Source organism: Caretta caretta, chromosome 14, assembly GCF_965140235.1.
Source record: "Caretta caretta isolate rCarCar2 chromosome 14, rCarCar1.hap1, whole genome shotgun sequence".
Lineage (NCBI taxonomy): Eukaryota > Metazoa > Chordata > Testudines > Cheloniidae > Caretta > Caretta caretta.
Genome location: NC_134219.1, coordinates 38,907,130 through 39,045,189, shown reverse-complemented (window position 1 = coordinate 39,045,189; position 138,060 = coordinate 38,907,130). Strand labels below are relative to the sequence as shown.

At 48.7% G+C, this 138,060-nt stretch overlaps 7 protein-coding genes and 3 non-coding genes across 16 annotated transcripts; 7 read left to right on the top strand and 3 right to left on the bottom strand.

Moving 5' to 3' along the window:
- Positions 1-770: 770 nt before the first annotated feature.
- LOC125621601 (uncharacterized) lies at positions 771-4,312 on the top strand. Of its 3 annotated transcripts, none has more exons than XM_048818693.2 (2): positions 771-874; positions 2,898-4,312. In XM_048818693.2, the coding sequence occupies exon 2, from the start codon at positions 2,922-2,924 to the stop codon at positions 3,966-3,968; it is 1,047 nt and encodes a 348-aa protein (XP_048674650.1). In that variant the 5' UTR covers positions 771-874; positions 2,898-2,921; the 3' UTR covers positions 3,969-4,312. The 3 variants fall into 3 exon arrangements, 2 of the variants coding, with proteins under 2 accessions (XP_048674650.1, XP_048674648.1); XR_012665040.1 differs by having other exon boundaries at positions 777-958; positions 2,823-2,906; XM_048818691.2 differs by having other exon boundaries at positions 777-958.
- A 4,974-nt stretch (positions 4,313-9,286) lies between these two features.
- LOC125621448 (butyrophilin subfamily 1 member A1-like) lies at positions 9,287-31,278 on the bottom strand. Its single transcript, XM_075119084.1, has 7 exons — positions 30,937-31,278; positions 21,831-22,112; positions 21,268-21,387; positions 18,891-18,923; positions 14,749-14,769; positions 13,958-13,984; positions 9,287-10,261 (listed from the first exon to the last, which is right to left on the bottom strand). Exons 1-7 carry the CDS (start codon positions 31,196-31,198, stop codon positions 9,723-9,725), a joined length of 1,284 nt encoding a protein of 427 aa, XP_074975185.1. The 5' UTR covers positions 31,199-31,278; the 3' UTR covers positions 9,287-9,722.
- A 13,939-nt stretch (positions 31,279-45,217) lies between these two features.
- Positions 45,218-69,602, top strand: LOC125621573 (zinc finger protein RFP-like). Its single transcript, XM_048818617.2, has 7 exons — positions 45,218-46,369; positions 59,381-59,476; positions 60,419-60,649; positions 61,670-61,692; positions 62,765-62,880; positions 64,238-64,312; positions 66,140-69,602. The coding sequence occupies exons 1-7, from the start codon at positions 45,974-45,976 to the stop codon at positions 66,652-66,654; spliced, it is 1,452 nt and encodes a 483-aa protein (XP_048674574.2). The 5' UTR covers positions 45,218-45,973; the 3' UTR covers positions 66,655-69,602.
- Positions 55,352-57,209, bottom strand: LOC142069258 (uncharacterized). The gene is made up of 2 exons (XM_075119864.1): positions 56,299-57,209; positions 55,352-55,910 (listed from the first exon to the last, which is right to left on the bottom strand). Exons 1-2 carry the CDS (start codon positions 56,876-56,878, stop codon positions 55,369-55,371), a joined length of 1,122 nt encoding a protein of 373 aa, XP_074975965.1. The 5' UTR covers positions 56,879-57,209; the 3' UTR covers positions 55,352-55,368.
- Positions 69,603-73,648: 4,046 nt separating the features above from the next.
- Positions 73,649-81,600, top strand: RACK1 (receptor for activated C kinase 1). The gene is made up of 8 exons (XM_048818699.2): positions 73,649-73,878; positions 75,646-75,817; positions 77,066-77,213; positions 78,050-78,145; positions 78,628-78,738; positions 79,775-79,915; positions 80,543-80,653; positions 81,467-81,600. Exons 1-8 carry the CDS (start codon positions 73,770-73,772, stop codon positions 81,530-81,532), a joined length of 954 nt encoding a protein of 317 aa, XP_048674656.1. The 5' UTR covers positions 73,649-73,769; the 3' UTR covers positions 81,533-81,600.
- Positions 81,601-89,228: 7,628 nt separating this feature from the next.
- TRIM41 (tripartite motif containing 41) lies at positions 89,229-104,197 on the bottom strand. Its single transcript, XM_048818494.2, has 6 exons — positions 103,283-104,197; positions 100,208-100,303; positions 97,819-98,049; positions 96,968-96,990; positions 94,898-95,025; positions 89,229-91,145 (listed from the first exon to the last, which is right to left on the bottom strand). Exons 1-6 carry the CDS (start codon positions 104,156-104,158, stop codon positions 90,628-90,630), a joined length of 1,872 nt encoding a protein of 623 aa, XP_048674451.2. The 5' UTR covers positions 104,159-104,197; the 3' UTR covers positions 89,229-90,627.
- A 521-nt stretch (positions 104,198-104,718) lies between these two features.
- On the top strand, positions 104,719-119,953 carry LOC125621571 (uncharacterized). 5 transcript variants are annotated; one of them, XM_075119830.1, is made up of 6 exons: positions 104,719-105,092; positions 107,754-107,827; positions 111,064-111,203; positions 113,947-114,073; positions 115,152-115,265; positions 115,638-119,953. In XM_075119830.1, exons 3-6 carry the CDS (start codon positions 111,096-111,098, stop codon positions 116,750-116,752), a joined length of 1,464 nt encoding a protein of 487 aa, XP_074975931.1. In that variant the 5' UTR covers positions 104,719-105,092; positions 107,754-107,827; positions 111,064-111,095; the 3' UTR covers positions 116,753-119,953. The 5 variants fall into 5 exon arrangements, with proteins under 5 accessions (XP_074975931.1, XP_048674562.2, XP_048674563.2 ...); XM_048818605.2 differs by having other exon boundaries at positions 104,720-105,092; positions 115,635-119,953; XM_048818606.2 differs by having other exon boundaries at positions 104,720-105,092; positions 107,081-107,827; positions 115,635-119,953.
- A 5,599-nt stretch (positions 119,954-125,552) lies between these two features.
- Positions 125,553-125,625, top strand: TRNAK-CUU (transfer RNA lysine (anticodon CUU)). The gene has a single exon. It is a non-coding gene; the product is annotated as a tRNA-Lys (tRNA).
- A 2,265-nt stretch (positions 125,626-127,890) lies between these two features.
- TRNAV-CAC (transfer RNA valine (anticodon CAC)) lies at positions 127,891-127,963 on the top strand. Its single transcript has one exon. It is a non-coding gene; the product is annotated as a tRNA-Val (tRNA).
- Positions 127,964-131,448: 3,485 nt separating this feature from the next.
- Positions 131,449-131,521, top strand: TRNAK-CUU (transfer RNA lysine (anticodon CUU)). Its single transcript has one exon. It is a non-coding gene; the product is annotated as a tRNA-Lys (tRNA).
- The last annotated feature ends 6,539 nt before the right edge of the window (positions 131,522-138,060 follow it).

Here is a 138,060-nt window from a genome sequence, read left to right as displayed (position 1 = left end):
CCCTGTGACTGTGGGAGCGGGCTCTCCACACCCACCCCCCGCAGCCGGAGGGGCTGGTTCTCCCTGACGCACGCAGCCCTGGGGCCGGTGGAGTTCGCTCCCCCCAGCAGCCAGAGGAGCTGGATCTCCCTACACCGGCCCCAGAGGAGTTCTCTGCCCCCACAGATTGGGGGATCCCATGTCCCTGCTTGCCCCCCCTTGTGCACAGCCCTGGGTGCAGCCGCATTGTGCATTGAAGCATCCACCTCAATGTGGGATTGAAAGGGGATGACTTCAATATCCCAGGGAGAGCGGACAAGGGGGATTTCTATGGGGACTGAGGATTGTTCCTGAGGGTCTCCAAAATCAAAGGGAACACAGGGCAATGGGGGCCTGGCCCAGGCAGTGCTTAATTTGTACCAGGGCTGAGCCCCGGCACCTCTATGCTTGTTGCATCAGTTATGAATGTAAAAAAATTGCTTGAGCCCCCCAGTCCCTCTTTCATTACAAATTAAGCCCTGTATCCTGGCCCTAGGGAGGTTGCCCGTAGCCCCGAGGCGTTTCTCAGTGGCACCGATCTGTCTGCTATTTCCTCTGCAGGTTTCTAGAGTTCAAGGGCAGAGAGAGAAGGGCTCTGGCCCCAGATCTTTCCTGGGCCAGGGCTGTGCTAGGTGAGGGGGCAGAGTGTTTCATTAGCTGCTGTATCCAGAGGGCTCTGGTTCTCGCTGGGGCCGGGAAGGGGAAGCTGTGTTTGCTCTGGCTCTGTTTATCTTCCTGGGTCAGGAGCTGCTGTCTCCTCCCTTGTCATCTGGGGAGGAACCAGCATCTGCTGCTCCCCAGCCGGGTCTGTGCAGGGGAGAGACCTTCATTAAAGCTCCTTCTGTGCCCAGCCCAGGTGGGGATTTTTTGGAACTATCCCCTGGGCCCCGGGGGCATCCCCAGGCTCTGCCAACACCAGCTCCTGAGCCGGAGACTCCAGGTGATGGAGGGATGGGCAGGAAAGTGACTGCACAAAGGGCCCCAGGAGACTCGGATCTGGCAGCTGTGTGAAGTTGCCTGGGAGTTGATCTCTCCTTTGCAGCACCCCTTTGTGGGGAATCTGCTCCGGGGGCAGGGGGGCAAACTGGGGGATTCAGGAGGGGAAACAGGGAAGGGGAGACCAGGAACGGGCCCCACCCACTGGGTTTTCCCCTTTGTGTTTCTGGATTGTCAGAAAGGGAAGGGGGTGAATAAGGAGGCAGAAATGAAGGAAAAGCAGTGAGGGGAATGGGGAGGGTGTGTTTGTGGAAGGGTGGTTATTCTTCCTTTAAAAACCAAACCCATTACTTCCCACCCATCTGCCCTCCCAGCCCTGGGGTCCCCCCCCATTTGAATTCCACAGAAATCTCTTCACTATTCAGCTGCTGACAGGGATGTTTCCTGCAGCAAATACATCCCAGCTACAAGGAGGCAGGGTCCTGTGTTAACGAATAGTGCAGTATGTGATTCTAGCATTAGAGATTGTATTACAGTATAATGCGCTGGACGAAATTGATATTCCCCAGATACTCTTGATTCTGGTACAGCCTAGCTGTGAGTGTTGGACTTTGCAACCTTAATAACATTTTCCTAATGTAGTTTTTGAGGGTAATATAGAAAAAAAAACCCTCCAATTCTGATGCTTCTCTTTATAATTATCTTCTCTGGCCACTTTTCTCTCCAATAATCAAACATTGCTGGACCATCCTTCAGCTTTTTGCTCTTCTTGAATTTGGATATAAAATCCTATCTGATTTTGATCCGTTTCTCTGTATTTATACATTATTAATCTCTGTGTAAATATTGCTTATTGTTTTCATCTACATATGCATTATTAATATAAAAACCTATCAGATTTTGCTGGCTTTTTTGTTTAATTAGTGAAGATATGCACATTTTCATAGATTTCCCTAATTTTCTCACTCACTTATCAATCCTGATAAAAAAAATCTCAGTATTCACTGATGTTTTGCCACCTCTAATTATTGAATTATAGATGATTCCCTCCGTTTTGGAGAACTATTGCCATGAATTATTGACTTGATTACAGGGAGAAAATATCAGGTACTTAAAATTTCTTTCATCTAGCAGAGAAAGGCATAACAAGAACTAATGGCTGGAAATTAAAGCCAGACAAATTCTGATTAGAAATAAGGCCCGAATTTTTAACATTATTAGCCAAAGATTTTAGTACTCCTGCAATGTTGGGAGACCCACATTCAAATCCCTTCTCCACATCCCAAGCAAGTACCTTAGCCGCCGGGGTAAAGGTTATAAAGGAGGCATCACTCTCTTCTCTTCTGGCCATTTTGTGAAAAGTGCCTTGGCCCCTGCACACTTTTGAGAGGTGCGGGGGGGGGACAAACTATTTGGGGAGTTCAATCAAATTCACAAATAGTTTCAGGTCGACTGAAACTATGTTCTTCAGCAAATAAACTCTGGCCAAAAAATTCAACCCAGCTCTATTTGTGAACAGACTCCCGCAGTTCTGCTTCACCTCCATCCAACCAGGGTTGAACCAGAAGGTGTCATCATGCACTCATGAACTTGTCTCTCTCCCCAGCGGAAGTTGGTCCAATAAAAGATGTTACCTCACCCACCTTGTTTCTCTAATACCCCGGGACCGACACGGCTACACTGCACTGCATACATCATATACTCCTAGCTTCTCACCTGTCCTAACTGACAGCTGGCAGGAGTTCCCGCCCTGACTTTGTTTCCCCTTGAGTGTTTGGATGGGATGGGGAGGCAGAATCTAATTCCTCAGTCTCCTAAACAGTTATTATATTGTGTTTCCGCTCTTTGCTATACTCTTTTCTTTCCAGCCCAGGGAATGACTGCTCTCTGGATTCTATTTCTCTCTCTCTCTCTCTCTCTCTCTCTCTCTCTCCCTCTCCCAGAAGGTGATGGGACAGTGAGTGAAAATGAAGGAGGAGAATCCTCAGCAGAAAATCCTCAGCAAGTGTAACTGCGCGGGATGTTATCAAGAAGAACTGAAGGGAATTTCTTCCAGAGTCGTAAGAGAGGCAGCTAGGAAAAAGGTGGATAAATCTATTTATTGTGGGAGTGGCTGTGGGAATCTCAAGGAGACTACAGCCCAGCAAGGAATCCAAATGGGAGAGAGAAAAAACACATCCACTGAGTTTGGGAAAAGTTTTAATGACAGCTCACATCTTCCTAGACATCAGAGAACGCTCATGGGGGAAAGACCCTTCAAGTGCTCGGACTGTGGGAAAAGCTTCAGTCTGAGCTCAAACCTTCTTACCCACCAGAGAACCCACACGGGAGAGCGACCCTATAAATGCTTGGACTGTGGAAAAAGTTTCAGCCTGAGCTCAAACCTTCTTACACACCGGCGACACCACACGGGAGAGAGACCCTATAAATGCTTGGACTGCGGGAAAAGTTTCGTTCAGAGCTCCGATCTTATTTCACATCAAAGACTCCACACGGGAGAGAGACCCTATAAATGCCTTGTCTGCGGGAAAAGTTTTATTCAGAGCTCGCACCTTATTAGACATCAGAGTCTCCATTTAGGAGAGAAACCCCATAAGTGCCTCATCTGTGGGAAAAATTTCACTCAGAAGTCACACCTTATTAGACACCAGGGAATTCACACAGGAGAGGAGCCCTGTAAGTGCCCTGACTGTGGGGAAACATTCGTTCAGAGCTCACAGCTTATTGTGCATCAGAGAATCCATACGGGAGAGAAACCTTTTAAATGCTTGGACTGTGGGAAAACCTTCAGTCGGAGTTCCCACCTTATTGTACATCAGAGAACCCACACAGGAGAGAAGCCGTATAAATGCTTTGACTGTGGCAAAAGTTTTAGTGTCAACTCAAACCTTATTACGCATCAGAGGACCCACACAGGAGAGAGGCCCTATAAGTGTCTGGACTGTGGGAAAAGTTTCCAGCGGAGCTCACATCTTATTAAACATCAGAAAACCCACACAGCAAAGAGGACCTGAATGTGGGTGACTCTTCACTTGGGGCTATGATCATAACAGGCTTCTGCAAATCCATACAAGATAGAGACCTCCTAAACATCCTCTGTGTGGCAAATGTTTCAAGCAGAGTTCACATCATATTGGACATGAGAGACTCCACACAGCAGAGAAATTGTAGCGGGCTGCCAGCCTCTGTTGTTGTTTAACTCTGTAGCTTTCTGTTTAATGCTTGTCTCTTCTAAGTGCTCTAAAAGTGTTGCATGGTTACTCGGATTGCTCTGATATTTGGTGTACCTCATGGGATCATGGGGTAGGGTTAGTGAAATAAAATTGGGGTCACTTGAATATGGGGTTCCTGAGATACAGCCCCCTGACCACAGCTTCTTTTTGCAAAGTTGAGTGGTTCCACCAATGTTTTTTTGCCCAGATCTGGGGATCTGTTACAGGGTTCGAGGCTGCATCACTTCTAACCCTGTAACTCTGAGAGCCTCACAATGCTTTGCTACTGTAACTCCCTGCCTGGGACGGTCACAGTCAGCAACAAGCATGCAGGTCACAGTTTGAGTGTCTGTGTATAACTCCCACCCTGGTCCAGCCACTCTGACCCCAGCAACACAGCAGTCACACTCCCTGCTCTCTACCAGCCTGGGTTACCACCAGCAGCGTGACCCCAACACACTCCCAGTCCCAAATTTTCCCCGAACTGTGTGCTCTGCAATGCCCAATGTCAAACAGATTTATTAACAAAAGGTCATAGGTTAAGTGATGCTGACTAAAAGGAATAAAAATAGAGATGGTTACAAGCAAATGAAAGTGAAAATTTGCATCTAAAAGTTGAAAACTGAATCTAGTGAGGTACAGGCTTTATTCAAGATGGTTTCTCTCAGCAATCTTCCTTCTTGCTAGCCAGAGCTGACTTTCTCTCCATCAGGATCTTCCGCAGAAGCCCAAGGGGCTGGCTTTCCTTGTCCTTCTGGGTGAAAGACCTTTGCCTTTTGATTTCTTACCTATATTCAGTTCCCAGAGACTTCAACCCCCGCCCCTTTGGTTGAAGGGCCCAACTTTCTCAGCTCGCAAGAGTGCTGTTCCTTTGTGTCTATCTAATGAGGGATCCCAAAGACGGCTTCTGTCCTTGCTTATGTTTTCCAAATTTCAATGACCTTGCTTCAAGAGGCAGGATGACCTCATGCTCTACTTCCCTTTCTGTGGACTTCCCAACCCCCTACTGATTTCTATGTAAATGGGGCTTCCATTGTTTTTGGTTAAACCTTGCGTTTAGGGTGACCAGATGTCCTGATTTTATAGGGACAGTCCTGATATTTGGGGCTTTGTCTTATATAGGCACCTATTACCCCCCACCCCGTCCTGATTTTTCACACTTGCTGTCTGGTCACCCTACTTGCATTTCACCTTTCATTGCAGCCAGGTAGATAGTTGCCTTCTCTCCTATGTGTTTCTCCCTGTCTGGCCACAGACTTTAAAGCATAATATCATTAGGTGTCCATATTTCCTCATATAGTGTTAATAAGGACCATTCATAATGCTATTAATCACCAGTGTGTCATTAGCTTTCAGAAAAGACCTCACTCTATATACTTCTATAAGTACAGTAAAAAGAAAAGGAGTACTTGTGGCACCTTAGAGACTAACCAATTTATTTGAGCATGAGCTTTCGTGAGCTACAGCTCACTTCATCGGATGCATACTGTGGAAGTGAGCGGTAGCTCACGAAAGCTCATGCTCAAATAAATTGGTTAGTCTCTAAGGTGCCACAAGTCCTCCTTTTCTTTTTGCGAATACAGACTAATACGGCTGTTCCTCTGAAACCTATAAGTACAGTAATATTATATCCAATCAGTTGATTCAGTTGCTTATCACTTGAGGTTCAGCTCCTCCGTCTTTATACACCAGTAAACGTTTGCAATATATTCTCCTGAATGTTACTCCTCCAAGTAAAGTTTATGTGAGGAAGGCAACATGGGGTCGTGTGGTGATGGAAGCTCCATGCTGGGTTTTTTTCCCCCTGCTGGTATTAGCTAAAATTCAAATTCTTCTGTTCCCTGCAATCTCTTTCCTCAGATGTCTGGATAGTCCCGTTTATAGGTAAATTGAGGTAAACATGCATTCCTTTGTTTAGGACAAACCTGTGTCACACCTTTACCAAGGCAAGGCTGTCTGGTCTTGAACATGTTCTCGTAACATCATATGGGGGAACTTGTAAGTTTACATATAGTGTTGCTACGTACATTTCACCATGGTATGGTTGATAGTGCTTTGTTTTTAAATGATACCTCACAAGGGCTGTTTTGGGCAAAGATCGGTGCAATAGTGTGGCGGGGTGTGTGTACCTGGATGTTGTGGGTCACAGGGTCAAACCATGGCTCTGATCTGGGCACAGGGATCTCCGGGGCTGGAGCACCCAGGAGGAAAAAACAGTGGGTGTATTTAGAGGCGGGGAGGAGATGCTCAGGGAGGGGGCAGAGCTGGGGCGCAGCGGGGTGGGAAGAGGCGGAGTGAGGGTGGGGTGTTGGGGGCGGGGCCTTGGGGCAGAGTGGGGGTGGAAGCACCCAATCAGCAAAATGAAAGTCAGCACCCATGCTAGCACTGCACATGTATCACAGCTAATGGGTGGCATCTACTGTCCCTTTAAAACTGATGTTGGCAAGAGAGCTAGGTCTCAAGTTAGTCACTGACCTAACACTCATGAGTTAAACGGATTCCACTGAGCATGCCCAGAAAAGGCAGCCAACAGGCTTTTGAGTGTACCATTTCTCATGAAGTTGAATAGCTCAAGGGCACGTGCAGTTGCCACTGTTCAACCCAACCTTCAGCCAGTGGTAGCTTGTATCCAATCGAGGACTAAACTCTGTCTCTCTTGGGGGACAAGGCAGGGGAGATAATACGTTTTATTGGACCGACTTCCCTTGATGAAAGAGACAAGCTTTCGAGCCACACAGAGCTCTTCTGCAGGGCAGGGAAAGGTACTCCGAGCATCACAGCACAATGCAAGGTGGAGAAGGTTGTTTAGCAAAAGCAGTTAGCACATATTGTAAGTGACCATTCAAGGCAGACCATCACCACCTCTGCAGGCATAGGACCAAAAGAGAGGGGTAGCGGGTTACAGGTTGGCCTAATAAGCCATAAATCCAGTGTGTCTGTTCAGTCCTTGATTTTAGGTGTCTAGCAGTTATGAATTTAAGCTCCCAGGCTTGTCTTTTGAAAGTGTTGGGCAGGTTTGCTTTGAGGATGGGGACTGAGAGGTCAGATATGGAGTGATCACTTTGTGAAAAGTGTTCACCTCTTTTGTCTTTTAGCATTTTCTTGTGTGAGTTCGTTCGAGAGCGTAGTGATTGTCTTGTTTCACCCACCTCGTTGTTATTTGGGGAGTTATTTTGGGGAAGTGTCATCAAGCTACTTTTTAGAAATAAAATAAATTAGACACACGATTGCTTGTTGAGAGCGAAAGGGAATTTGGAGACAGATGTGATGGGTGGGAGAGGGGTTTGGGGCTGCAGTGACTCGGAGGAGAGGGGCTATAGGGCCAGTGACTGTTGAGGCAAGTTTATATCAGCATTTGATAATTAAGAGAATATGAGGAAAACTCTGAGAAGATTACACAAATTGGCTATCTTGAGACAGGGGAAAAAGCAAAATCTGAAAGGTTTGATATTGATAGTGGGCATTTAGAGGAAAAATAAGCAATATTTGTGCACACAATATATTAGTAATCCCTAAACAGAAAACTTTATCAACAGCTGTAGGGGTTTTATATTAAAATTCAGTATGTGACTAAAAGGGAGAATAGCGAGAGATTGTGCAGCCATATTTGAATACTGGAGAGAAAAAAGCCAAGAACAGAGGGGATTATAGCTACAGATTAGCTAATTATATAGAAGAACAGAAAAAACAGGAGGGCTTTATATTAACATTACCCTCGACCTGTTACATTAAAAGGTAGTTCTTAAGGCTGAAAAGTCAAGCAGTTTCAGTTAGGCAGTGCCAGAATCAAGGATGTGTGGGCAAAGTTATTTCTTTTCCCTTGTGTCTTGGCATTAGGATATAATCTCTCATGATAAGATCACATGCTACTGCGCTTATTAGCACAGGACATCTCTCCTGGAGCAAACATGTCCCTGTCAGCACTTAAAACTGGGAAGATTTGCCCATCTCTGTGGAATTCAAGCTTGTTCCCGGGGCAGCCATGGGGTCAGATTAGTAGATGAATAATCATCCCCAAAACAAACACATTCTCCTCTCTGCTGTGTCACCATCTCTGCTCCATCTTAGTCATGGCAAAACACACTGACTCCCTTGAAACAGCTGTGTGTGGTGTTAGTTACATTTTCTCTGTGTGGGCCACAAATTGTGCTTTTGCCCTTTCTGCTTGTCATTTTGAACAATTTAAAACTGAAATCCATTTTTCTGAAGCTTTACTGGAGTCTGGAAACGAATGTGGATGTGAACTGTTGACTCAGAGAAGTCATAAAACTTACACAAAAAAATCACTCTTCGGTTCAAGGGTTGCCCTGTACAGAAATCTTCATGTTCCGGGTGAAGTCGGGAGAAAATACTGACAGAATCAGCCCACAGCAAGTAGGACACAACTTGTTCCCAGGTCACAGGATGCCTCTGATATTAAGCCAGGAAGTGATTGTAAGTCTGGCAGTCCCTGGGATGGGGATGTTAGACTGTTCAGCATCTAACGCAGCACAGCCAGGCTGGATCGACGCACACGACTGTCACTGACACAACTATATAGGTTTAATTCCCCCCATTGGTTATTTCAGTGCAAATCTGTATGTGTCTGAGACACTCTTGTTTCAGATGAAGAGCAGCCTAAATTTGTTTCTTTTCATATTCATCACCCACTTACTTTATCCTCCCCCCGCCTTTTCTTTCCATTCCCTTTTTATTTCTCTACCCCCTTCCCCTCGCATTCCTTCTCCTCCTCACCCCATGTAGGTCAAACTTCCTTATTTTCTTATCTTTCCTCTATTCCTTCTCCCCCCCCCCTCCTTTTTCTGCACCTTCTGCTCCTGTGCTGGAGAGCAGCTGATAGCAGATCAGGCAGGGACCTTTCATTATCAGCAAAATCACTTCTGATTTGGAGCAGAAGGGAGAGAGAACGGAAGCCCAGCTCCTAGCTGCCATGGCTTCAGGGACTTCTGAACAGGGACTCCAAGAGGAAACCAAATGTCCCATCTGCAGAAACTATTTCACGGAGTTAGTGAGCGTAGACTTTGGGCGCAGCTTCTGCCGGGGCTGCATCTCTCAGCACTGTGACACATGGACAAAAGGGGACTATGACCCTTTGTGCTGTCCCATGTGCAGAGCCCTGATCCAGAAAGAGAATCTCTGGGTTGACTGGGACCTGGCAAGATTAGTAGAAATCTATTGAAATAAAAGATTTTGTTTCAATATTGCCTTTATTCCTTTTATCATATTATATACAATAAAATGTTAAACAAAGGTCATTTTGAAAAAAAAATCAAAATGTTTTGTTCTGTAAGTATCAAAAGGGGCATTTTAACATTAATGAAATGCTGTGTTTAATTTTTTTTCTAAACTAAGTTTTGTTGAAATCGACACACTCCCATGGAAAGTTCAGATATCGATGACATGGTATTTTCCGAAGAAAAAACATTTTGTCTCTCAATTTTCAACCAGCTCGACTAGATGTTTCCCCATCATCAGACACTTTACCAAAAATTTTTCCTGTGTGCATCTAACATAGCTAGAAAATTGTAATGGTAGTTGTGAATGACAATGTGTCCTTCATTGCCAGTCTATAACTGGGCAGATGGTCAGGGGAGCATCCTCTTTAGATCCATGTATACCTGGACTGAAGAAAGGCCGAAGTGTCCCAGGGAAGCTATATCTGAAAGTGTAGATATGGGAGTCATCAGATAAATTGTAAAATGAGAGCTCTCCTGCCTCATAGTCCAGAAAAATCCCAACCCTCGTGGGTTTTGTTTCCACGGTGATTGTTGTCCGAGGAGTGGAGAGGGCTTTGTATTCTCCATTCCACAACCTTATGGCCCAGTATCCATCTTCAGGTGCTATACTTTTGTACCTCTCCCTGTTTTCTGATTCAGCAGAAACCCCCAAGTGCCACATAGTCTTGTTCTTAAGCTCCACTTCCCAATAATGTCTCCCAGAGTTAAATCTCTCAGAGCCCAGGACACAGCGATAAGAATCAACAATGTCCAGATCTTTAGGTTGTTCCCCCGTTATGTCTGCACATTTCACACTTTTGAGGTTCTTTGACACCCAGAGTTCAGGATGTGCTGTTTCTTGATCCAGAGTCACATTCACTGGAAGGAGGAAAGAGAGAGTTTTCCTTTTGGTGGAGATAATCCAAAAACATATTTAATAATATTTACATATTCACACCTAGTCATTTTAAATCTGTTATTCCTTTAAGTTAATAACATCTGGGAAGCCATCACAGTCTATCGAGCCCATGTTCATTTTACCATAAAAGTAGTAGAGTTTCAGTATCTTTGTGTAGAAAAATTACAAGTTAAATGATCAGGTTTATAAGCATATTGTTATTGGTTTGAATGTCATCATGATTCCTTCCACTAGCCCAAAGGTGCCGACTCTATGGGTGCTCCGGGGCTTGAGCACCCATGGGAAAAAATAGTGGGTGTTCAGCACCCATTGGCCACCTGCCGATCAGCTGTTTGGCAGGCCCCATCAATCAGCTCTTCCCCCATCCCCTCCAGAACCTCCTGCCCACCACCAATCAGCTGTTTGGTGGCATGCAGGAGGCGCTGGGGGGAGGGAGAGTAGCAGCCACGGGAACAGGGGAAGAAGTGGAGCGAGGGCAGGGCATGCTCGGGAGAGGGGGTGGAGTGGGGCTGGGAAGAGGTGGGGTGGGGTGGAGCAGGGGTGGGAAGAGGCAGAGCGAGGGTGGGGCCTTGGGGGAAGGGGTAGGGCCAAGCAGGGTGGAGCACCCCTGGGGAAAGCTGAAAGTTGGCATCTGTGCACCAGAAGTTCATAAATAGTGTTTCGTTGTCCTGGATCTAGAGAAAGAGGTCTTTAAATCAATTTATCCCCTACAGGATGGGCTATCTTCTCCTCCATCTCCTCCAGCCACCTCCTAAACACAGCGAGTGGAAACATGATCAGGCATATTTTCATTAGCTATTTCTGGGAGGGAGTTATTTGCGGGTGGGGTATTTGGTGCGGGCATGGTGAGAAGACAGGAGTGTTTGGCATTTATTCATTTATGGAGTGAGCATTTGGAATGTTATTTGCTCCTTTGATGGAAGGGGGGGCTACTCGTTCAGTGTGGAGGGAATTGGTTTTGTTGTGTTTTGTTTTATCTTTAGATTTCTATTACAGGGATTGTGGTAGAACTGGTAGTTGGAGAAAGAGGGGTATTTGGGTACATTCAGCTGGGGTGACAGACCTACCTCTTTTGGATGGCTAATACTGTGCACGTAGAGAGGGTTGAGGGTAACGAGAGAGGTGAAAGTGATATCCCTGGTGTTAAGTGGAAGAGGGAATAGGAGGATATAATGACCCTCCTGTCCTAGGTGTGGATGAGAAACCTGCTAGAATGAGCTGGCCAAATTTTCAAAGGAGCTCCAGAGCCAATGTGATGAACTCTTGAAAATCTAGCCCTAAAAGCCAGAAATCACCTGCCTTGTTTCCCTGTGACCATCACTAAAGGAAATTCAGAGAATCCAAGCAATCATACAGAATCCCTGCAATCAGATCTCTCTGTCCTTGGCTCACAGCAGCATTGCTCAAACGTCTCAGTTATCCGTATCAGGACCTACAAAACGGGGTGTAATAACCATCTCCTTGAAAAGCCTATTCTTCCCTCACCCTTCCCTTTACCAGACTAATAAAGTTATCTCCAGCTATGATAGGAAGAAAATAACTTACAGATAACATTTAAGGCCCAGATTTACCTCCATCCCATATAAAATATGGAGTTGTCTCATTTTGTATGTTATTTACATCAAAGACGTTGAGAACGGTGGTTGTAGATATTTGCAGTAGCTCTTAGAGGAGCATTTATTAAAGCACCTAAATCATGGGTGTTTCAGTTGCACTGACACTAAGAACATAAGAACGGCCATATTGGGTCAGACCAAAGGCCCATCTAGCCCAGTATCCTGTCTTCCGACAGTGGCCAAGGCCAGGGAATGAACAGAACAGGTAATCATCAAGTGATCCATCCCCTGTTGCCCATTTCCACCTTCTGGCAAACAGAGGCTAGAGACACCATCCCTGCCCATCCTGGCTAGATGAACTACTGTTTGAGTGCTAAGCTACATGTTAAGATGGCTAAACATTCATAGCCAAATAAGAAAACTATTCTTTCAAGATGGTCTTGTTCTGAGGTGGGACAATATTTGAACCACAGTGGCAGGACACTTCAGATACAGGAGATCTCCCATCCAAATTTGGATTGGCTTGTGTTTTGGGAGTGAATGTGTGCGGATAATAATTATGTCTAACAAGTCATGGATTTAAGCATGATTCTCCACATGGAAGCAAGGCACTTAGATACATGTTCCCTTCTGAGGCCTCACTCTACTCCAATGGAATAAATTAGGGGCTACAGCACAGATCTCTCAATGCATCAGATTTCATAGAATCATAGAAGAGTAGGACTGGAAGGGAACTCAATAGGTCATCTAATCCAGTCCCCTGCACTAATGGGAAGGCTAAGAAGAATATTATCTAGACCACCTCTGGCAGATGTTTGTCTAACCTGCTTTTAAAAGCCTCCAATGATGGAGATTCTACAGCCTTCCTAGGCAATTTATTCCAGTGCTTAACCACCCTGACAGTTAGGAAGTTTTTCCTAACGTCCAGCTTAACCTCCCTTGCTGCAATTTAAGCCCATTGCTTCTTGTCCCATCTTCAGATGTTAACGAGAACAATTTACCTCCTTCCCCTTTGTAACAACCTTTTATGTACTTGAAAACTGTTATGTTCCCCCTCAGTCTCCTCTTCTCCAAACTAAACAAACCCAATTTTTTCTATCTTCCCTCATAGGTCATGTTTTCTAGACCCTTAATCATTTTTGTTGCTCTTCTCTGGACTTTCTCCAATTTGTCCACCTCTTTCCTGAAATGTGGCACCTAAAACTGTACACAATACTTCAGTTGAGGCCTAATCAGCGTGGAGTAGAGGGGAAGAATGACTTCTCGTGCCTTGCTTACAACACTCCTGCTAATACATCCCAGCATGATGTTTGGTTGTTTTGCAAAAGTGCTACACTGCTGACTCATATTTCTGTTCCTCTGAGCTCTTTGTCCTGTTTATAATGTTATGGGTTGGGCTAAACCCATAAAAGTTGGTGGGTCTAACAGCTGCCTTTCATTCAGTATCAATGGGGAAAGGAATTGAGCTCCTTTATGTAACCATGTAGCTGAAACAATAGTGTTTTCCACCAATAACACAAGCAAATAATATGGCCCAAGAGAAAGGCACATGTGAGGTGTATGTGGGCAGAGGGGTTTCAGTGGGTATTGTTTCAGTGGAGGTGTATGTGTGAGAGAAAAGCAGGAAGAACAAAGCAGAAACAGACACAGATAAGAAGCAGAAAGTGAGGGACACATCCTGAATAGACATTGGGAGTTTGGCCCAGGGAAAAAGCCTAGAGCAAAACTTTTGTGGACTGAATGTTAGCTGAAAGAGGCTTGGGACTGTGCAAAACGAAACTATTTCCTCTTGTTTGATTCTTCCTGTATTCAGGGATTCATGGCTTTCTACAGTCTTTGTAAATAAACAGGATTGCATCAAAGAAATAGCTGACTCCAACATCAATTTTTCCTCCTAACAAACAACCTGCAGGACCCCAAATGCGGCTGACTGCTCAGGTCTAAAAGGGGTAAACAGTTACTTGCATTTTTATATGATCACCTCTTACATCTCTCTTGAGAGCCAATACTTTTTTATCCTGTTAATTTTGAGAAGAAAAGGGAGCACAGGTCTTTGAAAGAAAGGTATTTTGACATTGGTAACATGTCAATTTCAGTTACCTGCAAATCTTCCGGCTTTTCTGAGCACTGAAACAAAGGTACAAAAACAGCTGAAGACTTGTCCAAATACATGCAGTCTTAATATAATACAACTTGGTACCACTTTTATGGCCAGGAAAAAATATTTGTTAAACCCAAATCAGAATGCTACAAGCCTTACAAGAATACTGTGGTTTTGAACTATAGAATCATAGAACATCAGGGTTGGAAGGGACCTCAGGAGGTCATCTCAACTAACCTACTGCTCAAAGCAGGACCAATCCCCAATTTTTGCCCCCAGATCCCTAAATGGCCCCCCAAGGATTGAACTCACAACCCTGGGTTTAAGCAGGCCAATGCTCAAACCACTGAGCTATCCCTCCCCTTTAACAACAACAATGGATTTGCACAGCTCTATTTGTATAAACTGTCCACTGTGGGAACATGCCTCACCTCTGCTCTGAGGCTCTAGACCAGTTTCCCTTTGTTCAATATATGTTGATGAAAAGCTTGTTTCCCTGACCGGGAATCAAATCCTAACCACTAGATCACCAGGGAAGTGGTAAATGGTGACTATGGTGACTACCTGTTTTTCTGAGTACTTTATCTCAAAAATGCCTTCTCTCAGTAACCTCAAATACACTCATATTTCCTCTGCCCAAAGATTACGTATCCTAAGAGATAAAGCTAAAATACCCTTCACTTGGTATATTAGAAAAGGGGAGAGAACCAGGCTTACAATGGTCAGGAATATTCAGTCTTAACTATGGAGTGGCTGCTTTTTCATAGTAATAGAGGAAAATGGAACTTACCAAATCCTGCAAGATATTTTTCTGAAACAAACAGAAAACAAGACCTGAAATGAATAATGCTGGAAAGAAAGACACTCTAGCACTGTAGCAGCTGTGCTAGTCTGTATTCGCAAAAAGAAAAGGAGGACTTGTGGCACCTTAGAGACTAGATTTATTTGAGCATAAGCTTTCGTGAGCTACAGCTCACTTCAAGTTGTTAGTCTCTAAGGTGCCACAAGTACTCCCTTTCTTCTAGCACTGTGTCTCCTGCCATTTTTAATTAGTTACATTACCTAACCTCTGATTTACTTGATAAGTGGTTAAAAGATACATTCACCCTTTTGCAGTGGGCCATCAATATTATGCATCGCTTAAATCAAACGAAGGTTTAAGCATGCTTCAAGCAGTGCGTCGGTCTGTGAGGTGACCCCTCTCCACAGAGATCAATTTCACCTTCTAAGATTTCCAGTTGCCAAGATACAGTGCGCACATTTAAAAAGTGCATTCAGGTTTTACAGGTATTACTGGTTCCAATGATATTCCCTATGCTGAAAATGGGGGATACCACTGACACAGGTAATGGCCAGATTCATTGCAATGCTTAACCTCTAGGTGCCTTGATGCCTTCAGGAATTCTCAGCCCTGAGTTGAGTTTGAGGAAAGTTGCTCTGGTAATTTTAAAGTTATAAACGTTTATATCATATTCACTCCAGTGATGTCCTGGCTTATAAACAAAAAGGCTCTTCAATGAAACCTAAAGTCACAGCCTATCTTTCCTTAGGTGCACAGCTATGGAAAGAAAGCTCTGTTAGCAAACGTGTAATAAGCAGTTTCCGAAAGCGCATCCGAGCAGCAGCAGCCTAAATATACCGTCCGATGTAAAACTCTTTGAAATTTTTCAGCTTTTGATTTTATAGTGATGTTTTTTCATCAAAAACTCAAATTTTGACTAATACAGTAAAATATCTTGAAAAGGGTTTGCAAGTTGTGCTTATTTGATTGATTTAACCAGCTGCAATCAGAATGTTTGATATCTCTAATTTTTCTCTGTAATGTTTCCTCTCTGTGAGGAAAACATTCACTTTTGGTTTACTTAAAAACACCTCTTCTACCAGAGAAACAAAGATAAGCTTTTATTATTTTTTCTTCATTTTAGAGACACATTTAGGTCAATGAAATTTACCTTTCTCTTTCTCCACTTGAAATCATAGTTTATCTAGAGGAAGAAGAGAATGAAATACGAGATTCCATATTGTCGTATTTTTGGTGATATTCCTACTGTTATTTCATATAATTATGCTAAAATTATTAAAAACAATGTGAGACAGAAAGATTGAAAATCTTTCTCCTATTAAAGACAAGATATTGAACTAGATGGGCACACATCTAATCCAGTATGTCCATTCCTGTTGCCTATGTTCCTATGAAATAAGGACAGACACAAGTTGATCTTTCTGTGGAAGCCCAATTACAATTTATTAAAATTAAAAACATACTAAAATAGACTTTTTTGATCTTTTCCCTGAAATCAAGACCATAAAGACCACTTGTACAAAGTCTCATTCTAATAACGGGTTGCAGCATTGCTCTCACAAGATGGGTTGGTCCAATAAAAGATATTACTTCACCCACCGTGTCATCACAGACATGGACCAACCCCACAAGTTTGGGTGTTTTTTTCTATATAAATAGGTTTTGTTATACTATTTACTGAAGCCTTCAACTTCTACTGTTCAGAGGATGTTCTTTCAGTGAAAATTTGACGGCCAATTGGCAATTAAATGGGTGATAGAGGGCCTCAGAGGGAGAGTGGTGGTCTTTGTCTCCTAGTTTGGTAATTGTGGTGTATTAGGACAGTGAAACTCCACAGCAGAGATTGATGGAATCTAGCCGGTGCTACTTTTGGCCTCCCTGGGAGTGTTTTCTGGTTTATGACCTTTGCCTGCAGCTCAAACTATGGTAGGCTGTGTGGCCAAGTGAGTTTCTGGAGAATCAGAGGTGACCAGAAGCTGGGAATGAGCGACAGGGGATGGATCACTTGATGATCACCTGTTCTGTTCATTCCCTCTGGGGCACCTGGCACTGGCCACTGTCAGAAGAATTTAGAATTTGCTGCTTATCAGCTGGAGCAAGAAGCAGTCTATGGTTGGAAAATTGGCCACGGTCAACTCCTTGCTATAAGAATTATTCTTTGATTTCACTGCATTTATTAGCATTGATACAGTCAATAAATCTGTGGCCTATGTGCCATTCTTTCCAATCAGAGTGTGAGGATCCTCCTTATCTATCCTGGGTAAAGTCTCTTCTATCTGATCGTTCAGATAAACCACTCCTGGGGCTACAGACTGAGCTTCTAGGGGGCTTTACTGAAAGGTTTGCAAATGTAATGGCTGCCAAATCCCTCTGACCACACTTCCCAGCATTCGTGGAGTCAGAAGTGTGGGCAATAGGGACTGAAACCCATGTTGAGGCCAGTAGCAAGGCATCTGCATGGGGTGACCATATGTCCTGTTTTGGCCAGGACAGTCCCTTTTTTAAGCCCTGTCCCGGCCGTCCCAACTTTTTTGACAGGAGTGTGAACTTGTCCCATTTGCTCAGTTGGCAAGAGCAAACGGGACAAACACTCTGTTTTGTCAAAAAGGTGGGGTGTGAAGGAACAAGGGGGGAGTGGTGATGCCAGCCCCATGCAGGGCTGGGGTGGGGGGCAGGCAGGCTTCGGGCAAGCAGCGACTCTAGCTCTACCTGGGGGTGGGGGGCAGGGTTTGGGTGAGTGGTTCAGGCCAGCCCTGCGTGGGGAGGGGGCCTTGGATGAGCATCTTTGGGAAATATGGTCCCCATCTGCAGGGGCTGATCTGGACATGCAGTCCGCTGGCCCAGTGTCACCAGTGCCGCACAGCCCCCATCCCGAGGACAGCCTGATTTAAGTTTACACACAGAGTTTAGGACCATTTCGGCTTTGAGTTCGGAAGGAAGCTGGGGGAGAGACAGCGCAGCTCAGAGAGCCCCTGCTAAACTCCCAGTCCCCCCGATGGAGTCCTTGCTTCTCTGTGAGATCTAGCTGCATGGACCAGGCATTTCCAGCACTGCAGTGACCGGCATCCAGCAGAGAGAGATCTGACCCAGCGTCAGTTCCAGAGAGACAGCTGAGACTCCGGGAGAATTCCAGACTGAGAGAATACCTGAGCCTGGTTGGCATCCAGAGAGGACCCTGCCCCACCCAGGGGTGAAGATAAACTAAGGGAACTTTTATTTAAGCTGGCCGATACTACAGTGCTGCAACACTCCATCTTGGGACACCCGACCTCAGCCTGCAGTGTTGGGAAGGTGCCAGGGTGGGAGCTGGGGTTTGGAGGACTTTGTGAGTGCTCAGAGGCAAGGAAAAGGGTTGTTTATCAATGTTTATTAAGTATTAGTTAAACTTAACCCCTTCCTTCTCCACATCCTAATTTTCCTGTTCCCAATAATGTCCCTACCTCAGTTATGCTCTTATTTTGGGTGTATTATGACGTTGCTAAGTTTGTTTTGTTTGCCTTGTTGTCCCCTGTGTACTAGGCTTTACATTCCTTGCCAGCTCGCAGTAATTGTACTAATTTTCTCAGGGGACAGCACCCCTGCGTACATAGGTGCTGACTCAATGGGTGCTCAGCACCCACCTGCCACAGCTGTTTGGTGGCTGGAGGATGAACGTGGGGGAGGGGGGAGAGCAGTGAGCGGCAGGGGCCTGGATTGGAGCGGGGGCAGGAAGAGGCAGAGTGAGGGGGGGGGGCCTCAACAGAGGGAATGGGGATGAGGGAAGAGATGGAGCGAGGACAGGGGCCTCGGCGGAGGGGGCAGAGAGGAGGGAAGAGACAGAGCGAGGGCAAGGCCTCAGGGGAAGAGGCAGAGTGGGGGTGGGGCCTTGGAGTGGAACGGGGGGAGGGGGCGGGAGCACCCCTGGGGAAAAATTAAAGTCAGAACCTATGCCTGTGTATATGTAAACTCTTAATATTGGCCATTGCAAGCACCAGAGAGAGAAAAAAGGGAAGAGGCGTAAGCCACACCTCGGGGGGGGGGGGGGGGGGACTACAGATACATGATAATAAATGTTGTTTTCTTGACTTACCTTATTGCATGGACTATTTATATCAGATAGTTCACTTGCCCCATATAACCCATAAACTTACCTTCAAAGTCTTTCAATTTACAGCGCAGAGAATCTATTGGAAGGAAAAGATCAGATATGTTAGATGTCATCCTATCAATTAATGGTGACATTTCAACTAATATTTATTGTAATTTTGCTACAATTGTGATAGAAACAGAGATAACTGAAAAACAAACAGAAACCGGTGTACATGATGTGGAAGTTAATTTACAATTAATCAGAAACCAAAAAAAGGTTAAAATAGTTTTGGGTTTTTTTCATCTCACAGTAAGTAGATGTACGTTTGGATTGTTTTCCATACCAAGAAACAGCATTCAGCTTTGTTTCACTATAGACAAAAGAAGCAGAATTATATCTTTTGTTTGTATCTTGCATTTCCTCATTACTATGCCAAAAAAAGAAGATATTCTAATAGTTTAAAAATGATTTCTGTACAATTTCCATTTCATAATGAAACTTTTAAGATGAAATTATTTTTTCTAAAGTCTTCTTCTGACTCAGAGAATTGCATAACATTTCTTCACTGTATTGTATTTTAACTTGTCTTAATTGTACTGTATTTTGTAATATACAGAATTTGTAGGAGTTCTCTTTCACATACAGCAGGGGTGGCCAAACCGTGGTTCACAAGCCCCATATGGCTCTTTTACAGTTAAAGTGTGGCTCGTGGAGCCTGCCACACCCACCCCTTCTCCGACTATCAGGCTGGGAGCGGAGCTCGGGGTTTCTGCCCTGCGGCAGGGTGGTGGGGCTAGGGGCTTCTGTACAACAGGGAGGGGGGCCTTGTGGCTTCTGCCCCATGGTGGGCATTGTCGGTGCTTCAGCCCCAAGCCCCAGCAGGCACTTCTCACAGGGCAGAAGCCCCTAACCCCACCACCCCTCCACTGGGCAGGAGCCACGGCAGGTAAGCCCTGCAGGGCTGAAGTCCCAAGCCTTGGCAGGCACACCCAGCCACAAGTACTGGCTTCTTCCGGGGGTGTTCAAACCCCCGTTCCACCCCAGGCCCCACCCCCACCTGACCCCTTCCTCCAAAGCCCCACTCCTGCCCCCACTCTGCCCTGGGCCCCACCCTAATCCCACCTCTTCTCTCAAACCCTCACCCCGCCCTGCCACGTCCCTCCCAGTTCTGCCCCCTCCCTGAGCACACCCTGTCCCCGCTCCTCCCCTCCCCCCAGCGCCTCCTATATGCTGCGGAACAGCTGATCGCGGCAGGCGGGAGGCACTGGGAGGGAGGGGGAGGAGTTGATCAGCAGGGAGAGGAAGGGGGGAGCTGGCTGCCGGTGGGTGCTAAGCACCCACTAATTTTTTTCCATGGGTGGTCCAGTCCTGAAGCACCCACGGAGTCAGCGCCTAGGCGCCCAGTCCTTGACCTTCTGAAGATTATCGTATGTGGCTCAGAGGCTCAGTACGTTTGGCCACCCCTGACACAGAGTGTCAAGATGCCTCTTCCAGAGGGACGGTTTTAAGTATCTGAAGGCTGCGGCTCTCTTCCACGCTTGGTTTACAAAGGGGCAGAGTTTCCAGATAACCTGCCGACAGTTAGACCGTGACACGGTGTAACGATTGGCCACAGTAACCCTGTGGCTGTGCATAGGGAGCACGGGAGAACCCCAAGGGAAGCTGAACACTGAACTGAAACCCTCTGTTAACCCTTCTCTACATCACCCTCTCTCATTTTAAAAATCTCTCCCTGACTATATCTGTATCACGGCCGTCCCTAGGGGGGGTGCGGGGCCTGGGACAACCCTCCCACTCTGGCCCAGGTGCCGCCCCCACACTACCCCTTCCCCCAACCCCCCGCCCCGCCTCTTCCTGCCCCTGCTCTGCCCCTCCCTGCCCCATTCCACCCCTTCCCCCAAGCCTCTGCCCCGCCTCTTCCCGCCCCTGCCCCACCCCACATCTTCCTGCCCCTGCTCCGCCCCTCCCCACCCCATTCCACCCATTCCCCCAAGCCCCTGCCCCGCCTCTTCCTGTCCCTTCACCATCCCACCTCTTCCTGCCCCTGTTCTGTCCCTCTCCGCCCCATTCCACCCCTTCCCCCAAGCCTCTGCCCCGCCTCTTCCCACCCCTTCCCCACCCCACATCTTCCTGCCCCTGCTCCACCCCTGTCCGCCCCATTCTACCCCTTCCCCCAAGCCCCACCCCACCTCTTTCTGGCTTCCGCCCCCTCCCCCGAGCAATGCCAGGAGCCGGCGGGATGGGGCAGAGCGGAGCGGGCTGGGGCCGGGTCACTTGCTGCTGCTGGCATCAGGCCCTCACTAATCACCCAGGCCCCCCTGGACTCCATGTCCCGAAACGCAGGGCCCCCCAAAGCACAGAGCCCGGGGCAGTTGCCCCGGTCTGTCCTATGGACAGGACGGCTCTGACTGTACTGTCCCCTTTATTTCATGTATTACCTTTTTCTTTGTGTTGCTTCCGTAAACAGTAAATAAGCAAGGGAATGAAAAAACCCAAAACCAACAGGTTTAGTGACAGGCGAATCACTGTCACGTGGGAGACCTTTGGGAAAAAAGAATCTGAAAAACAAATGAATATTATTAATTTATTATGAATTATTATTATTTTTTATTAAACTTATTATTGTCTCTCTTTTTTCCAATACCAGCATCCCAGTTTTAACCCCAGTGTCAACCGTCTGTCGAGTGGTAGCAAATATCTGGGTCTTGCACGTCAGTTTCCCGCAGAGGAAAACCAGTGACATGAAGTCAGGGCATATTCTCAGTGTAATTGACTTTATTTACACGGGGAGACTAGTCCTGAAATGAATGTAGGCCAGTGGTTTTCAACCTTTTTTCATTTGTGGACCCCTAAAAAATTTCGAATGAAGTTGCGGACCTCCTTAAGAAATCTTAAGACACAGGCTGCTAAACCCCGGGAGTCCATGGACTACAGATTGAAAACCACTGATATAGGACAGTTTCTCGAACCAAACTTCATATCAATGGATGTATGAACTGACCTGCTATATAAACGCTTGATACTTCTTCTTCATTCAGGATGTTGTTTCTGATTGTGCAGGTCAGATTCTGGTTGGAATTTTCTGTTACAATAAGTACCGATTCAGTCTGAAACAGCCCATTTTCATCACGGAAGCATTTTCCAGGCAATGATGGGAGAGGCTGTCCTTTGAGATCCTTCCACAGTGACTGAGGCTCTGGATACCATCCTCCCGATCGACACACCATTTGGATACCTCCGTCCTGGTAACCCTCAATAGAGATCAGGGGATTAGTACCTGAAACTGGAGAATGAAGTAAATCTGCATTAATTGTATATTCTGGGTTAAAAATTTAACATATTCGGCAACAGAGCATTGAGGGCTAGACTGATCCTTTAGGCTCAGCCTTGAGTAAGGGAGGACACATTTATCCTAAGGATAGGATAAATGAGGAGCAGCCTTGAAAGGAGCAGCCTTGAAAGGAATTATGACTCAGAGAGCCACAATTACCCCTTTACTACTCTTTTGCTGTGGGGAGGGAAGTAAGAGGCTACAAAAAGAGAAACCCCTATAATAACAGGGGATTTCAACTGTCCACATATTGATTGAGAACATGTCTCCTCAGGATGGCATGCAGAGATAAAATTTCTAGACATCACTGAGTGACTGCTTCTTGGAGAAGCTAATCCTGGAACACACAAGGGGAGAGGCCATTCTTGATTTAATCCTAAGTGGCACACAGGATCTGGTCCAAGAGGTGAATATAGCTGAACTGTCGGTAATAGCAACTATAATGTAATTAAATTTAACATCCTTGTACGGGGGGAAATACCAAAGAAGCCCACCACAGTAGCATTTAAATTCAAAAAGGGGAACTACACAAAAATGAGGAGGCGAGTTAAACAAAAATTAAAAGGAACAGTCACAAGAGTGAAATGCCTGCAAGCTGCATGGAAACTTTCTAAAAGCACCATAATAGAGGCCCAAACTATATGTAGACCCCAAATTGAAAAAAACAACAACACAGTAAGAGGACCAAAAAAATGCTACCATGACTAAACAACAGAGTAAAAGAGGCAGTTAGAGACAAAAAGGCATCCTTTAAAAATTGGAAGTTAAATCCTACTGAGGAAAATAGAAAGGAACTCTGGCAAGTCAATTGTAAAAGCATAATTAGGTTGGCCAAAAAAAGAATTTGAAGAGCACCTAGCAAAAGACACAAAAACAAGCAGCATTTTTTAAACTATATCAAAAGCAGGAAGCCGACCAAACAATCAATGGGGCCACTGGATGATCAAGGTGCTAAAGGAGTACTCAAGGAAGATAAGGCCATTGCGGAGAAGCTAAATAAATTATTTGTGTTGGTCTTCACTGCACAGGAGCAGCAGATTTCCACACCAGAGTCATTCTTTTTAGGTGACAAATCTGAACTGTCCAAGATTGAGGTATCAATAGAGAAGGTTTTGGAACAAACTGATAAACTAAAACAGTAATAAGTCACCAGGACCAGATAGGATTCACCCAAGAGCTCTGAAGGAACTCACAGGGAAGAAAGGTAAGCAGCAGGATATGGACCCTGGACTTCAGGAAAGCAGACTTCGACTCCCTCAGGGAACGGATGGGTAGGATCCCCTGGGGGACTAACATGAAGGGGAAAGGAGTCCAGGAGAGCTGGCTGTATTTCAAGGAATCCCTGTTGAGGTTATAGGGACAAACCATCCTGATGAGTCAAAAGAATAGTAAATATGGCAGGCGACCAGCTTGGCTTAACGGTGAAATCCTAGCAGATCTTAAACATAAAAAAGAAGCTCACAAGAAGTGGAAGGTTGGACATATGACCAGAGAAGAGTATAAAAATATTGCTCGGGCATGTAGGAATGAAATCAGGAGGGCCAAATCGCACCTGGAGCTGCAGCTAGCAAGAGATGTCAAGAGTCACAAGAAGGGTTTCTTCAGGTATGTTGGCAACAAGAAGAAAGCCAAGGAAAGTGTGGGCCCCTTACTGAATGAGGGAGGCAACCTAGTGACAGAGGATGTGGAAAAAGCTAATGTACTCAATGCTTTTTTTGCCTCTGTCTTCACTAACAAGGACAGCTCCCAGACTGCTGCGCTGGGCATCACAACATGGGGAGTAGATGGCCAGCCCTCTGTGGAGAAAGAGGTGGTTAGGGACTATTTAGAAAAGCTGGACATGCACAAGTCCATGGGGCCGGACGAGTTGCATCCGAGAGTGCTAAAGGAATTGGCAGCTGTGATTGCAGAGTCATTGGCCATTATCTTTGAAAACTCATGGCGAATGGGGGAAGTCCCAGATGACTGGAAAAAGGCTAATGTAGTGCCAATCTTTAAAAAAGGGAAGGAGGAGGATCCTGGGAACTACAGGCCAGTCAGCCTCACCTCAGTCCCCAGAAAAATCACGGAGCAGGTCCTCAAGGAATCAATCCTGAAGTACTTACATGAGAGGAAAGTGATCAGGAACAGTCAGCATGGATTCACCAGGGGAAGATCATGCCTGACTAATCTAATCGCCTTCTATGATGAGATTACTGGTTCTGTGGATGAAGGGAAAGCAGTGGATGTATTGTTTCTTGACTTTAGCAAAGCTTTTGACACGGTCTCCCCCAGTATTCTTGTCAGCAAGTTAAAGAAGTATGGGCTGGATGAATGCACTATAAGGCGGGTAGAAAGTTGGCTAGATTGTCAGGCTCAACGGGTAGTGATCAATGGCTCCATGTCTAGTTGGCAGCCGGTGTCAAGAGGAGTGACCCAGGGGTCGGTCCTGGGACCGGTTTTGTTCAATATCTTCATAAATGATCTGGAGGATGGTGTGGATTGCACTCTCAGCAAATTTGCGAATGATACTAAACTGGGAGGAGTGGTAGATACGCTGGAGGGCAGGGATAGGATACAGAGGGACCTAGACAAATTGGAGGGTTGGGCCAAAAGAAATCTGATGAGGTTCAATAAGGATAAGTGCAGGGTCCTGCACTTAGGACGGAAGAACCCAATGCACAGCTACAGACTAGGGACCAAATGGCTAGGCAGCAGTTCTGCGGAAAAGGACCTAGGGGTGACAGTGGACGAGAAGCTGGATATGAGTCAGCAGTGTGCCCTTGTTGCCAAGAAGGCCAATGGCATTTTGGGATGTATAAGTAGGGGCATAGCGAGCAGATCGAGGGACGTGATCGTTCCCCTCTATTCGACATTGGTGAGGCCTCATCTGGAGTACTGTGTCCAGTTTTGGGCCCCACACTACAAGAAGGATGTGGATAAATTGGAAAGAGTCCAGCGAAGGGCAACAAAAATGATTAGGGGTCTGGAACACATGACTTATGAGGAGAGGCTGAGGGAACTGGGATTGTTTAGTCTGCACAAGAGAAGAATGAGGGGGGATTTGATAGCTGCTTTCAACTACCTGAGAGGTGGTTCCAGAGAGGATGGTTCTAGACTATTCTCAGTGGTAGAAGAGGACAGGACAAGGAGTAATGGTCTCAAGTTGCAGTGGGGGAAGTTTAGGTTGGATATTAGGAAAAACTTTTTCACTAGGAGGGTGATGAAACACTGGAATGCGTTACCTGGGAGGTGGTAGAATCTCCTTCCTTAGAAATTTTTAAGGTCAGGCTTGACAAAGCCCTGGCTGGGATGATTTAATTGGGGATTGGTCCTGCTTTGAGCAGGGGGTTGGACTAGATGACCTCCTGAGGTCCCTTCCAACCCTGATATTCTATGATTCTATGATTCTATGATTCAAATGTGAAATTGAAGAACTACAAACTGTGGCATGTAACCTATTGCTTAAATGAGCCTCTATACCAGATGACTGGAGGATAGATAATGTGACACCTGTTTTTAAAAAGCCTCCAGAGGCGATCCTGGCAATTACAGGCTGATAAGCCTAACTTCAGTACTAGGCAAATTGGTTGAAACTATAGTAAAGAGCAGAATTATCAGACAGATAGATGAGCATGATATGTTGGGGAAGAATCAACACGGCTTTTGTAAACAGAAATCATGCCTCACTAATCTATTAGAATTCTTTGAGGGGATCAACAAACGTGGACAAGGGTGATACAGTGGATATAATGTACGTGGACTTTCAGAAAGCCTTTGACAAGGCCCCTTACCAAAGACTCTTAAGCAATGTAGGCAATGATGGGCTAAAAGGGAAGGTCTTCTCATGCATCAGTAACTGGTTAAAAGATAGGAAACAAAGGGTAGGAATAAATGGTCAGTTTTCACCGTGGAGAGAGGTAAATAGCGTAGTCCCCTAAGGAACTGTACTGGGACCAGTACTATTCAATATATTCATAAATGATCTCGAAAAAGGGGTTAAACGGTGAGATGGCAAAGTTTGCAGATAATACAAAATTACTTAAGATAGTTAAGTCCAAAGCAGACTGTGAAGAGTTACAAGGAGATTTCACAAAACTGGGTCACTGGGCAACAAAATGGCAGGTGAAATTCAGGGTTGATAAATGCAAAGTAATGCACATTGGAAAACATAATCTCAACTATACATACAAAATGATGGGGTCTAAATGAGCTGTTAACACTCAAGAAAGAGATCTTGGAGTCACCGTGGGTAGTTCTCTGAAAACATCTGCTCAATGTGCAGCAGCAGCTATAAAAGCTAACAGAATGGTCTGAACCATTAGGAAAAGGATAGATAATAAGACAAAAAATATCATAACGCCACTATATAAATTAGGGCTGTCAAGTGATTAAAAAATTAATCATGATTAATTGCACAATTAATTGCACTGTTAAACAATAATAGAATACCATTTATTTAAATATTTTGGGGGGATGTTCTCTACATTTTCAAATATATTGATTTCAGTTACAACACAGAATACAAGTGTATAGGGCTCACTTTATATTTATTTTTGATTACAAATATTTGCACTGTAAAAAAGAAACAAAAGTATATAGTATTTTTCAATTCACCTAATACAAGCACTGTAGTGCAATCTCCTTATCATGAAAGTTGAACTTACATATATAGAATTATGTACAAAAAAAACTGCACTCAAAAATAAAACCATGTAAAACTTTAGAGCCTACAAGTCCACTCAGTCCTTCTTCTTGTTCAGCCAATCGCTCAGACAAACAAGTTTGTTTGCATTTATGGGAAATAATGCTGCCTGCTTGGCATTTACAATGTCACCTGAAAGTGAGAATGGGCGTTCGCATTGCACTGTTGTAGCCAGCGTCGCAAGATATTTACATGCCAGATGAGCTAAAGTTCATATGTCCCTTCGTGCTTCAAACACCATTCTAGGGGACATGCATCCATACTGATGACAGGTTCTGCTTGATAACAATCCAAAGCAGTGCAGACCAATGCATGTTCATTTTCATTATCTGAGTCAGATGTCACCAGCAGAAGGTTGATTTTCTTTTTTGGTGGTTCAGATTCTGTAGTTTCCTTGTGGGAGTGTTGCTCTTTTAAGACTTCTGAAAGCATGTCCCACACCTGTAGCTATCTTTAGAAATCTCACATTGGTACCTTCTTTGCATTTCATCCAATCTACAGTGAAAGTGTTCTTAAATCGAACAACATGTGCTGGGTAATCATCCGAGAATGCCATAATACGAAACATATGGCAGAATGCGGGTAACACAGAGCAGGAGACATACAATTCTCCCCCAAGGAGTTCTTTCACAAATTTCATTAACGCATGATTTTTTTAATGAGCATCATCAGTATGGAAGCATGTCCTCTGGAATCGTGGCCGAAGCATGAAGGGATATACAAATGTTTAGCATATCGGGCACATACCTTGCAATGCCAGCTACAACAGTGCCATGTGAATGCCTGTTCTCACTTTCAGGTGAAATTGTAAATAAGAAGCAGGCAGCATTATCTCCCGTGAATGTAAACAAACTTGTTTTTCTTAGTGATTGGCTGAACAAAAAGTAGGACTGAGTGGACTTGTAGTTGCTAAAGTTTTACATTGTTTTGTTTTTGAGTGCAGTTATGTAACAAAAAAAATCTACATTTGTAAGTTGCACTTTCACAATAAAGAGATTGCACTACAGTACTTGTATGAGGTGAATTGAAAAATACTATTGCTTTTGTTTATCATTTTTACAGTGCAAATATTTGTAATAAAAATAATAATATAAAGTGAGCACTGTACGCTTTGTATTCTGTGTTGTAATTGAAATCAATATATTTGAAAATGTAGAAAAACATCCACAGATATTTAATAAATTTCAACTGGAATTCTATTGTTTAACAGTGCAAACAATTAAAACTGTGATTAACTGCAATAAATTTTTTAATTGCAATTAATTTTTTTGAGTTAATCATGTGAGTTAACTGCAATTAATCAACAGCCCTAATATAAATCTATGATACTCCCTCATCTTGAATACTGTGTGCAGATCTAGTCACCTCATCTCAAAAAAGATGTATTAAAATTGGAAAAGGTACAGAGAAGGGCAACAGAAATGATTAGGGGTATGGAACAGCTTCCATATGAAGAGAAATTAAAAAGACTGGGACTGTTCAGCTTAAAAAAGAGATGCCTAAGGGGGGGATATGATAGAGATCCATAAAATCATGACTGGTGTGGAGAAACTGAATAAGGAAGTGAAATTTACCCTTTCACACAACACAAAAACCATGGGTGACCCAATGAAATTAATAGGCAGCAGGTTTAAAATAAACAAAAGAAGTACTGCTTCCCACAACGCACAGTCAACCTGTGGAACTCATTGCCAGGGGATTTTGTGAAGACCAAAAGTATATCTGGGTTTAGAAAACAATTAGATAAATTCATGGAAGATAGGGCCATCAATGACTATTAGCCAAGATGGTCAGAGACCCAACCTCATGCTCTGGGTGTTTCTAAGCCTCTTGCTGGCAGAAGTTGGGACTGGACGGCGGGGGATGGATCACTCAGTAATTGCCCTGTTCTGTTCATTCCCTCTGAAGCATCTGACACCAGCCACTGTTGGAAGACAGGCTACTGAGCTATATGAAGCATTGGTCTGAATCTGTATGGCCATTCTTATGGGAGAAGTAAGTTGCTGCAGCCCATGGAAGGGCGTATCTTACTGCCATCTTCACACCTGGCCAGCTGTTCTGGCCAAACACAGGGGCGTGGGGAGAGCAAAGGATCTATCCATTCCCCTCCTTTCTCTCTCTACCCCCTTCTTCACCCTCTGACTCCCTGTGGAAACCGGGGGAAGAGCTCTCCAACACTCAGACCCAAGATCCAAGGAGGGGAGTAAAGCAGGACAGAATCTAGTCCAGGGGTTCTCAAGACAAATTATTTCGTGGCCTCGGAGTGCAGCCACCGACTTTTGCTGGTGGCTGCACTCACACTTTTCCCCTAAAATACTTAATTAGCTTTAGGAAAAACAAAGAAATACGCACATAGACACGTCCAAATCGTTGTAATTTATTTATTGCTAGCTAGTAAGTCTCCTGTGAAAAGTGATATTAACAAACACACAGATATCACCTTTCATTACAGACTTACTCAGCCCCAGGCAAGTCTGGAGACTAATTAAGCCCTGGATGGGGGGAGGGGGAGGCAGCAGGGGCCAGGGACGATGGGGGTGGGTGGGTGGCTGCGAGAGGCAGCAGGGGGCTGCAGCCTGAAACCCCGTGGCTAGGGGACAGAGTCCGATGCCATGTGGCCAGAGCGCGGGGCTGGAGCCTGATGCCACGCAGCCAGAGCCTGCCACCCCGCCATGCCCAGGCTGAAGCCCAAAATCTGAGCTCCACCGCTCCTGGGAAGGTGGGGAACTCACCAGCTGCCTGCTTCTCCAGCATTGTGCCCAAGTGTCTCCAGAGAGGGGCAGGCACCAACCCCTACTGGAAGCCCCAACACCAAGGCTGTGCATCCAGGAGCACCAGGGAGGGGGAGGGGCTGGTCTCCCCCGCACCCCCATCAAAGCCCAGGAGGCTGCAAGAAAAGCCCCCGGTGGCCACATTTGAGAAATGCTGATTCTAGTCTAGCATGTCTCTGTGTATTACCATATGTTACAAAACCACTGGATTATCTTCTATATAATCCCATAGGACTAGACTGTGCATTTTAGGGACATCCCGGGTTGCACTGGGAGAAGAAAAAACATTTCTTTTTCTTGGTGCAGCCTATTCTCACTGGGTACCTAGCCAGCTGTGTTGATGGGCACATGGGGGTAAAGGACCGCAGACATGGCTGTGCTTATGACTCACTTTTCTTTGCCTACTCGTCACGTATTTGGTCTGGTGGGTGAGCATCTGGTCCCTGCACTCCCACATGCTAAAACTGGGGTACCTGAAAACCTAACATGGCCACACTTACTCTCTGCCATTCCCCTGCATGGCCGAGTTAGGGCTAGTGACAACCGAGCCCTGTAATTTCAAAGAAAATCAGCAAGACTGGGTATAAATCTTTCTCCTGTCATGTTAGCTGAAAGTAGTTTTCACCGGACAGAGTGGTGCAGGGGATTGAATGCAATGATAGGTTTCAGATATTTTGTATCACCTTAAATTAATATACAATATTTTCCTCAAAAACCACAAATATGGAGGAGAGGGAAGAAAAAACAGCTTTTCCACACATCTCGATTGGCAATCAGCGCTTAGAAATATAACTGCAGTGCACAGGCCAAAACTTTCAAGTGTCTCCTCAGATCTCAGACACTTAGCAAGGCTGGCAAACGACAGCTGATACCAGAAAGACAAGTGTTGTAATTGCCGTTTAAAGGAGACATAGGCGCTGACTCCATGGGTGCTCAGGGGCTCAAGCATCCATGGAGAAAAAATAGGGGGTGCTCAGCACCCATGGACCTGCCCGGGGCAGCTGCAGGGGCAGCCCTAGGGCTGGCTGCCAATCAGCTGCTGAGCCACTTGCTCCTCTCTGCCCCCACCCCCACTCACTGCCCTTAAGGCAGGAGGGGGCAGAAAGGAGTGAGCGGCAGGCAGGAGGTACTCAGGAGAGGGGATTTCGGGGGAGGGGTAGAGCGGGCCTCGGGGGGGCGGAGTGGGGGTGGAGTTTGGGGGAGGGGGTGGAGTTGGTGTGGGGCACCCACCAGCAAAACCAAAAGTCAGCGCTTATGAAATGAGATATAACGATGTCCTCTCAACCTAGGGAAGGCAATATAGAAAATCAAGTTTACTGACCTGATACCTGTAGTTCCAATGCAGCTTCTTGATATGAGAACTCTGATCGAAAGAAACATGCGTACAGCCCTGAATTAGAGAGTCTGATATTGCCTATCCTCAAGGCAACTCTTCCATCAGCCAGGCCCTCTTTCAGAAACTCTGTTCTTCCCCGATATTCTGACATCTGCTCCGGATACTGATCCTTCCCTTCACGGTACAGGTGCACAACTGAAGAAAACTGAGCCCGGTACCATCTCACCTCCATGTTCTCAGCACTCATCCTGGGTGACAAGCGGCAGGCTAATCTGACTTCATCACCTACAGAAGCAGTGATAGGGCGATCGGGTCCAATCACTGAAAAGTGTACTGTTAAATGGAACAGGACATAAAAACAATTGAATTCGAGAAGAACTGAGACTAGGATTTTAATTTCCTGGTCAGGCACAACATATAGAAAATATATCCCTTACAGCTTTACAATGCATTGTGGTTGTTCATGGGTCCTGACTTCATATGTGAATTTTAATACACTTCCCTGCTAGTATTTGATGGGAAATTATTCAAATGGAGAATTAAAATTGGAATTTATTACAAAAATGGATGAAAAATATTGCAGATCAAATTTTGCCTTCAGATGCACAACCCTCGGTGACTTGAATGAGCATTGTATAGTTTGTAGGTAGTATGGCCCAGTGAATGGGGTACTAGCTATAGACTCTGGCATGCAGGGTTCTAGCTCTCTTTCTACCGCTAGGTTTTGTGGCAACTTGGGCAATACGCTTCCCCTCTCTATGCCTCAGTTCCTTCATTTGTAAGAATGACCTTCTTTTGTATGGGTTTTGAGATATGCAGATGAAAAGAGCTAAGCGGTATTTATCTGGGTGCAATATTTGGCCAGACTATTTTCCAATATAATTTTAAGACCCATATTTTCTAAAATAGCCTCGAACTCAACATTCTACACCCAAAATCTTAGGTCCACAATATTGGAGGTCCAAATCTATGTACATTAAAAAGCTAATATTTGCATATGCAAACAGTGTTTTTGTGAACAACCCTGATAGATAAGTTTCATTTTAAAAACTCCCTTCCCTGAAATAACATTTATACACTAATGGTCAAGATTTTGGCCAAATGGTGTCAAGTGATTTTATTGGTGCTTCAGTTTTTAGATGCCTTAATTGGCACTTCTTGAAAATCAGGGCCCTTCCATGACTTATAATAGGTTTCCATTATGCATCTGATTTCAACTCTCTTTCCCTTCCTTCCACCTTGTATGTATTAGAAGCTGGGCTGAATAATTATTGTTGTAGGTTAGGCTAAGTGGTTGTGGCTGCATTTTGGATGGCCATGGGAAACAGCTAGGCTCCCTCATAGCAGCTCCCCATTGGGCAGAGGAGTATGCAAGCCCATATACAAATTAAAAATATGTAGCTGGATGGCTTTGCTGAGTATTGTTGGACCAGAGAGGTGGGTCAGGAGTTGGGTGGGTGTCTTAGAAAAGCAGGAGACATGGCACACAGAGAGAAGCAGAAAGAAAGGCAGGCAGATGCAACCTGGAAGCACAGTGTGAGGCCATGGGTAGTGTGTGACTCCTCCATTTGGGGAGGTTGGGGGTGCCCGGACTGTGGCCCCGTCCCTGCTCAGCCTCTTCCCCTGGAAGCCCTGTCCACTCTTCACCTGTGGCCCCGCTCAGCCCCCATCCTGAGGCACCTGCGCCTCCGAGCCTCTTCGCCCCTGTCCCCCACCTGCCAGCCACTCACACACCTCTTCGACCCTTCCCCCAGCCCACATCTCTTCACTCCCTTCCCTGGCCGCTCACACACCTCTTTGCCCTCTTCCCCAGCTCCCCGCCCTCCCCCCGGCTCCCCGCCCTCCCGCCTCTTCACCCCCTCCCCCAGCCCCCCGCCCGCTGCTCACACCTCTTTGCCCCCTCCCTCGGCCTCCCGCCTCTTCGACCCCTTCCCTGGCCCCCCCGCCCGCTGCTCACACCACTTCACCCCCTCCTGCCTGCCACTCGTCCAAGATGCCTGGGAATAGACCTGCTCGAATAATGTGTAAAAAACCCTGTCACTGGATTCTTTTTAAAAATTTGTAACTGGGTTTTTGGGTTGGTTTTGTGGTTTCCAAAATGCTGACAACATTGTTGACATGAAGTGCCTGTTCCTCTTCACTTATTCCTGTTCCCCCCGCAACTTCCTAAGCTTCCAGGGGCTCCCCAGCTGCAGCCATCCTGACCCCATGAAGGTCGAGAAGGGGGGAAGAAAGGGTGTCCCACAAGAATGGAGAACCTCTGTCACTGTCTACCCCTTTAAGGCTACCGTCTTGCTGTAATGTGAGACCGAGGCCTGGTCTACACTGGGGTGGGGAATCGATCTAAGATACGCAACTTCAGCTACGAGAATAGTGTAGCTGAAGTCAACGTATCTTAGATCGATTTAGAATCACTTACTTCATGTCCTCGCGGCGCGGGATCGACGGCCGCTGCTCCCCCGCCGACTCCGCTTCCACCTCTTGCCGGGGCGGAGTTCCGGAGTCGACGGCAGAACGATCGGGGATCGATTTATCACGTCTAGTGTAGACACAATAAATCGATCCCCGATAGATCGACCACTACCCATCAGCGGGTAGTGTAGACATGGCCCAAGAGAGAAGCGGCAGGACATGCAAGCTCTGGGAGAAGGAATCTGAACCTGTCTGTGCCTGAGTTTTCAGTACATGAACAACCCGAAGAACATTTTTAATTAAAAAAAATATTGAGACACATTTATGTTTAAAAATGTCATGAACATTCTTCCCGAAAATTGTTCCATTTCCAATCCTTCAAAAGAGAAACAACTTGGAAATTTCATATTTTTTTCCATGGAATTAATATTTTATTTCCAGGAGATGCCAGAAAGTATGTTCAAAAGTAGGAATTCTTACCTGAGTCCAACTTGTGAACAAGAAGAGAAATGAAGATTATGGTGTAACCAAGAAGGGAGGAGCTCCCTACTGAGCTCTTGGAGACGGAGAAAGGTCTCATTGTCATTTTGGTTGGTGCTGGGCAAAATAAAAAACAAAACAACCCCTTCCCCGAGGGAAATAAGTGAGTGTCAGCCAGTGAATTTGATGCAAGTATGGTGAATACTACATAAACACCCTGCATATTTTATTTGCTTTGAAGGTTGAAAACTGGGTGACCCATTAAAAAATATCTCCTGAGTAGCTTCCAAATATTTATCTTACCACCTGCACTCTGACCGGGATGTAAAATTGAAGATAATGAGATTGTGCTTCTCTTTATACTCCTGGGATTACTTAGTTTGTAAACTTTTTGAAGTAGAGGCCAACTGTATGTTCTGTATTTGTACAGCCCTTAGCACAACGGAGTCCAGGTACAGGACAGGGACCCATGGGCAGCGCATGAACCGCCTGTTTGGGGAGGCTGGCCCCCAGCCATGCCCCTTCTGCCCGAGGCCCCGCCCCTCCACTGCTGGAGCCCTGAGCTCACCATCGTGGCCAGAGAAGCCCTTCCCCAGCTGCCTCAAGTCCCGGGCCCCGGGCTGGCCCCGGTTGCCAGCTCCCCCATCCCAGCCCATCCCAGCGCCCCCAGCGCCGGGCGGGCAGTCCCAGTGCCTCAGCTCCGGAGCACTGAGCAGCCCCAGCACCAGGCGGCCTGAGTACCATCCCCAGCTGTCCCGAGTCCTGGGCTGCCAGCCCTAGCCCCAGCCCCAGCCACCACCCGCTTTGGGAAGAGGAATCCTGGGCTGGGGCCATGGGGGAAGAGCAAGAGGCAGGAGGGGGCCTCGGGGTGGAGCGTGGGCAGGGCAACACCTGACTGTTTGGGGAGGCTTAGTCTCCCCTGGGCTGCAATACCCACTGCCCATGCAGGGACCCCTAGACACTATGATAATACAAATTATGATTATCATTAATAAGAAGCCAGGATGAAAATCCTCCATATCTTTGCTCTGGAATTCAGTCTCTTAATTAATGGATGAAGTAATGAAAGGATGGATATAGCTCCATTACACATCTCAGTCCTCTGCTAGTGGGAGGCTATAGAAGCAGAACATCCATATTCCGAATATGGGAAAATATAGGTAAAAAGGGCATGAGAGAATTAATCTCCTACTCTGCACTAGACACACACTCTTAGAGAAAAAGCTGAGAAAGCAGCTTACTCCCCTCCATATGCTCCTATCTTTGAAAACCCTCTTGACACAGCACATGCAGGTAAAATATATCCTCTTACCACCAGTAATATACAAGAGGTAAACTATATAAAAATGTCATTACCTGCAGCTATAATATCCCATCAGTCCTCCTGCAGAACTCTACATTAATGACCTTGGAGAATTCTGCTTGAGAACTGAATGTTAGTGTCCTAATCATAATAACGAAAGAAAGTACCAGCCTCTGACATAAGCTAATATTTCTAACATCATTTAAATGCAAAGAAAGAAACTGACGGTTTATCTGTGGATGTCCTAGGACCAGTGTCTATTTGACATTAACAATTCATCGAAAGAATAAATGCCACAGAGTGAGTAGGGAAACCTAGAAAAAAGCAGACTAGATGGTATTCAGATGAACAAAGATCACCTACCTGATGAATCCTGGAGCAAAAATACTTCTGCGTATTTTCAAGCTCCCCACAGTGTTCTCAGCCACCTTAACATCCACTTCAAGGCATTAGCGTTAACATAATATTTTTAGTGAATATGTCAGTTGAGCAGGGTGCATCTTTACCTCTACATATAAAATCGGAGTTTTACGTTAGCCTGATTGTATTTTTACCCCTTTACCTGACCTGTTTTGCATTGATCTGAAATGTTCTTTCACTGCGCTCAGTAACTTCAGAAGTGAAAGTAGATCAGCAGCCATGATCCTTATCATGTGCTGGTTATATTACAGAGATAAAGACACTACCTTAAAGAAAAACACAATAATAAACAGTATTTCCAAGGCAGCCGTTTCAAGGTTCTCTGCTTGCCTGATGATCATTGTAATTATGAAAATGTTCTTTTTCCCCTTGCCGCCAAGCATTACAAGGCTAAAATAAAATTGTATTTAGAAGGTAACCATCTGTCTCATTTTTCTGCTGGGGAGAATCATCTATGCGAAATTTATCTGTATTAATTCAGCTGTAGCTAATATTACATCACTTCATAATTGTGCAGAGCAAATAGGCTGCATTTCAATGGGGCCAAATAATACACAGAATTCCTTGTGTAACCGTTCTGCCCGTCAGAGCTGGCAGCAACGAGAGCCGGGTTCAGTATCTAGGGGTTCCGTTCCAATAACACAATGCAAAACCAGCTCGAGCCCCCACCCAGTGGCCTGGGACAATTACATACCACCCCCCTGGGCGCCTCTAAGAGGCAATACTTCCCCTCTCGCAAGCACGGAGTCTGAGTGTAGCAAAAGGAGGGAAAGGATGCTAAAGGAGGGAAACAATGTGGCATTATGTTGGGGAAACACCACCAACAAGATTCCTAACACAAACCATGAGCAAATGACTCACCCCCAAGTAAGTTTGGCAGTGTCCTTTTCCCCTCAGGGTCTTAAGTCCAGCAACCCAACTGTCACCCCACCCACAGTTTCTGACCTTGGTCAGGGCAGCCCCAGAGTTCAGAAGGTCATCTGCAGAGTTTACCTCCCAGCCCAGGTGAAGGTGGAGGGAGATAGGCAGGGGGGCATCAGGTTGACGGCCGAGTGCCATACCTCTCCATGCGGTTCTACTGCAACCTTCACCACCAGCCGCCCTGCTATCCACTCTGCTCGCCATCCTACTAGCAGCTCACCAACTTGTCTTCAGTCCCCCCCAGCTCCTACAGCTCACCAACTTGTCTTCAGTCCCCCCAGCCCCTACAACTCACCAACTTGTCTTCAGTCCCCCCCAGCCCCTACAGCTCACCAACTTGTCTTCAGTCCCCCCCAGCCCCTACAGCTCACCAACTTGTCTTCAGTCCCCCCCAGCCCCTACAGCTCACCAACTTGTCTTCAGTCCCCCACAGCCCCTACTTAACCACAGCTCTCAGCGAGTTTAGCTGGTAGTAGGGGAGCCTCAGTGCTGGTGCACCACTAGCCCAAAGTAGGTCCAATACTTAGACCTAGGTATCAGTGATTTCAGCTCTGCAGCATGTAAGGAGACTCCTAATAGAGTCAAAATTAGGTCTGTTATTACACAATGGAAAGAAAAGAAGTCAAAGCAGCATTTAGGTCCCTCAGAATAAGCCCACACTACCAGGTACATATGCCTACCCCTAACCTCACCCAAGTCACTGGTTTTGGAACCCATGTCCCTTGCCTAGCAAGTGCTGCTTAGTTGAGGGCGAGTCCCTCCATCATAAAATGCCAAGTACAGTTCTACTGTCTTTGATTCACATAACCAGAATAACAACCCTTTTATTACTCCTGCCCCAATAACAAAGAGACTGGGGATCCCACAGCAGCCAAAGTGACCATTTGGGCAGGCAGTCCATCGTGTTAGGCAGGGTGGGTGTGCTCATGCAAATGAGATCAGCCCCTGAAGTCCTTTTCCATAGCTCACCACCAGATGTCAGGGTAGAGTTCATTCTGACTCTGCTTACACTTGTAAACTAGAAACTCTTGAAGAAAGGTGGAGGATTGTTCAAAGGGCAGGGACCATATATGGTAAGTTAACAAAAATGGGGAAGGCAGAAGAAAAACAGAGACCTCATGGAGGTTTCCAAATACATTCTGCAAACATTAGTAGCATACAGGTATATGGAACCAAATTGGGAGTTTCTGTTTCCTCTTTCTCATATAATAGAAGGAGAAATAGAGCAACTAATGAAATGTAAGGGCAGCTATTTTAAAAACAGATAAAAGGAAAACCTTTTTCACAAACAAATAGTTAACCTTTGAAACCAACTGGCACAGTCATTACCTGAGGCCAGAGGTTTATTGGAGTCAAAGGAGAATTAGTTATTGCTATGGATAACAAAAACAATTAGAGTTAGAGCAAGGGTAAAAATTACACAGGACTTTCTGTTTATGGCCCAAAGTATAACTAGGTTCAAAAAAGAATTAGATCAGTTCATGGAGGATAGGTCCATCAATGGCTATTAGCCAGGATGGTCAGAGACACAACCTCTGACTGCCAGAAGCTGGGATTGGACAACAGTGAATAGATCACTCAACAATTGCCCTGTTCTGTTCATTTCCTCTAGGCACCTGGCAATGGTCACTTTTGGAAGACAGGATACTGGGCTAGATAGACCTTTGGTCTGACCCAGCATGGCTGCTCTTATCTTCTTCCGGCCTCTCTTAAGTTCTTATATGTAAGACATATTTCAGTCACTCACTAAGGCCCAGATCCTAATTTCAGAGGGAGTTTGGCACCTAAATGCCTGTGAAGATCTGGACTTAAGTGCTGAGGTTAGGAAGAAATGTGCCCTATTGGCAAGTTATTTCAGAATTGTCCACTATTGTTTAAGGTTTCTTGCCTTTTCCTCCAAAGCAGCTGGTACTGTCAGCTCAGAGACAGGAGATTGGATGAACGGCTGCTCTGATAAAGTACAGCAATTCCTGTACACCAGACTTCCATTGACATCAATGAGAGAATGTTTATGGAGTAAGGGCTAAGTAAACCCAAGATCCCAGGACACAGTTCCCCAAAGAGCTCAATCACATGAGAGGCGGTGTGGATAAAACAGTGTAGTGAGTACAACAAGAAACTCCTGCAATCCAATCCTGGCTTTAGCATCAACTCTTGGCATCTGTAAAACTGATATTTCTTCTCTACCACTCAGAAGTGTTGTGCAGATCAACTAGCTAATGGTTGGTTTCAGAGTAGCAGCTGTGTTAGTCTGTATTCGCAAAAAGAAAAGGAGTACTTGTGGCACCTTAGAGACTAACAAATTTATCTGAGCATAAGCTTTCGTGAGCTACAGATCACTTCATTGGAGCTGTAGCTCACGAAAGCTTATGCTCAAATAAATTGGTTAGTCTCTAAAGTGCCACAAGTACTCCTTTTCTTTTAGCCAATGGTTGTTTAGCACTATGCAAAACTAAAACTCCCTGTACAATGAGACCTCCAGCAATTGGGGACCTATTTTTCCTCAAGCTCTTTACCTTTGTTGCAGAATTGTTCCTTACAAAACTTCTCTGAAAGTTGGCAACTCCACAGAGACACCAGAACAAACAGCCAGGCATAACTTCTGCAGCAGAGGGGTGAAGAGAGGGGTCCTGTGGTTTTTCACCACGGTTCATAAAAAAGTAGTCAAGTTTAGGGATGTGCCACAGAATTCTCTCACTAACATAGCTTCTGCCACCCCCAAAAGAAGACCAACCTTCAGGCTGATCCTGTGTATAGTGTTGTGATTAAAAATGGATGAGTTTTTTCAGCAAATAGTAAATAGACATTCTATTCTAAACAGGACTTTTATTAATGAAAAGTCTGAAGGTAAAAGCCCATCCCATATCAAAATGCAAGGCTGCCTGGAGATGGCTAAACCATAAGTTTTATTAGCACAATATGCTGACAAAAGATTAATCATGCATTCTCTTTTACCAGTCTCATATTCTAGCCCCTTCTCCTTTTCTCTAATCTTCGTCCCCGATTTCTACATTTGAAGACTTTTATTGACTATACTAAATTCTCTCTGCTAAAGTTTCTGAGGATTTCTTCTTGGTCATATCACAGGGCATCTACTAAAGGTGCTCAAAATTTTTTCATTTAAAATTTTTCACTGGATTTAGTCTTTTTTTTTTTTTTTTTTGGACAAAACACCAGTTTCGCAGCAAGTGTCTGCTTTCCTCAAAAATATTCTTGGAAAACTCAACACCTAAAAGCTGGAAAAATGTGTACTTTTCTTTTTTGTTATTAGTCAACATTAAAAATCAAGATTGGGTTATTTGTTTGTTTGTTTGTTCATTTTGCATTTTGAGCCAAAACCCTTTTGGTTTTCAGTTGTCAAAAAACTGGAAAATCGGTTTTCTCATTTTCATCTTTTTGACAAAAAGTGAAAGTTTCAGCTGAAAGCATCAATGAACATGAAATATTTTTTTGCTTCCATCAAAATTTTCCATGGGAAAAACTCATTTTCTAAGCCGCTTTGCTTCTACTCTTTACTCACTGTCTTCACCTTCTCCACTGCTTGTGACACCACAAATCATACTCTCCTTCCTGAAACCTTCTCTTCCTTGGGATTTTGTAATAATATCCCTCCTCTGGAGTTTTGCCTCTTATTACATTGACACAAAGTGTAGGTCTGATGGTGAGTTTCTTGAAGGGATTCTATTTATCTGCATGTCAGGAAATGAGTCTTGAAGATGCTGTAATTTTCCAACCTCACATCTTCATCAAGGCTAAATAAATCAATGACATTTTTCATGTAGATTATTTCAAAGCGGATAAACAGGATTCAATATGTAATGATGCCCCTGTTTGGGACTGAACTTCAAAGCACTTGAATCTAAAAGCACAAGCTCTGCTTGAGATAAAGGACTAGTTACATAACCTAAGATGCAGTAGTAGACTCAAAAACATTTATATATGGTCTAGGCCAGCATTTCTCAAACTGGGGGTCACGACCCAAATGGGAGTCGCAAGGCTATGTGGGGGGGCTCGCGAGATCACAAAAAATAGGGTTACTTTACATCCAGGTTTTCCCAGACATGACCTCTTTTTGGTCCTTGCTCATCCTTTTTTCTTCCTTCAGAGCTGGGTGCCTGGAGAGCGGCATGTGGGTGGCTGGACGCCCAGATTTGAAGGCCGCCAGCAGCAGCGCAGAAGTAAGGATAGCATGGTATGGTTACTTAGCTCTGTAGGGATCTGCATGGATGCCATGAAAGCTGTCCAGTATCTTGGGGAGGCAGCAGGCGGGGGGGGCGGGGTAAGAGGGGTTGTCACAGCCTGAAAGATTTTCAAAGGGAGGCCAAGCAAAAAAAGTTTGAGAACTCCTGGTTTAGGCCAATAGACAGGGACACACAGTGACACTCAATTCAGCCTCAATTACACATGCACTTTGAAGAAGGAGTTGTTTTAATTTGAACACAGAGAGAAAAGTTTCAACAGACTGTCATGACCTACCAGATGTGAAGCAGAGGGTTGCGAAAGGGAAAGTGATGGATTCTAGCCCTTCACTGACGTTTCAGAGGGCAGCAACCGAATTGAGTGAGCTCTGCTGAGGCTGAGCACCCACAGAGCTGAAGGTCCAGAGATCAACAAAGCATCACAACCTCTAACTTTTAAGCACCTGGAAAATCAATGGAACCACACTGGGATCCACAAATCCTGAGTTAGGCGCTCAGAATCCCTACACAATGAACGGGGAGAGAGATAGGTGCTAAGAATGGACAGCATAAAAGCTTCCAAGCTAGGCAGGGAGCCACCTATGCTAACCAAGAGGAGATGCCAACCAGAGTAGCGTGTCCTAAAACCCCTGCCCCTCTCTCCAAGTTCAGAGCCTTCTGGGCCTGGGCTGCTGGGGGGTGCTTCTTTCTGCTTCTGATCCACAGCCGGGAACCCCTTTCCTGGAGTCGGGCAACTTAGGCACCTAAGTCATTTTTTGCAAGATGGAGTTAGGCATCTGCCTCACTCCACACAAAATGGCGGGGGTGGGGATGCTAGAAGAGGTGGTATTCTCCTTTATAACCTTTAGCCAAGTGGTTAGGGCACCCACCCCTCTGCCTGAGGGGGATAAAAAAAGGATTCGAACAGGGATCTCACGTGTGTGCCCGTAACCTCTGAGGTATAGAATAAAGAAAAGGAGGACTTGTGGCACCTTAGAGACTAACCAATTTATTTGAGGATAAGCTTTCGTGAGCTACAGCTCACTTCATCGGATGCATACAGTGGAAACTGCAGAAGACATTATATATACACAGAGACCATGAAACAATACCTCCTCCCACCCCACTCTCCTGCTGGTAATAGCTTATCTAAAGTGATCATCAAGTTGGGCCATTTCCAGCACAAATCCAGGTTTTCTCACCCCCCCGCCCCCCCCACACACAAACTCACTCTCCTGCTGGTAATAGCTCATCCAAAGTGACCACTCTCTTTAAAATGTGTATGATAATCAAGGTGGGCCATTTCCAGCACCAGGTTTTCTCACCCCCCCACCCCCCTCCAAAAACCACACACACAAACTCACTCTCCTGCTGGTAATAGCTTATCCAAAGTGACCACTCTCCTCACAATGTGTATGAAAATCAAGGTGGGCCATTTCCAGCACAAATACAGGTTTTCTCACCCCCCCACACCCCCTTTTTTCAAAAAAACACACACACAAACTCATTCTCCTGCTGGTAATAGCTTATCCAAAGCGACCACTCTCCCTACAATGTGCATGATAATCAAGGTGGGCCATTTCCAGCACAAATCCAGGTTTTCTCACCCCCCCCCCCCACAAACTCACTCTCCTGCTGGCAATAGCTCATCCAAACTGACCACGCTCCTTACAATGTGCATGATAATCAAGGTGGGCCATTCCCAGCATAAATCCAAGTTTAACCAGACTGTCTGGGGGGGTGGGGGGCAGGAAAAAACAAGGGGAAATAGGCTACCTTGCATAATGACTTAGCCACTCCCAGTCTCTATTTAAGCCTAAATTAATAGTATCCAATTTGCAAATGAATTCCAATTCAGCAGTTTCTCGCTGGAGTCTGGATTTGAAGTTTTTTTGTTTTAAGATAGCGACCTTCATGTCTGTAATTGCGTGACCAGAGAGATTGAAGTGTTCTCCGACTGGTTTATGAATGTTATAATTCTTGACATCTGATTTGTGTCCATTTATTCTTTTACGTGGAGACTGTCCAGTTTGACCAATGTACATGGCAGAGGGGCATTGCTGGCACATGATGGCATATATCACATTGGCGTATGTGCAGGTGAATGAGCCTCTGATAGTGTGGCTGATGTTATCAGGCCCTGTGATGGTGTCCCCTGAATAGATATGTGGGCACAGTTGGCAACGGGCTTTGTTGCAAGGATAGGTTCTTGGATTAGTGTTTCTGTTGTGTGGTGTGTGGTTGTTGGTGAGTATTTGCTTCAGGTTGGGGGGCTGTCTGTAGGCAAGGACTGGCCTGTCTCCCAAGATTTGTGAGAGTGTTGGGTCATCCTTCAGGATAGGTTGTAGATCCTTAATAATGCGTTGGAGGGGTTTTAGTTGGGGGCTGAAGGTGATAATAACATCAGCCACACTATCAGAGGCTCATTCACCTGCACATCCACCAATGTGATATATGCCATCATGTGCCAGCAATGCCCCTCTGCCATGTACATTGGTTAAACTGGACAGTCTCTACGTAAAAGAATAAATGGACACAAATCAGATGTCAAGAATTATAACATTCATAAACCAGTCGGAGAACACTTCAGTCTCTCTGGTCACGCAATCACAGACATGAAGTTTCGCTATCTTAAAACAAAAAAACTTCAAATCCAGACTCCAGCGAGAAACTGCTGAATTGGAATTCATTTGCAAATTGGTTACTATTAATTTAGGCTTAAATAGAGACTGGGAGTGGCTAAGTCATTATGCAAGGTAGCCTATTTCCCCTTGTTTTTTCCTGCCCCCCACCTCCCCAGACAGTCTGGTTAAACTTGGATTTATGCTGGAAATGGCCCACCTTGATTATCATGCACATTGTAAGGAGCGTGGTCAGTTTGGATGAGCTATTGCCAGCAGAAGAGTGCGTTTGTGGGGGGGGGGTGGTGGTGAGAAAACCTGGATTTGTGCTGGAAATGGCCCACCTTGATTTTCATACACATTGTGAGGAGAGTGGTCACTTTGGATAAGCTATTACCAGCAGGAGAGTGAGTTTGTGTGTGTGGTTTTTGGAAGGGGGTGGGGGCCTGAGAAAACCTGGATTTGTGCTGGAAATGGCCCACCTTGATTATCATACACATTTTAAAGAGAGTGGTCACTTTGGATGGGCTATTACCAGCAGGAGAGTGAGTTTGTGTGGGAGGAGGCGGAGGGTGAGAAAACCTGGATTTGTGCTGGAAATGGCCCAACCTGATGATCACTTTAGATAAGCTATTACCAGCAGGAGAGTGGGGTGGGAGGAGGTATTGTTTCATGGTCTCTGTGTATATATAATGTCTTCTGCAGTTTCCACAGTATGCATCTGATGAAGTGAGCTGTAGCTCACGAAAGCTCATGCTCAAATAAATTGGTTAGTCTCTAAGGTGCCACAAGTACTCCTTTTCTTTTTGTGAATACAGACTAACACGGCTGTTACTCTGAAACCTTTATTTATCAAGTGATTTTGATAATATTTGAAACGAGTCAGTTTTTTCTTTTTTAGAGGCCCCTCATATTGCAAGGCCCTAAGATGTAGCTTAGTTATCTTACGCGTTAATCCGGCACTGCTGCCACCGCCAGAGCAAGTGTCCGACGCGCAGCATCCCGCAGCGCAGCCAGGGCACGGACAGGAGGCCTGGGACATGTGGGGCACAGACTGTGAACTGCCCTGACATTCCAGAGATGGTTGTTTCTGGTTGCCCCGTGCCACAGAGCAGGGTGACGTGTGTTTTCTTTTAACCTTTCCCATTTTTTCCATTTTTTTCTTTCATTGATTGCTGTTTGTATTTGTATTTGCTTTGAACTGTATGTAATGATTTAAATTGTATTTGCTTTGAACTGTATGTAATGATCAGTGGGTCAGGGAAGTGTCCAGTGCAGAGAGAGCACCCCAGAGTGGGGACACCCTAGCCCCTGCCCTAAGTGACCACGACAAGGTTGGGGGTCGAGCCCCCCAGGAATCCTGGACCCAGCCTTGTCAGGGTTACTGGGACTAGAGTGGAAGGGGAGCCTTCAAGGTCAGGCAGGCCTCTGGGTAGAGAGAGTGGGAGCGAGGACTGAGATCCTTTCGCTAGCCCATTCCACCAGGGCGGTGTATAAGCCAGGAAAGTTCTTCCCCGCAATAGCTGGACCATTCCCCGCTTACATGTGGGCAAAGTTATTTCTTTTCCCTTGTGTCTGGGCATTAGGATATAACCTCTAATGACAGGGTCACATGCTACTGTGCTCATTAACACAGGACATATGTGATATCTCTGCTGGAGCAAACATGTCCCTGTTACTTACAACTGGGGAGATTTACCCATCTCTGTGGAATTCAGGCTTGTCCCCAGAGCAAGTCATGGGGTCAGATTAGTAAATGAATAATCATCTCCAAAACAAACACATTCTCCTCTCTGCTGTGTCCCGTCTCTGCTAGGTCTTAGTCATGGCAAAACACACTGACTCCCTTGAAAAAAGCTGTGTGTGGTGTTAGTTACATTTTCTCTGTATGGGCTACAAATTGTTCCTTTGCCTTTTCTTCTTGTTGTTTTGAAAATTTAAAACCAAAATCTGTTTTTCTGAGGCTTTACTGGAGTCTGGAAACGGGCGTGGATGTGAACTGTCGACTCAGAAAAGTCATAAAACTTACCGCAAAAAAAATCACCCTTCGGTTCAAGGGTCGCCCTGTACAGAAATCTTCATGTTCCGGGTGAAGACGAGAGAAAATACTGACTGAATCAGCCCACAGCAAGTAGGACACAACTTGTTCCCAAGTCACAAGATGCCTCTGATATTAAGCCAGGAAGTGATTGTAAGTCTGGCAGTCCCTGGGAGGGGGATGTTAGACTGTTCAACATCTAACGCAGCACAGCCAGGCCGGACTGACGCACACGACTGTCACTGACACAGCTATATGGGTTTAATCCCCCCCCGTTGGTTACTTCAGTGCAAATCTGTATGTGTCTGAGACACTCTTGTTTCAGATGAAGAGCAGCCTAAATTTGTTTCTTTTCATATTCATCACCCACTTACTTTATCCTCCCCCCGCCTTTTCTTTCCATTCCCTTTTTATTTCTCTACCCCCTTCCCCTCGCATTCCTTCTCCTCCTCACCCCATGTAGGTCAAACTTCCTTATTTTCTTATCTTTCCTCTATTCCTTCTCCCACCCCCTCCTTTTTCTGCACCTTCTGCTCCTGTGCTGGAGAGCAGCTGACAGCAGATCAGGCAGGGACCTTTCATTATCAGCAAAATCACTTCTGATTTGGAGCAGAAGGCAGAGAGAACGGAAGCCCAGCTCCGCGCTGCCATGGCTTCAGGGGCTTCTGAACAGGGACTCCAAGAGGAAACCAAATGTCCCATCTGCAGAAACTATTTCACGGAGCCAGTGAGCGTAGACTGTGGGCACAACTTCTGCCGGGACTGCATCTCTCAGCACTGTGACACATGGACAAAAGGGGACTATGACCCTTTGTGCTGTCCCATGTGCAGAGCTCGGATCCAGAAGGAGAATCTCCGGCCCAACTGGGACCTGGCAAGATTAACAGAAATACTTAAAGAATGGAATCTGTGCAAGAAACACCAGGAGAAACTCAACCTGTTCTGCGAAGAGGACGGGGAAGCCGTGTGTGTGGTTTGCGAGAAATCCCCCGAGCACAGATCTCACACGGTGCTGCTCATGAAGGAGGCTGCCCAGAAATATCAGGTAGGAAACACTCTGGATCTGGGTTCATTTGGCCCTTTCCTTTGCAGTCTAATCTGAACTTTGCTCCCAGGGCATCTAGAGTCTTTTTGGAGTCATTCTAGAAGCCACAGAGTCCCCTAATTTCCTACATTTTTTTCCCTAGTCTCTAGCTCCATCCAAATCTCTCCCCTGCAGGTTCCTCCCTCTGGGCAGGTGCTGTCCCAGCCTGCCAACCCTGCACTATTCATTAGGGAGAGATGGTCACCTGAGCTCACAGTGAGGCAGTTTCTGCTGCCAGGCCGGGAATGGAAGGGGAATGAGCTGCTCCCAACACATCCCTGACAGCCCAGGCACTTCACGCAGGGCATTCACCTTCATGATGAACACAGCAGTCCTCCCTCTGCTGCATGGAGCACATATGGGGCTGGATTAAGGCACAGGCATAAGGACCCTAGCTCCTGGAGTCACCCGCTTGCATCACACCTTCAATTTCCAGTCTCAACAGAACCACCAAAAAGTAAGCTCCTGGTCTTCATTCTTGCAAAGAATAGCTTGGAAATGAGAACCAAGCATAAGTGATATGGCAAGGCCTGCCTGAGTTTGCAGAGAGCCTGAGACAATAGCTCCAAGGGGCTAGAACTGATCCATCAATCCAAAGAGGGTGTTAACTCCAAGACCTACTGCTCTGGGGTCCCCATCAACCACACCCCAGCAGGGGGCTCCGGGTGTGTCATCAGGGGAAGAGCTAACTAGATCCAACCAATTCTCCCAAGCAGATAAACCCTGACTGCTGCGGGGAGCATTTGATGGGGCCCAGCTGCTCCCCTGACTCTGAGGACCTGCTGCCTTCCCTGCTGTTCCTGGGGGGTGTGGCACCTTTGTGGCTATTCCTGAGCGGGCAGAAGGGCCCCATGCTGCTGGATCTGGTTCACTAGAAGAAGGGGGTGCACCCAGCATTCCAAGTGCTGGAGCAGGGGGGTCATCTCTAATGCAAGGGCTGGGCCATGAGAGCAAGGGCAGAAAGATCCAGCATGCTGGTGAATGAAGCTCTCTAAGTTGTCTAGAATAGAGTCCTGGCTTACCTTACTGCAGTTTTCAGAGTAACAGCCATGTTAGTCTGTATTCGCAAAAAGAAAAGGAGTACTTGTGGCACCTTAGAGACTAACCAATTTATTTGAGCATAAGCTTTCATGAGCTACAGCTCACTTCATCGGATGCATACTGTGGAAAGTGTAGAAGATCTTTTTATATACACACAAAGCATGAAAAAATACCTCCTCCCACCCCACTCTCCTGCTGGTAATAGCTTATCTAAAGTGATCACTCTCCTTACAATGTGTATGATAATCAAGGTGGGCCATTTCCAGCACAAATCCAGGGTTTAACAAGAACGTCTGGGGGGGGGGGGGTAGGAAAAAACAAGGGGAAATAGGTTACCTTGCATAATGACTTAGCCACTCCCAGTCTCTATTCAAGCCTAAGTTAATTGTATCCAATTTGCAAATGAATTCCAATTCAACAGTTTCTCGCTGGAGTCTGGATTTGAAGTTTTTATGTTGTAATGTAGCAACTTTCAGTCTGTAATCGTGTGACCAGAGAGATTGAAGTGTTCTCCGACTGGTTTATGAATGTTATAATTCTTGACATCTGATTTGTGTCCATTTATTCTTTTACGTAGAGACTGTCCAGTTTGACCAATGTACATGGCAGAGGGGCATTGCTGGCACATGATGGCATATATCACATTGGTGGATGTGCAGGTGAACGAGCCTCTGATGGTGTGGCTGATGTTATTAGGCCCTGTGATGGTGTCCCCTGAATAGATATGTGGGCACAGTTGGCAATGGGCTTTGTTGCAAGGATAGGTTCCTGGGTTAGTGTTTCTGTTGTATGGTATGTGGTTGGTGGTGAGTATTTGCTTCAGGTTGGGGGGCTGTCTGTAGGCAAGGACTGGCCTGTCTCCCAAGATTTGTGAGAGTGTTGGGTCATCCTTCAGGATAGGTTGTAGATCCTTAATAATGCGTTGGAGGGGTTTTAGTTGGGGGCTGAAGGTGACGGCTAGTGGCGTTCTGTTATTTTCTTTGTTAGGCCTGTCCTGTAGTAGGTGACTTCTGGGAACTCTTCTGGCTCTATCAATCTGTTTCTTCACTTCCGCAGGTGGGTATTGTAGTTGTAAGAATGCTTGATAGAGATCTTGTAGGTGTTTGTCTCTGTCCGAGGGGTTGGAGCAAATGCGGTTGTATCGCAGAGCTTGGCTGTAGACGATGGATCGTGTGGTGTGGTCAGGGTGAAAGCTGGAGGAATGTAGGTAGGAATAGCGGTCAGTAGGTTTCCGCTATAGGGTGGTGTTTACGTGACCATTGTTTATTAGCACTGTAGTGTCCAGGAAGTGGATCTCTTGTGTGGACTGGACCAAGCTGAGGTTGATGGTGGGATGGAAATTGTTGAAATCATGGTGGAATTCCTCAAGGGCTTCTTTTCCATGGGTCCAGATGATGAAGATGTCATCAATATAGTGCAAGTAGAGTAGGGGCGTTAGAGGACGAGAGCTGAGGAAGAGTTGTTCTAAGTCAGCCATAAAAATGTTGGCATACTGTGGGGCCATGCGGGTACCCATAGCAGTGCTGCTGATCTGAAGGTATACATTGTCCCCAAATGTAAAATAGTTATGGGTAAGGACAAAGTCACAAAATTCAGCCACCAGGTTAGCCGTGATAGTATCGGGGATAGTGTTCTTGACGGCTTGTAGTCCATCTTTGTGTGGAATGTTGGTGTAGAGGGCTTCTACATCCATCGTGGCCAGGATGGTGTTATCAGGAAGATCACCGATGGATTGTAGTTTCCTCAGGAAGTCAGTGGTGTCTCGAAGGTAGCTGGGAGTGCAGAATCACCTGATCAACATCCTCTACAGCAAACAGGGAAAGATTAAGAATGAGCTCTCAAAAATGGATACTCTCATAAAAAACCAACCTTCCACACAAGCTTCCTTGTGGCTGGACTTTACTAAAACTAGACAAGCCATTTACAACGCACACTTTGCTTCTCTACAAAAGAAAAAGGACACTAAACTTTCTAAAGTACTACATGCCACAAGAGGCCACAGCAATGGTCCCCTCAACCCACCCACCAATATTGTTAACCTATCCAACTGTACTCGCAGCCCAGCAGAAGCAGCTGTCCTATCTCGGGGCCTCTCCTTCTCCCCCTCCACCCCCACGAATATGATACAGTTCTGTGGTGACCTAGAATCCTATTTTCGACATCTCCGACTCAAGGAATATTTCCAACATACCTCTGAACAACATACTAATCCACAGAGACCTCCCTACCAACACTACAAAAAGAAGGAGTCTAGGTGGACTCCTCCTGAAGGTCAAAACAGCAGACTGGACTCCTACAGAGAGTGCTTCCGCCGACGGGCACGGGCTGAAATTGTGGAAAAGCAGCATCACTTGCCCCATAATCTCAGCCGTGCGGAACACAATGCCATCCACAGCCTCAGAAACAACTCTGACATCATAATCAAAAAGGCTGACAAAGAAGGTGCTGTTGTCATCATGAATAGGTCGTAATATGAACAAGAGGCTGCTCGGCAGCTCTCCAACACCACTTTCTACAAGCCATTACCCTCTGATCCCACTGAGAGTTACCAAAAGCAACTACAGCATTTGCTCAAGAAACTCCCTGAAAAAGCACAAGATCAAATCCGCACAGACACACCCCTGGAACCCCGACCTGGGATATTCTATCTACTACCCAAGATCCATAAACCTGGAAATCCTGGGCGCCCCATCATCTCAGGCATTGGCACCCTGACAGCAGGATTGTCTGGCTATGTAGACTCTCTCCTCAGGCCCTACGCTACCAGCACTCCCAGCTACCTTCGAGACACCACTGACTTCCTGAGGAAACTACAATCCATCGGTGATCTTCCTGATAACACCATCCTGGCCACTATGGATGTAGAAGCCCTCTACACCAACATTCCACACAAAGATGGACTACAAACCGTCAAGAACACTATCCCCAATAATGTCACGGCTAACCTGGTGGCTGAACTTTGTGACTTTGTCCTTACCCATAACTATTTTACATTTGGGGACAATGTATACCTTCAAATCCGCGACACCGCTATGGGTACCTGCACGGCCCCACAGTATGCCAACATTTTTATGGCTGACTTAGAACAACTCTTCCTCAGCTCTCGTCCCCTAATGCCCCTACTCTACTTGCACTATATTGATGACATCTTCATCATCTGGACCCATGGAAAAGAAGCCCTTGAGGAATTCCACCATGATTTCAACAATTTCCATCCCACCATCAACCTCAGCTTGGTCCAGTCCACACAAGAGATCCACTTCCTGGACACTACAGTGCTAATAAACAATGGTCACGTAAACACCACCCTATAGCGGAAACCTACTGACCGCTATTCCTACCTACATTCCTCCAGCTTTCACCCTGACCACACCACACGATCCATCGTCTACAGCCAAGCTCTGCGATACAACCGCATTTGCTCCAACCCCTCGGACAGAGACAAACACCTACAAGATCTCTATCAAGCATTCTTACAACTACAATACCCACCTGCGGAAGTGAAGAAACAGATTGATAGAGCCAGAAGAGTTCCCAGAAGTCACCTACTACAGGACAGGCCTAACAAAGAAAATAACAGAATGCCACTAGCCGTCACCTTCAGCCCCCAACTAAAACCCCTCCAACGCATTATTAAGGATCTACAACCTATCCTGAAGGATGACCCAACACTCTCACAAATCTTGGGAGACAGGCCAGTCCTTGCCTACAGACAGCCCCCCAACCTGAAGCAAATACTCACCAGCAACCACATATCATACAACAGAACCACTAACCCAGGAACCTATCCTTGCAACAAAGCCCATTGCCAATTGTGCCCACATATCTATTCAGGGGACACCATCACAGGGCCTAATAACATCAGCCACACCATCAGAGGCTCGTTCACCTGCACATCCACCAATCTGATATATGCCATCATGTGCCAGCAATGCCCCTCTGCCATGTACATTGGTCAAACTGGACAGTCTCTACGTAAAAGAATAAATGGACACAAATCAGATGTCAAGAATTATAACATTCATAAACCAGTCGGAGAACACTTCAATCTCTCTGGTCACACGATTACAGACATGTAAGTTGCTATATTACAACATAAAAACTTCAAATCCAGACTCCAGCGAGAAACTGTTGAATTGGAATTCATTTGCAAATTGGATACAATTAACTTAGGGTATGTCTACACTACGGAATAAGGTCGAATTTATAGAAGTCGGTTTTTTAGAAATCGGTTTTATAAATTCGAGTGTGTGTGTCCCCACAGTAAATGCTCTAAGTGCATTAAGTGCATTAACTCGGCGGAGCGCTTCCACAGTACCGAGGCAAGCGTCGACTTCCGGAGCGTTGCACTGTGGGTAGCTATCCCACAGTTCCCGCAGTCTCCGCTGCCCATTGGAATTCTGGGTTGAGATCCCAATGCCTGATGGGGCTAAAACATTGTCGCGGGTGGTTCTGGGTACATATCGTCAGCCTCCCGTTCCCTCCCTCCCCCCGTGAAAGCAAGGGCAGACAATCATTTCGCGCCTTTTTTCCTGAGTTACCTGTGCAGACGCCATACCATGGCAAGCATGGAGCCCGCTCAGGTAACCGTCACCCTATGTCTCCTGGGTGCTGGCAGACGCGGTACGGCATTGCTACACAGTAGCAGCAACCCCTTGCCTTGTGGCAGCAGACGGTACAGTACGACTGGTAGCCGTCATCGTCATGTCTGAGGTGCTCCTGGTCGCCTCTGTGAGGTCGATCAGGAGCGCCTGGGCAGACATGGGCACAGGGACTAAATTTGGAGTGACTTGACCAGGTCATTCTCTTTAGTCCTGCAGTCAGTCCTATTGAACCGTCTTATGGTGAGCGGGCAGGCGATACGGACTGCTAGCAGTCGTGCTGTACCATCTTCTGCCGAGCAGTCATGAGATGTGGATGGCATGCAGTCCGTCTGCTGCCAGCCAAAGATGTAAAAGATAGATGGAGTGGGTCAAAACAAGAAATAGACCAGATTTGTTTTGTACTCATTTGCTTCCCCCCCCTCCCCTGTCTAGGGGACTCATTCTTCTAGATCACACTGCAGTCAAGGTGCAGCGAGGTAAATCTAGCCATGTATCAATCAGAGGCCAGGCTAACCTTCTTGCTCCAATAAGGACAATAACTTAGGTGCACCATTTCTTATTGGAACCCTCTGTGAAGTCCTGCCTGAAATACTCCTTGATGTAAAGCCACCCCCTTTGTTGATTTTAGCTCCCTGAAGCCAACCCTGTAAGCGCCCCTCCCAGCGTCAGAGCAATGGCAAACAATCGGGCATCTGAGAGTGCTGTCCAGAGCAGTCACAATGGAGCGCTCTGATGGGGCTAAAACATTGTCGCGGGTGGTTCTGGGTACGTGTCGTCAGGCCCCCGTTCCCTCCCTCCCTCCGTGAAAGCAAGGGCAGACAATCATTTCGCGCCTTTTTTCCTGAGTTACCTGTGCAGACGCCATACCACAGCAAGCATGGAGCCCGCTCAGGTAACCGTCACCCTATGTCTCCTGGGTGCTGGCAGACGCGGTACGGCTTTGCTGCACAGTAGCAGCAACCCCTTGCCTTCTGGCAGCAGACGGTGCAATACGATTGGTAGTCGTCCTCATCGTGTCCGAGGTGCTCCTGGCCGCGTCGGCTGGGAGCGCCTGGGCAGACATGGGCGCAGGGACTAAATTTGGAGTGACTTGACCAGGTCATTCTCTTTAGTCCTGCAGTCAGTCCTATTGAACCGTCTTATGGTGAGCAGGCAGGCGATACGGACTGCTAGCAGTCGTACTGTACCATCTTCTGCCAGGCAGGCAAGAGATGAGGATTGCTAGCAGTCGTATTGCACCATCTTCTGCCAGGCAGGCAAGAGATGGGGATGGCTAGCAGGCGTACTGTACCATCTTCTGCCAAGCAGCCATGAGATGTGGATGGCATGCAGTCCTTCTGCACCGTCTGCTGCCAGCCAAAGATGTAAAAGATAGATGGAGTGGGTCAAAACAAGAAATAGACCAGATTTGTTTTGTACTCATTTGCCTCCTCCCCTGTCTAGGGGACTCATTCCTCTAGGTCACACTGCAGTCACTCACAGAGAAGGTGCAGCGAGGTAAATCTAGCCATGTATCAATCAGAGGCCAGGCTAACCTCCTTGTTCCAATAACAACGATAACTTAGGTGCACCATTTCTTATTGGAACCCTCCGTGCAGTCCTGCCTGAAATACTCCTTGATGTACAGGCACCCCCTTTGTTGATTTTAGCTCCCTGAAGCCAACCCTGTAAGCCGTGTCGTCAGTCGCCCCTCCCTCCGTCAGAGCAACGGCAGACAATCGTTCCGCGCCTTTTTTCTGTGCGGACGCCATACCACGGCAAGCATGGAGCCCGCTCAGCTCACTTTGGCAATTAGGAGCACATTAACCACCACACGCATTATTCAGCAGTATATGCAGCACCAGAACATGGCAACGCGATACCGGGCGAGGAGGCGACGTCAGCGCGGTCCCGTGAGTGATCAGGACATGGACACAGATTTCTCTGAAAGCATGGGCCCTGACAATGCATGCATCATGGTGCTAATGGGGCAGGTTCATGCTGTGGAACGCCGATTCTGGGCTCGGGAAACAAGCACAGACTGGTGGGACCGCATAGTGTTGCAGGTCTGGGACGATTCCCAGTGGCTACGAAACTTTCGCATGCGTAAGGGCACTTTCATGGAACTTTGTGACTTGCTTTCCCCTGTCCTGAAGCGCATGAATACCAAGATGAGAGCAGCCCTCACAGTTGAGAAGCGAGTGGCGATAGCCCTGTGGAAGCTTGCAACGCCAGACAGCTACCGGTCAGTTGGGAATCAATTTGGAGTGGGCAAATCTACTGTGGGGGCTGCTGTGATGCAAGTAGCCCACGCAATCAAAGATCTGCTGATATCAAGGGTAGTGACCCTGGGAAATGTGCAGGTCATAGTGGATGGCTTTGCTGCAATGGGATTCCCTAACTGTGGTGGGGCTATAGACGGAACCCATATCCCTATCTTGGCACCGGAGCACCAAGCCGCCGAGTACATAAACCGCAAGGGGTACTTTTCAATAGTGCTGCAAGCTCTGGTGGATCACAAGGGACGTTTCACCAACATCAACGTGGGATGGCCGGGAAAGGTGCATGATGCTCGCATCTTCAGGAACTCTGGTCTGTTTCAAAAGCTGCAGGAAGGGACTTTATTCCCAGACCAGAAAATAACTGTTGGGGATGTTGAAATGCCTATATGTATCCTTGGGGACCCAGCCTACCCCTTAATGCCATGGCTCATGAAGCCGTACACAGGCAGCCTGGACAGTGGTCAGGAGCTGTTCAACTACAGGCTGAGCAAGTGCAGAATGGTGGTAGAATGTGCATTTGGACGTTTAAAGGTGCGCTGGCGCAGTTTATTGACTCGCTTAGACCTCAGCGAAACCAATATTCCCACTGTTATTACTGCTTGCTGTGTGCTCCACAATATCTGTGAGAGTAAGGGGGAGACGTTTATGGCGGGGTGGGAGGTTGAGGCAAATCGCCTGGCTGCTGGTTACGCGCAGCCAGACACCAGGGCGGTTAGAAGAGCACAGGAGGGCGCGGTACGCATCAGAGAAGCTTTGAAAAACAGTTTCATGACTGGCCAGGCTACGGTGTAAAAGTTCTGTTTGTTTCTCCTTGATGAACCCCCCCGCCCCTTGGTTCACTCTACTTCCCTGTAAGCTAACCACCCTCCCCTCCTCCCTTTAATCATTGCTTGCAGAGCCAATAAAGTCATTGCTGCTTCACAGTCATGCATTCGTTATTCATTCATCACACAAATAGGGGGATGACTACCAAGGTATCCCAGGAGGGGTGGTGGAGGAGGGAAGGAAAATGCCACACAGCACTTTAAGCACAGCACTTTAAAAGTTTACAACTTTAAAATTTATTGAATGACAGCCTTCTTTTTTTTGGGCAATCCTCTGTGGGGGAGTGGCTGGTTGGCCGGAGGCCTCCCCACCGTGTTCTTGGGCGTCTGGGTGTGGAGGCTATGGAACTTGGGGAGGAGGGCGGTTGGTTACAGAGGGGCTGCAGTGGCAGTCTGTGCTCCAGCTGCCTTTGCTGCAGCTCAACCATACACTGGAGCATACTGGTTTGGTCCTGCAGCAGCCTCAGCATTGAATCCTGCCTCCTCTCATCACGCTGCCGCCACCTTTGAGCTTCAGCCCTGTCTTCAGCCCGCCACTTACTCTCTTCAGCCCGCCACTTACTCTCTTCAGCCCTCCACCTCTCCTCCCGGTCATTTTGTGCTTTCCTGCACTCTGACATTATTTGCCTCCACGCATTCGTCTGTGCTCTGTCAGTGTGGGAGGACAGCATGAGCTCGGAGAACATTTCATCGCGAGTGCGTTTTTTTTTCTTTCTAAGCTTCACTAGCCTCTGGGAAGGAGAAGATCCTGTGATCATTGAAACACATGCAGCTGGTGGAGAAAAAAAAAGGGACAGCGGTATTTAAAAAGACACATTTTATAAAACAGTGGCTACACTCTTTCAGGGTAAACCTTGAAAGTTAACATTACATACATAGCACATGTGCTTTCGTTACAAGGTCGCATTTTGCCTCCTCCCACCGCGTGAACGGATTTTGGTTGAATGCCAGCAAACATACACTGCAATGCTTTGTTCTACAGTGATTCCCCAGTACGTGTTGCTGGCCTGGAGTGGTAAAGTGTCCTACCATGAAGGACGAAATAAGGCTGCCCTCCCCAGAAACCTTTTGCAAAGGCAGAACCGCAAATGCCAGGGCAAAGTAATCCTTTCACATGCTTGCTTTTAAACCATGTATAGCATTTTAAAAGGTACACTCACCAGAGGTCCCTTCTCCGCCTGCTGAGTCCAGGAGGCAGCCTTGGGTGGGTTCGGGGGGTACTGGCTCCAGGTCTAGGGTGAGAAACAGTTCCTGGCTGTCGGGAAAACCGGTTTCTCCGCTTGCTTGCTGTGAGCTATCTACAACCTCCTCCTCATCATCTTCTTCGTCCCCAAAACCTACTTCTGTATTGCCTCCATCTCCATTGAAGGAGTCAAACAACACGGCTGGGGTAGTGGTGGCTGAACCCCCTAAAATGGCATGCAGCTCATCATAGAAGCGGCATGTTTGGGGCTCTGACCCAGAGCGGCCGTTCGCCTCTCTGGTTTTCTGGTAGGCTTGCCTCAGCTCCTTCAGTTTCACGCGGCACTGCTTCGGGTCCCTGTTATGGCCTCTGTCCTTCATGCCCTGGGAGATTTTCAGAAAGGTTTTGGCATTTCGAAAACTGGAACGGAGTTCTGATAGCACGGATTCCTCTCCCCAAACAGCGATCAGATCCCGTACCTCCCGTTCAGTCCATGCTGGAGCTCTTTTGCGATTCTGGGACTCCATCATGGTCACCTCTGCTGATGAGCTCTGCATGGTCACCTGCAGCTTGCCACGCTGGCCAAACAGGAAATGAGATTCAAAAGTTCGCGGTTCTTTTCCTGTCTACCTGGCCAGTGCATCTGAGTTGAGAGCGCTGTCCAGAGCGGTCAGAATGGAGCACTCTGGGATAGCTCCCGGAGGCCAATACCATCGAATTGTGTCCACAGTACCCCAAATTCGAGCCGGCAACGTCGATTTAAGCGCTAATCCACTTGTCAGGGGTGGAGTAAGGAAATCGATTTTAAGAGCCCTTTAAGTCGAAATAAAGGGCTTCATTGTGTGGACGGGTGCAGGTTTAAATCGATTTAACGCTGCTAAATTCGATCTAAAGTCCTAGTGTAGACCAGGGCTAAGGCTTGAATAGAGACTGGGAGTGGCTAAGTCATTATGCAAGGTAACCTATTTCCCCTTGTTTTTTCCTACCCCCCCCCCCAGACATTCTTGTTAAACCCTGGATTTGTGCTGGAAATGGCCCACCTTGATTATCATACACATTGTAAGGAGAGTGATCACTTTAGATAAGCTATTACCAGCAGGAGAATGGGGTGGGAGGAGGTATTTTTTCATGCTTTGTGTGTATATAAAAAGATCTTCTACACTTTCCACAGTATGCATCCGATGAAGTGAGCTGTAGCTCACAAAAGCTTATGCTCAAATAAATTGGTTAGTCTCTAAGGTGCCACAAGTACTCCTTTTCTTCTTACTGCAGTTCTGCACGTACATATCCCTTTGTTCTAGTCTGGAGGGAAGGTGCAGACAGAAAGGAGGGCAGGGAACATGCTTTCCTTCAGTACTGCCCCTGGGAGTGAGAAAAGCTACACGACTGCACTCTTCATTATTATTATGATTCAGTAATAGACCAGCCAAATCTGCAAGTAGGTCCCTGCCCGCTCACACCCCCCCCCCCCCCCCGCAAATATTTACAGCCTTTCAGGATGGCCAAAGACCAAGGGGAGGTAGGAAAGAAACTCGGAGTGGCCTGTCCCATCTGCTGCCTCTGTTCAGAACATGCTCTGCAGGGTATGTACACACCGTGCCTTAAATAGATCACAGTCCTTCACTCTCCACCCCCAACAGAGCTGAGCTCAGCACAGGGTCACAGGGATGGGGGCCCCTGTACAGCAGGTCCCAGAGGAGTTATGTGCAGGAGCAGGCTCTGCAGTGGGTCCCAGCAGGGTTATGTGTGGGGACAGGGATGGGGGTGAGGGTGCAGGGTGGGCTCTGTACAGCGGGTCCCAGGGGAGTCAGAGGCAGGGCCGGCTCTGCACAGTGAGTGCCAGGGGGCTTAGGTGCAGGGACGGGTGAGGGTCCCTGGTACCGGAGGTCCCAGGGGGGTTAAGCGCAGGGTCAAGCTCTGTACAGCGGCGCCCAGTTGGTTCAAAGCTACTTGATTTAAACAGGGATTTAAAAAATAGTTTAAAAATGAGCTACACTTCGTTCTAGGAGTGACAAGCAGGGGCCTTGCCCCCTCTATGCTACAGCGGGGGGGCAGGGGCTGTGCCCAGGCACTGGGCTCCTCCCCAGCCCCTGCTCCCAGAGCCATTGACAGAGGAGGCATGTGGGGAATGTATAGAGGGGCCGGAGCCCAGCTGGCTGTCAGTTTGCTGCTCAGGGGCAGAGGTGGCTATATGACATCTTTCCACCTCCTGAGAATATCTGCTTCTCCAGGGGCCCTGCCTGGATCCCCAGCCCCGGGGGCTGCTCTTACACTCTGCTTCCATCGGTGATTGTGGCAGCTGAGAAAAGGCAGAGTGCAGGGCGCCCCAGCCACATTCCTGCATGTCCCCAGCAGGTCCCTATGAACCAGGGGTTGGTGAACACTCACTCTGCTCGCCCCATGTCATCCCCTTACTCAGGAGATGAACAGATTGATCATGTTTCTAGAGCCTTACAGTTACACAGGGGCTGTGATCGAACCCAGAACTGCCCCCCTTTTGTCTGTATCACTCACTTCCATCCCAACAAGGGTAAACTCATTTATGAGGACCAAACCATCCAGATCACTCAAAGCCAGAGCAGCGCTGGGTGCAGGGCCCCTTGCTGCTGTGCACTGGGCAGCCGAGAATGATCACTGTCAATATTACTGCCTGGTGAGAGGATCTAAGGGAATCGCTGGAGAGAATCATAGAATCGTAGGACTGGAAGGGACTTTGAGAGGTCGTCTAGTCCAGTCCCCTGCACTCAAGGCAGGACTAAGTATTATCTAGACCATCCCTGACAGGTGTTTGTCTAACCTGTTCTTAAAAATCTCCAATGATGGAGATTCCACAGCCTCCCTAGGCAATTTATTCTAGGGCTTAACCCAGCATCTCCAGCCAGTGGGCTTTCAGGGAATTGACTTTATTTCCTCCTGCCAATGGAGACACATTAGAAAGAGTTTCATCAAAGACTAAATTCCAGCAATGCTGTTTTTTCTTTCCCATGGTGGGAATTGACCCCTGCCCACTCCTGCCAAAGCAAAAAAAAACCACACCAAGTCTTTTTCTTCCCTCTCAGGATCAATTCCAAACCCATTTGCTAATGCTGAAGGAAGAGAAAGAAAAGCTCACAAAATGTAGACAGTCTGAAGAGAGGAAATTGCAGGAATTCCTGGTAGGTCCCATTGTCATTAACCAGTAGTTATTATTTGGGGTAACAATCTTTGAGGGTATATTTTGCTGTGGCATTATGGAGGAGTGTATGTTTTTCCTCTGTGGCCATGTGGTGCTACGGGAGATAGTGTGTGTGTCCCTATCTCTCTGTAATTGTGTTCCTGTCTGTGCACACTTTTGTGCATGTCTGTTTTGTGTGTCACAGCTCTTGGTGAGTTGTTGCTCTCTCTGTGTGCATGTAGTGTGTGTGTGTGTAGATGTGTGAGTAACTGTTGTCAGGATAGCACCATTGACCCATTTAAATGTTGTTTTTGTGTGTTGTGGTTTTTCTCCTCATGGATGTCTGCCTGGGGAATTCTGAGTCCTACCCCCTTCTGCCCTTTCTATTGATAGACTTGGGTTGTCAGGGGCCAGTGCAAAAGAATTTCTAATCATGCCAGATATCAGACATGATAAACAGAAAATGGGGCTGGCTGGGGGGGGGGGGGGGTCTCTAGGAAAATCTTCTCTCTCATCCATAGGGAAAATTTCTAAGGCAATATCTTAAGCTGAATTTTAGAGGTTGTGGTGAATTTTCCCTCCTGCACATCTCAAGGGCACTGGAACGGGGTGGTCAGGGGGCAATGGCCCCATCACTTTTTATCAGCCATAGGGGCAAGTGATTGGGGGAAGGGGCAGAAAGGAGTGAGCCAAGAGTAGGGTTTTGAGGGGAATAGGCGGCACGGGAGCAGGGGAAGGGATGGTGCGAGGGTGGGGTCTGGGGGTAACAGGCAGTGCAAGGGTAGGGTCTCAGGGGGAAGAGGCGGCCTGGGAGGCAGGCCATGGTTCAAGTGCCGGTGGGGCCCCCACACACACACTTTTAGGGTGCTTCTGGCACAAACTCACCCTGATTGTCTCCAAAACTCTGACCTGCCCTTTCCTGATTTGTCATTGTTCACTAAAGGAAAAGACGGAAGCCGAGAGGCAGAAGATTGTGTCTGAATTTGAGCAACTGCGCCAGTTTCTGAAGGAACAAGAGCGACCCCTGCTGGCATTACTGGAAGAGCTGAAGAAGGAGATTGCGAAGATTCGGGACGAAAAGGTCGCCAAACTCTCCGAGGAGATTTCCCATCTCAGTGAGCTGATCGGTGAGATGGATAAGAAGTGTCAGCAGCCGGTGAGGGAATTCCTGCAGGTGAGCCTGAGTTAGAGCCACACCAGGAAATTTATTTGTATCAACCCCCTCCCCTGCCTCTGGCTCACTGGCAATGATTACCCTGGCCACAGAACCCTCCCCTTCCCTTCCTCAAACAGGTATGTCACTGGAGGGGAAGGTGGTCAATTTCCCCCATTTATGGTTCTACTCTGTCAGCTCTTCTGAGCTCCCAGAGCGAAGATCTGTTTGAGGACAATTCCTTATTTCCTGACTCAGGGGTCATAAAACAGCTGGCCCCTCAACAGTTGTGCCACAACACACCTCCAAAGGCTGGCAAAGAGGCCAAACCCCGACCCTGCATCCTCCCAACCCCAACATCCCTTGCACTCCTCCAACACCATCCACACACGTATTCTCCTCTCTGCGCTGACCACTCATATTGCCTAACTCTGCACAAAGAAGTTACATGACGCTAAAGATGCTATGAGCAATTCCTGGTAGGGGCTCTGGGAGTCAGGAACCTCTCGGCCAAATGTCCCAGAAACTTGCTTTCCTTTGATCACAATCAGTCAAATTGTTCAGGATATGGTTGAGGAGCATGATTACTTTACATGGACTAGTAGAATCTTTCATGATGCCTCTAATTAATGTGAATTCCTTTGACAATACATCTAAAGTAAAATCAGAGTCTTCTTGTGGATTTTAGAGCACTTTACAATATTGCTTTTAAATCAGGGTATGTCTACATTTAAAACAATACAGCTTTGCCGCCATAGCACTTCAGTGTAGACAAGGTGATAATCCATTTTAGCTGTACCAGAGCTTCCATTTCGCTATAACTTGCTTGCGTTATTCCATGGGACTATCCGGTGGTTGTTGCTGAAAACCTGGCCTGTTTATCCAGGTATTCATAGTTGAATTTGGAAAGTCACAAACTCCAGTGAAGCATGTCGGGAGCTCAGCGTATGATGGCACAGCGAGTCCTGTCCAGAGCAGGAGAGAGCCCCAATGCATGGTGCATGGAACTGAACTTCCTGTTTCTCTCTGTTTCCCCTATAGGGCATCAGATGCACCTTGAACAGGTAGATGGCTCCTTCTCAATTGCCTTCGTACTTCATTATTCTAGGAACAGGCTGGGACACCACGTTACCAAAAAATCACCTCCAGGCCCAACAGCAAAGTGGGGCAAGGTGACACATGGAGTAGGCCTCTCCCTCTGTTTAATAGAAACCTGGGGTTCCTGCATTTCATGCAAAGCTAACAGTATCATAGGTGCCGATTCCGTGGGTGCTCTGGGGCTGGAATACCCATGGGGAAAAAATGGTGGGTGCTGAACACCCACCGGCAGCCCTCCATCAGCTCCCCCCAGCCTCCCCAGTGTCTCCCGCCCACCGGTGGAGCCCACGGATCAGCAACTCCCCATCCCTCCCCACGCCTCCGCCTGCCCCAATCAGCTGTTTTGTGACATATGGGAGGCTCTGGGATGGAGGAGGAGGAGCGAGGACATGGCATGCGTGGGGGAGGGGGGCGGAACTGGGTGGGAAGAGGTGGGGTGGGGTGGGGCCTTGGGGTAAGGGGTGGAGTCAGGGCGGGGCGTGGGGCAGAGCCAGGGGGCGAGTGCCCCCCGGCACTTTGTAAAATTGGCGCCTGTGAACAGTATTATCTGATCACCTGCCTTCCCAGGGTGGGGGAGATGTCCCAGGCCTGTGGAATGGAGTATGAGCCTTTCACCTCTTGGGGGTTTCAGTTCTGTAGGGCCCAGGTCAGGAGCAAATAAAAGTCTTGATGACGATTTGGAAACCTAAGGAATGGGCTGGTGAGAGGGGAGTTGATCTCAGTCCAGATCCAGGTGGACAGGTGCCCACAGCCGAGTGACTAGCAGACATATGGGAACCTGTTGGCCACCAAAGCACAGAGGACAAAGAGTCAATTGCACATGGGGATCGAACTCCCTTCCTATCCCTAAAGCTGGTCCCACTGGGCCAGGTTGAAGCACATTCATGGGACACCAGGGGGAAAGTTTGAACTGCCACTGGCTGGGATATAACTGCTCTGTGGCTGGGACACACAGAGAAATTCTCTAGGCCCCACAGCTCAGTATTTTCATAGTAAAATAAAATGCTTGTTAACCGGAAAAAGTTTGTTGCTCTCTAGATGTGAAAAAAGGAAGTTCCAGCAGCCAGAGGAGATTTCTCCTAAGCTGGAAATCAAACTTGATTTTTGGTGTCAGCAAAATATTGCCCTGAAGGCTACTCTGAGGAAATTCAAAGGTACTAAGGTCTAGTGAGGAAGCTGAAACCTGTGCTTTTGGGAGGTGATGGGCTCCAGCTGATTACTTATGATTAGATGCTTACATCAAACTGAAATAAACCAGAGCCTAACTTTCAAACACAGCTCCTGAATCAGGGGGCAAAGGGCTGGGGAATTTCCAAGCAAAAATAAATTATTGTTCACAATCAATAATGATACAAATGTGATTCCTTTTTCCATTAAGAAATTTCTTCTAAGTAATGAGAAAAACAGAATCCAGGTGAAGGGAGCCATGTCACATTCTCCTGACAACATTCAGTTATGGCTTCATCCTGTTTATAAATGGAGACAAGAGCCCCCCAAACTGCTATTTAATAACAAAGAGAAAGGAAATATATCTAAAGATAGTGCAGCAGTCTGGGAGTCGGGATTGCTGGGCTCTGTTCCAGCTCTGCCATTGACTCGCTGTGCGACCTTCATAAGAACATAAAAATGGCCAGTCTGGGTCAGACCAAAGGTCCATCTAGCCCAGTATCCTGTCTGCCGACAGTGCCCAATGCCAGGTGCCCCAGAGGGAGTGAACCTAACAGGTCATGATCAAGTGATCTCTCTCCTGCCATCCATCTCCACCCTCTGACAAACAGAGGCTAGGGACAGCATTCCTTACCCATCCTGGCCAATAACCATTAATGGACTTAACCTCCTTCGCCAAATCAGCCTCTCCCTGCCTCAGTGTCCCCATCTTCAAAATGACAATTACAATCATTCCAGTCCCCACAGGAGGGTGTGGATCTGATGTGCAACTGGTGGATGTATTAAAATGCTTCCAGATCCCTACATGTAACAAACACTGAGGGCCTGATATACAGCAGTGCTGAGCACCAGCGCGTCCCATTGACTTCAGTTAGAGCTGTGGGTGCACAGAGCCCTTGAAAATCAGACCCTGTGTGAGCAGAGTGTTCACCTGAAATCCTTGGATGGACCGAGTGATATAAGGCCTGGTCTTTATTTACACTAACACCTTTACGGTTATTTATAACACCTTTACGGACTGACAGTATGAAGGGGCTTTAAAGTGTGTAAAGGCCTCTTTACACTGTCAGAGCCATACAAAGGGTCCTCAGAGCAAATGAGAATCAGGCCCCTCGTTATGCAAAGTGTTCCCAGAATATTCCTGATTCTGTTTAATTATACTTTGCCCTTCCTAGAAATTCTTCCTGTATGTCTTCATTTCTCAACCTTCTTCTGTCTCTCAACCCCCTTCCTTCTGCTTGGGTTTCAAAATTAAAGAACAGTTGTGTCAATTAATAGCAGAAAGCTGGCCATAAACATGACAGCCCAAAATCTCATCTCTCTCTCCCCTTCTCCTCACTCTAGACATGCTGTCATCTGAACTGAAGAGAGAATGGGAATTGTCTCTGCCACAGGGTGTAACAAAAACACATACAAAGGGTGAGTTTTACAGGGATTTGGGCCTCAGATTCTCAGTGATTGTGGAAAAACCTTTCTGGGATCAGAGACCCAACTCATCTCAAACTAGGCTCAACATGTGAATGAGAAGGGGGTTGCTGTGACAGGTAGAGATTGATTCTCCCTGCCCGGGGAATCCTGTGCTGGGCACTCACTGTGACTGAGGATTGGGAGGGGGGGGCACGATACCCCAGACAGACCATGTTGACTGTCTTTTTTCAGCGAAAAGCTAGAGCATTAAACATTTATCCAATGGTTATTTTATCCAACATTGCACCTGGGTCCCCTGAATGTGTCTTTAAAAAAAAATTATTTGAAGAAAATTAGAAGGATGAAATTAGAGGTTGGTGAAACTGCTGATGTAGAAATAAAATAAAACTGGGTGTTTGTAATGAACATGTACACTGAAAATGGCTGTGTGACCTTTTCTTTAATGGAACATACCATCTGGTGGATCTGTATCACATGGTCGTTTGACCATTCCTATGCAAACACAGCCCAGATGCGGTTTTCAACCTTTTTTCACTTGCGGACCTCTAAAAAATTTCAAATGGAAGTGCGGACCTCTTTGGAAATCTCAGACATAGTCTGCAGGCCCCCAGGGTCTGTGGACACAGGTTGAAAACCACTGGTCTATGGTAATGACGACCTTTCACGGATGCTTTAGACATAGTCTGCAGACCCCCAGTGGCCTGTGGTCCACAGGTTGAAAACCACTGGTCTACAGCATCTTAGGTACCAATGTGCCGACGTTAGCATGTCCCTTAAATTAACATTATGCACACCCGAGTACAAACATGTTAATTTGGACATGAGGAAAAACTGGGGCTGCTGGGGATTTTTAAGAGCAGGTTGGACAAACACCTGTCAGGGATGGTCTAGATAATACTTCGTCCTGCCATGAGTGCAGGGGGCTGGACTAGACGACCGCTTGAGCAGTAGCGTAGCTACGGGGGGAGTGGGGCAGCGGCCACTCCCACACCGAGCACAAGTGGGGCCTTTTTAATGTCTTGGCACCTTTTTAATTTTTACTCACCCAGCGGTGCTCCGGGTCTTTGGCAGCCGGTCAGGCGGCGCTCCGGGTCTTCAGCAGCTCTTCCGCGTCGGGTCCTTCACTCGCTCCGGTCTTCGGTGGCGGGGGGGGTCCTTCAGTGCCGCCGAAGACCGGAGCGAGTGAAGGACCCGACGCCGAAGACCCGGAGCGCCACCGGGTGAGTACAAGCGGGTGGCATCTTTGTTATCTCTGCTCCCCCTGTTTTCTCCACCTGGCTACGCCACTGCTCTCGAGGTCCCTTCCAGTCCTACGATTCTCTGATTCTATGTATGGGGAAACCTTGTCTGGAAAGTGACATTTATAATGCTTACAGGCTAATTCCCCCATGTTTGTAACAGTTTTAGTGCCATGAGTGGATGGGTCTAGTGCTGCACAAAATCGTATTTTAAAAAATGGAGTGAACTTATTGACAGTTGATTAAAATCTTCCTTGAAACCAGTATATAGGCTGTGGAGAGGTAGAAAGAATTTGCAAGACCTGTCCAGGGAGAGGTAATAGGAAAAAGACAGAGAGCCAAGCTCTGCAACCACAACCTCAGCTGTAACAGCATCTTCAGTGTCTGGAAGGAGGGAACTGCAGTGAAATCCCAGCTCAGCCCCAGCACAGAGGCAATTCCCTGGGACCCAGGACAGAAAGACAGAAAACTAGGGACTGTCCCAGCCAGAACGGGGCTGCTGGGGAGTGTGAGAAATGGCCCCAGCCTCCCCCAGATCTGAGCTCTGCCCCTAACGCTCGGATTCTCTCTCTCTCCCCAGCGAATGTGACTCTGGATCCAGACACGGCTCATCCCAGGCTCATCGTGTCTGCAGATCGGAAATGCGTGAGATGGGGAAACACACAGCAGGATCTCCCTGATAATCCCAAGAGATTTGATTTTATTCTCTGTGTGCTGGGCTGTGAGGGATTCACCTCGGGGAGACATTTCTGGGAGGTGGACGTGGGAGATGGGGGACGGTGGGCCGTGGGGGTGGCCAGAGAGTCTGTGAGGAGGAAGGGAGAGATCATCCTGAATCCTGAGGGGGGGATCTGGGCTGTGCGACAGTGGGAGGGCCAGTACCGAGCTCTCACCTGCCCAACAACCTTCCTGTCCATGAGCTACAGCCCCCAGAAGATCCGTGTTTCTCTGGACTATGATCAGAGGCAGGTGACATTTTTCGACGCTGATAACAAGGTTCTGATCTATACTTTCCTGCTGGTCTCTTTCACTGGGGAGAGAATCCACCCTTGGTTCCGAGTGGGGACGGGATCTCAGCTCAGGCTCTGTCCCTGAGACAAGAGGGGAATGTCCCACTGGGGACCCTGCAATTTTCCCTTGTAGCCTCTGACGTCCTCATCTCCACGGCCCTGGCCAAATCCCAGCTTTCCGCAGACCTTCTAATGCATACTCTGGAGTGTCCAAACCACAACAGGCTACCAGGGAGAGATGGAGATACAGAAGCCAATCGCATTGCCACAAGGATTTGACACCTGTTTGTCATGGTCCTCAGTGATCCAGAAGAACTCTAGCTGCCTGTAGGGTCGGAGACTGATAGATGGGAGCCATAGTTAATTAAAGTGAAGGGCAGTGAAAAGGAGAGAGACACAAAGCAAAGTACGTGACAGTGGGATTGGTGAATGCTAATGAAAGCGATGCTGTCACTCATGGCATAGTTCATCCATTCAATGCACTATTGGGGCATGAAAAGTAGGGCCATTTCTGTGCCTTTATAAAGACTTTGTACAAATTTTGCAACTTTTCTCTTTTTTAATTATTCAGTGATCACTGCCAGGGAAAAATTGTGCCAGGTAAAGGGCTGGTGCAAGGCACTTGCATCACAGAGCAGAGGGAGCAAGGTCTAGGTCGCAAGAGGGCAGACTTTGGGAAATTAAGGGAATTAGTTAAAGAAGTCGCTGGACTGACGTTCGCAAGGACTGAAATGGAAAAGCAGCTTGGAATTTCTTTGGCCCAACTGTACAAAAGCTAGCTGAAATTTACATCCCAAACAAGGGGGGGAAACTTGTAGGGAAAGGCTCCAGACCTGGCTGGCTGGATAACCACCAATATGGAAAGGGAAAATGACGAGCAAAGAAAGCTACATCAAGGAAGATAGAAAAATGTTCGAATAAAGTGAGAATTGCTGAGAGTGACGCGGAATTAGCTCTTGCCAAATGAAATAAAACAAATACTGAGTGTTTTTTTAGTTACATAAATGAAAAGAGAATAAGGAAGGAAGTGGTAGGCCCACTATGCACTGTGGATGGGAAAGGGATTAAAGATAAGCTACAGTATAGCCCAGAAGCTAAATTCGCATTTTGCATTGGTTTTCAGTGAGGATGATCATATGATCTTACAACGTATTAGCCGAGGCATTTCCAGCAAAGGCTGAGAAGTATTAATGACATTGCACAAGGCACTGGTAAGATCTCATCTGGCATACTGTGTAGAGTTCTCGTCTCCCATGTTCCAGAAAGATTAATTTAAACTGCAATAGGTACAGAGAAGACCTAATAGGATAATCAGGGGAATGGAGACAGGGGTGCTGGAATGGGGGGACCAGGAGGCCACGGTCCCCTTACTTTTCACAGTGGGTGGGCCAGGCCCATCCACTTCTTAACATGAGCGTAGTTTGAGGGGCAGTGAGCTGCATTGCCCCGCCAAAATGCAAGCATCAGGCAGGCGCGGAGCGACGCGAGCAGGGGCTGCACTTCGCGACCCCTGCCTGCAGCACCAGCCTCTTCCCAGCCGGCCCCTCTCAGTGGCCCCACCTCTGCTCCTCCTCTTCCCCCCAGGGGCCCGTCCCCTGGCCAGGCCAGAAGGCAGAGCCAGCCTGCTGCCCAGGGAGTCCAGGCCGCTGTGGGGAGCCCTGGGCCCTCCATCTGCCCTGGGCGACGCGGTGTAATCGTGTGACAGAATACAGCTCTGCATTCACACCCTACACACTATTGTAATAATCTTTGTTCAAAGTATGACTTGTAAGTGAGGCTGCGAGTTTGTCACGGAAGTCACAGATTCCGTGACTTTCCAGGACCTCTGTGACTTCTGAGCAATTCAGGCAGCCCCTGGGCCAGCCACACCAGCCGCTGCTGGGGCAGTCTCGCCCCCCACTCCCCCCGTCAGCAGCAGTAGGAGTTTTTGTCTGGGAGGGGACTCAGTGCTAGGGGTTGTCGCACAGGAGGGGGTGAGGGGCAGCGCTTACCTCAGGGGTGGGCTCCCCAGAAGCAGCGACATGTCCCTCGCTCCCTCAGCTCCTAGCTCCGTGCACTGCCTCCGCCTGCAGACACCGCCCCCGCAGCTCCCATTGGCTGCGGTTCCCGGCAATGGGAGCTGCGGAGCCAGCGCTGGGGCGGGGGCAGCGCGCAGAGCTAGGAGCTGAGGGAGGGACGTGTCGCCACTTATGGGGCGCCACAAGGAGCCGGGTAGGGAGCCTGCCAGCTCCACCAACCCCAGCACCAGCAGGGGTTCTGGACTACTCCTGCCCAAGATTTAGTCAGGGGTATATAGTACAAGTCATGGACACGTCACAGGCTGTGAATTTTTGTTTACTGCCCGTGACCTGTTCATTACTTTTACTAAAAACAAAACCTGTGACTAAAATGTAGCCTTACTTGTGAGGTATCATATGAAAACTCATAATTTTCTGGTCATTATTGTCCTGGTAATATATGTGTGGCAACTGTGTGTGTGTGAAGTGATAAGATCCCCCTATATGGTGTTGTTAACATGTGTTCAAAACCCCACAGTACTGTCCAAAGAGAAGGTGGCAAACAGGTCTGTCCTAAATGAAAGAACGTGTGCTCTGCTTCATTTGCATTTGAGCAATAAACAGAGTTATCAAGCAGAAGGGGAAAACAAAGGAAGTTCAAACAGGTGAAAAAAACAGCAGGGAACATTCTTCTACATACATACTCTGGCTCCTGGTACTCTGTTTTTCAAGAGGGGGACTGAAGCTATGAAAAGAAGGGACAAACATCCCAAAACACTCCTCTGTCTCTCATCACATTCACTGCACCTGAAGAGACAAAGGAAGCATTTACTGGGAGAGGGAGTCCTGACCTAGATGGTTTGGTCAGTAAGGATGCTGAAAGCATGTGGTGAGAAACTTTGCTTGAATCTAATATAGTTTGTTAAGTTAGGCATTAGTAAGTGTTCTATCTTTATTTTTCTTTTATGCCTCATGACTTGTAGTCACTTAAAATCTCTCTTTGTGGTTAATAAACTTGTGTTATTGTTTTATCTAATCCAGTGCACTCATGTTGAAGTGTCTGGGTACCTCCATTTGGGGTGACAATTTGTGTGCATATTGCCTTAAAGGAATAACGAACTCAAGCTATTTGCGTTGCCCAGGAGGGGAATAAAGGACTTTCATTTCTGGGGGAAGAGCCAGGACTGGGAGTGTGCTGGGGTCACCCTGCAGTATAACCAGGGCTGGTAAGAGCCAAGGTGTGGCTGGCTGACCACAGCACTCATAGAGGCTTATTGGAGGCTGTTTGTGAGCAGTCCAGGCTAGAGGTTACAGCAGCAAGGCAGTTTAAGGGGCACCCCAGGTTACAGGGCAGGGGTGACACTGGATTGTACCCTGGCATGTCACAAGTAGCTTGGTCTCATTCTAGTTTCGGGGGGGTGGGGGGGTTCTGTTGGTATTTGGTGGTGGTAGCCTGTGTGATGCAGTTTCTCCATGATCTAGTGGTCCCTTCTGGCTCTAAACTCTTGCTCAGTGCCCATGGCAAAGCCACATCTGAATACTGGATAAGGACTGAGAAAGAACCTCCATGGAGATTTCAGTAAGGTAGCGTTTCTCAAATGCGGCCACCAGGGCTTTTCTTGTGGCCACAGCCTCCTGGGCAGTGATTTGGGCGGATGGGGGGATGCGACAAAGCAGTGGCCCCCTCCCCAGGGCCACCAGCAGGGTCTGGGCCCTGCCCCCCCTCAAGTCACAAATGCCAGAGAAGCAGGCAGCCAGTGAGAGTTCCCCACCTTCCCAGGAGCAATGGGGCTCAGGCTTCTTGCTTCAGCCCTGGGGTGGCAGACGGCAGGCTCCAGCTGTGAGGCTCCAGGCTCCGGCCATGCAGCGGCAGGCTCTGTCCCCCGGCCGCAGGGCTTCAAGCTCTGGCCCTGGCCTCACCATGACCCCCATCACCCCTGGCTCCCACTGCCTCCTCTGGCTCTGGCCTGGTCCAGGACTCTGACAGTAAGGCTTCAGGCTCCGGCCCTGGGCTTCAGCCAAGTGGCAGAAGGCTCTGGCCCTGGACCACAGCCATGGGGCCCCAGGATTCAGGCGCCAGTCCCAGGCTCACCACCATCCCCATCGTTTCTGGCTCCTGATGCCTCCCCTGGCCCCCATGCATCCCCCCATCACCTTTGGCCCCGCTGCCTCCCTCCCCACCTCCCCAACCAGGGCTTACCTGGATTGCCAGGGCTGAGTAAGTCTGCTGTGAAAAGTGATGTTTGTTAATATCACCTTTCACAGCAAACTTAGTAGCAAGCTGGGAGGCTGTGAAAAGTGATATTAACAAACAGACAAATATCACTCTTCACAGCCACAGACGTACTAGCTAGTAAGTCTAAAAAAACAACAACAAAAAGGACAAGAACATGCAAAGCATCTTATTTGTGTTTCTATTCTGTTTAGGTCCAGCAAAGAATAGAGACAACTGTACAATATTTTTATTATTGAGTCCTCAAAAAATACTCTTCATAAATACATTACAATGATTTGGGCATGGATATGTGCATATTTATTTGTTTTTCCTAAAATGAATTATTTTAGGAAAAATTGTCAGAGTGGCCACCAGCAAGAGGCCACCAAAAGATTTGTTGTGAGAGCCCCACTAGACCATATTCCCCTTTGTAAGCCAGGAACAGAAACAAAAAGGCCTAATTCTCACACAGCTGCTCTAACCACTAGTTCATTCTTCCTCCCACATCTGGGAATAGGAATTTGGGTGCTGACTCCTAGGCCTTCTGCTCTAACTAGTAAAACATCCTTCCTCTCAAAGTCAGGAATGGAACTCAGGAATCCTGCCGCCTAGTTCTGTCTTATTCACTGGACCATGTTGTCTTCTCGAGGCCACCAATAATACTGGCCATGAGGGTCCACATCTGGAACCTCAAATCACAACTCCTTGCACTGGTAGAGAGTGGATAAGCCGCCTCGGATCAGAGCTGTGGCCAGATCCTTTATTCTGAGGCCAGATCCAAAATCAGATGGGAGTTTAGGCCAGATTTACAGAGGTATTTAAGCGTCTAAAGATTGCAGAGTCCTGCCTAACTCACATAGGGACATTTGAAATCCACGCAGACACAAGGATAGTCAATGGGAGTTCAGCCCCTAACCTACGTAGGTGCTTTTGAAAATCCCAGTAGGCACCTACCTGCGCCTTTTGGCACCTTTGAAAATCTGGTCCTAAATTTTGAGTCTACTTGAGGTTATAGGTAGAGAGATCTTCATGCTGACCAGGCACTGTATAGACCTAGCACCTAATGGGCCATGAAAGATCAGAGAGCTGCTGGGGCATGTTGGTAAATTTCATAGGAAGCAGAGGAAATGTGGTCTGGGCAGAAGCACTCTGTGTAACCTTGAAAGCTTGTTTCTCTCACCACCAGATGTTGGTCCAGTAAAAGATATTACCTCACCCACCTTGTTCCTTCAACTTGTCATCTTGCATTTGCACATATAAAATTCCAAATGTTGACATAGCAACCCCCTGTATTTGCATGTTTCTTGTGTGCCTATGTCTCTCATCCCCCAAAATTTCACCTGAATAAGCAGATGTTAAATCCTGAATTGCAAAAAACTCGTCACATTCAAAACCTTTAATATGAATGTATGTCACACTAAATTTGTGCCTATTACTTCCTACATTTTTTCATCTGAACCCTAAGGCTCTGATCAAATGCAGGGTTGTAGGCATATAAACTTCGAGATTTACCCATGTAAATTCACGGGAGTTGGTGTGAAGAATTGGGTGTTCAGGTGTTAAAGAAGGCTAATTTGTAGGGGGTGTACATAATTCAGTGGTTCATGCATGAAATTCAGGGGTTCACCTTTGCTAATTGCTGGTGTTAATATGAGCAAAATTTGCTAGTTCATGGGTATAAATTCACAGGGTCTCTTATGCTAATTTGTGTGGTTGTCAGTGCAATTTAAAAGTGACTGTTCATAGAAATTCTGGAGTTCAAGTTGCAAATTCAGGAGTTCACCAATTTGGGGGGGGGGGGAGCAATGCAAATTTGGAAGTTTATGTATGAAAATACAGAGGGGGTTATATGCACATTCCAGGATTTCTGCATGCAGATTCAAGGGTTCACCTGTCCCAATTTGCGCAGTGTGGAAATTTGGGGCGGGGGAAGTTAGCCCAGCCAGTTCCTAGGTTCCCCTATGCAAACATGGGAAAGGTGCACGCCAAATAAATACATAAATAAATCCAAAGTAGGGGTTGTGCATTCATGCTGGTATTAAGGATCACATGTGCCAGTTTGGGTGGGGTGCAAATTCTGAATTTTCCACGGGTCATATGGGGGATTCTACACAAGCAAACGTGCTGGACTTTTACGTGCAGATCCCGTTTTTCCAGACCGTGGGGATCCCTGGTGCTTAGACTCTGCATCATTAAAGACGCGCTGCATTGAGAGCCCAGCTCCTTAGCCCAGCCACGTGCCAGCCGCTCCCTTTCTGCGGCTGCCCTTAGACCTGCCCAGCCTGGTAGCCCCTCCAAGCAAACAGGCTGTACCTGGGCCCCGCCAGCCGCAGCGCCACCCGGCGGGCCCGGACTGTACTTGTCTCTTCAGGGGCTAGACTGACTGCCCGTTCTCTATACTGCACAGATAGGAGAGGGTTGTACGGAAAGCACAGACATGGCCGCCTCCAGGGTGTATTCCCCCCTAAAGCCGCCGCCATTGCCACGTTGCGTCTGTATTTCCAGCACGGAAGAACATACGGGCATTCCCCATGGGGGTCGCCATGATACGTTCCGTGTACAGGCCGCCATATTGTGCTCATACGGGTACCAACCTGAGGCGCCGCCGTATTGGATTCCTTTGAGGAATATGAGGATTTCTCAGAAATGTCGCCATCTAGGGGCCTGTACAGACGTCACCATATTGGATTCGTCTGATGCACATGAGCTTTCATCATAGACGCCACCATATTGGATCCATTGGGACCACGTAGCCACCAAGTTGAATACCTACACGGGCGCCGCCATATTGCGACCCTCTCCTGCCGGCGGCCATATTGACGTACAGCCGCGCAGAGGGAAGGCTATTTCCGCTTCCGGGTGACGTCAGCGCTTCCTTTCTCTTTGGGCCGCTAGCTGAGCGAGAGGACGGGACGGGTTGGGCCCGCCGCCGAATCCGCCTCCATCCTCCTTCCCCGCTCGAGCTGAGCCCCCCGCGCCGCCGCCGCCATGACGGAACAGATGACCCTGCGCGGCACCCTTAAGGGCCACAACGGCTGGGTGACCCAGATCGCCACCACCCCGCAGTTCCCGGACATGATACTGTCCGCCTCGCGCGGTGAGCGCCGTGGGCCAGACCAACCGCCGCGGGGTGGGGTGCGGGGGGGTCGAAACCATCTTATAGTTGAGGGGGCGCATTGTCAGGCTGCGCTCGCGGGGGTGGGGGGCGCGGAATGGAACCGATTCACCCACGATGGGGGGCGCGGTGGGAGGTTCTATCTCTCCAAGTGCGGGAGGGGGGGATGGGTGAGACCATCTGGTAGTCACCCGGAGCGGGAGGTTTGTCACTGCAGAGGGGAGGACATGGGAAGAAGATCCCATCTCGCTGGGGGGATGGGGGGGTCATGGGGAGACCAGCTCTCACTCGTGGGGGCAGGCAAGGGAGGGACCATCTCAGCCATGGGAGGGGGGCGAAGTCAGTGTCATCCCGGGGGGGGCACAGACTTGTGTACCTGAGGAGGAGGGGCAGGGCAGGGGGGTCCAGATACTGGGGGGGGGTGAATAACAGTGAATTACTCCTCCCCTCACAGCCTAACTCCTTGGGTGGGGAGGTGGCAGTGAGGACTCTGGTCTGGGGCTCCGGACACCTGGGTTCAATTCCTGGCTCTGGCTCCTATTTCCCTTCTCCTTCCCCCCAACCAGGTGACACCACCTGTCTGTCCCCGGGCACTTCCCACCTGGGGCTCTCTGAGTGCTTCTCGATCTTGGGGGCGGGGGGGGGGCCTCTTGTCCCATTGTTATATATAGCTCCTTGTGATCCTCTGCAAATCAGGGCTGTGGCCCACCTCGGTTTTCCTGTCAGAGACGGAGGCGCTTACTCCATCTCGTGGGGATGACTGGGAGCATAGAACCCAGTGAGAGGCCCTTGGGTACCACGGAGATGGGGGGGGCTGGTGTATAAGGGCCTTAGATAGATACACTGGAGGGGACCTGCTGCAGGGGGCCAGGAAGAGGTTTTAGGCCTAAATACCATAGCCCAGGGGTTAACTCAGTAGAATGGATGGAGGGGCATACCCATGATGCGGCCACAGGGGCAACATTGGGGCTTTGCAAGCCCAACCCCCCTCCGCCTTGAGCTGCCACAGGCAGTAATGACACAGTTTGTTGGCAGCTCAGCTCAGGCACATTCCCCCCTGCTTTGCGCGTGGGTCCCTGGGAGCATCCCTGTCAAAGCATCAATATCCACCTCCGGTTCCGCCACTGGGCTGCTCGATGCCTCCTTTTCCTAGCCCTGATGATTAGACTTGGCTCGTCCACTGACCCTTTCCGGGGTCTGATGACATGTCCTGCAATGATGAGGGGATGCCGGGAAGGAGCATGAGTGGAGCCCTTGGCTGAGAGAGGCAGGGCTGGGCTCAAGGGAAGCCTGTGGCTATAAAAATAGAGGGGGGCGGGGGGTGATTGGCTGGTGCAGGGTGGGATATGAGATCTTTTCCTCTCTAGGGGGTGCTGGCTTCAATCCTGTCCCAGGTTGGGGGGACTGGCTGGTTCAGGGATGTGGGATCTTTCTCCTCTAGTTGACGCTGATCTGCTCATAAATGCAGATACAAGGAATGGGATACAGGACCTATCTACTCTAGGGGCACTGGCTCCAGTCGGGCCCCAGGTTAGGGGGTGACTGGCTGTGGGGGGGATGAAGTGGGATACAAGGCCTTTCTCTTAGCAGCACCAGTTTGGATTTAGCCCCAGGCTGCGGGAACTGGTGGGGAATAGGCTGTGGTGTATTTGGCTCTGGGCTCGGGCCACAGAGGCCGGTCTCCTGGGAGGAAATGCCTGTTGGGGAGGTGACTGGCTGACTTGGACTCTCCCTGCTCCCTACACGCAGACAAAACCATCATCATGTGGAAGCTGACGCGGGATGAGACCAACTACGGGATCCCCCAGCGCGCCCTGCGTGGCCACTCGCACTTCGTTAGCGATGTGGTCATCTCCTCAGACGGGCAGTTCGCCCTCTCTGGCTCCTGGGACAGCACCCTGCGGCTCTGGGACCTCACCACGTGAGTGACACCGTGGCCATCAGATGGGCACCCTTCGCAGAGCTAGCATCTGTGCGGAGGAGGGTGGGAGCGCAAAGGGGAGAGGATCCCATGGGTGGCAGAGTCAGTCGGGCTCTTCTCAGCCACGTGTTCTGTCTGCCCTGCCCATGGCAGCTCCCCCTAGTGGGGAGGGGCTGGTGTGCCAGGGAGGGGAACTGGCTGCCCACCCCAGAGTCCCTTGGCTTGTTAGGTTTCAGAGTAGCAGCCATGTTAGTCTGTATTCGCAAAAAGAAAAGGAGTACTTGTGGCACCTTAGAGACTAACAAATTTATTTGAGCATAAGCTTTACGGATCACTTCATCAGAGCTCACGAAAGCTTATGCTCAAATAAATTTGTTAGTCTCTAAGGTGCCACAAGTGCTCCTTGGTTTGTTGTAGCTCCCCTTAGTGGTGCCCTAGGGTAGTGTTTCTGTAATGGGCAGTTACAACCCCCAGGAGGGGTCATGGAAGGCAATTGGGGGGTGGGGTCATGAGGCATTGAAATTCACAACTTAAAGCAAAACCAAATATTGCTCCCCTACACACCTTTCCCCTTCCAAGTCAAGTGTTCTCTGTCGATGTCTGGAAACACCCCAGTCATGTATACAGGCTTAGTGGTGTTGACCCTTTATTTATTCGTTCATAGTCAATGTCAGGAGGGCTGCAGGTGTTTGACATCAGATCGGGGTCTTACACTGCTGCAGAAGCTGCTGCAGGGAAATGATGAGTCCAGGTTCTAAGACCATGAATGGGGAGGAGATTTCCTGCTGGGGGCTGGATTGGCTCTACCCAGCGGCAAGACACTCCTGCTTCCAACTGTTGGGGCATCAGGGTTTTCTGAGGTGCCCCCCTCTCCTCCCAGTCCCAATGATTAGACCTGACATGTCTGCTGACCCCCCAGGGGTGTGAAGACATGTCCTGCAATTATGATGGGACAGAGGGAGAGATGGGAAGGTGTTGCGCTCTCCTTTGGCTTTTTTCCCTCCTGTCGCCCTGAAAGAGAGACATTATTCACGATCCTTCGTTCCGTGTAACAGCCTGCCTGGATCTTCCTCTGATCCATCCCTTTGCATCTGGCTGAGCTGCCTCCGCAGCTGCTGGGTCCTGGGTTCCCCTTCATGCTTAACGTCCCGGCTGCTTTCTGTCCCTGGTGTGTGCTTATGACTCAGTGGGGTGCAAGGGGAGGTTCCCATAGCCAGGCTGGGGGTGACTTAGTCTCTTCCCTTGCAGAGGTACCACCACCCGCCGCTTTGTGGGCCACACCAAGGACGTGCTGAGCGTGGCCTTCTCGTCCGACAATCGCCAGATCGTCTCGGGCTCCCGAGACAAAACCATCAAGCTCTGGAACACACTGGGCGTCTGCAAGTACACAGTGCAGGTGAGGCATAGGACGGGGCTGCTGAGCCATGGGGTGGGTCAGGCATCTGCTCTAGTCCCCGCTTGCCTCCCTGAGTCAGGGATAGAACCCAGGAGTCCTGATTCTCTGTCCTATGCCCCTCACTGTTTCTCTTCAGATTTGGTGATGGTAACAACCTGCTTGCATTCTGAATGTGAGCCTACTCGCCTGCCGCTCTGGTGGTGATGTGGGGGCGGGGGGAGGGCCTCTGAAGTCTTGCAGGGCAGGGGGTGGTTGGCAAACAGCTGGCTAAGAAGTGCTGGGGGATGGGATCTGGGGCTTTTCCTCTCTGCAGAAGGGGAGGATTTATATGGCCTTGGTGGAGAAGATGGCCCCTGGGTCTTCGGGGAAACCCCTCTGAGTTAAGCTGGATTTGGAAGCATCTCTGCAATTGCCTCGTGTGTCCCCTGCTAGGAACTGGTCCTGCTCCCAGCTGTCAAGAATCCAGGGCTCTCTGCTGCCCTCCCATTCCCAATGATTAGATCTGACACGTCTGCTGACCCCTCGGGGCCTGACGACATGCCTGCAATTATGATGGGATGCAGGGAGGGCTGGCAAAGCCCTGGAAGGCCAGGGGTTTGGGCAGCAGCTCACATGGGGAGTCAGCAGAGTCTTGGATGGTGGGGAATGGTGAGGGGCAGTGAGCCTAGAACAGGTTGGGTAGAGCCCTCCAGGGTCTAGGGAGATGGGTGGGCAGTGGACATCAGAGCTCCGGGTAGAGTGGGAGATACCTGCTCTCCGATCTCTCTCCTTGTTCTGACCTCAATGCCGTTCTGACTCCCCTGAATCACCTGCCTTCCCCCCCTTTCTCTCCCCAGGACGAGAGCCACTCGGAGTGGGTGTCCTGCGTCCGCTTCTCCCCCAACAGCAGCAACCCCATCATCGTCTCCTGCGGCTGGGACAAGCTGGTGAAGGTGGGTTTGAGGCTGTGGTGTGCTGCAGAGGTTTGGCTCTTCATGCAGGGAAGGGCATGGACCATCGATGGGGTCTCGGCCTGGGCTGCGATCGTTTGTGTTCCCACTCCCAGTGGTGCTGGGTTGGAGCATCTGAGCAGACATCTGGGAATTCGCATTGTCCCGCAACTGCTCGGTTGCCCTGGGGTCAGGGGATAGACTGGGGGTGGATGATCTCTTGGTTGCTTTTGGGTGGTGGAGGGGGCATTTCAGCACTAGGGATTCGTGTCTCGTCTCCGCGGCCTGCTGTCCTGTCCTTAAGACGCTGGCATCCTACCCTGTGGGTGGGTTGGTCTCCAAAGAAGCAGGCGCTCCATTGCTGGGCTGCTGAGGGCCGTAAAAAGTGATGGGAAGGGGGGATTTCAGCTGCAGAGGGTCGGTGGCCTGGGAGATTCTCGAGCTCAGACTGGGTGATCACGTGGTACTCTTCTCCCGCCCCCCAGGTGTGGAACTTGGCCAACTGCAAGCTGAAGACCAACCACATTGGGCACACCGGCTACCTGAACACTGTGACAGTCTCTCCCGATGGCTCCCTCTGTGCCTCCGGTGGCAAGGTCCGTTCCCAGCCCGGTTCAAGTGAGGATCCAGGACTGGGAGGCACGGGTGGGATGGACAGCGGGACTGGATCAAGGTCCCTGTCCTCCTTGGGTTCTGTTGGCCTTGAGGGGTCATAGATCTCAGCTGAGCTACCCCCCACCTGGAGGCTGGGGGATGTTGTCTGTCTCTGTCTGTCTCTCTCTTGGCCTGTGGGAGCGGGGCTGAGCCGTGATGAAATCCACTGAGTTTCTGATTGCGTCTGCGTGCGGAAACCCAGAGGCTGTTTCTGAGCTGCCCCCGTCCAGCTCTCCCTGGGCTGACGGGGATTCACTCCAGCTCAACTCGATTCTAGTGGTTGGGCAGCCGCTGTGCTGAGTTGGCTGCTTCCTTGTGCGCCTCTCTCTTTATGTGCCTGTCGTCTCTTGCCTTCCACTGATGTTATGAGCTTTTGGGGGACAGAGAGCTCCCTTGTCATTCACAGCAGCATCCTCTGTGCCCGCACAGACAGAGACACGCTATTGATCCCTTCACCATGCTGCTGCTAAACTCCCCTTGACTCCCTGACCAATATTGGCTCCAACTCCAGTTTCTTGCAACCACCATCAAAGCTCTGTGTGATCAACCACCCTGATCCTGCCTGTTCCCCTTCACCGCTGCTTCCAATCTCATTCTACCTGTCACAGTCTCACAAAGCCACCGGACAGCCACTCTGAGCCCCTGCCCAAGTCCACATGGCCCCATCTCTGCCTAAGGGGAACTTTGTTGGTTTTGAATCTGAGAAGTTTGTTACTCCCCTTCCCCTCATCTCCGAGTCTCTCAGTACAGGGCCTGTCCTTGGGCATCAGGGAAGTATATAGCAGGCAATAACAAATATTAGTTACCCTTTTTCTCGGTGCTATCCTGCAGCAGGGAGTGCCACTGGTTAAAGGTTTGCTGCCTGACCCCCGAGGTGCGTCATTTCCTTGGTACAAGTTGCAGGCTGCTGGCCGGTTGGTTATGGGGTGGGTGTGGGAGAGGGACTCTTTCTCCGTCTGACGCTCTCTCTTCCCCCAGGACGGCCAGGCCATGCTGTGGGACCTGAACGAGGGGAAGCACCTGTACACGCTGGACGGCGGTGACATCATCAACGCCCTGTGCTTCAGCCCCAACCGCTACTGGCTCTGTGCTGCCACCGGGCCCAGCATCAAGATCTGGGTGAGCGGGCGCCCCCCGGTGGGCGGGGATGGGCCTTTCAGGGGACTTCACCCCCCTTTTATACAGAGTGTACAGCCTGGGGTTTCTAGGGGCCACTACCCTATCTCCGTGACTCCTTTCCGTAAAGCACAGAGATTCATTCTCTGTCTCCTTTCTATAGGGAGTAGGGACTGGGTGCGTGTAGAGGGCACACCTCTGGGAGTCGTGTCTGGTGTGCTTCCTTTATATAGGGAACAGGGCTTATGCTTTTCTATAGGGAATACCCAGAGAGTTGCCTTCCTTGCCTGTTTGTGTAGCCCCCTCGTATGTGGGGCGAGGCTGTGCTCTGATACCTTGGGGTCTGGAGCCCTCAGGAGATGTGGGGTGAGGCCATGCTGTGGGGTTTGTGCGTCTGGAGCCCCACAGGGGCTGTGAAGGCCGAGAGGCCATGCTGTGATGAAACGTCATGCCGACTGACTGCATCTCCGTGCTGAAACCCAGAGGCTGTTTCTGAGCCAGCTCCCAGCACCTGCCCTGATGTGGGCACAGTGGGGAAGGGGTTCCATGGCCCTCCTGGGGCGGGGGGGTCCTGGGTCAGTGAGTCCCAGCAGGGGTCCTTTCTCTGACCTTCTCCCCTCTCCCCTGCAGGACCTGGAGGGGAAAATCATCGTGGACGAGCTGAAGCAGGAGGTGATCAGCACCAGCAGCAAAGCCGAGCCACCGCAGTGCACCTCTCTGGCCTGGTCTGCAGATGGACAGGTAATGGCCCTTTAATATCCCACCTCCCTCACCCAGGGGGAGGGGTTGGGAACTCAGTGCCAGGGCAGAATCTTAAAGGGCCGGGGCCAATATTTCAGTGGGGGTGGAGGTGCCTTATGGATCCTCACCACTGGCCCCACAGGGCGGAGGCAGCCAAGGGACGTGCTCTTGGCTCAGCCTATGGGAAGGTGGTCCTGTGAGCCACTCCCCTTCTCACACCCCATGGGAGGGCAGATGTGCCCATGAGTACCTGAGCCCCTCCTTGCACTGACAACAGCCCTGATACCTCGCAGGGCCTGGCCTTCGTCCTCCTCCCTGCCAGAAGACCTGAGCCCTCTCTGCCTCTGTCCCTGCCACCATCCCAATCCTTCCCATGGTCCATCCACTCCAGCCCCCTGTCCAGCATGGAGCCCAGCCCCTCCCAGCCTCCAACCTTCTCCTAGCAAGAGATTCAGCCCCTCCAACATCACCCCTTTCTTGTCTCCACCCGCCTCCCTATCCTCCAGCTTTGCTGCTCCTCCCCCCTGCAAGAGACCTGAGCCCTTGCCTTCAGCCCCTCCCAGCCTCCACACCTGCCAGCTTCCTGGCCCTTCCCAGAGCGCCATGTCGCTGATGGGCTGAGGCCCAGCCCTTTCTCCCTGCCCCCTAACAAACCCTGTCGCCACTTTCCCGGCTGGGCACTGGCATCAGGCGAGGGAGCTTGAGCCCCTCCCAGACGCGGGCCCTCAGTCTGGCTGTTCTCCTGGGGGCTGATCTGTCCCCAGGCCAGCTGTAGCTACCCCGTTACTGACCCACTTTTTCTCTCCTCCCCAGACCCTGTTTGCTGGGTACACAGATAACCTGGTCCGCGTCTGGCAGGTCACCATCGGGACCAGATGAGAGCCCGCCCGCAGGACGCAGCCTACCTTTGTGTAAAAATATTGAATAAAAAGTACATTTTGGAGGTTGGGGATTGTTTGGGTGTCATCTTTGCCATACGGGGCCTGTCTATGGCAGCTTGAACTTTCAAGGAAGCATGGCCCAGTGCCTATGGACCTAGCCCCAGGTTCAGGTCCTTGGGTCAAATCCTTGCTCTGCCAGAGATCTGGAGCAAGTCCTGTAGGCCTGGATTTGTAAAGGTATTTAGCCTGTGTTGCATTCGGTATTGTGAAGCCGAAGGGTAGAGGGTTTTCAGGCATCTAAAAATTGCAACTACACACCTGGCATGGGCAGTGCCAACGGAAGCTCATGCCTCCAGAGGGGTGGGGCAGCGGCGGTTTAGGGGGCCCTTGAGAAAAATCTCCCTCTGCCACAGCCCCAGGGCTGGAGGAGCAGTTTTTCCCGTCTCGGAGCTGTGGGGGGTGGCCTCAGCAGGAAGAGGCAGACTTGGGGTCTCCAGGAATTAAAAATGAGTCTTTAATTCCCAGAAGTTGGGAATGAACGACAGGGGATGGATCACTTGATGATCACCTGCTCTGTTCATTCCCTCTGGGGCACCTGGAACTGGCCACTGTCGGGAGACAGGATACTGGGCCAGATGGACCATTGGTCTGACCCAGTCTGGCCGTTCTTTCATTTTAATGAAAGATTCTGTGCTGTGATGAAATCTCCAGGAATCCGTCCAACCAAAACTGGGAACCCTCCACCTGGTGGGATTTTCAAGTGTCGGAGTCCTGCTGCTTTCACAGGGAGGGAGGTGCTCTTGCACTTTTGAAAATCACAGCAGCTGCCCAACTTCTCAAAATCTGGTGCCAAGTGACTTCGAGAGCCATGTCCCGTTTTCAGAACGACTTTGGCATTGGGGAACCTATGTCTCATTGATGTTCAATGGGATGATCTGGGCCCCCAATTACTCTTGAGAACGGAATTTAGCCATCTAAGCTACCTTAGGGCTTGAGTGCTAAGTGGAGCAGTCTGGGACTTAGCCTCAGTCTCAGTTCCCCCGTGGGGGGCAAACAGCTCAGCCTGGCCTCCCTGAGGTGTTGGGAGGATCGAGGTGTTAAAAGATGAGGTGCTCAGGTGTTGACGTAATGGGGTGACCTATACATACCTTTGCTTGATAGGCTGGGGCTAATGGGTGAGCCCCACTTCACATCAATGCAGTGTGTCTACATTAGAGTTGTGCTCTGATGTAATCCTGCCTCGTGCCTAGAGATCTTAGGTTCCTTCTATCCCTGTGATTGATGTAGCCGGGTGCACTGGCACAAATCAAGCCATGTGGCTTAGTGGGTAGATGGGACATGAGGCCTCTGTTCCCAATCCTCCCATTTTCCCCTTCTCTGCCTCACTTTCTCCTCCCATCCTTTGTAAGATCTCTGGGGCGAGGGCTGATCTGGACATAGTGCCCGTTAGTACAACTTGTGCTTTTCAGGCCCTAATGTAAACTAGGTTTAAAGTGATCCAACTTTAAGTGCAATTTCGGTGTGTAATCAAGTCCTTACTATGGGTCTGTGAAGTGTGTTGCACAAGGGGGCCCCAGTCCTGGGTTGTAATACAAGTGATAAATACAGGCAGAGTTAGATCCATCCAGGCCAAGCCAGCGAGAGTGAAATTCACCCATGACTCAAAGACCAGAAAGGACCATAGAGCAACTGATGTGGCCACCTGTGTACCACAGGTTAGAGAATTTCATCCAGACCCCACTCTGTTGAACACAAAGACTTAAAATAAGTATGCCAGGTTTCAGGAGCCTAAACTGTTCTGTGCTATGAACCAGGAACAGGAGGGACTTGTATTAATTTAGATGGTGTATTTGGGCTAAAGGGGTTAATGTAAGCCAGTTGTTTTCCAACATTAAATGATAGATACAGGGGCTGTGGTGATCTCTCTTATTGGACCAACTTTGCTAAATGAAAGAGACAAGCTTTCGAGCCGCACCTAGCTCTTCTGCAGGGCTGGGAGACTCCCAGCATCACAGCTAAATACAAGGTGGAACAGATTGTTTAGCATGAGTAGTTAACATGTAAGGGACCAAAGCATGGATTTAATAAAGACACTGGATTTAGGATGTATTACAGCAGTGGCTCTCAACCTTTCCAGCCTACTGTCCCCATTTCAGGAGTCTGATTTGTCTTGCCTACCCCCAAGTTTCACCTCACTTAAAAATGACTTGCTCACAAAATCAGATGAACATTCAAGAATCACAGCCATGCTATTATGCAGTTTTTCAGTATTTCTCATTTTTACCATATAATAAAATTAATCAATTTGGAATATAAATGTGTTTACATTTCAGTGTATAGTCTGTAGAACAGTATAAACAAGTCAGTGTCTGTATGAAATTTTAGTTTGTCCTGACTTTGCTAGTCAGGCTACCACTATCTAGATGTGTCCTGCAAACCCCCAGGAGTATGTGTACCTCTGCTTGAGAACTACTGTATTACAGCAATGTGTAATCCACTAATCCCCTTTGTGTCCTAAGACTGGAGGGGTATTAATGGGCCATTTCACCTTGAATGGTGCTTTAGAATGTGTGTTAACTACTTATGCTAACAATCTATTCCACCTTGTGTTCAGGGCTGGAAAAGGGAGTACCTTTTCCAGACCTGAAGAATAGCTCAGTGTAAGATGGAAAGCATGTCTCTCTCTCACCTGCCAAAGGTGAGCCCATAAAAGATATTACCTCACTCACTTTGTAATCCCTGAGACCAGTTTGGCGGTAACAACACTGCAACTATGAAATAGTTAAACAAGGTCTGGGATGTGGTATGCAGAGACCAACCTGCTTAGCACCGTGTCAAATACACCATTAAAAATCCTTTTAACCTTTTATTAAAGAGACAGAAAATGAAGGAAAACTAGTTAAAGCAGCTGAAAGGTAAAATATTGAACAAGGTTTTCATTTTAACCACTCCCTTGTATGACCACATCTTAGATGGTATCAAATATGGTCATAACAGGGCACAAGAGAAGTTAGGGGAATCAGGATGGGGAATCAGCTGTTGCGGTTAAATGTCCAATCCTGTTTCCAAAGGAGACAAAACAAGACAGGCACACGCAAAGGGAGAGGAAAGGGCAGCAAACACAGCTGCTGGGGCTGGGGCTGACTTTCACTTGCAACCTCACAGACACGGCCCAGAATCCGATCAGCCCCTCTGAGACCTGGCAAACTTGTATCAGCACTGGACTGGGTAGGGCATTGCTTTAAGCAGCCTGTCTGCTCCCAGCATGAATCATTGTAAGGTCTGATTGCTGCAAGGGGGGGGGGGGGGGGGGTTGTTATGTGAACACAAGGGGTTACATATTGGGATGGCTATTAAGAGCCTGTCTGCAGGCAGGCAGGAAAGCAAACCAGAGCTGCAGCCAGCCTCTCCACCAACACTTGAGGGACAATGCTAGAACTATTCACCTTGATGTCCCCCCTACTGAGTGCTTGGGACCAGTTTGTTCGGAAGGGGAGCCCTGTTTGTAACCGCAGGAGAATCAGAAGCCCGGAAACCTGAGCCAAAGGCCCTTGGAGGGATGAAAAGAGGCACTCTTGAGAAATATGGGGGCTGGTGGGTGCTGCTACTGAGCAGCTGGTCTCCCCCTCCCAGCCAGAGATCCCAGATGGCTGGAGTAAACAGGGTCCTGCCTAGCAGCTCTGCCAAGGGCTGGCAAGCATCTAGGTAATATAACCACAGGAGGGTTTTAAAAGCCTTGATTTTTTTCCTCTTATGCTCTGCTCTCTTCCGGCTGGGGGAAGCAAACCCTACATTCGTCACAGCATTTACTACTGGTCAGAACGCCCAAAACAGGAAGCGCAGCTGGCGTGCAGGGTGCTGTAGCCCAGGGATCCAGGCTAGGAGTGGTAGAAATAACGTTTAAGGGCAGAAGGTGCCACCCGATGCGGCTGACCCTGAATCACAGGCTACCACCACCGGCCCGCTCAGCCCAACACTTGGAACAAGACCACAGTATTACAGCCTGCAGGAGACTAGACTATTACGTGCCACAGGCAGGGACCAGGAGGGACCAAGGTGCATTTGTGCCTATGGACCCCACAATGTCAGGGAAGTGATTAAGTGAGATATACCCAGGTAATCCTGACAAGCGACCCACACCCACCTGCTGCACACGAAAGTGAAAAACCTCCCCAAGATCACTGCTAAGCTGCCCTGGGGGGCAAATTCCTTCCTCACCCCACATGTGGCAATCGGTGAGACCCCAGGCATGTGCGCAAGAACCAGCCAGCCCAAGCACCTGAGAGAGCAAGAATGGCTGGTGCCATCTCAGCACCCTGGCCCACCCACCTCCCTCTAATTGTCCCATCTCCAGCCGTGGTCACCCCTGATGCTTCAGAGGAAAGAGATTTGAAAAGCCCTCCCAGAAGACCTTGGGGAGGGTGCAGAAGAGAAATCCTTTCCTGACCACTGCCAGGTGAAACCCTGAAGCATGAGGATTCCATCCCAGGGAGGTAAAGGCATGAGGCCAACACCGGTGGGAGTGCCCTCAGAGAGGCAGAGGAGGGTCAGGGAGGCAGCTAGCTCTGCGGCTGGGACAACGGCTCTTGACTTCTTCTCTGATGGACGGGCTGGTTCAGGAAAGTACTTGAGCAAAATGTAAGATAACCACATGCTTCGATCTCATTGCTGTCAGGATGTGAGCAAATGTTTAAGCACTTTCCTGCATCGAGGACTCCCCTGGGGAGAGAGCTGGGGTAGCTGGGCAAAGAGACAACTTTGGTCATCACAGAAGGGACATGAAGAGCAAAGGGTTAACACCAGAGCTGGGTTCGTATTTTTCACAGGACGACTTTGGTATACAACGGCTTCCTTCTCTGGGTCGTCCCCCCCACATCACTTTTTTGGGTTTTTTCCATTATTCAGTTAAAAATATTTGTCCCCCAAACACAATTGAAAAATGGGTTTTTCCACTGAATGAAAAAAATTGTTGACCAACCCCCCTGCCCTCCTTTGTTTTTGTTAAATCAGTGGCTCTCAAGCTTTCCTGACCACTATACCCCTTTCAGGAGGCTGGTTTATCTTATGTACCTCAAGTTACACCTCACTTAAAACAACTTGCTTACAAAATCAGATATAAAAATACAAAAGTGTTACAGCCACACGATGACTGAAAAATTGCTCCCTTTCTCATTGTTACCCTATAATTATAAATCAATTGGAATATAAATATGGTGCTTACAATTCAGTGTATAGTCTGTAGAACAGTATAAACAACTCAGTGTCTGTTTGAAATTTTAGTTCGTCCTGACTTTGCTAGTGCTTTTTATGTAGCCTGTTGTAAAACTGGGCAAAGATCTAGAGGAGTTGATGTACCCCCTGGAACACCTCTGCATACCCCCAGGGATACATGTACCCTTGGTTGAGAACCTCTGTGTTAAATGTTAAATATCTTCATAAGTAATTCAGGGCAGATCATTTCATTTTAAAATTTGGGTCCATTTCATTGAAGGATTGGAGGGGACGGATTCAGAGAAGGGCAATGAGGCTCATACGCTGTCCTGAAAACTCTCCCGTGATGAGAGACTGAAAAGACATAGCTTTAGAAAAGAGACATGATGAGAGTCTATACAATATGGGACTGGTTAGAGGAAGGAGAGCAGGAATTTCTGTTCTCTCTGTCTCACCAGACAAGAGCAAAGGAGGCATTCAATGAAAACGAAAGGTGGCCAGTGAACAACGGATAAAAAGGACACACTTTTTCCACACCACGTGGGATTAGACTATGTAATTTGTTACCACGGGGAGTGGTTGAAGCCAAGAATTCAGCAAGATTTTTTTAAAAGGGAGTGGCTATTTATTTATTCAGAGTTAGAACAGCTAATGCTCACTTCCACCTTAATTGAATTGGCTCGTTAGCACTAACCCCCTCACTTGGTAAGGCAACTCCCATCTTTTCATGTGCTAGAATATATATTCTGCTTACTGTATTTTTCACTCCATGCATCTGATGAAGTGCGTTTTAGCCCACGAAAGCTTATGCCCAAATAAATTTGTCAGGCTCTAAGGTGCCACAAGGACTCCTCATTGTTTTTGCTGATACGGACTAACATGGCTACCACTCTAAAATGCTGGAAGAGAGGCTACAGGCCTTAAACCAATCTCTAATTACTACAGAAAGACTGATGGCAGGGGGCTGATTACCCCACGACAAATGTGGACATCTTTGTGATACTGTTATGAACGATCTGTAGGACTCTGTACCTACTCACTTTTATTGCTACCCTTTGAAGGGAAAGAGTTCACCTTCTCCCTAGGACAGCGGTTCTCAAACTTCATTGCACTGCAACCCCCTTCTGACAACAAAAATTACTATACAACCCCACGAGGGGGGACTGAAGCCCAAGCCTGCCCCAGCTGCGCCGCCCCAGGAGAGTGCGGAAAACTCAGTGACCAAACATCAACTGCTAAAGCAAGTTCCTTCCCTCCCAGAGCAAAAAACCCGTAGCTGGAGAACAAAGACAGGAGATACAAGACTGTTCCCAGAAGCAACGTTAAGACACAGACTGGAGGGACAAGAGAGAACCTGGATCTACAGGAGCATTGATCTTGGTCCAAGGTTCCCACCAGTATGAATTGTCTTAAGCTTCCCTTGCCCAGGCTAACCTTAGGACCTGCTGATGCTGTATTCCAGGTGACTAATAAAAATCCCTTCTCCTCACAGCAGATCCTCAATGTTGACATTGCTTGCCTGGGGCTCTGATCTCAGCTGGACTTGCTGCTGAGAGCCACCGTGAGAAACACTGATTGCTGGAGCTTGAAGACTCAGCCCAAAAGCTGTGGAGGCTGCATGGCCTACCCTGGTGGATGAGCTTGACCCCTGGGGATCTGGCGCACTAGAGGGTTCCTGCTGTGCTAAGTTAAGGGCCAGAGTATAGCCCAAGCCTTGTAAATCTGCATCATGGGGTTCTTGCCCCTTCCTCTGAGGCACTCAGTGCTGTCCCGCATCAGAGACAGGACAAGCCTTTGTCAGACCCAGTCTGGCACTTTCCATTTTCATAGAATTGTAGGACTGGAAGGGACCTCGAGAGGTCATCTAGTCCAGTCCCCTGCACTCATGGCAGGACTGAGTATTATTTAGACCATCCCTGACAGGTGTTTGTCTAACCTGCTCTTTAAAATCTCCAATGACGGAGATTGCACAACCTTCCTAGGCAATTTATTCCAGTGCTTAACCACCCTGACAGTTAGGAAGTTTTTCCTAATGTCCAACCTAAACCTCCCTTGCTGCAATTTAAGCCCATTGCTTCTTGTCCTACCCTCAGAGGTTAAGGAGAACAATTTTTCTCCCTTCTCCTTGTAACAACTTTTTATGTACATGAAAAGTGTTATGCCCCCTCTCCGTCTTCTCTTCTCCAAACTAAACCACCCCAATCTTTTCAATCTACCCTCACAGGTCATGTTTTCTAGACCTTTAATCATTTTTGTTGTTCTTCTCTGGACTTTCTTCAATTTGTCCACATCTTTCCTGAAATGTGGTGCCCAGAACTGGACACAATACTACAGTTGAGGCCTAATCAGTGCTGAGTAGAGCAGAAGAATTACTTTTGTAGCTTTTGAAACAAATTCAACATCCTTTCCAAAACCCCCTTTTCAGATTTTATCCTTCCACCAGCTCCAGCCAAGGCCGGACTGAAGAGGCAGAGACTAAACTGTACAATCCTCTCTTTATTATTAATTATTATTATAACATTTCAAAAAACTAAATCTCCATTTAATTCTTGGTTTAGCCAAAAATATTTCAAACTAGCTTTGTAACATCAACAGAAAAACAACCAACCAAACCCCAACACACAGCAGGTATGGGCAGTGTCTTTCTAGTGGGGAGAGAGATGGGTTGCTGGAAACTGGACAGCAACGGAGTGGGGTGGGGTGGGGTGGGGTGGAAAACAGCTCAGAGAACAATTAAAATAAATACCCAACCCTCAGAGAGTGCTGGAGGCGGCCTAGGATTCCCAGAACAGGGCTCGCAATGAAAGCATCTCACATGATTCTTGGCACCTCCAGACATTTTAGCCAGTGATTCTCTTGTAGCATCTCAGCTTAGGGAGGAAGTTGCCCCATTTGCCTCGGTACTGCAAGCTGTTTCAGACGTCAACAAATAAATGCAATGTCTAGGGTCACGAAGGGTGATGACAATGGGGAAGAGAGATTCAGAAGCACGTGTGATGGTTCTAGAGAAGACCTGGTGCCTGATGGTTCTGGAGAAGACCTGGGGACCAAGACCAAGAATTGCAGACAAGAGGACCGTTGAGAGGAAGAACTAGAGGACAGACACTGGGACTGTTCTGGGTGGAAAGCACTGGGCTCTGGAGGCTGGACACAAGGGGGTGGGGTGGGGAGCAATGTTTTTGCAGGGCTGGATCTTGGTCTGAACACCAGCAGGGAAGGGAAGGCAGCATTATGGTACTGGGCATAGAGCAATGGGGTCTTGTGCCTGTGGAAGAAGAGAGAAGATGGTCTGGAGCTAGCTCCAAATACCACCAGGAAGTGGGGGAGGGGGGAAGTTGGATGGCTGGAATTCTTCCAGCAGGGCCAAAGGAAATTCAATGAGATCCAGGTGGCCAGTCATAGGAGGCTAGTCATAGGAGCTTGACTCATTATGGGACAGAGCAGGGGGCTAGTGCTTCTGGAGATGCTCAGAGCTCCCTCTCCAGGTCTGAGGCCTAGATCTTCTGTGACATTGCTCACCTCCACCTGCTCGGCCCAGAGACACAAGCGAGGGTTTTGCAGGAGCACCGGGGCCCTACAGCAGAGGGACAGGTCGGGGGCTGGTTACAGTGGTGCATCAAGAGCAATTCACACGTTATGCATCGGACAGGACGGGGGATCGCCTGACAGCGGAGTGAAAACCCACCCGTCATCCCCGTAACCAATCCCTCCCCTGCCCTCACACTTTTGAAACAGAGTGACACAAAGGGACGAGGCAGGCTTTGGAATGTCAGGTTGGCTGAGGCGGCCTCCCCCCGGCCTCTGTGCGGTGCCGGACAGGGTGGGGAGGATCCGTGCAATGGTGGGAGGGACCCAGCGGGGGAGGAGGCCCGGGAAAGCGGGTCAGGTGCAGATCTTGATGCGTGTGCCCTTGGCCAGGATGCGGAAGAAGGGGAAGATGGGCTCGCGGAAGGTGGCATTGAAGGTGTGGATGTGGGCCATGTTCTCGGCATTGTAGAAGCACAGCTGGCCCCGCTCGTAGTCCAGGTAGACCCCAAAGCGCCGGAGCTTCTCCCCAGGGGGCAGTGCTGTCTGCTCCGTGGCCGTCAGCGCCTGGTACTTCTTCCCATTGGCGCCCACACACCAGATCTCCCGCTTCTGGTAGGGGCCGCCAGTCTTCTCCTTCCGCCGGGCTGTCTCCCGGGCCGCCCCCACCGCCCAGCCCCGCCGGCCCCCAACCTCCACCTCCCAGTAGTGGCGCCCCGTGCTGAAGCCCTGAGAGCCCAGCACACAGTAGTCGGAGTCGAAGCGCTTGGGATTGTCGGGTAGGTCTTGGCGACGCTCGCCCAGCTTCACACTCCGGCGGTCCAGGGACAGGCTCAGGTGCGGGTGGGCCGTGTCGGGGTCCAGGGTCACGTCGGCTAAGGAAAGAGACCCACACAGAGTCAGGAGAGTTAGGGTGAACTCAGTTCTGTCCTGAGTGTCAGGACACCTGGAATCCCTTGCCCAGGGTCAGCTGGGAATATATTGCCTCTGTTTCCCTTCCCACCGTGTCTTGTCTATTCAGACTGTGAGCACTTTGGGGCAGGGACTGGCTTTCGCTGTGTGTGTGTGCAGTGGATAGGGACTTCTTTAATGTTTTTAATGAAGTAAATACTAATGGGAATTGTGTGATCATGGGAGACTTTAACCTCACAGATATAGACTGGAGGACAAGTGCTAGTAATAATAATAGGGCTCATTTTTCTGGATGCAATAGCTGATGGATTCCTTCACCAAGTAGTTGCTGAACTGACAAGAGGGGATGCCATTTTAAATTTGGTTTTGGTGAGTAGTGAAGACCTCCCAGAAGAAATGGTTGTAGGGGACAACCTTGGTTCAAGTGATCATGAGCTAATTCAGTTTAAACTAAATGGAAGGATAAACAAAAATAGATCTGCAACTAGGGTTTTTGATTTCAAAAATGCTAACTTTAAAAAATTAAGGAAATCAGTTAGGGAAGTGGATTGGACTGAAGAACTTGTGGATCTAAAAACGGAGGAGGCCTGGAATTACTTCAGGTCAAAGTTGGAGAAGATATCGGAAGCCTGCATCCCAAGAAAGGGGAAAAAATTCATAGCCAGGAGTTGTAGACCAAGCTGGATGAGCAAGCATCTCAGAGAGGTGATTAAGAATAAGCAAAAAGCATACAGGGAGTGGAAGATGGGAGGGATCAGCAAGGAAAGCTACCGTATTGAGGTCAGAACATGTAGGGATAAAGTGAGAAAGGCCAAAAGCCATGTAGAATTGGACCTTGCAAAGGGAATTAAAACCAAGAAAGGTTCTATAGTCATATAAATAAGAAAACAAAGAAAGAAGAAGTGGGACCGCTAAACACTGAGGATGGAGTGGAGGTCAAGGATAATCTAGGCATGGCCCAATACCTAAACAAATACTTTGCCTCAGTCTTTAATGAGGAGTTTAGGGATAATGGTAGGATGACAAATGGGAATGAGGCTATGGAGGTAGATATTACTACATCCGAGGTAGAAGCCAAACTTGAACAGCTTAATGGGACTAAATCGGGGGGCCCAGATAATTTTCATCCAAGAATATTAAAGGAACTGGCATACAAAATTGCAAGCCCATTAGCAGGAATTTTTAAGGAATCTAAACTCAGGGGCTGTACCGTATGACTGGAGAATTGCTAACACAGTGCCTATTTTTAAGAAAGGAAAAAAAAAACATGATCCGGGTAACTACAGGCCTGTTAATTTGACATCTGTAGTATGCAAGGTCTTGGAAAAAATTTTGAAGGAGAAAGTTAAGGACATTGAGGTCAATGGTAATTGGGACAAAATACAATGTGGTTTTACAAAAGGTAGATCATGTCAAACCAACCTGATCTCCTTCTTTGAGAAGGTAACAGATTTTTCAGACAAAGGAAATGCAGTGGATCTAGTTTACCTCAATTTCAGTAAGGCATTTTATATGGTTCCACATGTGGAATTATTAGCTAAATTGGAAAAGATGGGGATCAACATGAAAATTGAAAGGTGGATAAGGAACTGGTTAAAGGGCAGACTACAACGGGTCACACTGAAAGGTGACCTGTCAGGCTGGAAGAAGGTTACTAGTGGAGTTCATCAGGGATCGCTTTTGGGACTAATTTTATTTTATCTTTTTATTACTGACCCTGGCACGAAAAGTGGGAATGTGCTAATAAAGTCTGCGGATGACACAAAGCTGGGAGGTATTGCCAATACAGAGAAGGACCGGGATATCATACAGGAGGATCTGGATGACCTTGTAAACTGGAGTAATAGGATGAAATTTAATAGTGAAAAATGCAAGGTCATGCATTTAGGGATTAAGAAAATTTTTGTTATCAGCTGGGGACGCATCACTTGGAAGTAACAGAGGAGGAGAAGGACCTCAGAGTATTGGTTGATCACAGGTTGACTATGAGCCGCCAATGTGATATGGCCATGAAAAAAGCTAATGCGGTCTTGGGATGCATCAGGAGAGGTATTTCCAGTAGAGATAGGGAGGTGTTAGTACCATTATACAAGGCACTGGTGAGACCTCATCTGGAATATTGTGTGCAGTTCTGGTCTCCCATGTTTAAGAAGGATGAATTCAAACTGGAACAGCTACAGAGAAGGGCTACTAGGATGATCTGAGGAATGGAAAACCTGTCTTATGAAAGAAGACTCAAAGAGCTTGACTTGTTTAGCGTAACCAAAAGAAGGCTGAGGGGAGATATGATTGCTCTCTATAAATATATCAGAGAGATAAATACCAGGGAGGGAGAGGAATTATTTAAGCTCAGTACCAAGGTGGATACAGGAACAAATGGACATAAACTGGCCATCAGGAAGTTTAGACTTGAAATTAGACAAAGGTTTCTAACCATCAGAGGAGTGAAGTTCTGGAACAGCCTTCCAAGGGGAGCAGTAGGGGCAAAAGACATATCTGGTTTCAAGACTAAGCTTGATAAGTTTATGGAGGGGATGGTATTATGGGATAGCCTAATTTTGGCAATTAATTGATCTCTATTTGAGGTAAATATGCCCAGTGGCCTGTGATGGGGTGGGATCTGAGTTACTACAGAGAATTCTTTCCTGGGTGTCTGGCTGGTGAGTCTTGCCCACATGCTCAGGGTTTAGCTGATCGCCATTTTTGGGGTCGGGAAGGAATTTTTCTCCAGGGCAGACTGGCAGAGGCCCTGGGGGATTTTCGCCTTCCTCTGTAGGGTGGGGCATGGGTCACTTGCTGGAGGATTTTCTGCACCTTGAAGTCTTTAAACCACGATTTGAGGACTTCAATAGCTCAGACATAGGTTAGGGGTTTGTTACAGGAGTGGGGGGTGAGATTCTGTGGCCTGTGTTGTGCAGGAGGTCAGACTAGATGATCATAATGGTCCCTTCTGACCTTAAAGTCTATGATTCACTGAGATAATGCAAATAAACAGTAGGCATGGTATCTGAGACCTCCCCGTTTTCCCTGCATGGAGAGCCAATGCCTTACCTCATCATGTGACACTCCATAGGGCAATCAGCAAGCCCCCAGTGCTAGGTTTATATTTATTACTACTGGCTGGGAGCTGCTACCAGCACCGGCACTGGTTGTCCAGTAGGGGGCATCCTCCTCCTGAGCAGCAAAGAGCTGGGGCAGACTCAGGGCAACAACCCTGCTGTTCCCCAGTGCCAGGAGCACAGTGAGCTCAGGGACAGGATAGCAGCAGGCTGCGGGTCAGGATGGAAGGGCACCAACAGAGCCGGGCAGGAGCCCAAGGCTAACAGGACAGGGGGCTGTGGGTCAGGACTGCGGTGCATTAGCAGAGCTGCATGGGAAACCAAGCAGCTGGGATGGCTGGAAACTGGCAGAGCCGGGAGTTTGTGGGGGCAGAGCCCAGGGCTGGGACAGCAGGTGAGGGCTGTGGGTCGGGATAGAGGAGCACCAGCAGGTGTGTGCACTGGGGGAGCCCAGGGCTGGGACAGCAGGGGGATGTAGGTCAGGACAGAGTTGTGAGCGAGTGCTGATGCACTTCAGTGGAAGCAGCCTGTGGGAGAAACTCATGCTACAGCTGCCAGCTCTGTACAGCTCCACCACACACAGGACGTCAGCGTAAACAGAGTCCTGGCTTTCCCCAGTCCACTAGCCAAGGGAAGAAAAAGCTGTTCTCCTTTACCTTGAGGGACTTTCCTGAAGACCTTCTCCATCTTCCTCATCACCACGTCCTGCAGGAAGTAATTGCGGTATTTCTTCCCCACGTCTACCGGCACAGTCTCCGGCTCCTGGAATTTGACGCTCTCGCACCTGGCAAAGGGAATACAGCAGTGAGTCAAGGGCTGGGTGTGGTGGGCAGAGCACTGAACAGGTCTCGGGGGACCTGAGGTCTATCCCCAGCTCTGCCACTGCCTCGCTAGGCGACCCTGGGCAAGTTAGTTTCCCTCCTCTGTCTCTTTAGACTGTAAGCTCCAAGGGCAGAAAGTCTCTCTATGGGGGCGGGCCGACAATCTTCTGTCAAAACACTTTTGCAACAGAAATGTAGGTTTTTGACGAAGCAATGTTCTTTTCTTTCTGCAGAAGATTTTGATTTTTTTCCACTCAAAAAGAGACCACCCCCATAATCGAAATATTCGACTTAAAATGCCACAGGGCCTCCTGGGAGTTGTAATTCAATTGCCTCATGTCTCCCTTCTCCTCTACTGGCTGGGGTCCCAGGCAGACTACATGCCCCATGATGCATCGGGAGAGTCCCTGAGCATGGTGTACTGCCTCCCCTCTCCAAGAGGAGACACTGTGCTGCATCATGAGAGATGAAATGTAACCAGGAACTCCAGCCTATACAGGAGAAGGGGAGTACAAGGCAGCTGAACTAAACTCCCATGAGCCACTGGGGCAGCACTTCTAAATTGAGTTTTCTGGTATTGAAATTTTCCATAAAACATTTTCCGGCCGGCTTTACTCATTACGCACGGCTACCACATCCAACGCAGTGGGTCTCTAACTCTAACACAAATGACCTAACAGTACCTAAGATCAGAGAAGTTTGCACACACAAGTAACGTCTTTAACTACAGTCCGTGGATCAGGTCTACCACGTTCGGACCGTGTGTGACCCGCTGGTAACTATGACCAAATCTGTTTGGAAGACTGCTCCTTGAAGCACCATAGTTCGATTCCAGAGTTAATACAGCGTGATGTAAATGGGGAGAGGTGTCCCCCGACCTGTTTCAGGCCGATCTACACCAGAAATTTTGGCTGGTATAGGAAGTTCAGTTAGGGATGCAATTTTTTTGATGACATTTCTCTACCGACAAAAGCCCTGGTGTAGACCAAGTCTCAGCATAACAATCCTTGTGCTGGTACTTCGTTTGGAGAACCAAAATAAGCTATACTCTTTTGCTGTCGAAACTGCATCTCCACTAGGCAGGTTTGTTAGTATAGCTATACTGGCAAACCCTTTGCTAGCATAGACTGGGCCTAAGACAATGCCACTTTAGTTCATGTTTGAGAGTTTCTCTTTGCAGCCACAACAGCTGGGATCCGGTTTAGAATGAAAGCTTAACTCAGGACCTGTCACGAGGGCTTAGTAAATACATCACAGCCATTCATCTGGCACGACTGCCTAAGATCAACGGTTCTCTGGGGTAACTTTCCACTCTCTTTGGGTCTTTCTGTTCTGTGACTGCACAGTGCCTAGCTCAGTAGGGGCCCAGTCCATGACTGGGGCTCCCAAGTGCTAGGATAATCCAAATAAATATTATAGAGAAAGCCAAGTGTGTTCAAGTCTAGGCTGCACAGTAGTCTAACTGCCATGACTGTAACTACATTGTGGGGACACCAGAGATGTTTAGATCTTAACGCAGTGTCCTGGTTGGCTTTATAGTCTGCAGAGGAAGCAGTGTGGCCTAGTGAATAGACTCTCCTAGCGAAACTCAGGAGACCTTGGCTCTATTCCCGGATCTGCTGCCCTGCTAGGTAAGTCACTCCCCCCAACACTCCCGTGCCTCAGTTGCCCCATCTGTAAGACGGGGAAAATAAGACTATCCTCCTTCGCAACATGCTTTGCGATCTACTGATGAAACACACCACAGAAGAGCTAGCACTAGCCTTCGGTGCTAACCACAGCTAGTCAGTTTCAACAAGTGACATCATGGAGTATTTCCATATTTCTATAACACGACGTTCTTAAAAGCCGTCGGTTTCCTTCCTGTAGCAACAGGTGTATCAACAGAATTAGCCCAGGACTGACCTGATGAAGGTGTCTTTGATGTCCTGAGAAGAGTGGGAAGAAAAGAGAAAAAGATTAGTAACAAGCCAGTGACAAACACTACTGTGTCTCATAGAAGACTTTGATCAGCCACGACTCAGCGAGGTCTGTGAGCACCTCTCTTGCTTTGAGCGTGGGAGTGACCCCATTGCAGTCAGGGGGACTAATCACATGCTTGAAGTTAGAAAACCACCCCTGATGTATGTGCCTAAGGCATACAGGGGAGTTAAGGGAGGTGCTTTTCAGTGGGTGTTGCCATCTGTGCCCTTGGAAGTCTCCCCCTAAGTATAGCTGGGTAGGGAACATTTTTGGCGCAATTTAATTTCACTGGAACGTGTTGTTTTGAAGCCGGGGATGTATCGGTTTCAATGAAGTGTCCCTTGGGGACAAAGGGACAGAAAATGTAGCGCTGGCCTGGGACTTGGGAGCAGAACTGGTTCAAGTCCGCTGCTCTGAGTCAGGGCAGTTTTTTGTTCCAGATCATAACCCAAATCAGAGACTTGAAGCTTGGTCCCCCTGCCGGCCGGCGCCCCCCTCTCAACCTTCCCTGCATGCAAACACTCTCCCAGGCTGTGAAAAGGGTCCAAAGATTTCGTTTTCATTCCAGCGGGGAACAAAACACCTTGGAAGTTGCCAGGAAAGGTCACCCTCTGGGCGGCTCTGCCCTCAAGTCCCTTGCCGAGCTGTGGCTCGAATAGATGTCCCTGGCTGGAGAAAGATGCTTTTGTGGTGCGGAATGGGGTGTCGGGTGATCTGGAAAGGGGCTGGGGGTGACAGACCAGGGTGGGAGGGTGTGGGGGTCAGACATCAGATTGTGTGCTGGGGGCTCTCACCTTGAGCAGCTGCAGCCCGTCCTGCCTGCTCTTGTCCTCAGCCTCAGCGATGAGGCGCCCGAGGGTGGCGCCCTGCTCCTCCAGCTGGCTTATGTTGCTGCTCTGGCGGGCCAGCAGCGCCTCGTAGCGCTCCTCCAGCTGGTGCAGTAGCAGCACCTGCTCCCCGATCAGGAACTGGTGCAGCAGCTCGAAGTCCGACTCGAACTCCTTGATCTCCAGCTTCATCTTGTTCTGGAGCAGGGAGGGGAAGGGTTAGACACAGCTCCTCCCCCACCTCCTGCCTGCCTGGGCCACCCACTGCTTATCCAGCCTGGGCAGCTGGCCCCAAAGTCCCAGCTTCAACCCCTGTTAAATGACCTGTCCTAGGGCATCACAGCTCCTGCAGGGGAATATTTGGACAGCGTCATCAGAGCGAAGCCAACACTATAATCTGTCCTTGCCAAAGAGCAGTGGGATAAAATCCCCTAGGGCATGTCTAACACCAGGCCAACAGAGCTACTTATAGCAACAGGCTGGGCAGCTCTTGGCCTGTTAAACCTACTAACAATGGCAAAGCTCAGTCTGGCTGCCAAAGCCTAATCCGCACTGGGCTCCGGCTAGGTGGGAATCTTCCAGGTAGAGCCCTGCAGTGGGTCTGGGATCCCGCGGGTCCTACAGGACCCGCTGCCATAACAGCGTGTAAAATGTACTTTGTTGCAGACAGGATTGGGTGGGCAAAAAAACCCAGACGGTGGTGATTTGCAGGAAACAATCTTTCATCAATTTGCCAGAAGCTGGGAATGGGTGACAGGGGATGGATCACTTGATGATCACCTGTTCTGTTCATCTCCTCTGGGGCACCTGCCATTGGCCACTGTCGGAAGACAGGATACTGGGCTAGATGGACCTTTGGTCTGACCCAGTCTGGCCGCTCTTATGTTCTTATAAACAGAATTTCAGCCACATAAAGCAAGTTTTTCTTTTCTTTTTTAAATAAAGGTTTTAAGACTTAAATTTAAGCCAGGGATAGAAAGAGATTTGATGTCTATTATAACAGGAGTTAAAGCATTTTTTTTAACATGGTTTAAGCAAGATTTATTTTATTCTTTTAGTGGTAAAAATTGTGTCTGAATTCCATTTATAATATATTAACTGACTTATTTTTTCAAAGGAGCAAGGTGGAATCTGTCTCTCTTGCAGGATTTTTTTTGTAGTAGGAGTTTTTGCAACAATGCATGAGTGGATGTTGCGGGACAGGAGCAGGATTAAAAAAATAGTCCCCCTGCAGGGCTCTGCAGTAAAGTTTCCTAGTGCAGACACAGCTACAGAACCCGTGGAAGGCGCTTATGTGGAAACACAGGGCACTGTTATCTTTGGCAACATGCTATAGATAAGTTACAGCTATCTACAACGGGGATGCTAGATATGCGGGGATCCAGCTCACATGGTTTATTTAAGTATGCAAAAAAACCTTCTCAGATCAATTTTTCCCAAACTGTGGGTCATGGGAAGGGTCCAGATAGGTCACCCTCTCACTGTCCCTCTCCTCCCCAGAATGGGGCAGGGCTGGAAGGCCAGAGCAATGGGGCTGGGAGAGTGGGAAGCAGGAGGGAAGATGGGATACAAAAAGAAACAAACAGTTGGTGGGTCGCCTTACTAAAAAGTTTGGGAACCACTGCCTTAGGCGAACCAGAGGACTTTGATATCACATGATTCTTGGGGAGGCTGTGTATCAGGAATCCTGCGATCAAATGACTCCAAATTTTGATCACTAACCCTACCCCACCACCCTCAGACAGCACAGCAAATTTCAAGAAAAGCTGAGTCTGTGGGTGGATTTTAGGGCCCTTAGAAAAGCCATCTGTCAAACAATAAGTGAGTCACATGTTAACTCTACCAACACTGCTGCTGTACCACAGTCTGCATTACGTGGTCTGGTTGGCCAGTATCTCAGCTTCCATTAAAAAAAAGAAAAGAAAATAAAAGAAAAAGGCTCTAGCCCTTGCGGTTGTCAAGAAAACCCGCTGAACGTGAGCCGAGCGTGAGTGACATCTGCCTGAGTCTGCAGAGAGCCTGAACCAATAGCTCAGAGGAGAGCGAACTCCCCGTCTGCCTTTCTGGGGCATCAGCTCTGACAGGTCAGTGATGACACTTCACTAACTATTTCAGTGCTGATGTCTGAGCAGCTGGAATAGGGAAGGAGATAGGAGCCCCAAGGGAGGTGAGACTTAGGAGTGGCTGCAGAGAGGGAAGAGGAGGAGACACCAAGGAGATATGTGGCAACATGGGAAGGGCAGGATGGACATAACCTCTCACCACCTGACCTTCAAGTTGAGAACCCCCCTTAACCATGCAATCCCTGGTCGGGGTGGAGAGCAAAGGTGGTGGGGAGGGGGAGCCTGGCACCTGCCTTCAGCTCAGTAATTTTCTCCTCTTCGCTTGATTTCTGTTTCAGAACCGCATCCAGCTTCTTCTTCAGCGGATCCAGGTGGCCCTGGAGTTTCATCTACAAAGAAAAGACAATAAACATCCTCCCCACCCCCGACAAGTTTATCACCAAATCTGTCTTTTCTATATGTGTTTTCCTTTACTGGGCTCATGGGTTTTAATGTCAAGAGTGGCCATCTAGTCCGGCTTCAATGGACCAGGAGGCAGCATGGTCTAACGGTAGAAGCAGCATAGCAGGAAACCTGGGGTCAATTCCTGGCTCTGTCGCAAAGTCCCTGTGTGACCTAGAGCAAGCCACTCGATTTCTCTGGGCCTTGGCTCCCCCTGTGTAAAACAGGGGACAATCCTTCCCTGGTCTGTCCTGTAAGCTCTCTGAAACTCCCCCACCTGCACGTACAGAGCCAAGAACAACAGGGCTGCCATCAGCTGGAGCTTCCAGGCGCTGCTGCAATATCCAGACTCAGGAAATCTGTAGAGACTCCAGCCTGAACTATTCTGGTTTTGCTGGAGGACTAGAGAGGGCGAGGGCGGGACAGTAACATTGCAACAGGTTGAAACTTGAGCTGCGGTTGCACGCACTTAGGGCTTGTCTACACTTGAAACGCTCCAGCGCAGCGCTTCGGCGTAGACACTGCCTACGCTGATGGGAGGGGTTCGCCCGTCAGCATAGGTCCTCCACTTCTTCAGAGGAGGTAGCTAGGTCGAAGGAAGAATTCCGTCAACTGAGCACTGCCTACACCAGGGGTCAGGTCGGCTTACCCACATTGCTCAGGGGGGCGGATTTTTCAGACCCCTGAGCGATGTAGCTGGGTCGACTGAACTTTTTAGAGTAGGCCAGGTCTATACCTACATCACAGTTATATCACTCTGATGGAACACAAGTTGGCCCAGTAAAAGATATGACCTCACCCTCCTTGTCTCTCTAATATCCTGGGACCGACACAGCTACAACAAACACTGCAAACGCACTTTAAGCCTTGTTAAAAAAGCAAGTCTGAGGTCCGTTTAAAAACTCTCCCTACTCTGCTTCAACCCAGATGTTTTGATAACATTTTCCTGGTTTTGTTTTTTCCTTTCCCGTTGCTGTGGAAAAGTCCCCCAACAAACAGGGAATGGACTAATTATACAGAGGGCCAGCCATGGAACTGGTAATCCACACAGTGCTGTCCATTGCAAACAGGAAAAACTGAGAAAAGAGATAAAACACCTCCCTGGATCTCTTCTATTTACAGGAATATTGGGCCTTGATCCTGCAAATGCTTATGAGGGTAATTTTACACAGATATGTAGCCCCCCTGAACTCAACAGGGGCTAGTCACTCTTTGCAGGACCAGGGTGTTAGCTGTAACTTTTATAAGTATTTATGATTTTAACAGTGGCAGCACCTAGGAGCTCTAGCCAGGGATCAGGACACCACTGCGCTAGGTACTGTACAAATAGAACAAAGAGGCAGCCCCTGCCCCAAAGAGCTTACGGTTAGAGCCCTGCCTGGGTACAAAATTTAGATCCGCAGATGCGGATATCCATGGATATAAAGCAGATATCCGCGGAGCTGCAGGGCTCTACCAGGAATACAGACCACTGTGTGGACAGTACTCCTGTCTGGGAGCATGCAAGCCACTTGCACAGACTTGCGCAACCAGGGACAGCTGCTGGTGAGCCTGGTGCCCGTCCCAGTGGGCAGGGCTGGGGGCAGCACAGCCATACTGGAAGAGCTGCTGGGCTGGAAGCGTCAGCCCAACATGCTGCTGCTTTAGCTGCTGTGGTTCCTGGTAGAGCCCTGCAGCCTGCAGTCCAGAGCTCATTGCTCTGCACGGTTGTCTGCCTGCATTCCAGCTGGAAGGGGTCACCCGGGCTGTATGGGCCTGCCCCCACTGCAGTCATGCCAGCAGGGGTGGGGTGGCACGCTCTGCTGAATGGGGTCCTCGTCCTAGCATGACCTCTGTACAGGGACCGTGGAGGTGACCCAGAACTAGCATCTGGCTCACACCATTGAAAAGGTCAGATCACCCTTGTGACACTAGCAGTTGCCACATTTCCAGGCAGAGTTTTAAGCTGACAGCATCTCTCTAAAGACTTCCTTTTTCTACAATGCCCAGAAGAGTCAATGATCACAGAAATAAGCTTTTCAATTGAACCCAGACACTGAGGTTCAGAGTGTCAGAGGTATTTAGACGGCTAAGTCCCACTGAAGTCAGCATCTAAATGCCTGTGATGATCTGAGCCTGAGTAACTGATGGTCTTATTGGTCTGATCCTCTCCCAGTCTTGCTGCTTGTTATCCCCCATCAAGAGGTCAGACCCTGCTCTCAGCTCCACTCACTCAGTGGGACTCAGGAGCTACTCACAGCAGCGCTGACTCCGGGAAACGCCTGCATAGAGCTCCTCCCACAAGGGAGGCCTTACAGTGTAAGCTGCCTATGACCTGAGAAGGGCCCAGAAAACACACCTGTGGGAGCCAGAAAACAACCAAACAGCTCCCATCTATCCCATCCCAATGCAATCCAGCACCAGCAGCCTCTGACCAGCCTTACCAAATGACTCAATTCGGCCAACCCCATCCCATTGCGGATCAAACCAACTCGTCACCACACCCAGCTGCGTGAACACCTGATCAAGCCAGCAACTCCCAGCCAACCACTCAATGCCCCCCACCCCAACACCATCAGTCACCAAGTGAACCCAACTCCCTCACTGAAGCAAAGCAGTACCTCCAGCCACTAACTAGCTTTACCAAAGCCATCACTGCCAATGCAATCCTCTGCAAATGAAGCAGATCTCCCCTATTCAAACCACCTGGTCAAGCCAAAACTTCCCAGCCAACTAGCCCCCAACTTCAGGCACATCGTGCCTGGGGTAGTCGAATTTGGTCTGCTGGTTGGACCATTAGCTTCCCTGGCTCGGGCCGGGTACTGATGGATAGTGTGACGTGAACGCTGATCCATGCATGCTCAACTACCATCAGACAGGAACCAACTCAACACAACCCACCAGCCTCTAGCTAGCCTTTACCAAACCCAACGCTGCCAACTGCATACCTTGTAATCCTGCACCACCTCCTCCAGCGGGACAACGCTGTGGTGCTTATGGCTCCGGGACTCCCGACACACCACGCAGATGGCCTGCTCGTCCACCTCGCAGAAGAGCTTGAGGGGTTCCTGGTGTTTCTCACACAGAGCTCGTTTCTCCAGCTCCCCTGCTACTCCTGCCGCACCCCCAGATGCTGAAGTCCCAGCAGCCGGTGATGCGAGTCGCTGTGGGTGTGGGTGCATCTGTCGGATGATGTGCACCATATTGGCCAGCTGGAGGTTGGGCCGGAAGTTCCTCTGGGGGAAGGTCTTGCGGCACTGGGGGCAGGTGAAGGTTGTGGGGTGTCGAGGCCGCGTGACCACTGCTGCTGGCGGAGGCGGTGGCAGCGGCTCTTCTTCTTCCTCCTCCAGATCCTCTTCCTCCATCACCTCCTCATCGTAATCGTCCTCCTCGAAGAAAAGCTCATCTCCTACCTCGTCCTCCCACATGTCATCCTCCCCTGGGTCGTCCCATAGATCAGTGTCCTCATCCTCCTCACTCCACATATCGTCTTCCTCCTCGGCCCCGTTGTCCCCATCCCCCTCTTCCTCCTCATTGTACTCTATGTTGTCATCATCGTCCAGCTCATCCACATCGTCCTCCTCGCCTCCCATCCCCACGTCGTCCCCCGCGGCCTCATACGCGGCCTGGCCCTCGCCCTCCTCCTCGCCTCCCCAGAGCTGAGTGATGCAGACGCGGCAGAAGTTGTGGCCGCAGCCAATGGAGACGGGGTCGGTGAAGTAGTCGAGGCAGATGGCGCAGACGGCCTCCTCCTGCAGCGTCTCCACCGCGTTGGGCCGCCCACCCCGGCCCCCCATGGAGCCGCCTTCCCCAGCCACCGCCATGGACCCCCTGCACCAACAGAGCAGCCCCCACCCTCAGCTTCCCCCCGGGGTCCTGAGCCCCCTGCCCTGAGCCCCCCCGGTCCTGAGCCCCCAGCCCTGCTCTGAGCCGCCCCCCCCGGAACTTGAGGGCCCCCCTGGAACCTGATCCCCCCCCCTTATCCTAGGCCTCCCTTTGCCCCAGACACCAGCAAGGCCCTGAGCTTCTTCCGTCTCCTCCCTCCAGCTCCTGCCCCCCACTCAGGGCCCTGCCCCCCTCCCCCACTTGGGCCCTGCCCCCCTCAGGGCTCTGAGCCCCCGGAGCCTCCTGCTCCCCCGGGGCCCAGCTGACAGCTGCCCCAGCCAGCCAAGTGTGGCAAAGGACGCTCTACCCTCCCCGGCCACCGCTCTCTATGGTGTGCGAGCTTTTTTTTTTTTTTTTTTTTTTTTCCCCCTCCTCCCCTTCACCGGAAGTGGCTGCGAGACAATCTATCCCCCACAGACGGGCTCCCCCATGCGATGGTACGTGGTCATGTGACCGGAAGTGGCGTCAAGACGCTCTCTCGCCCCTCGAGAGGGAAGCGGTCTTTTGAGCGGAAGTGCCCGCCGGACGCTCTCTCCCCACCCCCTCTCCCCAGCACTAGAGTATAACGGCACGTGACTGGAAGTGCGTGCGAGACGCTCCATCCCCCTCTCTCACGGTCTATGGTCTAAGGACATTGAAGCGGAAGTGCCTGCGAGACACTGTACCTCCTGCCCTCTATGGTGAAAAGGTCTTTGTGCGGCAGGCCCTGCGAGGCGATCTAACCTCACGGACGCGCCGCTCTGCGGTGCCTGCAGGACGCTCTATCTGCACCCAGCGCCTCTCTATGGAGTTTAAAAAAAGACCGGAAGTGAACGGGTGGGACGCGCTATCTCCTGGAAAGGGCCTTTTCTCTATGGCCTCTCTGCGGGAGGGGTATGACGCTCTGGCTTCTGCCTCCCTCTAGTCTCTATGGTCAAAGGGGGCGGGAGCTGACGTTCTGGGGGCGGGGCTGGCATAGGCCCCGCCCTCAGTGGAGTGGGAGGAGCCACTGAGGCCATGACGGGGGCGGGGGGCACTTAGTGGGGGAGGTCAGAGGCAGCCCTGGGGCTTGCGGGGGAAGGTTGGAAGCAGCCCCTGCGGTTGCAGCCCTGCAGAGCTGTCTGCCCCTGGCCTGGTGGTGGGCACTGGGTCAGGCCGACGAGGGTGTTGTGGGGCCACGAGAACGAAGGAGCTGAGAGTGGGGGGACGCTGGTTGTGGGAGGGGCTGGTGAAGGCGTCTGGGGGGCCGCGGTCCGAAGCACTAGGGTCTCCCTCTCACCGCCTACGGGGCAGGCATTGGGGACTCTGTGAATCCTGCTGAAGGAATCATATCCCCGGTGGGCCATGGGATCAGGGCGCAGTGGAGGCTGGCCTGCCAGGGCTTCCCTCCCCCCGTAGGTGGCTGCAGGTCCCCCCTACTTGGCATTGGGCCTGTGTCCAAGGCAGATCTCCCCAAAGGGGATCCATCCACCACACCCTTCTACAGGGCAGCAGGGTGAGGTGTGGGGGGACAACAGAGGGATCCCCTGAGTCTGGGAAGAGGTCAACAAATGTGAAAACAGGAAAAGCGTGTGGGTACAAGGTTCAGAATTAGGGATCCAGAGGGGGCTGCCGAGCAGGGGAGTCCGGAGAGTGCCCATTGGTCTTTGAAAGAGTCCAGGGAGCTGGGGGATGCCAGCCACAGGAACTCTGCCTGGAGACTGGAACAGACGAGTAAACGTAGGTCAGCCCCGCAGTCACAAAGAACACCCACCCCTGCCCAACCTTCTCGTCCTCAATGGATAGATGGCCATTTTAGCCAGGGCGAGGAGAAGGGCCCCAAGACGGCATGGGGCCGCGGATAGGGGGTGAACAAATAAAGAGGTGTGAGGAAAAATGCAGTCGGGACCTTGGCAGGAGGTTCTGGAGGAGATGAAAAAGGGTCTGCAACCAGGCCTGCTGCAAATACTCGTGCAGCAGGATCTCCTTGCCACAGAAAGAACAACTGTGGGAGGACTCTGTAAACCGTGTCAGCATCACATCCATGCTAACAACTCCATGAAGGAGCTTCCAACTTATATCCCCAGTGGGCTGTGAGATCAGGGTACAATACAGGTTGGCCCACCTCCGCAGGTGACAGCAGGTTCCACCACATGGTCTTGGGGCGGAGCTGGCTGAGTACCCGCCTCTCCCAAGTATCTCACAAGCGGAAGCAGGTGGGAGATGCTCTGTGCCCCTCACCTTGTAGTCTATCTGGTGCCTGCAATGGGGAGCTGGATTATCTAGCCCCCATCTCACTGGCCTGGGAGGTATCCAAGGGGAATCTCTCTCCCCAGCCAGAGGGGGTGGGGATAGTGGGGGAGGGGTCTAGTGGAGGGTAAGGGGCTTGTATGGGGAGGTGAGAGGGGATTAACAGAGGGGAGGGACTGGATGGGGAAAGGGCTGGTTGAGGGAGGGGTCTAATTGAGTGGGTGTGGTTTGTGTATGGAGGAGGGAGGGGTTTCAGTGAAGGACCCTAATGGTGGGTGGGAACTGTGCAGAGGAAGAACTTATGTGAAGGTTCCTCATGGGGGGGGGAAGGGGCAGGAGCAGGAGCCTGTAGGAAAAGGGGGTGGAGTAGAAGGAGAAATGGGGACTAAATCCCCCAAGTTAGAGGAGTGAGAGAGCAGGGGAAATAAAGAGGCCAAAGCAAAAGGAAGAGCATGATGGATTTGAAGCTGCATGTAATAGTCTATGAATTCGACATGCTCTGAGTACTGTAGAGAGGTTTACTGGTTGCAGATGTTGGGTTAATTCAATAATCGAGTGATCAGGACACTCCCCAGAAAGATGGGCAATACACAGATAAGAAATCCTCAGCAAATGGCCAGGACTAACCATAAGATGTTGCCTTTGTCTCCCAGTGGGCTGCAGAAACTGGTTTGACCAGCTTCAAGAGACTTAAGTAGAACAAAGAACTTTGAGTGAATTAAAGGGCAACCCAGCGAATGGAAGGAACACTTGAAGAACAGGGTCTGCTGGTGTACAGGCCTGTGTTCTTAAAAGCACAGCATCCCAATGCCAAGACAAGACAGCTGTTCCCTATCAGACATGATGTATTGAGCAGCAAAAGGAGATTTGATCCAGTAAAATATTTTACATCCACCCACTGACAAAAATTGCAATAGTCATACATGATTTTAGTGTTAAAGAATCCCTGATCAATGTATCTGTCTGCATAAAGCCTCCGAGGAGCTCACAAATTTGTCTTACCTGGTGTTCTGATTGCCTGAGTTGGACTGGGATTTTTTGTTAATCCACTGTTCATGGAGTTTCACTCCTTTAAATTGGTGACTTTTACAAATGCTATTTTGATGACTCTTAGCACTTCATCATTTCCCGTCATTAACATGGTGCAGATGGTTGTCTGTGTGTTCATTCATTTCTGTTTTCATAGCAAATAATCATTGAAAATATAAATAGTTACTAGTAGTTTCAGCAGTCACCTCTCACAGTGTTTCGAGTGTAACACATCCTGTTTGTATGGCAGACAGCAGTATGAGGTTTTAATGCTAAATTTTTGTTCTTTTTACCCAGTTTATTCTTTGGGATCATATGACTTCAAGGCTGATGCTGATTATGCAGTGAATGCTTCTCTTTCCCGAGCAGAGGTATTTGCATCTGAATGTCCCCCTCCCGCCCCATTCATGTGGATGTAATGGAAATAAAAAAAAAACAAATTTTAAACTAAAGGAATTAACAGAGGCTTCAAGCCCTTCAATTCCCCTTATTCAGGGCTTGTCTACATGGTGTGATGCTAAAAGTGTGAAGTTATTGCGCCGTAAACCCATATGGATGATCTTGTTCAGAAGTAAAGTCATGTTAGTTATGACTATAGCAGTCATGGCAACCATAAAAGATTGCAAGAGTCCTTCCCAAAAACACTATTATTCATCAGACCTTTGATGTGTCCAGAACGCTTACAATTTTTTGAATAGTCCAGGTATAACCCACATTTGATTTTTCAAAAAAGAAGGAGTGAAGCAATGGGGCACTCATCTTAATTTCCCTGAGTGTTGCCCTGTGTGGAAAAGTCACTATGATATTTCCCAGATCTCAATTTTGGCCTGACAAAATTGCAATAAATGGTTTACGGTTGAAATTTAAGATGATCTCGCCTCTTCTCTCTACTGGTCAGGGTATCTGTTATGACCAGGAGAATGAAGGCTGGATAGTGTCATCATGGTAGATCCTCTTGTGCGCACAGATGGTGTTGGCTTGGCTGTACAGGGATCCCCTCTATAAGCGATGTATAGAAATTCTTGTCCCAATAGAATTAACCAATCGATCCACATTTTTAGTGCTCAACTGTAAAATTCCTCTTTGATCTCAGCCTCTAGCTGCTCACTAATCACATGTCATATAAAGCATACCTGTTACTATGTACTCCCTGGGGAATTTTTCTCACAAACACAGCATTGTCTCTGACACCTTTCTGACATTTTCATGGTAATATTAATGACTGCGATATCTGCCTAGGTGTTAGGACACAGCCTGAGAGGCTGTAATAAAAATATTTTCAGCTCACTTAACACATTGTGGTGTTGCATCTCAGCCCATGGGCACAGTGCAGGGCCCATCACCCAGCCCAGAAACACCCAGAAATAGGCTGTGATTGCCCTTACGAGATATGCTCTGTACTTTGTTTCTGAAGCTGTGTAGGATGTTTTCATTGTAGGCAAACCACCTGGCAGGCCGCTCCCTCTTTACTCACCTGACCGATAAGCTGATCAGACATCAAGGGGGGGAAATATTATAAACATATCTGCTTAAGACAGCCCTGTGATATCAGCGGCTGCTCAGTGCAAGAGCATGCCCATGTGCTGACAGCGCTGAGAAGTGTTTTGAGAAGAAGGATGGAGGATGCTGACATTCTTATGCAGCACTGAAGAAGCCAGGTGCACACAACTGCACGTTACGCCCACATTATAGAGACCCCAGGCAAGATTCACAAAGCTCCTTAGATGCCTAAATTTGGGTTTCGGGGCCTAAGTCTCAAGTTTTGGCTCCACAACTATTCCCACAACTCCTGTCAAATCATCTAGGCTCCTAAACTCACCCAGTGCCTACATTTTCAGGGAAAAAGTTCCTTTGGTGCCTGCCCCTGGGTGGGGGGATATGAGGGGGTTTGGGCCCAGGGATGGCTTAATCCGGCCCTACAAATAACTCCAGGAACCTGGCGACAAAGCACTGACAGCTCCATGACCTGAGCTAGGGGAGCAGAGCTGGTAGCTCCGGCCCAGGGCTGGTAGCCAGGGAGTCTGGTGTGCAGACAAGAGACCAGCTCTGACCCACCTGCTCCCTGTGCCCATCTGTTACCAGAGTGGTCACATACAGTCAGTGTCATCGAGAAGCATGCTGCCTGCAGCTCCAAGCTCTGGGCAGCCTCTCTAGGACCAGCACCCCCATCACCTCTGTGCCCCCATAGACAGGAACAATCTCCATAGAGGCCCCCCGCCCTTCTCCCCCCTCCCCAGGACATTGACGTCTCCTTTAACTAGTCACTGACACGGTGGCTTCTATGCACGATGCTGCCTAATGTGGGGAGAAGCTGCCCGTGCCCAGCGGAGGTGGGTCCCCAGGGGGCAGGGTCTGGGGCAGGCGGTTGCAGCGCGGTGGGTTGATCGCTAGGACCCAGGAGCGGCTGGGGGGCGGCTCTGGGGGGAGGATCGCGGGGTTCAGCCCGGCCCAGGAAGTGACTCGCAGCCGCTGCGGGGACTCTGGCTCCCGGCGAGATCCCCGAGCCCCGGCGGCTGGTGCTGGGAGCCCGGAGCCCGGGCTGCAGCCGGGAGAGGGGAACCTCCAGCCGGGCCCTGCCCGCTGCTCCCCGGGAGCCTCTCCCAGGGCAGAGCCCCCAGCCCGGCCAGGGCCCCTTCCCGGCCCGGCCCCTGCCCCGGGGGCCCCGCTCGGAGGGAAGGTAAGAGAGACCCGCCCCCCCCCGGCACCCCCGGGCTGCTCCCCGCGGAGCCGGCTGCGATTCCCTGCCCCGGGCCCGGGAAAGCTGCCGCCAGCTCCCGGTGTGCGCGGGGCGGGGGGAGCCCGGCCGGGCTGGGGGCTGGGACAGTGACACCTGGGGGTGGGAGCGGGAGGGGGCTGAAGAGGGGCGGGGGGAACAGGGGTGTGTGAGGCCAGGGGCAGGAGGGGGATGGGATGGGGGCAGGGGGAGGGGGCTTTAAGAGGCGGCTGAGGGGGGCTTTAAGAGTTGTCCAGCCTGGTGGGGACTTTCTCCGGTGCCGGAGCCTGCAGATGAGGGGAGAGACCCTGGGGGAAAGGGCTGGGGCCTGGCAGGACAGTGACTCTGCACAAAGGGCCCCTTTCAGGGACCTGCTGGTGAGTTTGTGGTAGATGGGGAGCGAGTCCCAGAGCTGCTGCCTTCGGTGACACTCCCAGGCTCACACTCCTTCTAGTAGACTGGTGTGGAGACAGTAAATCAGGAAGTGTTATTTACTCCTTCTCATAACACAAGAACTAGGGGTCACCGAATTAAATTAATAAGCAGCAGGTTTAAAACAAACAAAAGGAAGCGTTTCTTCACGCAACGCACAGTCAACCTGTGGAACTCTTTGCCAGAGGATGTTGTGCTGGCCAAGACTATAACAGGGTTCAAAAAAGAACTAGATAAGTTCTTGCAGGACAGGTCCATCAATGGCTATTAGCCAGGCTGGTAGGGATGGTGTCCCTAGCCTCTGTTTTGCCAGAAGGTGGGAATGGGCGACAGGGGATGGATCAGATGATCACCTGTTCTGTTCATTCCCTCTGGGGAGCCTGGCATTGGCCACTGTCAAGACAAGACACTGGGCTAGATGGACCCTTGGTCTGATCCAGTGTGCCTGTTCTTGTGTTTTAGACGAAGTAGCTGATCTGTGTACAGGAGAACAAATGCCCAGAAGAACAGGACAGTCACTAGTTGTCCGAGGCAGAGGGGAGGAGAGAAAACGAAGGAGACAGAAAGGGAAAGAGAAGAGACTGAAAGGGGCAGCAGGAGCGGTAAGTGAGGAGGGAGGTTCTCAGCTCCCAGCCCTGGCCTGATCCATTCCCTGCATCCCCCTGGGCAGCCTGACTCTCCTGGGAACAAGGTGAGGAGCTGACAAAGGGAAAGTTCCTGCCCTGGCCGAGCTGCTGGATGCGCTGCCCTTGGGGCCAATGTCGGGGGGAATCCACCAACGCAGCTCCTTTGATTCTGCTCTTTTCTAGTGTTTGGCTCAGACGACCTGTTACGGGGGGTGGGGGGGGGATTTAAAAGTGTCTCGTGGGGGTTCAGTGCTGGTGGGAGGGGCTGGGTCTGTGTTGTAATAAAGTGACTGAGGGTTTTCCCAGCATGTCAGAGTCCAGAGCATCTGTCTGCAGGGAGGGAGCCTGGGGGAATCGGGGTGTGAAATAGACTCAAGCCCCTTCTGTAACCTCCCCAATGGCCCCTCTCGCCCTGACAGCCTGACGAATTACGTCTATGTTTTGCTCCAGGTCCTCCCGTCTATGTTTTGCTCCAGATCCTCCCGTCTTCCAGGGGACAGGGAAAGGAAATGGCTGTGTTGGAGCCAGCTCAGGGAGGAGATTTTCAGGGAGCTGCAGGGGGGATTTGTTGTAGAGGGGGAGGGGCAGGAAACACACTGGGTGAGGCAGGGAGGGGACAGGGTGTGATAAAGCTGCTGGATCAACCTGGGCCTGATTTTCTGAACAGGCCCATTGGTGGGGGTGGGGGAGAAACATTCCCCCATTTCTGAAACAGGAAACACCACCCGGGGCAGGGCTGGGAAAAGTGACCAGACTCCCAGTGCCGGAGCCTGAACCCACTGGCCAGAGGCTACTGTGGTATTTTGATAGGTCCATAGATTCCAGGGACTGTTTTCATCATCTAGTCTGACCCACTGTATAAACCAGGCCTGAGAACTTCCCCAAAATAATTCCTAGAGCAGATGAATAACATCTGATCTTGATTAAAAACTTGTCTGTGATGGAGAATTGGTAAATTCTTCCAATAGTGAATTACTCTCACCATTATAAATGTACGCTTTATTTCCTGTCTGAATTTGTCTAGCTTCAGCTCCCAGCCCTTGGATTGTGTTATATCTTTCTCTGCTAGACTGATGAGCCCTTTATTAAATATTTGTTCCCTCTGTAGACTGCAATCAATTCACTCCATAATCTTCTCTTTGTTCACCTAAACAGATAGAACTCCTTGAGTCTATCACAATAAGGCAGGTTTTCTAATCCTTTGATCATTCTCCTGGCTCTTCTCTGAACCCTCTGCAATTTGTCAACATCCTTTTTGAACTGTCAGTACCAGAACTGGACACAGGATTCCAGCAGTGCCTGCACCAGTGACAAACACAGAGGTAAAATAACCTCTCTAACACCTACGCAAGATTCCTCTGTTTATACATCCAAGGATCGCATTCGCTCTTTTGGCCACAGCGTCATACTGGGAACTCATGTTCAGCAGATTATGCACCATGGTTCCCATAGAGTCACTGCTTCCCAGAACGGCATCCCCCATCCTGGAAGCATGGCCTACTGTCTTTGTTCCGAGCTGTATATGTGTACATTTAGTCATATTCAAATGCATATTTTTTGCTTGCACCCAGTTTACCAAGTGATCCAAATTGATCTGAATCAGAGACCTGGCTTCTTCACTGTTTACCAATCCCCCAATTTTTCTGCCCTCTGCAAACCTGTTTAGTTATGATTTTGTTTTCTTCCAAGTCATTTCTTAGAAATGTTAAATAACGTAGGGCGAAGAACCAATCACTGTGGCCCCCCACTTGAAACACCCCCTTGATGTTGATTCCCCTTGTAAAATGACATTTTGAGACCTATCAGTTAGCCAGTTTTTAATCCATTTAATGTGTGCCATATTAATTGTGTATCATTTGAGATTTTGATTCAAAATGTCATGTGGTATCAAGTCAAACGCCTTACAGAAGTGTAAGTATATTATGTCAACACTATTACCCTTGACAACCAAGCTTGTGATCTCATCAAAAAATGATATCAAGTTAGTTTGAAAGGATTTATTTTCCATAAACCCATGTTGAATTGCATTAATTACATTACACTCCTTTAATTCTTTATTAATCAAGTTCCTGCATCAGCTCCTCCATTATCTTGCCTGGGCTCAGTGTGAGGCTGACAGGCCTATAATTACCCAGGTCATCCTGTTTACCCTTTTAAAAATTGGCACAACATTAGCTTTCTTCCAGTCTTCTCGAACTTCCTCAGCACTTGAAGACTTATTAAAAAATCAACATTAACGGTCTAGCAAGCTCCTCAGCCAGCTCTTGTAAAACTCTTGGATGCAAGTTATCTGGATCTGCTAATTAAAAAACGCCTAGCTTTAGTGGCTTCTGTTAAACATCCCCATGAGATACTAGTGGAATGGAGAGAGTGTATATGATGAGGCTGTACCGTCTGTTTTCCCCCCAAATATGGAAAGGAATCCATTGGGATTCCTGACCCTGTCCCCTGCTCAGAGCTCTGCTTCCCGTATCAGCCTGTGGCTGGCAGGCGTGTGGGAAATAAGAAGTCTGTGCCTTCCTCCATCTGCTGGGGGGACAAGGAGCTCTCACCTTCTCCCCACCCCCTGAAGCCTCCTGGCTGCTCTGAGCACGGTGGGCTTGGAATTCTGCTACTCTAGTCCTCCGAGAACTTCTGGGTTTTTGCCTTCCTCCTGTGTGACTAGTGAAATAGTGGCTGGGGCAGCAGGTGCTGAGTGGGGGGACTCTTGTTGTTTCAGATGCCGGTGACCTTCGAGGAGGTAGCTGTGTATTTCACCCAGGGGCAGGGGGCTCTGCTGGACCCCGCCCAGAGAGCCCTTTACAGGGACGTCATGCAGGAGAATTACGAGACCGTCACCTCGCTGGGTAAGGGATTCCCGTCCCCTCAGTTATTAGAAGCCGTGGGGTCTGCGTGTCTGAATCTGGTCAGGTTCTTCCTGGTCAGTTAGATTAGAGGGGAATGGGTCCCATAGTTCACAGCTCCAGTGTGAGAGAGGCTTGCATCTCCATCCCCTCCAAAGCGGTCAGGGAGTCGTAAACCCAATGGACATGCTAATTCATCCCGATCCCTCCAGCTTTCAAGGGGGCAGAAGGCATGTATTGTCCTGGCTCTGTTAACTATAACTCACATGCAGAATCCTTGTTGGTCTCCTTTCCCAGGAGACCGAACTTGACCTAAGAGGCTCCTCCAAGCATCTGGGAAATGCACTGAATTGAAACTGACCCTCCTGCCCCATCACCTACTTTGAGATTAAACTGCATTCCTTTGCCATTCGTGTTTTTTTAAAAATTCAGCTGCCTGTTGAGCCCATCTGCTTCAAAAGCCTCCAGCCCATGGTGCACATAACAGTATACATCTTGTGCGCAGGTGCTGTTGCTCTGAGGCTGACTCGGGAACCAAGGATTTTGACATTGGGGGTGTGAGACTAAGGCAGGAAAAAATGTCTCTCACCTCATATTATGCAATCTAGATCCCTGGTATCAATAACAGGCAACCCCAAAACTATCACTATTCACCATGAGGTGCAAAGAGGTTACTGCAGTGCAGCTTTTTGATTACATTGATGAGTCTGAACTGGATAACTGCTCATTGACTTCAGTTTCCGGGTTTATGCTAATTGAGTCTTGGTGGTAGACTAGCTCCATCCATGGGGAGGGCTCTGGAGGTTTAGAACTAGGTAGGGGTTTAACCCCAGAGCTGTGTCTGCATCAGCAAATCCCCCAGTGTGCACAGACCCTGGAAACTCCTCGTGCGGGGATGGTCTCCCACCCCCAATGTCTGCTTCTCTCAAGGGGGCTCAGTGATCATGCTTCCATCTGTTCAGATTATTCATGCTCCCAGCACAGTGTGGGGCCAGGTTAAATTCCGGGAATGTTCCTTGTGACAGATACTCTCCCAGTATTCCATACACCCTGATCTTGTCTGATTTCACCCCCCGAGCAGGATTTCCCGTTCCCAAACCTGACCTGATCGCCCGGCTGGAACGAGGGGAAGAGGCGTGGGTCCCGGATCTCCAGGCCTCTGAGAAAAAGGAGGTCCCGCGAGTCACCCACACAGGTGAGGAGTCAGTGAAATTGACATAGAAACTGTGTGGTGAGTGAAGGAAAAAGCTGAGACTCCCAAAGATGTGCTGTGAACAAACTCCCCCAGGTCTGCCCCGTCTCACCCAGGTCAGGGCTGTAATCAACAGGTCGTGCCTCACCATGACAGATATCACTCACAGCTTCCCACCCATCCTTTAGCTGTATGCAGTTTCCTCCCCAGCTTTACTCCCCTAGGAGTGTTTGGGTGGGATGTGGAGGCAGAATCCAATGTCTCCAGCTCCCCAGCAGTCACTGTGTGGTGTTTTCCCTCTTTGCTGTTCCCCTTTTGGTCCCTTCTCCCCGGCACAGGCAGTGACTCCTGTCTGGATTCTCTCTCTCCCAGCAGGTGATGAGACCGTGAGTGAGAACAAGGAGGTGACTTGGCAGGTGGAACCAGAGAGGGCCTTTTTGAGAGGAGCTGAAGGGAATTTTCCCCAGGGCTTGGAACAGGGAGAAGCCTGGGGAAATCGGGGTGGGTCAGAGAGGCAGCGGGGAAACCAGCCAAGGAAGAAAGTGGATGCATCAGTTCAAGGTGGGGGAAGATGCACAGATCCCAAGGAAACCACCGCCCAGCAGACAAATCCCAAGGATGAGAAACCCTACAAATGCCTCGACTGTGGGAAAAGCTTCAGTGTGAGAACGAACCTTATTACGCATTGGAAAAACCACACGGGAGAGAAGCCCTATAAATGCTTGGACTGCGGGAAAAGTTTCCGTCAGAGCTCACACCTTATTACACATCAGAGACTGCACACGGGAGAAAGACCCTATAAATGCCTGGAGTGTGGGAAAAGTTTCAATGTGAGATCGGCCCTTATTGCACATCAGAGAACTCACACGGGAGAGAAACCCTATAAGTGCCTGGACTGTGGGAAAAGCTTCAATGTGAGATCAGCTGTTATTAGACATCAGAGAATCCACACGGGAGAGAAACCTTATAAATGCTTAGATTGTGGGAAAAGCTTCAGTCAGAGTTCCAGCCTCACTAAACATCGGAGAACCCACACGGGAGAGCGACCCTATAACTGCCTCGTGTGTGGGAAAAGTTTTAGCGACAGCTCGTCCCTTATTAAACATGGGAGAACCCACACAGGAGAGAGACCCTTTAAATGCCTGGACTGTGGGAAATGTTTCAATCTGCGATCAGCTCTTCTTGCACATCAAAGAACCCACACGGGAGAGAAACCCCATAAATGCCTGGACTGTGGGAAAAGCTTTAGTCAGAGCTCAAACCTTGTTACACATCAGAGAACCCACACGGGGGATAAACCCTACAAATGCCTCCACTGTGGGAAACGGTTTAACGTCAGTTCAGCCGTTATTACGCATCAGAGAATCCACACGGGAGAGAAACCCTATAAATGCCTGGACTGTGGGAAAAGCTTCAGTCATAGCTCAAACCTCACTAAACATCAGGGAATTCATGAGGGGGAGAGAGCCTATAAGTGGGACATGTTTTAATAGGAAGTCAACCCTTAATACTCATCAGGAGACCCCCAGCATGGGAGAGAGACCCCAGAAATGTCTCTGTTGAGGGAAAAGTTCGATTCAGAGATCAGCCCTCGTTACGCATCAGACAATCCACAAAATAGAGAAACCCCATAAGTGCTTGGACTGTGGGAAAAGAATCAATAACAGCTCAGGCCTTACTTAATGCTGGAGAACCCACATGAGAGAGAAAAACCTTGAATGTGGGGCAGGCTTCCCTTAGTTTCTGGCAGCAGCAAATCCGTGCAGGGAAGAAACCACTGAGATGTCCTTAGCAAGGCAAATGCTCCAAGTGGAGCCAACACCATGTCAGACATCAGAGACTCCTCCCCACATGGGAGAATTTCTTTCAGGGGCCTAACTAGGACTGGCCATGGGGACAAACCCATTTCCTCATTCCCACACACATCAGGGGCATTTGGCTCCCAAGGATCCAGCTGCCCATCACTGGGGTGAGGATCCAGCAGCAGCTGGTCAGTGACCCTCTGGCTCTGCCTGGTCTAAGCAAACCCCAAGCAGAGGAGGAGCCCTCATCAGCCCCTCCTCCCTGCTGCAGCCCTGAATGCTGAGCTGATGGGCCACAGATGGGGGAAGGGAGAGAGAGAAACTCCTCCAGCCACTCCTTCTGCCTGGCTGAAGTTCCCCCCTCTCCCTTCCCCTCCCAGATGGGATCCCCCTGCCATGGAGATGAGGAGAAGGGCACTTGGGCCAGGCCTCACCTTCACTCTAGACCCCTGTCTCCATCCCCCATCTTTCACCAGCCCCTGGGCTGGGCTCCCCCACTTACCTGGAGCTGTTCCCTGCAGGGGGAGTGTCCCTGGAGGCTGGTAACTCCTCCCTCCCCAAATTCCCCAAGGCGCTGGGCTCTGGGGCGCCAATCGTTAAGGGACCAGGACGATGGGTTATGGGGAAGGGACTGAGGATGGAATGGTTGGAGCTGGGAAGCAGGGGGAGCTGGGTGCTGGGCTATCGAATGTTTGGGGATCATGGGATAAGAGGCGAGGGAGAGCACAGGGGTAGAGAGGTGCTGCCTCTCATCACTCACCCCTCTGCCCCTTCTCTGTGTTCAGACAGCACCACTAAGTGGGACTGATTCCCACAGGGCCTTTTGTGGGAGGCCTGGAGATACCACCTCTGCCTTGGCAGCATCAGCCTCTGAGCGTCCGCCTGTGGTAGGAAACGTGGTCAGGATCAGCCAGCTCGTCTCCTCTGACCCTCCCCCATTCATCCTACCCTAGATTCACCCAGAGCATCTAATTCCTTCTGATCCTCACCGTTAGCAGATTTCAGGGTAGCAGCTGTGTTAGTCTGTATTCACAGAAAGAAAAGGAGGACTTGTGGCACCTTAGAGACTAACAAATTTATTTGAGCATAAGCTTTCCTGAGCTACAGCTCACTTCATCTTATGCACAATTAGCAGAGTGACTGTTAGAGTCACTAAGTTCCCCCTTTGGGGGTAGATTCTCTCGCTCCCAGCTAGTCTCACCTTGATCCAGGCCGTGCTGGCAAGCATTTCTTTTTGTACATTTTCTCTCTTACAGACGAGAATTAAATGGAGTCTAGAAGAGTAGGAGCAAGGATAGTAAAGGGTAGTGTTTTAGGTGCTGTGCTATTTGAGAGCGATGGGGTGAGTCCGAGGGATTCCCTCCTTCCCCCGTCACTGTCATGCTCCATCCTTGACGCAGCAGTCTCTGTCCAAGCTTTGGAGAATTTTATCCTCTCCCCATTCTACTCCTCCAGCTCCCAAAGTGTCACTTACTACAGTGCCCCTGGCTCTCCGTGCACAGGAATCACACTTGGATGCTAAACCAGACTTCTGGAGGTGAAAGTGTCACCGACCTGGGCCAGGGTGGGGGAGGATTCAGATGAACCCCAAAGCACAAACTGAGGTTTCTGAGCTTAAATCCCTGTTTCCATCTATTGGTAAAGTGGCTTCTGGGCTTTTCAGAGCCAAGTACAGATCATTTGTCAAGGGGAAGGTTTTTGTTTTTGTTTTTTTTTCCTGTTTCGTTAGGAGGATGGCAAAATGTTGTAACTAACACAACCGAATAGCGAGGAGGCGCTGAGTGAAGCAGGGTTAGCCAGCTCAGAAGAAAATGAGTAAATTTGTTCTCCTGATTGTGAATCAAGATTCTCTGGAATTTTGCTTTCTGAATGTGAAAGTGCTTCATAGCCCCCCTGTATCGTGGGGTTTTCTTTCCTGAAGGTGTTGGGTCATGTACTTTGATATTAGTTTGGTTTGACAGGATGTAGCTCAGGTGTATTGGGGACGTGATGTGGCAAATGACCATTTGCCAGAATAGTCCTTTCCTATTTTCACCTCTATCCCGTCGTGCGATTTTCATGTGGTTTGAACAATGCCAATTGTCAATATGTATCCGCACAAACAGAGGGTGAGCGCCAGATTTACACTCCCAGAGGCAGAGACTGAAATGGAGAAGGAAGTTACTGCCTGATCCCTGCAACGATGCGAGATAGAGTCAGGAGGGGGATGGAGTGGGAGGTGAGGGGTACAGAGCTGGAAGACTGCACATTTCGCTCTTGAGAGCCAGACCGCCAATACTGATAACTGTGAACTTGCTGCAGCTGTGCTAGAGAGAGACACAAAATGTCCTATGAGTGCCATGGGAAGACGCCCCTGAAATCTAAAGGGCTAGGAATGATGCCCCAAGAGAAAAGAGGTGGGGAGAGGGCAGCGTCTCATCGTTGCTGAAAGGACGAGACTAGACAGATGTAAGAAGGAAGCTGGGGAAGTCACGAGGCCTGAGCTCCCCAGAAGCCAGGCTGACCCCCATCAATGAGGCCAGAGGGAGAGGAGGACCCTGAAATTTTAGTTCCTCCCCTCCCCATCCGCCGCAGAGTCCTGGGTGCAGATGAGAGAATCCCTCTGTGCCCCGCTCACCCCACACTGCATCCCTTGAACCTGAGCTCGTGGGGTTTCCTGTTCTCGGAGCATTTACTCTTGTGACTGGATCTCGGCATCGCTCGCAGATTGTCTGTGCTTTTCTACCAGTTTTAACTTGTTTCTCTTTCCCTGGTGCCTGCGGGAGCAGCACAGTGCTGGCCTGGGACAGAAGTGGACCGTGCTGAGCCGGGCTCCGGGCCCTGGCTGGGGAGGTGGGTTTAGCTTGTATTTCTCATTTGGAAATGATAAAGCAGAACATAGTTTCTCAACCTCTCAGCATCTCTTGTCGTGAATATTAATCAAAATGGGCTTTCATGGAAGCCTCTTGGAGGTGTTATTTCTCTTTCCCTGAGCACCACAGACTGCAGATGCGAAAGCAGCCAGCTCTGTGGGATTTCAGAGTCTTCTAAGGCGAAAATCCATCATCTGCAGGGAAAATCCCCACTGGCTGTCCTGTCCCATTCACCCGCCTCCTGCGGAAGAAGAGTCAGTCAGGCTGGGGAGGCATTTTTTTGAACCTTGGTGAAGCAGCTATGGAGAGGAATGATGATAACCTGTTCTTTAAAACAGTGGTTCTCAACCAAGGGTACACATATCCCTGGGGGTACGCAGAGGTGTTCTGGGGGGTACATCAACTCATCTAGATATTTGCCCAGTTTTGAAACAGGCTACATAAAAAATACTAGTGACGTCAGTACAAACGAAAATTTCACACAGACCATGACTTATTTGTACTGCTCTATATGCTATACACTGAAATGTAAATACAATATTTATATTCCAATTGATTCATTTTATAATTACATGGTAATGATGTAACGATGAGAAAGGAAGCAATTGTTCAGTACTAGTGGCTGCAACACTTTTGTATTTTTATGTCTAATTTTGTAAGCTAGTTGTTTTTAAGTGAGGTGAAACTTGGGGATACGCAAGACAAATCAGCCTCCTGAAAGGGGGACAGTCATCTGGAAAGGTTGAGAGCCACTGCTTTAAAGCACATTGAAATCCACCGATGAAAAGTGCTATCTGAGAGCCAGGTATTCCGATTTATTTTTGGCCGCACAAAGTGAGGCCCTGCGCTCAGCGTGATGGCATTTGTCCGTTTGGACGCAACGCAATAACTTTCAATTGCTGCACCCAATCAGTTCTAACGTTTCAGGGAATGTACCTGGCAGCCCTCAGGAGAAGGCTGCTGGGTTCGGTGAACGTCGGAAAATTCTGAGGGGTAATGGTGGATGCATGGGGCTCTCCAGGCATCTGGTCCCTAGCCCACTCTGCTTCAACCAGTGAGCAATTGTCGAATGTCTGGTGCATGGCTGCCACTGAGCCCTGGAGGGCTGAAGGGACTGTGATGTTGCAATACCTAACTTTTAGGTGTCTAGAAAATCACTGAAACAACCTTGGGGTCTGGAAAGGCTGAATTAGTCAGCTAAGCTCCCTGTACCGTGCATGGGGAAACTGAGGCATCTAAGGATGGGATCTACAAAAGCCAGCATGTTAGGCAGGGAGCTGCCTAAGCTAGGCGATGAGAGATGCTGATGTGAGGGGGTCCCTCAGTCTCTCCTGCGAAACCTGTCACACTTTGCAGCAGTCCGACGGAAAGGGGCCTTCCCAGGCAGGTGCCCCAACCCCAGACTGCAGAGTCGATCTCTTGCTGTGGCTCAGTGAATGTCCCACCTGGGCTGGGCACAGCACAAAGGGGCCTTTGATGAAGGTCTCTACCCAGCACAGACCCTGCCGGGGGACAAGCAGCTGCTCAGTGTGGGCTCCCAAACCCCAGTGGAGGAGGCAGCAGCTCATGACCCAGGACAAAAAACAGAGACAGATGGAGTGCAGTCTCCTCTCTCTGAGCAGGGACACAACAGCTCCTGAATTGCTCCCCCCACTCCTCTCCCTGCCAGACCCCAACCTTGGAGGAGATCAAGCGTAGTCAGGGCTGGATTAAGGCATATGCTATTTGCTAGCCCCTGTCCAAGGTAATAGGAAAAGGCAGAGGTAGCAAATTATAATAGGCGGAACCCTGTCCATCATAATTTGCTGTCCCAGACAAGAAGATGGAGAAAGGTGAGAGAAAGCAAATTATGATGGGAAAGCCCGCCACCCATCACGATATGGTACCCCTGGACCAGAGGATGGGGAAAGGCAGATGCAGCAAATTGTGACAGGGCAGCAAAAGCGATCAGCAACTGCTTCCAGTAGCAATTTGTGCTCCCAGCTGTTTGCAGCGTGACCCTGGCTGGAGTCTGGGAGATCCCAGACCTGGCATCTGTCCCTTTCCATCTAAACTCCCATAAGGGAGAGTGTGCCAATTTTAGGAAAGAGCTGGACATACAGAGGGGGGAGAGGGAGGATCCTGCACAAAATCTCTTTCTTTTCCAAAGCAAATATCTCAACCCCTAGGTCATTTTCTTTCCCCTTTTCCTTTGAGGCAAAGGAAAATGAATGGAATGTAGGTAAATAAAGATTAAAAAGCGAGCATATTATATGTTGAGTCTTTGCCCCTGCTCTTTGCTGTTTTAAGCTAAACCTCTGACTGCCAGAAGCTGGGAGTGGGCGACGGGATGGATCGCTGGATGATCACCTGTTCTATTCATTCCGTCTGAGGCACCTGGCATTAGCCACTGTTGCAAGCAGGGAAGTTGGGAAAGGGGTGGGGTTCACAAAGAGGAATTGTGTGGAGCCTAAAACTGGGACTGAGGCACTTAAGGACCTTTGTGGGTCCAGGCTTATGTTCCAAATTCACTGTTCTTCTTCCTCGAAGCCTCCACTGGCCAGTTTGCCTGCTCTGGCCCCCATGCTGTTCTGCCTCTGGCATCGGCTCACAGCCCCTCTGCAAATGTTCATGGGACCTTCCCATCTTTGCAGCCTGTCACCTGCCTGCCTCTCATCAGGGCATTGCTAATGGGGCCCACTGTAGAGCTTCAGGTCCGTGCTCTATTCCTCAGTACTCCTTGGTGCTTTTTGCACTCTGGTGTGGAAGCGGATTCTTGTGTCAGCTTCATCCTTTGTAGATACACAAAGAGCTTCAAAGTGGGCTAGCATCCACCAAGATCAGCACTGTCCGTGGGTGGGAGCTGAAAGCTAGTCTCCATTTCTAGAGCCTCTGGTGGCTAATAAGGCCAGTTACCTGGCACGGCTTTTTGTGTCTGCATCCACTGGAGGGGGGGAAGAACCTTTCTGGGTGCAGGGAATGGCCAATGGGAGGGAAATACTTGGGCAGAGACAAATGAAAGAGGAAGGAAGGGAAATCTCTGCTGGTTTTGTAACACTGACAGACCCCACTCGTTGGCAGGTACAATTGAACCTGGGGCTTCTGGAGCTTAGTGTACGAGCCTCTACGCCTATGGCCCTTAGGTAAGGCTGTAGAGCAGACTCATTAATCTCTCTGTCTCTAAGTGGTCTCGGTGCCGCTAGATGGGACAGAACACCACACCCAGGAGGTGTGTGGGTTACAGTTTTATGAGGGGGTTATTAGCAGTGGACGTAAGGGGATCATTTCCAGAGGGAGTAACTGTAGAGTCCTGGCCAGGATCCATTTTGGGGGTTTAGTGGGGGGAGGGCAGAAGGGTGCATTGTGGGACCAGAGAGGAGACTTTCAGTGAAGCCAACTCCTGGGGATTCTCTGGCTGTGGGAGCTGTGAGACGGAGCTGCGATCTCGAATTGGGACTTCCCTGTCTTAAGCTGATCTGACCCTTTGACCCTTCCTCCCCCAATCTTCCTGTAGTCCGACAAGGGCTCTCAGCAGTCAGGAATTCTTGGATGCTTCTCCAGAAATAACTGTGTGGCACAAATGAGTGGTGGAGCTCAAATGGAGTAAACTGATTTTGAAGTCACCCTGGATTATTCCATACTTTCCTTAGTACATCTTTCTTTCTTTTCTTTTTTCCTTTCAGTTTAAAATTCTCTTTGAATTTCCTGGGTTTTTAAAACTTGATTTGGGGATAACTGGCTGAGTCCATGAGGCCCTGCCACCCGGCCCTCAATTTGATGGCATTTCTCTGCCTGGCCTTTCCTCCCAGGAATATTCTAGGAGTCATTTGGTAGAACCCTGCTGAGTTTTGTGATAACTAGCAAGGGGAAATCCCTTCCCTCTACTCTCAACCTTAATTCCACACTAGTATACTTTGTGTCTGGGAATTTCCTCATTAAACAAAAATCATACACGAGCACTAAAGAAGACAAGAGATCAATGCAGAAACTTAGCGATGCTTTAATACAATGATTCTGTGCTTCAGAAAAATGAACTAGGATCCAGATGAGCTGTAGAATTCTGAACCATAGTTCTGGAACGTGGAGATTAATATTCACAATCCCCTGCTAGATCCCCTACCCCCACTGTCTCAACCCAAAGGTTTTCCTCTCCAGTCCTCGCCTTCTCCTGCCTGTCACCAGGCCTCCCCATCTCAGTCTCTGATCTAGGACAATGCTAAAGTCCTCCAGGATCACAAAGAACAGTCACCATACAGGCAGATCAACGCCTTTCTAGCCTCCTTTCCCCCCTACTCACACTTTAGCCTCCTAGCTCATAAAGACTGGGATGTCAGAGCCTAGAGGAGCCCATTCCGTGGGGTCCTAATGGAATATTCCCTTCCTGTCTCAGTGACACAGTGTGAGAGGGGGCCATGGCCCTCACACTTTTTGAAAGTGGATGGGCCTGGCAAATCCACTTTTCGCCATGGCCCCCTGACACACACCTCCCCAGCCAGGCCGCAGCTGGAGCCTGGCCGGGGAACCCTGGTAGTGGGGGGCATCACACCATGGACCCTCCACCTGCCTGGGGTGGGGAGGAGGCCGAGAGTAGCCCCTGACCCATTTCCTCATCCTCCAGGTCCCCCACCCAGGGAAGGTGGAGGATCGGTGGCTCCTCACAGCTGCCCTGCTGCACAGCTCTCACCATGGCCAGGCCCGGGCTGCAGCTCTGAGGCCCCAACCAGAGCCAGGTTGAGATAGGAGCCACGCTGGTAGCTGTTGGGAGCTGCGAACCCTCCACCTGCCCTGGGCCGGGGGGCCTGCACTGCAGGGACATGGGCCAAAAGCTGCTCTTGGCACTCCCATCCCCATGGGTGGAGGGTCTGCAGCTCCCGGCCCACTCCTCTTGGCTGGGGCCAGGGCCTTGGGCAGAAGGGGTGGTGCCATGGAGGGGGGGGGAGGCCTCTGGTCCTCCTCTTTTCATCAGGCTACACTGCCCCTGCTCGGAAGACAGGATATTGGGCTAGATGGAATATTGGTTTGACCCAGTGTGGCCTTTCATAAGAACATAAAAACGGCCATACTGGGTCAGACCGATGGTCCATCTAGCCCAGTATCCTGTCTTCCAACAGTGGCCAATGCCAGGTGCCCCAGAAGGAATGAACAGAACAGTCAATCATCAAGTGATCCATCCCTTGTTGTCCATTCCCAGCTTCTGGCAAACAGAGGCTAGGGACACCATGCCTGTCCACCCTGGCTAATAGCCATTGATGGACCTGTCCTCCATGAATTTATCTAGTTCTTTTTTGAATCCTGTTATAGTCTTGCCCTTCATGACAGCCTCGGGCAAAGAGTTCCACAGGTTGACTGTGCGCTCTGTGATGAAATACTTCCTTTTGTTTCTTATGTTTTGCTTGAAGTTTCTTGTTTCATTTCTTCTTATCTTCTGTTCTGAATTCCCCCTGCTCTTTGTGTCTATAATTTTGCATCCTGTGGCTTGGCATTCTGGGGGTTCCCAGAAGGTGGTTAACTCTGGAAAAGCAGCCTGATGGATCTTAGGAAGGTTTCCTGGGGTTATTGCAACACAGGACTAGAAATTTGGGCAGGTAGAAATGGCAACTGAAGAAACAGAACTCCAGTTCTATTCTACTTGCTTAAATCAGGCCATTACATAAGCAGCCCGGCTAGCTCAGTCGGTAGAGCATGAGACTCTTAATCTCAGGGTCGTGGGTTCGAGCCCCACGTTGGGCGAAGCAAGTAAGTTTTTCAAAAGTTAGTGAAAGGTATTGTAACCATTTCTTCTTTCCTGGAAAGAAATGTATGTCTCTAAAAATGTCTGTTCCAAACCTCTTCCTGTTTTTTAAAGAGAGCGAGAGGGACACGCCAGATGCCAGTTCCTGCTCCAGGAGTAAGACCACCCTCTTTCTTACAATCAAAAGATATTATTCTGATCTCCTCTTCTTTCTTTTTCTGTCTCAGCTAGGACAGAAAAACAGACCAGCTGCAATTCCCTATCATCTTTTGTCTCGGTCGACTGGGTTGATTATTAAGGGGGATTGCTCTGGAGAGGGACAAACAGCTGATGGATAATTGAATCACACAAAAAAAATTCAGAGACAAAATTAGTAAATATGATTTTTCTATCCAGCAAAATGGAAAATAGGTGGAGTGTAGGGATTGTGCTTTTCTCCTGTGCATTTATTATACAATCAATCAATTTTATATTTGAAACAGCAGAACCTAAAATAAGAATATGTTTAAAAAATTGCTTTATTATTTTTGTAAAGTGTTTGAAACACATTTGGCCCACAGCTTCAGTAGATTTGCCCCAAGGCTGACTTTGGCCTAACACTGGAGTGGGTTACCTAGGGAGGTGGTGGAATCTCCTTCCTTAGAGGTTTTTAGGGTCAGGCTTGACAAAGCCCTGGCTGGGATTATTTAGTTGGGATTGGTCCTGCTCTGGGCAGGGGGTTGGACTAGATGACCTCCTGAGCTCCCTTCCAACCCTGAGATTCTAAGATTCTATGATTTCAGACAAACAAAAACACCCCTTTGATTTAGATGGATGTGCACTGCCCTGTCCTTTGTACTGTCTCATTTTTATACATTTTTATAGAGCAGATTTGTGTTAAGTTCTTAAAGGGAGGCTGAAGTTAATTTTATTTGAAACTGACACAATTTTTTAACCCGGTGTTTAAGGGAACAGCCATTAAATGTCATAACCTAAACTTTTTTCTTTCTTTTTTTTTTTTTAAAATAAGGGTTTATTGGGCGCCCCTTCTGGTGTCTGTTTTACAAATAGAAAAGGAGTACTTGTGGCACCTTAGAGACTAACCAATTTATGAGCTTTCGTGAGCCATGCTGAAATAAATTGGTTAGTCTCTAAGGTGCCACAAGTACTCCTTTTCTTTTTGCGAATACAGACTAACACGGCTGTTCCTCTGAAACCTGTTTTACAAATGTCGTTTCAGGATGGGAGAAACTGACTAAACTAACTGACTAGACACAAACTTGTCAAAGGCAACAAGTGAACACACGTAAAAAAATAGAGAAAAATAAGATTTAATAATGCCGGCATATTTAACACATTTTATCCTCTTATAAAACATTTTTGTTATGATTTGCTGAAGTGCCTTCTGATTCACCAGAGGTACATGGGAAATAAACGAAAAATGGTATATTTGGTTAAATACTGAAACTGCTTTTAGTTTAGCAGACGCTAAATAGGGACGAGAAAAGCGGTAGCTGTCAATCCCTATACTCGCGTGTTACTTTTTCAAAGCCAGGGGCTTGTATCCCAGTAGGGAATGAGTTTTATTCGGTACAGCAGTGGTCTCCCCAGTGATCAGCCACACAAAACCCCTATTTTAAAACCGAAAGGATTAATTTGAATATACTTTCCCCTTATTCTTTAACGTGTAATCACTTTGAATTGTCATGAAGCTGATACCGTAAATAATTCAATTCTTAATTTTCCGTCTTTACAAGTCCTGTCCATTAACTTTCAACCCCATCAGCCCTCGGTGTATTACATGTCTCTTATCATTTAAAACCAGCTATACAGAGTTGATCCTTAGATTCCTTCGGGGCAGGGTTGCTTTATACTGAGGGTATCTGGATGCTGGAGTTCTTAGCATTATCCTGAGTGCATTTTTCTTTCCTCGTGTGTTTGCGTGTGTTATGCCTGGACCCCGAGGAGGCTCACGTATGTGTCTCAATTCTGATCCGCCAAAAGTGTCTATACAAAACTTTCTGCCCCCTGCACTCTTCCAGATCTAAGTGTTGCCCATATCTGGCCGGCCCCTGGTCTTTGTTTAGCAGCCACGCTGCATGCAGGGGTGTGAATGAAAGGGAATGTTACACAGGGGGAGATAAAGCAGCCTCTGTGGGAGGCGCCGGTTAAACAGCTGCCTGTGTGATATCCAGCAGCAGGAAAGCATCAGCACTTGGCAGGAACAGGCCTGTCACTCTCATACCAATGGCTGTAGCCGCTATGAAGAAAAATGCAGCCAGCTGGTTTCTGTAGTGTAGTGGTTATCACGTTCGCCTCACACGCGAAAGGTCCCCGGTTCGAAACCGGGCAGAAACAGCTTATTCCTTTTCCCCACACCCCTCCCAGAGAACCTGTTTTGTTTTGGTTTCAGAGTAACAGCCCTGTTAGTCTGTATTCGCAAAAAGAAAAGGAGGACTTGTGGCACCTTAGAGACTAACCAATTTATTTGGGCATGAGCTTTTGTGAGCTACAGCTCGCTTCATCGGATGCATACTGTGGAAACTGCAGAAGACATTATATACACAGAGACCATGAAACAATACCCCCTCCCACCCCACTCTCCTGCTGGTAATAGCTTATCTAAAGTGACCACTCTCCCTACAATGTGCATAATAATCAAGGTGGGCCATTTCCAGCACAAATCCAGGTTTTCTCACCCCCAAAAACACACACACACAAACTCACTCTCTTGTTGGTAATAGCCCATCCAAAGTGACCACTCTCCCTACAATGTGCATGATAATCAAGGTGGGCCATTTCCAGCACAAATCCAGATTTTCTCACCCTCCCCCCCCCGCCACCCACACAAACTCACTCTCCTTCTGGTAATAGTTCATCCAAAGTGACCACTCTCCATACAATGTGCATGATAATCAAGGTGGGCCATTTCCAGCACAAATCCAAGTTTAACCAGAACGTCGGGGGGGGGGGGGTAGGAAAAAACAAGGGGAAATAGGTTACCTTGCATAATGACTTAGCCACTCCCAGTCTCTATTTAAGCCTAAATTAATAGTATCCAATTTGCAAATGAATTCCAATTCAGCAGTTTCTCGCTGGAATCTGGATTTGAAGTTTTTTGTTTTAAGATAGCAACCTTCATGTCTGTAATTGCGTGACCAGAGAGATTGAAGTGTTCTCCGACTGGTTTATGAATGTTATAATTCTTGACATCTGATTTGTGTCCATTTATTCTTTTACGTAGAGACTGTCCAGTTTGACCAATGTACATGGCAGAGGGGCATTGCTGGCACATGATGGCATATATCACATTGGTGGATGTGCAGGTGAACGAGCCTCTGATAGTGTGGCTGATGTTATTAGGCCCTGTGATGGTGTCCCCTGAATAGATATGTGGGCACAATTGGCAACGGGCTTTGTTGCAAGGATAAGTTCCTGGGTTAGTGGTTCTGTTGTGTGGTATGTGGTTGTTGGTGAGTATTTGCTTCAGGTTGCGGGGCTGTCTGTAGGCAAGGACTGGCCTGTCTCCCAAGATTTGTGAGAGTGTTGGGTCATCCTTCAGGATAGGTTGTAGATCCTTAATAATGCGTTGGAGGGGTTTTAGTTGGGGGCTGAAGGTGATGGCTAGTGGCGTTCTGTTATTTTCTTTGTTAGGCCTGTCCTGTAGTAGGTGACTTCTGGGAACTCTTCTGCTCTATCAATCACTTCTGCAGGTGGGTACTGTAGTTGTAAGAATGCTTGATAGAGATCTTGTAGGTGTTTGTCTCTGTTTTGCAGTCTCTCTTTGGGCACCTTCATCGGTAGGAAATTGCCATATTTCTCCACCTTCATTTTTCTTGCATAAGGAAAGTTCATGTCAGATCTTTAATCAGCATGTCCCTAAGTCGCCTAAAGCACAGCAGACTAATAATAATGAAATAATGGTCTGCAACTTGATCTAATTTATCTAGGTATGTTTGATTTTGTCCAGAATTGCTCAATTGCCTGTCAAATGGGATTTATGTCACATTAAGGATTATGATGGTTGTTTAGGGAGGAAATGAGTGCTATGCTGTGGGTAACAATAACAGAGAAGTAACCTGACCTTGGGTATTGACCAGCATTTTCTTTGCCTTTAGATTATGTATTAAACTGGAACGGGAATAAAAGGCATGGAGTCGACTTGAAGGAAAGGGCTGCCTGGTTATTGACAAGCTCATTCAGACAGGGAGAAAATGTTCTTATGAAAGTTCTCGCGGATTGCGAAATCACTGCCTGTGTGTTTTGTGGGTGTATGGGGGATTTTAACCCTCCGCCTGGTTTGCTGGATTACCTTTAGTATGGCCAAATTCTGCACTCAACCAGTTTTCCGCTTTACCTTGCCAGGTATTTTCACCGTGACTTCCTGAGTCTTTCTGGACACCGATTTTTTTTTTTCATGCTCACTTCCCTACAGGGGGATCCATGTGTTTTCACCATTATTTCCCCTACACTGGGATCCATGTGTTTTAACCATTATTTCCCCTGCACTGGGATCTATGTGTTTTCACCATTATTTCCCCTGCACTGGGATCCACGTGTTTTCACCATTATTTACCCTGCACTGGGATTCATGTGTTTTCACCATTATTTCCTCTACACTCGGATCCATGTGTTTTCACCATTATTTCCCCTGCACTGGGATCCACGTGTTTTCACCATTATTTTCCCTGTCGTGGGTCCATGTGAGTTCAACATTTATTTTTTCCTGCACCAAGACCCATGTGTTCTCCCCGCGCCAGTTAGAGTTTGTCTACATGCGGTGTCAGTCAGGAGCAGCTATTCCTTCCTAAGAATGTGTGGACATTCTTACTCTGGACTAAGGCCCCTCTTGTGTAGTTTAACACCGTTGCAAACAGGAACAAGGTAATTCTGGACTATGACTGAATCACTCCATGGGTTTGAGAGTAACAGCCGTGTTAGTCTGTATTCGCAAAAAGAAAAGGAGGACTTGTGGCACCTTAGAGACTAACCAATTTATTTGAGCATGAGCTTTCGTGAGCTACAGCTCACTTCATCAGATGCATACCGTGGAAACTGCAGCAGACTTTATATACACACAGAGAATATGAAACAATACCTCCTCCCACCCCACTGTCCTGCTGGTAATAGCTTATCTAAAGTGATCAACAGGTGGGCCATTTCCAGCACAAATCCAGGTTTTCTCACCCTCCCCCCCCACACACAAATTCACTCTCCTGCTGGTGTTAGCCCATCCAAAGTGACAACTCTTTACATAATCAAGTCGGGCTATTTCCTGCATAGATCCAGGTTTTCTCACATCCCCCCCCCCCCCCCCCCCTACACACACAAACTCACTCTCCTGCTGGTAATAGCTCATCTAAACTGACCACTGGGTTTGCACTGTGTTAGCCCCATGCATCTTCACCCTGTTCTTGACTAAATCCTTCCCTGTACAGCCAGGCATTTGGGCAGTGAATTCTCAGGCGTTCAGATGCACACGCGTGTGCACTTTTCAGGGGGTTTCCCCCGCTGTTTCCCCAGTTATTGTGCCTGGATCCTGCCAGATCCTGCCTTCTTGTTGGGTTTTCTGCCAGGACTGAGTCAGGATGTTTTATAAAGCGCCTGAAATGTGGCCTGCATACCAGCGGGAATGCAACTTTCATGCCTTCTTTAGCAAACTGCAAATACGGAAGGAACTAGATTAAGAGTCTAGGGTGAATCCTGGAGAGGGTCTTGTGTCCAGGCGTGTTTTCCAGGCGGTCAGTTGGGAGAAAAGGCAAACTCCAGTCTGCAGCAAATCAAGAGACATGACACAGCGCTTTCTAAGTAGTCCCTGCTAAAACCCATGTCTTATAACGAGTGCCCGGCTAGCTCAGTCGGTAGAGCATGAGACTCTTAATCTCAGGGTCGTGGGTTCGAGCCCCACGTTGGGCGCAGTCTCTTTTTCCCCCCCTTTCCCTAAAGAATTTTTTCTAGATGAGCCCCCTGCATACAAAACCGTGCATTTAAAATTAGGGCCCTGTTTTGATCTGGGGAGAATAGCCCCTAGGCTTTGATCAGTGGAGAAAAAACACGTGTCACTACAGTGGGGAAAGTCTGAGAAATGAGCACCTTCTTTTAAGTCGCTTCAGTCACCTTCCCATTCCCTCTGATCATTATTCTGTCCCCCCCCCCCCTTGCTGAGATCACTGTCCCCCACTCTGTTCTAGTCCTCTAAGGACAGGAGGAGAGTTTCAGCGTCTTGTCACTTTCAGGGAGTTCCCCCCCAGTACCAGATTCACACTGTGTCTATTTTACCACCCCGCCCGGTGTGAGAGGAGACGAACTGTAGGGAGCTCTTTGCCTTTCATTTTTTTTTTCATTTCTTCATTGCCTTTCTCAGCCCAGGTGACAGGTGAAATTGAAAGCCATTCAGCAACTGGTAGCACCCAGATCTGCCCCCACTGAGGGCTTCATCTTGCACCATTGAAGCTCCTGAGAGGCTTTCCAGTGACTTTAAAGGGAAAAGAAGCAGAGTAGGGAGCTGTCAGACATTCTATTTTGACAGGAGCGTGACCACAGCTGAATAAACTGTGGCCTCTGTGATTGGATGCAGTTAGATCAGATTATTTGGATGCTGATCCTGGGGTTTAACAGATGCACAGCATAGCAGATAACATAATGTCATTAAGGAAAATAAAATATAAATAAATTACGTAACAGGGAACAATAAAGTAAAACAAGGATAACACTTGAATGGGCAGAAAGATTTTTGAACAAAGGTTTTTAATTGCAAAGCGGGCCGCTGTGAAAAATGGATAAAAAAATGCAAAAAGGTTGATTTTTTTTCCAGTTTTTATTCATTTGCCATTTATTTTTTCAACCTTTAGTATCATAGGCATTAATGAAAGGGGTACGAAACGCTTTGGTTTACCAAAAAAGCCAGTTTTCATGAAATGAAAACCATTTTTTAGTATTTTAAATTGTTCCCTTTCAAAGCTGGTGAAAGGGCAACAATTTTGATTTTTTTTTCCCCACCAATTTTTTTTAATGGCCAACCAACTTGATAAACCAAATTAAATAAAGTAGCAAAAACAAATAAATTAACAAAGTGGAAATAAAATATGTTGTTGGTTTTTTTTTTTAAAAAAAGGCTACTGAATGAGATAATAATATAACATAAAATATAATGAATAAAGGCCTGATCCAGAATACACATTACCCAGTGTAGCACTTGGTACCTTGGGCCCCAAGCCTGCAAATACTTATGCACATGCCACGGGTCTTCATGGTAGCAAAGTTGAACACCTGTGTAAGTGGTTGCAGGATTGCATGCTAATTTAATAATATTGGCTGAGATCCTGCAAAGAGTTAAGCATATGCTCAATTTGCACAATGAGAGCTTCACTGACGGCCATGGGATTATTCAAAGTGACCTGTTGTGACCTGCACTGGATGTGCCATGTTTGTCTTTCTTCCACAGGACAGAAGCGACTTTGTCTGTACAAAGTGCAAGCTGGTCTCCATATTGGAAGAGAAGATTGAAGGTCTGGAGCAACAGATAACAACCCTGCGTTGCATACGAGAAACTGAGGATTTTCTGGACAAAACTCAGGATAGGCTTCTAGGGGCACAAAGCTCTAAAGATATAGAGCAGGTTGCACAGAGGAGCCAAGAGGCCAGTGAAGAAGCTTGGCAACATGTGACCTCCAGAAGAGGTAAGCGGAATGTCCGGGTTCCAGTAACACAGACACAGGTAACTAACCGCTTTCATGTTCTCTCCACAGGTATCGTTGCGGAGAGTGGACCAGATGATATGTCTGGGGCGAGAAAGCAAAAGGAGACTCCGCTGGTTGGAAGGCATGAGATGCGAAGTCCTGAGGTTGGGGGTTCCACGACCACCACTCCCAAGAGGAGAAGGCGGGTGGTGGTGGTCGGGGACTCTCTCCTCCGGGGGACTGAGTCATCTATCTGCCGCCCTGACCGGGAAAACCAAGAAGTCTGTTGCTTGCCAGGGGCTAAGATTCGCGATGTGAAGGAGAGACTGCCAAGACTCATCAAGCCCTCGGATCGCTACCCCTTCCTGCTTCTCCACGTGGGCACCAATGATACTGCCAAGAATGACCTTGAGCGGATCACTGCGGACTATGTGGCTCTAGGAAGAAGGATAAAGGAGTTGGAGGCGCAAGTGGTGTTCTCGTCCATCCTCCCCGTGGAAGGAAAAGGCGAATCGTGGAAGTCAACGAATGGCTACGCAGGTGGTGTCGGAGAGAAGGCTTTGGATTCTTTGACCATGGGATTGTGTTCCATGAAGGAGGAGTGCTGGGCAGAGACGGGCTCCATCTTACGAAGAGAGGGAAGAGCATCTTTGCCAGCAGGCTGGCTAACCTAGTGAGGAGGGCTTTAAACTAGGTTCACCGGGGGAAGGAGACCAAAGCCCTGAGGTAAGTGGGAAAGCGGGATACCGGGAGGAAGCACAGGCAGGAATGTCTGTCAGGGGAGGGCTCCTGCCTCATACTGAGAATGAGGGGCGATCAACAGGTTATCTCAACTGCTTATATACGAATGCACAAAGCTTTGGAAACAAGCAGGGAGAACTGGAGGTCCTGGTGATGTCAAGGAACTATGACGTGATCGGAATAACAGAGACTTGGTGGGATAACTCACATGACTGGAGTACTGTCATGGATGGTTATAAACTGTTCAGGAAGGACAGGCAGGGCAGAAAAGGTGGGGGAGTAGCACTGTATGTAAGGGAGCTATATGAATGCTCAGAGCTCCGGTACGAAACTGCAGAAAAACCTGAGAGTCTCTGGATTAAGTTTAGAAGTGTGTGCAACAAGAGTGATGTAGTGGTGGGAGTCTGCTATAGACCACCGGACCAGGGGGATGAGGTAGATGAGGCTTTCTTCCGGCAGCTCACGGAAGCTACTAGATCGCATGCCCTGATTCTCATGGGTGACTTTAATTTTCCTGATATCTGCTGGGAGAGCAATACAGCGGTGCATAGACAATCCAGGAAGTTTTTGGAAAGCGTAGGGGACAATTTCCTGGCGCAAGTGCTAGAGGAGCCAACTAGGGGGGGCGCTTTTCTTGACCTGCTGCTCACAAACCGGGTAGAATTAGTGGGGGAAGCAAAAGTGGATGGGAATCTGGAAGGCAGTGACCATGAGTTGATTGAGTTCAGGATCCTGATGCAGGGAAGAAAGGTAAGCAGCAGGATACGGACCCGGGACTTCAGGAAAGCAGACTTCGACTCCCTCAGGGAACGGATGGCCAGGATCCCCTGGGGGACTAACTTGAAGGGGAAAGGAGTCCAGGAGAGCTGGCTGTATTTCAAGGAATCCCTGTTGAGTTTACAGGGACAAACCATCCCAATGAGTCGAAAGAATAGTAAATATGGCAGGCGACCAGCTTGGCTTAATGGTGAAATCCTAGCGGATCTTAAACATAAAAAAGAAGCTTACAAGAAGTGGAAGGTTGGACATATGACCACGGAAGAGTATAAAAATATTGCTCGGGCATGTAGGAATGATATCAGAAGGGCCAAATCGCACCTGGAGCTGCAGCTAGCCAGAGATGTTCAGAGTAACAAGAAGGGTTTCTTCAGGTATGTTGGCAACAAGAAGAAAGCCAAGGAAAGTGTGGGCCCCTTACTGAATGAGGGAGGCAACCTAGTGACAGAGGATGTGGAAAAAGCTAATGTACTCAATGCTTTTTTTGCCTCTGTTTTCACTAACAAGGTCAGCTCCCAGACTGCTGCGCTGGGCATCACAAAATGGGGAAGAGATGGCCAGCCCTCTGTGGAGATAGAGGTGGTTAGGGACTATTTCGAAAAGCTGGACGTGCACAAGTCCATGGGGCCGGACGAGTTGCATCCGAGAGTGCTGAAGGAATTGGCGGCTGTGATTACAGAGCCATTGGCCATTATCTTTGAAAACTTGTGGCGAACCGGGGAAGTCCCGGATGACTGGAAAAAGGCTAATGTAGTGCCAATCTTTAAAAAAGGGAAGAAGGAGGATCCTGGGAACTACAGGCCAGTCAGCCTCACCTCAGTCCCTGGAAAAATCATGGAGCAGGTCCTCAAAGAATCAATCCTGAAGCACTTACATGAGAGGAAAGTGATCAGGAACAGCCAGCATGGATTCACCAAGGGAAGGTCATGCCTGACTAATCTAATCGCCTTTTATGATGAGATTACTGGTTCTGTGGATGAAGGGAAAGCAGTGGATGTATTGTTTCTTGACTTTAGCAAAGCTTTTGACACGGTCTCCCACAGTATTCTTGTCAGCAAGTTAAGGAAGTATGGATGAATGCACTATAAGGTGGGTAGAAAGCTGGCTAGATTGTCGGGCTCAACATTAGTGATCAATGGCTCCATGTCTAGTTGGCAGCCGGTATCAAGTGGAGTGCCCCAGGGGCCTGTCCTGGGGCCGGTTTTGTTCAATATCTTCATAAATGATCTGGAGGATGGTGTGGATTGCACTCTCAGCAAATTTGCGGATGATACTAAACTGGGAGGAGTGGTAGATACGCTGGAGGGGAGGGATAGGATACAGAAGTTCCTAGACAAATTGGAGGATTGGGCCAAAAGAAATCTGATGAGGTTCAATAAGGATAAGTGCAGGGTCCTGCACTTAGGACGGAAGAACCCAATGCACAGCTACAGACTAGGGACCGAATGGCTAGGCAGCAGTTCTGCGGAAAAGGACCTAGGGGTGACAGTGGACGAGAAGCTGGATATGAGTCAGCAGTGTGCCCTTGTTGCCAAGAAGGCCAATGGCATTTTGGGATGTATAAGTAGGGGCATAGCGAGCAGATCGAGGGACGTGATCGTTCCCCTCTATTCGACATTGGTGAGGCCTCATCTGGAGTACTGTGTCCAGTTTTGGGCCCCACACTTTAAGAAGGATGTGGATAAATTGGAGAGAGTCCAGCGAAGGGCAACAAAAATGATTAGGGGTCTGGAACACATGAATTATGAGGAGAGGCTGAGGGAGCTGGGATTGTTTAGCCTGCAGAAGAGAAGAATGAGGGGGGATTTGATAGCTACTTTCAACTACCTGAAAGGGGGTTCCAAAGAGGATGGCTCTAGACTGTTCTCAATGGTAGCAGATGACAGAACGAGGAGTAATGGTCTCAAGTTGCAGTGGGGGAGGTTTAGATTGGATATTAGGAAAAACTTTTTCACTTAGAGGGTGGTGAAACACTGGAATGCGTTACCTAGGGGGGTGGTAGAATCTCCTTCCTTAGAGGTTTTTAAGGTCAGGCTTGACAAAGCCCTGGCTGGGATGATTTAACTGGGAATTGGTCCTGCTTCGAGCAGGGGGTTGGACTAGATGACCTTCTGGGGTCCCTTCCAACCCTGATATTCTATGATTCTATGATTCTATGAAAGTGTATAAAGTTAATCACGTGTGTGGGTCTTTGTAGCGCCAGGGCCATTGTCTATTTAGCACTGATTCCTTCAGAAAGACCCAGCTTCACTGTTGCCTCAACTGTATTTCTTCCCACTCCCCATCTTCCTTCCTTTGTAGCTGGCCATGGGTATATTTTTGAAGCCCCGTCCTGTGACTGTAGCACAGAACTGCACTGGTTGACAGTTGTGATCAGTAGCATTAACGTGAACGAGAACTAACTGTGTACAGCTTCAGCGACCTGCCGGGTTGAATGTATTCACTCGAGATTGACACAACAAAATTCTTCACAATATACCAACCCCCTAAATCTAGGTAGTTCCTGTGGTCAACTTCTCACTCGTGCCATATACGCATCTGATTTCTCCTGGGGGAATTCTGTGCCAAAAAATAAAAGATTCTGCACACAATATTTTAAAATTCTGCATATTTTATCTGTCAAAATAACACAATATAATCATGCCTATTTCAATTATTTTGGTAGTTTATTTCAAAATACCTGTCAACAAGTATGTCAACAATACAGACAACAAAAAAGATTCCATCAGCAGTACAAAGTTAAAGAAATCCCTACGTCAACCCAGTCCCCCCTGCCCCCTCTCCCCTAGAGCCCAGCTGCAGGGCCCTCTCTAGCCAGACACCCACACCTCCTCCCTCTGAGCCCAGCCATGGGGCCCCCCAGCCCAGACACCCACCACACCCCCTCCCCTCAAGAGCCCAGCCATGAGGCGCCCCCCTACCTAGACACCTTCCCCCCCACCCCCTGAGCCCAGCCACAGGGCCCTCCCAGGCCCAGACACCTGCATCCCCTCTTCACTCAGAACCCAGGGATCCAGTGGGAGAAACAGCCTGATGTTGGGTCTTGAGCATATATGTAGTTTACTGCACTCCACGTCCTTCCTTCAGGGCATGCCAGGAACCCTCCAGCTCAGTCCCCCTCCCCCCGGCAGTGTCTTCTATTTGTGAGCTGGGGATCTTGGCTCTGCCACGTCCAGCGGCTCCTAGTGGTGGCCAGAAGCCCTGTAGCAGAAGTTCTGCCCGGGAAAAGGAAATTCTGGGCAGAACATTAATTCTGTG

What these genes read in the sequence shown, in the direction of transcription:
- LOC125621601 (XM_048818693.2), top strand. Translation starts at nt 2,922, where the DNA reads ATGAAGGAGGAGAATCCTCAGCAGAAAATCCTCAGCAAGTGTAACTGC.
- LOC125621448 (XM_075119084.1), bottom strand. Translation starts at nt 31,198, where the DNA reads ATGAGTGCTGAGAACATGGAGGTGAGATGGTACCGGGCTCAGTTTTCT. An exon ending in ATTGGAACTACAGGTATCAG is followed by an intron (nt 22,113 to 30,936) that starts GTCAGTAAACTT and finishes TTCATTCTCCAG; the next exon opens with TTTCAGGTACTAATCCCCTG. An exon ending in AAAATATCTTGCAGGATTTG is followed by an intron (nt 13,985 to 14,748) that starts GTAAGTTCCATT and finishes CCTTTGTTTCAG; the next exon opens with TGCTCAGAAAAGCCGGAAGA.
- LOC125621573 (XM_048818617.2), top strand. Translation starts at nt 45,974, where the DNA reads ATGGCTTCAGGGGCTTCTGAACAGGGACTCCAAGAGGAAACCAAATGT. An exon ending in CGGTGAGGGAATTCCTGCAG is followed by an intron (nt 60,650 to 61,669) that starts GTGAGCCTGAGT and finishes TTTCCCCTATAG; the next exon opens with GGCATCAGATGCACCTTGAA. An exon ending in AACAAAAACACATACAAAGG is followed by an intron (nt 64,313 to 66,139) that starts GTGAGTTTTACA and finishes CTCTCTCCCCAG; the next exon opens with CGAATGTGACTCTGGATCCA.
- LOC142069258 (XM_075119864.1), bottom strand. Translation starts at nt 56,878, where the DNA reads ATGCAGAGCTCATCAGCAGAGGTGACCATGATGGAGTCCCAGAATCGC. An exon ending in AGGCGGAGAAGGGACCTCTG is followed by an intron (nt 55,911 to 56,298) that starts GTGAGTGTACCT and finishes TTTCTCCACCAG; the next exon opens with CTGCATGTGTTTCAATGATC.
- RACK1 (XM_048818699.2), top strand. Translation starts at nt 73,770, where the DNA reads ATGACGGAACAGATGACCCTGCGCGGCACCCTTAAGGGCCACAACGGC. An exon ending in GATACTGTCCGCCTCGCGCG is followed by an intron (nt 73,879 to 75,645) that starts GTGAGCGCCGTG and finishes CCCTACACGCAG; the next exon opens with ACAAAACCATCATCATGTGG. An exon ending in TCTGCAAGTACACAGTGCAG is followed by an intron (nt 77,214 to 78,049) that starts GTGAGGCATAGG and finishes TTCTCTCCCCAG; the next exon opens with GACGAGAGCCACTCGGAGTG.
- TRIM41 (XM_048818494.2), bottom strand. Translation starts at nt 104,158, where the DNA reads ATGGCGGTGGCTGGGGAAGGCGGCTCCATGGGGGGCCGGGGTGGGCGG. An exon ending in AGGTGGTGCAGGATTACAAG is followed by an intron (nt 100,304 to 103,282) that starts GTATGCAGTTGG and finishes TTTTCTTTGTAG; the next exon opens with ATGAAACTCCAGGGCCACCT. An exon ending in ACGGGCTGCAGCTGCTCAAG is followed by an intron (nt 96,991 to 97,818) that starts GTGAGAGCCCCC and finishes CACTCTTCTCAG; the next exon opens with GACATCAAAGACACCTTCAT.
- LOC125621571 (XM_048818605.2), top strand. Translation starts at nt 111,096, where the DNA reads ATGCCCAGAAGAACAGGACAGTCACTAGTTGTCCGAGGCAGAGGGGAG. An exon ending in CGAGACCGTCACCTCGCTGG is followed by an intron (nt 114,074 to 115,151) that starts GTAAGGGATTCC and finishes CCCCCCGAGCAG; the next exon opens with GATTTCCCGTTCCCAAACCT. An exon ending in CCCGCGAGTCACCCACACAG is followed by an intron (nt 115,266 to 115,634) that starts GTGAGGAGTCAG and finishes TCTCTCTCCCAG; the next exon opens with CAGGTGATGAGACCGTGAGT.